This window comes from Urocitellus parryii, chromosome 9, assembly GCF_045843805.1.
Source record: "Urocitellus parryii isolate mUroPar1 chromosome 9, mUroPar1.hap1, whole genome shotgun sequence".
Classification (NCBI taxonomy): domain Eukaryota; kingdom Metazoa; phylum Chordata; class Mammalia; order Rodentia; family Sciuridae; genus Urocitellus; species Urocitellus parryii.
The window spans coordinates 114,072,609-114,214,133 of NC_135539.1; the positions used below are offsets into that span (position 1 = coordinate 114,072,609).

General features: G+C 50.7%; 3 protein-coding genes across 8 annotated transcripts; 2 read left to right on the forward strand and 1 right to left on the reverse strand.

Moving 5' to 3' along the window:
- The first annotated feature begins 886 nt into the window (after positions 1–886).
- On the forward strand, positions 887–10,667 carry Ren (renin). The gene is made up of 9 exons (XM_026397238.2): positions 887–984; positions 3,773–3,923; positions 4,473–4,596; positions 5,297–5,415; positions 6,326–6,522; positions 8,638–8,757; positions 9,126–9,270; positions 9,533–9,631; positions 10,506–10,667. The coding sequence occupies exons 1-9, from the start codon at positions 887–889 to the stop codon at positions 10,665–10,667; spliced, it is 1,215 nt and encodes a 404-aa protein (XP_026253023.2).
- Positions 10,668–13,998: 3,331 nt separating this feature from the next.
- On the forward strand, positions 13,999–30,130 carry Etnk2 (ethanolamine kinase 2). The gene is made up of 8 exons (XM_026397177.2): positions 13,999–14,256; positions 16,243–16,502; positions 19,403–19,525; positions 24,267–24,409; positions 25,765–25,848; positions 27,671–27,816; positions 28,543–28,616; positions 30,047–30,130. Exons 1-8 carry the CDS (start codon positions 13,999–14,001, stop codon positions 30,117–30,119), a joined length of 1,161 nt encoding a protein of 386 aa, XP_026252962.1. The 3' UTR covers positions 30,120–30,130.
- A 4,282-nt stretch (positions 30,131–34,412) lies between these two features.
- On the reverse strand, positions 34,413–79,340 carry Sox13 (SRY-box transcription factor 13). 6 transcript variants are annotated; one of them, XM_026397224.1, is made up of 14 exons: positions 78,786–79,340; positions 45,054–45,252; positions 43,800–43,911; positions 43,635–43,721; positions 42,617–42,789; positions 42,347–42,415; positions 41,885–41,996; positions 39,703–39,788; positions 39,365–39,527; positions 38,895–39,004; positions 38,648–38,744; positions 38,165–38,308; positions 36,796–37,012; positions 34,413–36,127 (listed from the first exon to the last, which is right to left on the reverse strand). In XM_026397224.1, the coding sequence occupies exons 2-14, from the start codon at positions 45,249–45,251 to the stop codon at positions 35,851–35,853; spliced, it is 1,845 nt and encodes a 614-aa protein (XP_026253009.1). In that variant the 5' UTR covers position 45,252; positions 78,786–79,340; the 3' UTR covers positions 34,413–35,850. The 6 variants fall into 6 exon arrangements, with proteins under 6 accessions (XP_026253009.1, XP_026253007.1, XP_026253008.1 ...); XM_026397222.1 differs by having other exon boundaries at positions 41,885–41,999; XM_026397223.1 differs by having other exon boundaries at positions 42,617–42,792.
- Positions 79,341–141,525: the final 62,185 nt, after the last annotated feature.

Below are 141,525 nucleotides of genomic sequence, written 5' to 3' on the forward strand. Positions count from 1 at the left end.
CCAGCAGGAAGCGTTGCTCCAGGTGGAGTCCGGGCCTGCTTCGTGGAAGAGGTGGTGATGTTTGAAATAGGCCTTGAGAAATGATCACGGAGAAGCCAGGAGAGGACGCGTTAGCACTCACCCTGGGACTCCGGCAGGGGTGTGTTGGGGAGCTCCCAGACGACTGGCAAAGCCACAGGGACAAAGCAGGGAGACAGAGTGAGGGCCAAAAGGAAGGCAGAGCCCAGCAGGAGGAGCAGGAGGAGCTGAAAGACCAGCGCGCCCCACAGTCTCCTGCAGAAGCCTCCCCAGGCCTTGAGAGCCGCCCTCCCCTCCCTCCATCACGGGTCCATGGAGAATGCACACCCAGCTCCCTGCCGCCATGTGAGACCGCGCTCTGCTTCTTCCACTCAGGAACAAGTCAGGAAGGTTCCCCGCGTTCCACATGGGAACCTGGGAGGTAGCCTGGGAGGAGCCAGGGGCAAAGCCAAGGCTAATACATAGGACGTAGCTGGGGTCAGGTGGGGGCTGGAAACCCAGGCTCCATGGCGGTCCAGGCCCGGACCTGGTCCTTGAGGACTGCTGCTGCCCCTCATCAGTCTCTGTCCACTCTGGGGTCTCAAGGCCACGCCAGACAGAGGGCTGCTGGCGTCACTGGGACAGAGCTGCTTTCCCACAGCCCCTTCCTCCAGCCCCTCTGCTCTGCCTCTGAGACCTGGTCACCTTTCACCCACCTAGCTTGTCCCACGGGTGGGATTTATGACTGGCTGCCCTGCCTTCTGTCCCTAGGTAATAAATCAGGGCAGAGCAGGAGCAAAACCCTCTCAAGTGCACAATGTATAAAAGAAGGGCTCAGGAGCCACAGGCTTCTGTGGATCCCAGAGAGAGCCCAAGACTGAGCGGAAGCATGGACGGACGGAGCAGAATGCCCCGCTGGGGACTCTTGCTGGTACTCTGGGGCTCCTGCACCTTGGGTATCCCTGCGGACACATCCTCCTTCCGACGGTAACCTGGGAAGAGAGGGGGTGGCAGGGGTGAGCTCTCAGATACATGGGGTCACCCAGTGTTCATCACCAGCCAGTCAGGGAGGTATGGTACTGTTCAGAGAGGTGAAGTGACTTGCCAAAAGTCACATAGCCAATAAGCGACACTGCTCAGGCCTGGAGATCATCTCTCTTAATCTCTTCCTAGAGCTTTTGATTCCTGCCCAGAGCTCCTTGCTTGGCACTGTGGGGAACTCGAGATGATTAAGACATGCCCTTCCCCCCAAGTAGCTCACAGTCTAATGATTAAGAAGTGTGTGGGTAGTTAAGTCTATCGAGTAGAGTTGTTTTGGTTTTAATTCTGCTCCCCTAGAAGAACACCTTAGCTCTGAAACCATGGGCAGGTTAACCTCTCCGAGTCTCAGTATACTGTTTTGAAAAACAAGGATGAAAACAGAACCTGCTCCCTAGGGCTGCTTTGAAGATTTAATGCATGTAAGGCTATGAGCGTCTTGCTGCGCCCACGGTAAGAACCCAGATGCTGTTAATAACACTCGGCGGATTATCACCAACCTTAAGAGGATGGCTTCCTGCAGCCCCGAGCACGCAGAGAAAGCCCTGACATCCATCTGGTGCCAGGCCCCACAGGCGAGCCCCTAAGACTGGAGAAGTGGGAGGCAGAGCCAGAGGCCTCATGGAGAAGCAGGCGGCAGATGAGGCCTACAGGGGGGTCTTGAAGGGCGCAGGCAGGGCTTAAGAGCAGCAGTCGTGGCTCAGCCTCTATAAGGCCTAGTACTTCACAGGAGCTCTTCACGTGTCCCCTCCCAAAGGATGTCCCCACAGGTCACCATTTCCATTTTACAGAGGAAGACTCTGAGGCTCAGGGAGGTCACCTGGAAGAGGCTGAGGCTCAGCACACACTCCATCTTTGCTTCCAAAGCCTCTCTCAAACTTCTCTAAGGCTCTCAGCGGCTGGGTTGGGGTGTGGGGTAAGAGGATGGATGTGTCCCAGCAGCTCCACCCCAGGATACAAGTAGAGGGACGTAAAAGCATGGAACAAGAAGAAGGGAATCAGGCAAGGGGTGAGAGGGAGCCACATCTGGGGACAGCCATAAGATTACTTTGCCACCTGTTCCATGCACAGCACCATGCAAGTCCCTGAGTTAGCTGGAGCCATTAGGCCCATTTATATGGAGGAGCTAATGGGGATTCAGAAGACGCCCAGAGAGGTTAGATAATGCTCAGAATCACCCAGCTAGCCAGGGGATCCAAGAATGTCCCCACAACCACAGTGTCCTCACCACCATGAGCACCACCCCCATGGGCCGTGTGGTGTGCTGGCTGGAAGGACCCAGGGAAATGGAGCAGGAGCCTGTGTGGGTTGGAGTCCTTGGGGCAAGCTGCCAGGTGGGGATGCACACGGGGCCTCGAAGGATTACAGAAGTTGAGTTGGGAGCCTGGAGAAGGAAGGGATTTTCTGAAAGAGAAATGGCAACAAAGTAAAGGTCCAACGCAGAGACTCTCTGCAGCTAACATGGGAAATGCACCTTCTTTGGAGTCAAACTTCTATCTTCCCATCTGTAAAATGGGACCAAGAAAAACACCCATCACCTGAGAGGGATAAGGACCAAGTAAAATCAAATGTGATAGACATGTAGCTCATTTCAGCTACAGCATTACCTAGATAGGCATGAAAGTGTTCATGTTCATGGGCAAAATGAGGGGAGGGTCAACAGTGGGCTTGGAGTGTGGGGAGGGATGGAGAGGGCAAGTACAGGGGGACTCACAGCCCAGAAGAAAAAGGGCCTCTCCATCTGTCTGGGACAGCCACTTAAGTTGGGCTTCAATTCTGGGACCCCTTGGCCACCAGCTAGAGACATCTTCCTCAGGTTCCAGCAGAAAGCCTTCCCGTGGGAGCCCAGGGGACCCTGTATGGGAAAGAGGGCCAGACACAAGCTTGGAATCCCTACTCTGCCATTTGGGAGCTACCACCACCCCCAGAACCTTCCCTGTCTGTCAAACAGTAGGGCCAGTTTGCCAAGTTGTTGGGAGGTTTGCTTGGGCATGTGTGCGATATGGCTGGCACTGCCCCAAGCAATTCAGGGTGCTTCGAGTTCTCAATTCCACCTGCCAAAGGTGATTGGAAGGCATCTGTACAAGAAGTCCAGGGTCTGGAACTTAGGCCCAGGACACATCTTGCCAAGGGCAAGGTACACTGCCATCTGGAGATACTGGCCGGTCCTTGCCCAACCCAGTTCAATGGGTCCACTCCATCACAGCCCAGGCTTCATGCCTGTCCCCAGGGGTCTTGGAGTCCCCTCCCCACTCCCCATCCCCCCCCACCCTGACCCTTCAGTCGGCTATGTACATCTGCTGCCACCTACAGGCCACACATGGCACTGCATCTCCCATCCAGCATAGGGCTGTGGGAGTGTGGCCCCCAGCCTCCATCCACTAGAGGGGACCTCAGTGTGTTTCCTATTTCTCCACCTGCTGGAGTTCCTTAAAGGCAGTGATGGTCTTTACATCCACCCAGTGCAGTGAGGCACAGGATGGATGGATGGATGGATGGAGGAAAAACAGCCTTGTCTAATAAAAATCAAACATCAGGAGGAAGTTAGTTGAAGGTGACTTAATACCAATTCAGGTGACTCAGAGGCCTGTACATCCTCCTTCAGAAGCCCTAGGCCCCAAAATGAGTTTTGGGTGCTTGGGCTATGATCAGCATAGAGGTCCTAAAAGTCGGTGCCCAGGACTCTGCCATCACTGTGGGGGAGTACAGGGCTCTTCTATTTCCTTCTTCCACTCAGGATCTTCCTCAAGAAAATGCCCTCCGTTCGGGACAGCCTGAAGGACCGAGGCGTGGATATGGCCAGGCTCAGTGCTGAGTGGGGCCAGTTCACCAGGAGGCTCTCCTTCAGCAACAGCACCTCACCAGTGGTCCTCACCAACTACCTGGACGTGAGTGCCTGGCCCTGCCGCCTGCCCGTCTCCTTTCTTTCTTGGACTTACTGCATTTTGGTTGTTGCCAGCACCGTTCTCTCCAGGCTCTGCTTGAGAACCACAGAACACTCCAGAAAAAAAACCCATTTTATATCTAGAAAGCCTGAGGTGCAGAGAGCAGGAAAGAACCCAGAGGCAGTGTTAGGTTGGAATCAATCCAGGTCTCAAGCCAGGCACCCCTGTTGGGGGGATGTGGGAGGAGTGTGCAGCTGGGCCTCACGGCCTGTCTCCGTGCAGCCCGATGGCTCCGGCTCTGGTGCCTCCTCAAGGTTGGATTCTTTTTCACTGATCTTATGATGCTTCCTTGTCTTGTTGAAACTTCCATCTCCTGAGATGTCAGGGGACAGTGCCAAGCACCCCCATAGTGCCTGCAGGACAGTGGAAACCCAGAGAGGCTGTAGGATCTGCATCATCTTCCTCTGAGAGCCAAGAATGGAAGCAGGCAAGACCCCAAGCCTCAGGGGTCCCTGGGCCCCTCCAGCACCCTCTTTCCTTTTACCCCCACAGACCCAGTACTACGGTGAGATCGGCATCGGCACACCACCACAGACCTTCAAAGTCATCTTTGACACGGGTTCAGCCAACCTCTGGGTACCCTCCACCAAGTGCAGCCCCCTCTACACTGCCTGTGGTGAGACACGGCCCCACGGCGCTTGCCCCCAACTTCCCTCCCTGTCACCCTCGGGTAGTCCTACCCCACCCAGGCCAAGTGCATCCTGCTACCCATCAGCTCCTTCCTCTCTGCCCCTGAGCCTAGTGACCCTGACAGGAAGGAAGATGACTCCCGCTTCCCTGATATGACCACCGAGTTCAAATAGCCAGCTCCGGGAGCCACCTGACTACCCAGAAGGCCATTCTCCAGTCTCCCTGAGACTGAGACAGGGCCAAGTTCGTTCCCTCCCTCCCTCCCTCCCTTCCTTTCTTCTCGCCTGGATGTGTGTGCACACGAACCTGTGAGTGTAGGAGACTGAACCCAGGGCCTCACACACGCTAGGTGACAGGACCAAATTCTCAAACCTGTCCCAGGCCCTTGGGGTCCTCCACTAAGTTTTACTTACTCCAGGCTCAGAATTTTCTCTGGCATTATCAGAGTGGGCAATTCCTTTACAATGCTTCACTGGAGACAAAAGTCTCAAAGATGTGAGCGTGGAACCAGGCCCAAGGAACAGCCCTTGATGCACGAAGCACACATTCCGAGGCCCAGCCTCAGGGCCACCCCATCCCCACACCTAACTCCTCAGCCACGGGAGCTGTGCCCACAACCCGCCCTGCCTCCAAGCCCTTTGCCTGAGCGGCTCTTGTGCAGGCCTGAGTCTGTGTCCCTCCACCAGAGATTCACAGTCTCTATGACGCCTCAGAATCCTCCAGCTACTTGGAGAATGGGACGGAATTCACCATCCACTATGGATCGGGGAAGGTCAAAGGCTTCCTAAGCCAGGACGTAGTGACTGTAAGTGAGGCTGCCCCTGGCCATCTGACCACCTACCCTCCTGTCCCCAGGCCCCCGCTGCCCCTCTAGGCTACACTGGGGGCAGCTACACTCAGCTCACCTCAGAGCCTGGGGAGCTGATGATCCAGCTTCTAGCTGGAGCTGCAAAGAAGCAAAAGCATGGTGGAGCAACCCAGGCTACCTGCCACCCTTGGGTGATGGATTGGGGCATTAGCATCTAATTTGCATGTAGGGCTTGTCCTAGCTCCAAAGCCTCCAGCCAAGGAACTGCCTGAGGTCACCAGCTCTGACTGGATTAAAAACCAGGATATTGTTGACATTGGGGTCAGGCTTAGATCTAGGGTCCACCACAGCTGAGGTTAGAGTCTGGGGTTTGGTGTCAGGGCAGGATTCCTTTTACATTGGGCTGGTGTCTGACCCCTTCCCATTCTGGAGTTTCTTAGCCCCTACTGTGGGGAGGGGTACCCATGTAACCTCAGAGGAAATCTGTGAGCCCCTTTCTCCTCTCCTTGTCTGTGAAATTGGGGTAAAAGAAATCCTGTGCTGAAGACATCCTTAGCCTGCGATGGCAGTGGGGACTGAGGCCCAGGCCTGCGGGCCTGAAAGCAGAGCATGGGGAGGGGTTGTGACATTCTTGGTCTCTCTTCTATCATTGCCTAGAAGGATCACCTTCACAGCCCATGCCCTAGCAACCACAGGCCACCCCAGCTCTCTCTGAACCTCACAGCACAAGTTTGTTGAAGGAGAGGCTAAGTGTGTGTGTGTATGGGGGTATTGATGAAACAATTTTACCCCAAATGGCTGTACCCCGGAGAAGGTGTGTCCCTGGGGCTCCCAGTGTGGAAGCTCAGATCACACCCCAGTTGGCGTGAGCGGTGGGCTTGGTCTCCTCTGGTTCTTCTTCCCACAGGTGGGCGGAATCACAGTGACACAGACATTTGGAGAGGTCACAGAGCTGCCCTTGATACCCTTCATGCTGGCCAAGTTTGATGGGGTTCTGGGCATGGGCTTCCCTGCACAGGCCGTCGGGGGTATCACCCCTGTCTTTGACCACATCCTCTCCCAGAGGGTTCTGAAAGAAGACGTCTTCTCTGTCTACTACAGCAGGTGGGCTCCTGACCCCAGGACCAAGGGCAGAGGAGGGAGGAGCAGAAGGAGCTGGGGAGTAGGAGAGTCTGGGCCAGGATTTTTGTGCTGGTGGTTAGATGGTCAATCAGTACCCAGCGCTGCACTAGCCAGTATGGAGGCCACTACTGAAATATAAATGAAATTAAAATTAAGTAAACAACAGCATGAAGTTCCTTGGTTGCACTAGCCACCTTTCCAGTGCTCAGCAGCCACAGTGGATGGTGGCTACCATATTGGATAGTGCAGTGTAGAACAGTTCCATCGTGGCAGAATGTTCTAATGGGTAGTGCTGCTCTGGAACAAGAGGATATCTGGTGGGGATTACTGCCAGGCTGGAGATGCTGCCTCTGAGGATGATGGCTCCTCCCACACAGACAGCCAACTTCAGTCCTGTATCAGCTTCTGAATTCATTTGCTCACTCATTGATCCAATCAATGCTATGCACCACACACTGTGGTGGGCTCAGCCAGGACAGTGAACATGGCAGACGAGCTTGCGGTTTAACAGGGAAGAAGAAAGGCCACAGTGTGCCGGGCACCCAGGGCTATGCTGCTGAAAACCACGGTGCTTCTCAATTCTAGGCTGAGCTGACATGCTGTGCTCAGCTCCCGAGTAGGGCTGTGATTTGCTTCAAGCTGCTGGGTTTAGAAAGATGGTCTGAGCTGGAAACAGAAAGGTCGTATGGGTAAGAGCATGAATTGTAGGGGAGGAGCAGAGTCCAGACTGATCTCAGAGGTAAGAGGAATCTCCGGTTGGTGACAGGAAGGGAGGTATTGAGAAAAGGCCACCATGGGTGGCTCTGCAGTCAGGGGCAATCTTGGGAAGAGCCCTTTTAGAGGAAGAGGCGGGCAAGGCCTGAGGGCAAGCAGTTAAGGGGTGGAGGTGGGTGTCAGGAAGTGGAGGTCACAGAACGTAGGTTGCTCTGGGAAATTCAGCAAGGAAGGGGGTGTGGGGTGAGATCCAGAGAGAAGCAGGGACGGGAGGTGGGTGTTTTTAAATGCTAGAGGATCCTCCAGCAATGCTTGTGGGAGGAGGAAGAAGCCAATGGAAAGCAAGAGATTGAAAATGTGAACAGGCGATAAATGTGGGTACACCAGCCAGGGCTGCGGAAAGGATAAGGGTCCCACGGTCGGGAAGAAGGCCGACTTTGCTGAGCAGAGGTCTTTCCCCTACCTGGGGCTGGGAAGAAGGGGACATGCAGAGAGAAGCTGAGGCGCGAGGCGAGGGCAGGAGGGAACTTGCTGCAGGCACACACATCCAGAAGGAGGAAGAACACAGGAATCGACACTCACACCAAAGAAAACGTGCACACATCTACAAATTCCAGAAAAGCACACCACATACACACGCACACTCTGGAAACCAGCTCCTTGAGCCCTTGGAGGCCTTGCACAGCATGGAGGAGAGGAAGGCAAGGGAAGTCAGCTCCCCACCAGGAATCAGGAGCCCCAGCTCCTGCCCTGTCTACTTCAGGCCCAGGTGACTTCAGGCAAGTGACTTTGTCTGTTTGGGGTGACTCCATTGCCTGAAGGGTAAAAAAGAACATGCCTAATCCACCTTGCCAAACTGCAGGACTGGTGAGGCTCCCCTGAAATAATGAAGCTCCCCCTTCCCTCCCCCACCTCCCCTGCAGAAATTCCAAGTAAGGAGATGAAACTCCCACATGGCCCTGTACTCCCTGAGCACCCGCAATCCCACATGCCCCCTGCACCAAAGCTCTCCTCGGCAAGCCTGGGCCCACCAGGTGCCAGTCTCTGCCCCTCCATCCCACTCTCTCCACACCCCTGCCTGCCCGCCCCCGTGGCCTCCCCAGAGCCCACCCACATTTCTGCTTCACCTAAGGGAAGGGGTTGCCTTGTGCCTGTTCCTTTTCTATGACTTCTCTGGGGATTTTTTTTTTTTTGGAGGGGGGTGTACAACTGGACTATCCTTGAAAAACCTCTGGTTGGGTTTGGGAAGGGGCCAGAAAGGGGGAAGCAACCCATTCTTCATGCTTCTTAGAGACAGCTCCAGCCCTGCCATCTGCCCCTCCTTGTTCCCTCGCCCAACTCTCCCTTGTCGCTGAATCTCAGATCTGCTGGTCTCTCCTTTAGGGACTCCCACCTGCTAGGCGGAGAGCTCGTGCTGGGGGGCAGTGACCCCCAGTATTACCAAGGGAACTTCCACTACGTGAGCATCAGCAAGACTGGCTCCTGGCAGATCACGATGAAGGGGTCAGGAGTCCTTCCCTTCTCCACTCTACAAAATGGGGTTGGGCTGGGTGGGAACAGGGCAGGGTTACCATCCTGCCCTCTCTGCAAATAAGGGATGGCCACCCACTGCTCTCTGCCTGCTTTGTGCAGGATGAAGAAGACAGATTTGAGGAGCAGGGTGGGGGAGGGGGCCTAGGCAGGGCTGAGGAGTCACTAGGCCCTGTGCTGGGGCGGGGGTCACCTTCCCTCGTCCACTCAGGCCTCACCCCTCCTCCAGTGCATCACCAGACCAACAGCATGGCCTCCTGTTACCATCCTCACTCAGAAAAGATAAGCGGCCTGGGGGTGCCCTTCAGCCTTCTGCCTGTCTGACTGTGGCCTCCCTGCAGGGTGTCTATAGGGTCTGTCACCTTGCTGTGTGAGGAGGGCTGCATGGCAGTGGTGGACACCGGTGCATCCTACATCTCGGGTCCCACCAGCTCCCTGAGGCTGGTCATGGAGGCCCTGGGGGCCAAGGAGCAGAGCACAGATGAAGTAAGACGCTAAGGGGTGGGGTCCCAGGGTGGGGGGAGCACCCTCTTGGACCAAGTCCCCAAATCACCCCAGGCAACATTAGGTCCCAAATGAGGCCATTTCAGGCCTTCTCCTTGTCACCTCTCACTCTCTCCACACCAGGCTAGTCCCTCCTGGAGGCAGGGCCGGCATAATACTCTCCAGCAGAGGGGTCAGGTCACAAGTGGGGTTTGCTGAGAGTTCCCACGCTCAAAAGGGCTCCCTTGACCCCTTTCCTCCCCAGTATGTCGTGAACTGCAACCAGGTGCCCACCCTCCCCGACATCTCCTTCCACCTGGGAGGCAGGGCCTACACGCTCACCAGTGCCGACTATGTGTTACAGGTGAGGCGCAGGGAGGAGGGGTGGGCAGGACCCCTGCAGGGGGATAAGTCGCAACACATACATTACATGCTAGGCCATGGTTTCCAAATTGGCTGCTCAGGTCACCTGCGGAGCCTTTAAACATCCCAGTACCCAGGCCCCACCCCACACCTGTGAACCCAGAACATCTAGGAGTGGCACCTGGGCAGTGTGGTTTCAAAGCTCTCCAGGGAATTCCAGGGTGGAGCCACATTTGTGAATCACCGTCTTTGGTTTGTCCCTCTAGCACCATCCATTTTCTCATCAAATGTTCCTGATAATCATATATATATATATATATATATGCAGGGATTGAACCTGGGGCACTTAAACACCGAAGAACATCCCCAACTCTATTTAGAGATAGTCTTGATGAGTCTGGGTTTTTTTTTGTTGTTGTTGTTGTTTTGGTACTGGTGATTGAACTCAGAGGTACTTGACCACTAGCCACATCCCCAGCCCTATTTTGTATTTTATTTAGAGACAGGGTCTCACTGAGTTGCTTAGGGCCTCACTTTTGCTGAGGCTGGCTTTGAACTTTCGATACTTCTGCCTCAGCCTCCTAAGCCACTGGGATTATAGACATATGCTTCCTATGCTTAGAGAAATCACACGTCTAGGGTCAGAAGCTAAAGCCAGACCGTGAGTGCTTGAATGCAGCTCAGTGCCTAGTGGGTTGCCTGCCTGGCTCTAGCACAGGGCCCTGGAGCAATCCATGTAGAGTTCAGATGGCCAAGATGTGATGAAGGCCCAAGGTGAATGGGGGAGGGAAGGTAGAATGTTACTGAGACAGATGAAGGGCAAAGGGAGGCTGGTTTTTGCTGAGCAGTACAACAACCCTCCTGCTTCCTGCCAGGACCCCTACAGTAGTGAGGACCTGTGCACATTGGCCCTCCATGGCCTGGACATCCCACCGCCCACTGGGCCCATCTGGGCCTTAGGTGCCAGCTTCATCCGAAAGTTCTACACAGAGTTTGATCGGCATAATAATCGTATTGGCTTTGCATTGGCCCGCTGAGCCCTCCGCTGCCTGCGGAAACCCTGACTTCAGCCTGAGTCCCTCTGCCTTGGCCTCTACGCTCATGTGGGGACACTGGATGTGGAGCTCCTGCTAGATGCTTGCCCTGCCCCCTGCACCAGCCCTTCCCTGCTCTGAGAATAAAGACTTCATGTTCATGATCCATAGCATCTGGATTTACTTGCGTTTGGAACAGAGAGGGGAAGTTGCATGGTCATGTGTGAATAGGAATGTGACAAAGACCAAACAAATTCCAATTCACCCCGTTGCACAGGTCCCTGCATGCAGAGATGATGCCATCTGTTTGTTGTCAACAGGGCTTGGTGGAGTTTGTTTACACAACCTTGGGTGGAAGTATTTCGGAGAGTCAACCCCAGTCCCTTCCAGTCCCTCAGGGATCAAGGCTAATGCTGCAGCAGAAGCTGTGGGCCAGAAAGATGCCCCTAGGGCACGGAGCCCTCTCCAAGCCCAGACTCTGTGCTCCACACGCTGGGAAACTCCCTTCTCCTGCTTCTGCTCCTCTGCAGACCCTGCCCCACCCGGTGTGGCCATTTACACAGGCAGTCTAAGGCACCATCCTCCAACAATGCAGACCAGCAAAGATCCAGCCAGTACCCCCTCTTCATACGTGGGGAAACAGGCGCACTGAATGGAAAGCATTTGCCCAAGATCACTCAGGAAAGAATCAGGTAGTGAAGAATTAAGCCTAGAACCCAGTTTGTCAGGCTCAGGTCCTGAAGGTTTTCCACCTGATCCTGCACAGCTGGAACTGTCGCAGGTAGGAGGAGCTCATGTGTAGGGTCACGTGTAGGCACGTGTAGGCGCATAGATGCTTACACTGCTATCCTCCGTTGCGTCACACAACTAAACGGGTCAAGGTCACTCCAAGTGAACTTGGGGAATAAATAAAGACACAGACACAAGAAAGTACCTTTATTTGGATTCAGTGACCAGTCCTCAGCCGCAGGCAAGAAAGGGGAGAATAGCACAGCACATGCTGAACCCTTTTATTGGGGAGAAGCCATTCAAATGAGGCAAGAGGTCAGGTTTCAGGGGGTAGAGTCTAGCTTCCTGATGTCTTGCTGTCAGCAGGTTGACTGACATCTAGGAAGGCCACGCCCATCTCGTGCTGTGTGGGGATCATAGGCAGAGCCAGCAAAAAGATGCATAAGTTGCCCGCTCAATGCTCATAGTTCACACACACACACACAGCCCATGGCTGGCTTGCCACATCTCCACATTCTCATTGCTCAAGGCTAAGGGATGCTGGGTTCCTATGTGGCAGCTCCCAACAATCCTCCATCTCATGGACTTGAGACTCCTTAGGCAGAGTCTCTTCTCACCCTGTTACCCCAAGGACTGTCCAGACGTGTAGGTTGGGAAATAAGAAAGCAGCAGCCACCTGAAGCCACTAATGCTGTCCCTTAACGTAGCTACTCAAACCTCTTTTGCCTGAAAAATATGAGTCTCTGAATGTTCCAGTCAGGCTCTTGGTACCTCTAGGAATGCAGCCTCCTGGGACTAGATGGGACCCCAGGGATGGCTTTATTTTCTCAGTGCAAAAGGAAAAACTGAGCAGGGCATGGGGATGCATGCCTGTAATCCCAGTGGCTCAGGAGGCTGAGGCGGGAGGATCGCAAGTTCAAAGCCAGCCTCAGCAATGGCAAGGTGCTAAGCAACTCAGTGAGACCCTCTCTCTAAATAATATATAAAATAGGGATGGGGGTGTGGCTCAGTGGTTGAATACCCCTGAGTCCAACCCCTGGTACCAAAAATAGGAAAAGCTGGAGGCAGAGTTCTTTCAGTCCTGAATCCTAAGGATCCATGACCTGAAGCAGGCAGGCCCCCATGATCTGCTATGTTGTCCAATACAGTGGCCACATGAGGTTGTTTACATTTAAGTTAAACACAATGTCACACTAGCTACATTTCAAGTGCCGATAGCCACCTGTGGCCAGTGGTCACTGCATTAGACAGCACAGATACTTCAGTAGGGCAGAGCTGGGTTATGGACAGAAATAATCATAGGGTCTTGTGGTTGAGAGGTTCCTGGGTAGGCCAAAGGGATAACTTGGGGACACAGAAACAGGTCCCTTTTCTGTAGGCACTGAGTGAGACAATGTAAGATGGTGACTAGTGAGGTCCATGAGGCAGGACAGTGAGTGATGGCAGCCAACAGGAGGTGACAGAATGAGTAGTGAAGACTACAACTAACAGTGGCTTCCCCCTAGGCTGGTCAGGCCTCTCCACATCTCCTCTTCCTCATAGCAACTGCCCTGGCACACCTTGTCAGCTAGCCTCTTGTGTCCCACTCCCCAGATATTGCTTATCCTGCTTTGGCCCTATGCCAGGCTTCTACCTCTTCTCCCAAAAGGCCAGTCCAGAGTCTATCCACCTCCACACCCCTTTGCCCAACAAAGCACGGGGATAAGGGACACCTGCTGGGCTACTACCTGCCCCCAATCAAACTTGAGTCAGGAGGGAGGCTATAATAATTTATTACTGACCAAAACTCAGTCCTGCTCAAAGTCTTGGCCTAGAATGTGCCCCAATACTCCAATGCCCTGGAAGGTTCAGTGACCTGTCAGAAGACAAAGTCTGCCGGCTTAGCATGCCCACCTCCAAAACCATCTCCCAACATCCCTCTCCATTAAATATGTGTGTGTGAGGTGGTGGTGGCGGTGGGGAGTACCCGGGACTCCCCGCAGGGAAGGAAGGGCCTTGGAGATGCAGCAAGGGCCACTCCTGCAGATCCTTTTCCGGGGGGGCCCAGGGATTGAGCTCAGGAAGCAGGGACCAGGATGGGTGGGGGGGATTCAAGCTGATGTCTTGGGAGCACCCGGATTTCCATAACCCAGGATGAGGAGGGGGGCCGAGGAGCCCTCCCCGCCCCTGCCCAGCTGCTGGGAAAGCCGCGGAGAGTGCCCGGAGCAGCCCCAGCTGGGACCCGCGGGCGGATCCTGCAGAGGCTCCGCCCCCGGCGTCACAGCCCCCCCCGGGGGGCGTCACCCCCCACCCCGCGCTCCAGGTAGCTGAGACCACAGCTGCCCGCGATGGCTGGCGGCGCTCCACGGCGGCCCGCGGGCCGGGGCGGGGGCGGGCAGGGGGCGTTCCCGTGGCCCGCCGCCCGTGATGTCACAATCTCGGCGGGCCCCGGCGTTCCGGGGTCGGCTTCGGGCGCCGGGCCGAGAGCCGGCGATCGAAGCGGGCAGCTGGCTCCTGAGTCATGGACTTCCCCTGGCCCCTCCTCTACCACTCCCACTCCCTCGCCGGGCCCCCCCGCAGGGGCTAGCGCTCGCGCGGCGGCTCCGAGGGGGTGGGGCTGCTGGGAATGGCTGTGCCCCCTTCGGCTCCTCTGCCGTGCTCGCCCTTTTACCTGCGGAGGCAGGCGCCTTGCCCGCAGTGCTCATGGGGCATGGAGGAGAAGGCAGCGGCCAGCGCGGGTTGCCGGGAGCCGCCGGGCCCCCCGAGGGCCGCCGCTGTCCCGTGCTTCAGCGTCTGGGTGGACCAGGACGACATCCTCCCGGGCGCCCTGCGCCTCATCCAGGAGCTGCGGCCGCATTGGAAGCCGGAGCAAGTTCAGACCAAGGTAGCCGAGCGGGCGCGGGGCCGGGATGGGGCCCTGCCGAGGCTGCAGCTGGGCTGCGTGGACGCCTGTCCATGCATCCTTCCGGGTGCCGGTCCCAGGGGTGCGCGACCGCTTTCGCAGGAGAGCTTTGGGTCGTGGTTTGTATGCCTGTTTATCCCACCGTCTATTTTGGTCCCGAAGCGAAGCCAGGCGCACGCCTCCTTGGACCTTCCACACACGCCTCCTCTCGGGGTTCTTCTGCTCGCGGGAGGTCCACTTGCCCACTGTCAGCATGCTGCGCGTGCGGGCCCCACCCCCCTGTCCCTGCTTGCTGGTGCCCCTAGCTGCCCAGAAGCGTTTACCCAGCCAGCTGTGAAACCTGAGGAGGCAAGAACTTTTAAGGGAACCCCATTATCATCACCATACACGTGTTGCTACCCCTTCTCCACCTCCATGGTGGGAGCAAAACCTCCAGGTTGTGAGCAGCCCCTAGAGTCCCTGGAGCCACCTCGTGGAATCCAGCCAGCATGGAGCCCCTCACCGTGACTGCAGGCTGGGACTCAGCACGCACACACACTAACCTCCAATAGGCGCCTTGCCCACCCTAGCTGGACACACTCTCCCTGATACACCTGTGGGCAGAGCTTCCCACCGAGCAGTGCCAGGCTGACTCCCCAGCTGACCTGCATTCTCGGAAAGGAGGCCTCCACCTGCCCACCACCCCCACGCCCCCTCGGGGCTGCCTATGAAGGCAAGAGCTGAGCCGTTAGGGCTTCATGCTGAAGGGCTTTCTGGGTAGAGAAAGGCAAAGTTCTGGGGAGATTCTGGACTTGAATGTGGAGGCTGACAGAACCCTCCAGGGAGTGGGCAGCATTTTCAGAAGGCCCAGTTTGGTGTGTTAAGACGTCAAGCAGGGGACTGGGGTTAGCTCAGTGGTGGAGCGCTTGCCTGGCATGTGTGAGGCCCTGGGTTCCACCCCCAGCACCACATGAAACTAAATAAATAAAGTATTGTGTCCACCTGCAAATAATTAAAAAAAGACATCAAGCAGCCTGTGGTGTTGGCACACGCCTGTAATCCCAGCCACTCATGAGACTGAGGCAGGAGGTTGGCAAGTTCAAGGCCAGCCTCGGTAACTCAGCAAGGCCCTAAGCAACTTTGTGAGACCCTGTCTGGAAATAAAAAATAAAAAGGGGCTAGAGATGTAGCTCAGTGGTAAAGCACCCCTGGGTTCAATTCCCAATATGGAAAAGGAAAAAAGACATCAAGGGATCTGAGGTCATTTCCAGCACTAACCAGCCTAACATTTCAGCTGCCAGCCTCTCCCTCTCCTGGTCTCAGTTTCCCCACCTAGAATTGGTCCAAGTGTCCTCTAAGATCCCATAAAGCTCTGTCATAATGTGCCCTCCCCTCAAACCCATGGTTTCTTCCTCCTTATAACCCTATCCGTAGAGCCTGTGCCCCAGCCCAGTTGTCTCCTATCTCTGCTGGTATGGAACTCAGAGGCTCCAAGGACCTCTGGCCTCCAAAGTCCTGGGATGGGTGCCAACCTCAGTACCTTCCTTGTACCTCTGCTGCTGGATAGAGCCAGAGGTACAGCAAAGAGCCCTCTGCCTGGCAACAGTGAGAGGCAGCTGGTCAGGACATTCTGTCCCCGTGACTCCCAGTCTTCCTCTGCCACATTCTGGTCCATAGGGTGTCTTTCAGGACAGGGATGGAGGAATAGGGAGGGGAGGGGACTTCTACCCACCACCCAGTGTGGACTTTCCTCTACTGCCAAATCACATCCACTAGGGTCAGACCCAGGGGAAAAAGTATGCCTTCGCTGAGCCCAAGCTGCCATTTTTTCCCCCTTTGGGCTCTCTAGTCTATCCTAAGGTTAGGGACAGGACTGGGTTATATGTTGCTGTGGCCAGCATTCAAATGAGCCTCTCCTGCTGAGGCACTGGGGGAGAGACCAGAGACATCCTGCCCCACCCACCCACAGCTGTCCTCTCCCTGTGCTAGCGCTTCACTGATGGCATCACCAACAAGCTGGTGGCCTGCTACGTGGAGGAGGACATGCAGGACTGCGTGCTGGTCCGGGTGTACGGGGAGCGCACAGAGCTGCTGGTAGACCGGGAGAATGAGGTCAGGAACTTCCAGCTGCTGCGAGCACATGGCTGTGCTCCCAAACTCTACTGTACCTTTCAGAATGGGCTGTGCTACGAGTACATGCAGGGCGTGGCCCTGGGGCCTGAGCACATCCAAGATCCCCGGCTCTTCAGGTAAGGAGGGTGCAGGGTTCTATTCATCTCTGTTCCTCTGGCCTTGAGCTTTGAAATCCTTGGCTCCCTTCATTGCTGTAGAGTGGTCTCCATGGAGGAGAAGGAGATCTGTGAGCTCCCTGAGATCACATGAACGTGTGTGTGTGTGTGTGTGTGTGTGTGTGTGTGTGTGTGTGTGTTGTGCATTGCTTTGCAGAGGCGATGGCTTTCTGTGGGTTTTCATTGGAGTTTGCTAGAAGGATGAGCTCTGGGGGAGGAAAGTGAGAATTTTAATGAACATTGGACCCAAGTTTCTGGTTCCTGAAATGCAGCAGAAATCTGCTTCCTGATCCCATGCCTCAAATCTCTGCCCACCCCTGGTCTGACCTGGAAACATCTCAGAACTTTGGAAATGAAATCCGAGCCAAATCCACAGGAACACACTCAGGTTTTCCTGCCTCTCCTCACCTTCTGCAAGGCCTTAGGTGTGCGAGGAAAATGGGCTGTATGTAGGGTGTGCATGGCTTTATGGAACAGAGAGAACCCTCCCTCCTGCTGGTCTGAGCTCTTTTGGGGCTCCCTGACAGTGTGGGAATCCAGGTTTGGGGAGCTGCTGAGGCCTCCTTGCAAGGGCTTCAAAGAACCCATGACCCTTGGGGGGGCCCCTCCCCATAAATACCTGGATGTGTAGTGCCTAGAAATTGTACTTAACCTTTAAACCCTGTGGATGCTGCTGTGGGGCCCATAAAAGGACTAATCAAAGTGTCCCTAGTGTACTTCTCTGGATATGCCACAACAAGGGTACCAAGCCATGTCCTTCCTCTTCCCCACAATGCTATGAGCCCTGCCGAGGGCATCAGTGAGTGAGTCCTGAGACAGGCTGAGGTTATTGGGGACAGCCGTGCAGGGTCTGCCTTAGATCCTTGGCTTCTCTTCTGTGCAAAGCAAGGGAAAGGAAACCTCTGCATACTGAGGGCAAACAATGAGGTCCACCTGAGGGTAGGCCAAGGACATCTTTGCTTCCTCACCTGCCACCCAGTTAGCCCAAGTAAGTATACCCGGCTCTCCAGGGACTCGGGGGAGTCTGAGAGCCCCTTCACCTCCATGCTCCTGAGCACTGCCTCAGGCTGCTGGGGCCCCGTGAGTTGTGCCTTGTAGCTGTGCTTGGAGTGCGAGGCGTGCACACCTGTGCAAGGGTGGCTTCAGCCTCCAGCGAACAGCTCCAAATGCACCCAGCCTGGAGATGTGAGGTCAGAGGAGGGTGTGGGCACCAGGCCCTGCTTCTCCCACTGAGCTCCTCCCAGCTCCCCCTTGGTCTTGTGCAAAGAGGCTCAAACATTGGCAGGTCCCCACCACTCCCAGTCTCCCTCCGCCTCTGCGAACCTCATGCTGTCACTCATCCTCTCGGTGGAAACAATTGCCACTGTCAGGAAGATTGAAGAGGGATTTAGGTTCCATAATAAGAACTTGGCATTTGGGGGAGAGCCAGACATCCGGAGAGGTGAAGGAGGTAGGCCCTTCCTTGATTTTTTTTTTTTTTCCCCAGGACAGACTATTTTCCTCCGGGTGAGGGTGGATGTCTGAGGGGAAGGCCTCACCCTCCCGAGTTCCCCTGAGCCCACAGCCCAGCCCCTCTGCTGAGGCTCCGTAGGAAAAAAAAAAAAAAAATGCTGAGTGTCGAGGTTACTTTCATTGCTATTCAGACAACAGTCCTATTGATATTCAAGGAAACGCTCTGTTCATGCTCTGTTCGGAATCTTCCTTTGGGAAGGAAGGCCAGGCCTGGGTCTCAGGTCTGTTTCCTTGCCTTGCCCACAGCTCCTGCCCTAGGACCTCCGGCCTCCAAACACCCAGCCTTCCTTTCTCGCCCTTGGAGCTGCGGCCACACCCCCTGCTCCTCTACCCTTTAGGAGGTGGCACCCTTGGGGGCTTCTGGAGGAGGCCTGAAGCTGCCCTGTATCACCATGGGGCATGGCCTGCCCCTTCCCACATGGGGCCAGGAGAGAAGGGGTATCCCTGGGATAGCTCTGTAAACAGCCCCTGCCTTTGTTGTCTTTCCTAGTGATTATCATTTGGGCAACAGGCAGAGGCAAAAAAGCTTGGAAGGTTGACTGTCGGAGGCTTGGCAGACGGGTGGGGGTGGGGGTGCAGAGGGAGGGCTTGGCAGAGGGGTGGGAGTCCCACTGGGACACAGGCCTCAGCGCTGGGACCCTTATCAAGGCCCTCCCTCTCTGACCCGTCAGCCTCCAGCCACCCCCACCCTCTCCCAGCAACCTTCTCCGCCGCCCACTCCTTCTCTCCCGGGACCTTGGATAATGTCCACAGGAGGACTTGAAAATAGAACGCTGGTTTGTTTCGCGTCCTTGGCACCCTGCCGCCAGCATCAACTCCCTGCGGCCAAGGAAGGGCTGCCCCAGCCCCTGGTTTCCCTCCCCACCTTGGCCAGCCTGATAAGAGGCCTGAGTTTCTTCCCCGCCTGCCACCATCACCCCTGATCTTTTGATGGAAAGGGACCTGCTATCACCTCCCCTGAGAGGATGCGGCAGGGCCCAGGGGGGAGAAAGGACACTACCCCTAGTCCCAGGTACCCCTGCTTTCATGGCTACTTCAGAAACACTGGGGTGGGGCGAGATTGACGTGGGGCCAAGAGCCCTTTGCTCTGGCCTGCTCTCTGAAGCAGCCCAGCTCTGGGACCGGAGACCGAGCTGCTGGGCTGAAGGTCTTACTACATTTTCATGCTTTCTGTTGAGACTCTCTTCCTGGGGGACCTTTGCTCCTGAAAGAGTTGTAACCATCCCACACTAGGCCCTCCAGCTAGCGTCCCCATAAATCTCCCTGCCCAGTCTGATCAGGAGAGACCAAGAGGGGAGGGCATGCCCAGCACTGACACTCTCCCCCCCTCCTGTTTTCTGCTACTGTAGGTTAATTGCCTTAGAAATGGCAAAGATTCACGCCATCCACGCCAATGGCAGCCTGCCCAAGCCGACCCTGTGGCACAAGATGCACAATTATTTCACGCTGGTGAAGAATGAGATCCACCCCAGGTACAAAGGTCTGGGAGGGTGCAAGGCTGCCACTGTCTCTGCTGCTGTAATCTGCTCCCTTGTCCCTGTTCTTTTGGCTCTAGCCCCCTGCTCCCACTACAAGAGGTGTAGGGGACAGGGCCTGGGATAGGGTCAAGAGCTTCCCTGGCAGCTCCTTTGGTCCCAGTTGCTGGGCCTAGGTCTCCAGGTTGATTGCATCTTAAAAATATGGATCAGCAGTTGTATACACATGAGCTTATTTCTCCTTGAGTCTTCGATGGTGGCAGGGACTAGGGTCAGGGGAACTTCTCTCCGTGTTACTTAAAGGAAACTGAGGCTCAGAGACAGAGCTTTCCCCAGCGCAGGCTGCCAGGCAGGGCTTCTGTTTTCCAGCCTGGGGTTCTTTCTGCCTGAGCTGCCCTCTGGACAGTGGGAGGGCAGGGTGCTCTGAGAACAGGGAGGGACTGAGCTCAGAGTCACTCAACAGAACAGCTCAACAGCCAGCAAACCCTCGGGTCATGTCTGTTCCTGCTGCCTGCCTGGCCTCCTCTCATGCCCACATGGCTGACACTTGCTATTTCCTGCACCACTCCTTCCAGGGACTGACACTGCCTTTCCCCAGGCAAGGCAGGGTGCCCCGAGTTTTTCCTTCAGCTCTTTGGCCAGACAGACCTGACTCCCAGCACACCCCGGGGTACCCAGGAAGGACAGAGAGGCCTGTTTATCCCTCCCCTCCAAAAGTCAAAGTCATCATTGAATCTCTCCATGCACCTTGCTAGGTTCAAAATCACTTTAAAAAATATATACATTTTAAAAAGTTTTAAGTTAACAGAATTATACATATTAATGGAGTACAGTGTGCTATTTGGATACCTGTATAAAATGCATAATGATCAAATCGGGTGCGTTGGTGTATCCATCACCTCATGGGTTGTTTCTTTGTGTTGGGAATGTTCAAAGTCCTCTCCACTAGCCATTCTGGAAATATGTAATTAACTTGAACATCATTTTCCTTCTAGAGGTCCATGGGAAATCTGGGAGAAGGTGTCTCCTTCCTCCTCTAAGATGACACTCATTAACCCTGTCCCCATTGTGTGTCTCTTGAACACACACGTGACTTTATCTGAACCCTCCTGCTTAACGATTATCAAGCGCTGCTTTGGGACTGTTTGTCCAGGCTGGCCCCAGCCTGCCCTCTATTTGACCATGTTCAGACCTGTGTCACATGTTATCTCTGGAACAAGGACACCCTTCTCCCTGGGGACTGGAAAGACACATGGAGAACAGGACCCTCCATCCACCACTTGGTTCGACAGACAGGAAAAACTGAGGCCCAGAGAGGGGATGGGACTTGCCCAAGGTCATGGCTGGTCAGTGGCAGCTCAGGGACTGGGGTGCCTCCTGGTGCTCAGGCATGATCTTTGATTCTGCAGTGTCCTTTGGCTGTTGTCCCTGTGTAACCTTGGAGAGGTGTCCTTGTTGGGAGGAGAGAGATCCCTGGAGAAGAGCTGGCCAACTCCCTTTGCTCTTGTCATGCCTTTGACATTGGACAAATTAAGGTTTAACTTCTTAGAGCCTTTTTAGGAGATGAGCCCCTGCCCTGTGCTGAGCAATCCTGGACACCAACTAGACAAAGCACCTTGAACTCCTAACCCTGGTTTATCCAGTTCTTCATTTCACAAACATTGAATGACTGGGATTTAAGACAATAAAAATTTTAAAATGACCGTGTCATTGGCCCTGTCCTCAAGGAGCTTAGGAGTCATTTAGGTAAACAGGACCTGCCCAAGCTCGACTACAAAAGAAGGCGAGGTATTTCATGCATGTGGAGGGTTTGAGAGGGGGAATGAAGGGAAGGCTCAGCAGGGGTGCTGGTTGAGGTGAGCAGGGGCCACTCTAGCTGGAGCAGAAGGTGACTGAGCAGGGTTTGCCCAAGGAGGCCAAGGCCATGAGGTCTTCAGGAGGGTCCAGAGCGGGGAGGGAGACAGGGCACTTTGGATCTAGAGGTGGGGACTTCAATGCCCAGCTAAGGAACCAGGACTAAAGTGAGCGGGCTGTGGAAAGTCCTGCAGGTGTCTGAGCAAGGATGTAGCTTAGGAAGGAAGCTATGAAGTACCATAAGGGACAGATTTGGGTGACAATTGAGGCAGGGTGGGGACTAGAGGTAGGGAGACGGGTGGAGGAGTGTTGTCATTAAATGAGCAAGTTCTAGGACTAAGGTTCCCAAGTTTGGAGCAGAAGGTGCCCCAGGAGTGCTTTCTGAACCCAGATTCCCAGCCCAACACTAGAGTCTGATGGGGAGGTCTTGCTGGACCCCAGGAATCTGCCATTCGGTAGGCTCCCCAAGGGATTCTGCTCTGGGAACTACACTTTGAGAGAAAATTGCTCTAGAACAATTGGTGGGGTGAGGCAGGTGGAGAGCAGAGGAGACCTAGAGATGTGCACCCGGAGCTGATAGCCACCGGGTCTGTTTGGCCCTGCAAGTGTCCAGGGTGGTTTGGGGAATGTGGGACTGATAAACACTTCAGGGACATCAAAAGGAAATACTGGCCAGGCGCATGCCTGTGATCCCAGTGACTGAGGAGGCTGAGGCAGGAGGGTCACAAGTTTGAGGGCAGCCTCAGCAACTTGGAGAGACCCTGCCTCGAAACAAACAAACAAATAAAAGCTGGGCTATAGCTCAGTGGTAGAGCACCCCTGGGTTCAATCCCAATACTGAGAGGGGGAAAAAAAATAGAGACTTATAGGTGGGCTGGTGGGAGGGCAAAGGTCAAAATCCAGGAAGCTGGAGTGTTTAGAAAGTCCCCCGAAGGGAGAAAGTACTTTTGTCCTGTGTGATCCGAGACCTGAGTGACCGAGAGCCAGGCAAAGAGTCCCTTCATCAGCAGGAGCTCCTAATGCGTCCCTGGGGCACCCTCGCCCCTCCATCTTCTCTTGTCCCTGAGGTGCCTGGAGTGGGGTTTCTGGAAGGTGACAGTGGTCACTCTACTGCCAACCCCACAGCCTTGGGAGAATCTGGTGGCATCAGGACTGAAGGTGGCAGAGCTGGTGGGAGCTCAAGTGCTCAGGGGAGGGACTCCTGGTCTTGCAGAGGCGCCAGGGAGATAGGAAGGAGGATGGTTCCCACAGTAACCATCTTCGTGGCCTTGGGGAGGGAGGTGGGGAGGGGTCAGGCAGAGGTCAGGGACCAGGCAGCAGGCGTGTGGATGTCAAAGCCATGTTTTTCAGACTGGGACCTGGGCAAGCCAGAGGAAGCCTCCTCCTCCTTATCTTTCGATGGTCTCAGTCCAAGAAAAGAGGAGTCTTCAAAGGAAGTGGCTCCTTAAGGAGCGTCAAGATTGAAATCTGTCGCATGCAGAGCTGTGGACGGAGATAAGTCCAGTGCGGGTGAGGGGAGCCCCCTCCCCTCCGCGGCCTTCCTGGCTCCCAGAGCCTCTTAGCACCCCAGAGCCCGAGGCGCTGGGCCTCCGGGGAGATGCACAGCCTCGCCTGGATTGGGAAGCTCCGAGTCCAGAGCTGCGTGGAGGCCGGAGGCAGCTCTGTCTTTCCTGGAGCCTCAGTTTCCCTGTGGGGTTGGACCACAGGATCTGGGATCCCCTTCAGCTTTGACCTTCTCAAAGCCGGGGAGGAGCCTGCAGACTCTTCCTTTTCCAGAGGGGCCGTGGGAACGCTTTGGCCACTGAATGTCCTGCCCATGCTTACCTCATTCCCCTTCTCGGGGCTCTGCACCCTGGGCACAGAGACATGAGGCCTAGATTCCTGAGTGGAGATGATAAAACCCACGGTCCTGGGTTTTTGAGCACACACAGACCTGTGGGCCTCTGAGAGGCCAAAGTTCAGAGCACCTGAACATGTTGTGTCCTCAACATGTTGTGACTCCACCGATTGACCAATTCATTTATTTCTCAATGCATATTGATTGAATCAGAAATGGCCGCTGAAATGGGGGTGGGTGGGGCATGTTTGTTTTCATCCCCTTAAGTTGCTCAGGTACCATCTGGCAAGGGTCCAGGACAAGGAAACACAATTCAAGGTGGAAGGGACCCATCCTGGGGAGCGTCAGAGCAGTACTGGAAGACCTTTCCGTGCCCTTGGCATGGAAGGAGTGAGCCCAGCAGCACTTTGCCTTCTTGCTGGGCCAGAGAGGTGCTTCTGTACCACATGAGGTTAGGCCAGAGGGTCCCAGTGCCTTCCACCTGTGACTTTGTCAGCTGCTGGAGTGGGAGTGGGACACAACAGGACATGCCTCTGCTGCTTCAAGAGGATGCCTTTGCTCCAACAGTTCCAGGGCATGGTTACTCCTTCACTGGAGAAGCTACAGGTTCTCCCTGGGGATTTTCCCCACGCTCCTGGACCCAGATCTGCTCGGCATCTCCCCCCACTCCTCTGTGGGCCGCCGCCTCCCGTAGTCTGGAATCATTCCATCTAGACCCTGGCTCTCACTGCCCCTCTTCTCTACCTTCTTTTCCTTTTCATGAAGTAGCAGGGATGCCATTTGGTCAGCGACTTTTATCTGGGCCAGTCGCTTTCCTGCCCAGGTTTTGAATCCACTACTTATTGTAAGCACAGAAATTAGGAGGACAGGAAGCCTAGGGAAAAGCTGAGAAAAGGGATGGCAAAAGTGAGGGTCTCAGAGGCTGGCCATTGTCCGAGGCCTCTGCAGTCAGGGGAGAGATGAGCCTGGATCCCGGGGGCCTGGAGGCCGGTGCCTGCCCATCTGGACTGGCCCTCCCTCCACCGTTACCTTTCTGCCACTGTCCAGCCTCTCTGCAGATGTCCCTAAGTTGGAGGTGTTGGAATGGGAGCTGTCCTGGCTGAAGGAGCACTTGTCCCAGCTGGATTCCCCGGTGGTGTTCTGTCACAATGACCTGCTCTGCAAGAACATCATCTATGATAGTGCCAAAGGTACAGCTCCCCTGGCCTGGCCGGGGGTGGGGGAGGTGGGTTGGGCATCTGCTCCTCGGGCTGGCCTTTGGACAAGCCAAAACAGATCTGGGTTTCAATCTGCAGTTAATTTATTTATTTTTTTCATAAATTTATTTTTTTGTAGTTGTAGATACACAGAATGTCTTTATTTTTGTATTTTTTATTTTTTTTTTATTTTTTATGTTGTGCTGAGGATCGAACGCACTGCCTCATGCATGCTAGGCAAGCACTCTGCCACTGAGCTACAGCTCCAACCCCCAATTTTTTTTTCAATGTGGTGCTAAGTTTCGAACCCCAGGCCTCACGCGTGCTAGGTGAGCGCTCTACCACTGAGCCACAACCCCAGCCCCTGCAGTTAATTTATAGAAAAGGAGACAAGAAATTCTCCTGGAGAAAAAGCTATCCCAGGAAGGAATTCCGAATCATGGTCTGGGGAGGTCCTCCACTTTAGCCATTCCTCTTGAACAGGACTTGCCCCAGCCTCCAGAGGGAGTGAGCCTCCTAGTTTCTCTGACGAGGGCATTGCCCCCAGAAAGTACACTTGTCCCTTGGTGTGCATGGGGAATTGACTCCAGGACCCCTCAAGGATGCTTAAATCCCTTATATAAAATGGTGCTGGCCTGGTGGTGGAGCTGTATGGTAGAGCCCTTGCCTAGCATGTAGCTGGCTCCGGGTTCCCTCCCCAACACTGCAAAAATAAAAATAAAATGGTATAGTATTTTTAAATAACCTACTCACATTCTCCTGTATACTTTTTATTTATTGGTACTCAGGATTGAACTCAGGGGCACTTAGCCATGGAGCCATGTCCCCAGCCCTTTTTATATTTTATTTAGAGACAGGGTCTCACTGAGTTGCTCAGTGTCTCGCTGAGTTGCTGAGGCTGGCTTTGGACTCAAAATCCCGCCTCAGCCTCCTGAGCTGCTGGGGTTACAGGTGTGCACCACCGCTCCTGTATACTGTAAACCATCTCTGGGTTACCCATAGTACTTAAGACAGTGTGGATGTTCTGTAAATTGTTCCTATACCATGTTATTTAGGAAATGACAAGGAAATGTCTGCACATGTTTGCTACGGAAGTTGGTTGGTGTACGGAGGTGGCGCCTGTGGATACGGAGGGCTGCCTGTGCACAGCTCTAGCTCAGACCCCTAGTCATGCTGAGAACAAATGTTTTCTGCTGGGGAGAGCTGGAGGTGGGAGCTGGGGTGGCACAGATGGACAGGTGGACAGATAGAAGCTGCAAAAGCCGGCAAGAGCCAGGGGGCGCATTCCGGAGACTGGGCCCTGTTGCCAGGTCTGGGCCAAACTTCATGGCCTCCCCTCTGCCTCCCAGGTCACGTGCGGTTCATCGACTACGAGTACACGGGCTACAACTACCAGGCCTTTGACATTGGCAACCACTTCAACGAGTTTGCAGGTGAGGGGCATTTCTGCTGGGCCTGTACCCAAGTCCCCATCCTTGTGATGGGATTAGGTCCACAGGCGGGACCCAAGGTGGTTCCATGGAGGGTGTCAACTAGATAGTCCCTGTCCTGTGACTGTCACAGCTCTAGGTGGGAGGCACAGCCTGGCTGTAGCGAGCTTCAGGTCTCACAGGGGAGACGGGACCACCCCCCCACACACACAGCCCACCTTTGTTAGCCTTTGTGGCAGTTTGGTATAAATCAGGAAAATAATTCCTCTGTGGGGACCCAGGGGATACTTGTCCTGCATGTGAATTAGAAAAAGTCCCCACCTCTGGGCAGACAAGCCCATGCCAGCACGGCCAGCACCACACAGGATGGCTTGTCTCTACTTGCCCCTGTCCCGGGTCCCTTATTCTGCACGGTTATACATGAGGGCCCTGCATGCAGATAAGGCAGGGCCGAGCTGTTGGCCTGGTGACCTGGAGAGCATAACTAGATGGGGCTACTTAGAAGTTACATACACAGCTTTGCCGCTGTATGACCATCCGGCAGATTACTGACCCTCTCTGTGCACCTGTAGAATGGAGATGGTAATAATATCTGCTTCGTATTAGTGACCTGAGTCACAGACACCCCTCAGCACAGACTAAGCAAATGGTTGGTGTTGGCTGCTGCTATCAGGTAGGGCGGCCTTCCTGCAGCTGCCATGGAAGCGTCTAAATGAGGTGGGACAGATTCCGAGGGTAGGCGACTGTTCCCTAGAGGTATTATTTGTACAGCAGGACCACCGTTCGTGTAGAGGAAGCAGCGTGAGCTTTTCCAGCTCCAGGGCTTGAGATAGACAATCAAGACTGAGGAGGTCCAGAGATGGAGCCGGCCCTGGGGCCGGAGGGGTGTCCCCTGGCTGGCAGTGTGGGGTACTCAGCATGACATGGCCAGGCCCTGGAGCTCAGGATAGGTAAGGGATGCCGGGGCCACCTATAGAGCCACCCCCTGGACAGAGCAGCTGAGCTTCTAGGTGTGACCTGGAGCAGAGGTGGCCCTGGCAGAACGGATGATTCCTAAGCATTGTAAGTCCCCCTTACCCACAGCCCAGAGCAGAGTCCAGAGAAGGAGAGGGAGGAAGAGGCCTCGGGGAAGGTGTCCCAGGCCTGCTCCTGTCCTGAACCACCTCTGTTCATCCTGGCTCTCATGCCCAGGTCTCTGCCACCATGTCTGGCACGACATGGGCTGGCAGCTTGAGGACTTCTAGAGAGGTGGTGCTGGTCCACGGGTGCCCAGCCTGGCCACCTGTCAGAATCATCCAGAGAACTGGACAGCGTGGGGGGTGCTCTCTGAGGGGTGTTTTTAAGGAGCCTCTTGACACCGGTGGGTGCAAATAGGTCTAAGCAGCTTTTGAAATTCACCACCAAGTGCAGCTCCCTCACCTGAGAATGAAAATCAGGGGGCACGGGGGGAGGAAGGGCTTGTCTGGGGTTAGCGGGGCCTGGTGGAGACCTGAGGCTCCTGGGGTTCATTTGCGCTTTGGCCCAGGGCTTCTCGAGCCCTGGTTTTGCACAGTGCTCATGTGGTGCCACCCTGGAGGGCCGCTGTCACTCTGAGGACAGTGCTCCTCTTTACTTAGCCCAGAGAAGCAGTGTCCCCAACTGGGATGGGGAAGACCCCACCCCACCCCAGGCCCCATCAGCGGAGCTTGGAAGTCAGAGAAGGCACCTCCCTGGGGCCTCCTTGGGCCCAGCCTGCAGGTCGGGGGAGATGGCAGTGTTAGAGGAGGAGGGACACCTGTCCAGGTGGCCCTCCCAGCACCTTCTGTCTGGCCTGCTCCCCCATCAGGTGTGAATGAGGTCGACTACAGCAGGTACCCGTCGAGGGAGACCCAGCTGCAGTGGCTGCTCTACTACCTGCAGGCACAGAAGGGGACAGCTGTGACCCCCAGGGAGGTGGAGCGGCTCTATGTGCAAGTCAACAAATTTGCCCTGGTGAGTGCTTGTAGCTGGGAGGGGGCAGGGGAAGGAGAGCCCCAGCCCTCCACTCAGAGTCCAGGACCCACAGGGAGCTCTGACCCCCACCCTAGAGGTGGTCTAGGAGGAGCCATCTTAGGTGTCCCCTTCATACCAAGGTGGCTTCTTCCCTGCTCTGTCAGCTCCATCCCGTCGAGGTTCCCTCCTTTCTAGAGAAATACTTACAAATCTCATCTTCCTATCTTAGTAATTCTGTCGTTTGGATGAGTAGTTCTTTCTGTGGTCTAACCTCTGCCTTTCATGCTACAGTGAAACCCATCCTTTTCACTGTCTTTAGCCTTCGAAGGAGGGTAAAGGTGTGTCCTGCACAGGCAACCACTGAAATTCCTAGAAGCACCGTCCTGCTGTTGTGGCCCTGGGCGGGAACAGGGGACGCCAGGACCTGGGTGCACTAGTTCTGCTTGTTTTGGGTTTTGTTTTTGCAGTGCTGGGACCCAGGACCTTGTGCATGCCAGGGAAGTGCCCTGCTACGGAGCCCCACACCTCTAGCCCCTGTGTGTCTTTCTCTAGTAGGACAGTGAAGTCCCCCCAGGTGCTGCCGAGTGACTTGGCCACAGCAGTCTCCTCAGCCTGTGCTGGGGAGATCCACAAAGTTTCTGCCAGAGTGACCATGTCCTCCCTGCCCTGTGAGGCCCCTAACAAGCCTGGGCATGGCCAGGCTGATGGTCTCTGATCTGTTTCCAGGCATCTCACTTCTTGTGGGCTCTCTGGGCCCTCATCCAGAACCAGTACTCCACCATCAACTTTGATTTCCTCAGGTGAGTGCAGGGGTAAGTGGAGGAAGGTGGGCACAGGGGTGGAGGAGAAGAGCCCTGAGAAATGGCTACCCCGGTCTAAAGGTGTCCAGAGCCATTAGAGATGGGGTAGAAGAGCTGTGAGGGTGGAGGACCCCTGTCTGGACAAGTGATGGTGTCACTGGTAGAGAAATGCAGGTGGAAAGCACAAAGAGTTGTTGCCTCCCACCAGTCAGAGTATCTGCTCCAAACACCAACAAGACCACAGAATTGGTATTGGCAGGAATGTGGAGAAATTGGAAACTCGTGCACTGTTGTTGGGGACATGAAATGGTGCAGCCACTTTGGAAAACAGCACAAAAGTCCCAAAACACTAAAAAATGAAGTGCCAGGACTGAGGCTGTGGCTCAGAGGTAACACGCTTGCCTAGCATGCGTGAGGCCCTGGGTTCGATTCTCAGCACCACATGCAAATAAATAAAATAAGGTCCATCAATGGCTAAAAACAACAAAAGAAAATGAAGTGCCTGTGACCCAGCGATCCCGGGATAGAGCCAGGGGAACCGAAAGCAGGAGCTGGGTGCAGTGACACACATCTGTCATCTCACAGAATCTGGAAGCCGAGGCAGGATGATTGCAAAAGTTCTAGGCCAGTCTTGGCACCTTAGCCAGATGCCATCTCAAAATTTCAAAAAGGGCTGGGGATGTAGCTCAGTGGCAAAGTGCCTCTGGGGTCAATCCCTGCTTCAAAACCAAAACAAAACCCCAGGCTCTCAAAGAAATAATGTTCATAGCAACATTATTCACAGCGGCCAAGAGATGGAAGCAACCCAAGTGTCCATCAACAGATGAATGGAAAACATACAACAGAATATTGTTCAGTCTTAAAAAGGAAGGGAATATTGTCATATGATGCAACACGGAGGAGCCTAGAGGACATTATCCTCAGTGAAATAAGCCAGTCACAAAGGCAATATATGATGATTCCATTTGTAGACACAGGTGATTGGTGGTTATCAGGGGTTGGCGGAGCAGAAAATGGAGAGCCGTGTTTCATGGGTGCAGATTTCAGTTTTGCGAGGCAGAGAAGTTCTGGAGATGCATCGAATGACCACATACATATCAAACAAAAACAAAACTCCAATCTAATGTGTTTGTATAAAAGTGGCTCCAGTCTTATCTAGAAAAAAATAAGTTGAAAATTTTTTTTTAAATCAATCCTGTGGACTGGGGTTGTAGTTCAGTGGTAGAGCGCTTGTCTCGCATGTGTGAGGCACAGGGTTCGATACTCAGCACCACAAAAATAAAAAGAGATTGTGTCCATCTCCAACCAAAATATATATATAAAATCCTGCCCCAGCCTAGACGCCTGGAGCTGGTGAGGAAGAGAGCCCCCCGCAGGGAAGCCCCGGTGGGGGGGGGTCACACCTGACTCCCTTCCCTATCTGTTGACAGGTACGCAGTGATCCGATTCAACCAGTACTTCAAGGTGAAGCCTCAAGTCTCAGCCTTGGAGATGCCAAAGTGACAGTCTCCCTCTTCCTCCCCTGCCCATCCGCCTGGCCAGACCTGTTCTCCAGGGCTTGGTTCTGCTCTGGGGTCTGCACCCTTGGACAAGGTGGGAGAGGGGCCAGGTGGGTGTCCAGGGAGAAGGCCACCAGTGGATGCCACTGAAGACCCCATTCTCCTGTTTGGAGGGGCTGATAGGACCCAACTGTGGGGGTCCCCTTCACCTCGCCAGGCTGGGGAGGAAGTGCCTGCACACAGCCAGGGCCTGGACCGGAACCACCCCTGGGAAGCACACCGTTCCCAGCCCTAGGCCTGCTGGTATTGGGGCTGCCTTAGATGTTCTTTGACCCTTCCTGGCGGGGGAAAGGGAGGGCTCCTTTCTACCTCCAGCGCCCTGGCCGGTCCCCCTGCATGCCCCACATGGGAGGTGCTGAGCCCCAAACCAGCGCATGCCAATCTGGCAGAAGGATGTACCTGTCTTGAGGATGGAGGGGTGGTCCGCCAGCAGCTGCCTCCAGAACCCCCTCCCTTTCTCCACACTGATTCCCTCCGATCACCCTCCTGAGCCTCAGCTGTCTGTCCCTCTGCAGCCTGCTGGGAGAGGAAAGGGAGCTGTCTGTCCCTCTGCAGCCTGCTGGGAGAGGCAAGGGAGCCGGTCATCAGCCCTGGGTCTCAAAGCCTGGCTCTGCTTTGTGCTGTGGCCTGGCCCAAGGGGATCAAGCCAAGGGTGGGGTGACGTGAACCAGAAGCAGCCTCCTGCCTTGCTCCCTCCCGTACCCTCCAGGCCTCCCTTCCAAGGATCTGTCTCTCCATCTCTACCTTCTGTTCTAAAGTCGCCTCCAGGTCTTCCCACCTGGGAGTGACAGGTGGGAATCAAGGAGCGGAGGGCCAGGGACCTCTCGGCTGGGCATTTCGGAGCCTGCCCAGACCAGATCTTGAAAGGTGCTGACTGAGCTGGGTGTTCTTGACACCCAACAGCTCCCACCTCCCTCTGTCCTCACAGCTCTGGGGACCCTCCAGGCTCTGGGCTCATATAGTGATTCATTTGTAAATTATCGTGGTTTTTCTGCATTAAAATGCTCATTTCTGGACTGCTCCGTGTCTGAGGGACAATGGCCAGGGCTTGAGTTGGGGGATGTGGTTAGGACTTCAGAGGTGGGGAATCTGAGGTGTGCTCCTTGGGCTTTGCTCCATGCTCAAGTCAAAGTGGTAGGAGCCCACACACCTCCCACATCCAGTCCCCTGGCTTCCAAGGGTCCCAGGTCCCTGTCGATGGTGCAGGACTGGTGCTTCAGGGCTTGTCTGCCCGTCTTCTTGCTGGAACTCGGCGACCTGGTACAGTGCCGCTTAGAGGGAGCTGGGCTGTGGATCCCGAGAATTTTGGCCAGCCAAGGTGATGAGCCAGGACTCCCTCCTTGGTCCTCACTGGCTTCCAGCTTTCCCAGTGGCAAGGGGGGCTATTCCGGCTGACAGAAGGCAAGAGACATTTGGGGACCCAGTCTGTCTGTTTCTCGGAAGGCCAGGAGGGGAGAGCAGAAACTCAGGGAAGAGTCCTGGAGTCCTTAAGGGCAGCAGTGACCACAGCAACAGCCGCCTGCCAGGTGGACTCTGGTTGTTTGGCTTTTGCCTGCAAATGTAGCAGGGTGCCATGGCAACCAATGGAGCAGGCCGGCCTCGGAGGCCTTCAAGGTCACAGTGATTCCGGGTGGCCAGGCCCTCCACGGAGGGTGCTAATGGAGGACATGGGGAAAATGCGCACCTAGACACAGGGGTGGTCAGAGCTGGCCAGTAGGAGGTCCTGAGTGTCATCTGCAGGGGCAGGTGCTCGTGGACACGACCCGCCAGTGTGTTAGATGGCAGTGCCCCCCCTCCTTGTCCTCTCCAAGGCACCTCTAAAGCTGAGGGCAGAATTGACCACTGAAGTCCATTTTTTTTTCTAGCCTCCTGGGGCCTTGATGTCACAGCATGTTGGCTGGTATTGCAGTGATGAGCAGGGAGTGAGTGGGAGAAAGTCCCCAGGTATACTTTGTCCTGCAGGCTCTGGCCACCGTGTGCATGGATGGAGCACCCATCCGCTGCCTGTGCTGATAAAACATTCCTGTTCCTCCAGGGTTCCAGGAGGGACGCGGGTGGAGTGGGGGGGGGGCGGGCTATGCAGGCACAGCCCTGCTCCTTGACAGAGCCGAGCCCCTCCTCCTCTCCTGTCACTGCCACTCCAGGCTAACTGGCATCTGCCCTCCTGGATCAGCACCAAGTTCTGGGCTCCACCCCGGGCCCCTTCCTAGACCCTCTCCCAGAGCTCCAGGGAAAGGACTTCGGAACCTGGCCTCCAAGAGAGGCAGGGAGGGAACAGAAAGCACGCTCGTGGCCCACACTTCCTGGTAAGGACCAGGACACACTGTTCCCAGCCTCTGCAACCCACCTGACCCCGTCCTCTCATGGGACGGGGGTGGGGCTCCAGTCAGCCTAAGAGTACACACAGGGCCTGGCCTGTGACGGTCTCAGCAGCTGGAGGGAGGACAGAGGTACCCAGAGTACCTTTGGCAGGAATTCTTGTGAACCTCGCGAGGCCACAGAGGACCCAGTAGGGAAGCAAGAGGAACTCGGGACTGTGAGGGACAGTCCCCAGGAGACTTCTGGGGTCGGGTTTGGAAGAGAGGGAGGGTGGAGATGGCCACTGGAAATGGAGTTGAGCTCTCCCTGGTGACCCCTAGGGGGCCCCCTCTTCCCACTTGTCCCCTGCTGTTTCTACCAGGAGCTTGGAGGCTGGGCTTGCCCCAGGGTAAGGCTGGTGGGCAGAGCTCTGAGGGATGGGGCAACGAGAGGCCTGTGGGCTGGCAGTGGGATGCCCCCAGATCCAATGACCAGGACCTTAGTTCCTGGGGAATCTTCATGCCCACACCTTCCCAGGTTTGTGGCCCTTGAACTCACCACACCTCCCCCACCCCACTCCCCAATTTGGAAACCCCTCTTCCAGTATTCAAGCCTCTCTGCTTCAATGCTTCCTGTGTTTGGAAGTCCATTCTACTTTTGAACATCTTTGTTGGAAAGTTATTTTTTAAAACTAAAATAATGATCCTTGAATCGGGGCCCAACTCCAGTCCTGTGAGCTACAGAGAATATTACACTCTTGCACAGCCAGCAGCTTTAAAGAGGCCATCTTGTTCTTTCTGCCTTGTCCTTTTGACCACTCTCGAAGGGCATGTCCACCAAGATCCCTCCAGTCTTCCTCCATGCCAAGTGCCTGCTTCCAGGCCCCTCCAGATGACAGTGGCCTTTTTTAGTGAGAGTCCAGGACCGTGTGGCCTCACCTCTTCCCTTGTTAATCCAGCCCAAGTCTCTCACACAAGAATGGCCATTGAGCTTTGCTGCTTCCATTCCTTATGGATGGGATTGAATTTTTTCAAACTTGGGGCCTCAGACACACTAGGCAAACATCATCTCTAAGTTCCAGCCCTAATTTTTTTTTTTTTTTTTTTTTTTTTGTACTGAGGAATTGAACCCAGGGGCACTCAACCAATGAGCCACATCCCCAGTCCTCTTTTGCATTTTATTTAGAGACAGGGTCTCACTGAATTGCTTAGTGCCTCCCTGTTGCTTAGGCTGGCTTTGAACTTGTGATTGATCTTCCTGCTTCAGGCCTCCCAAGCCACTGGGATTACAGGTCTGCTCTACCGCCAGCCCTAACCTTTTAACTCCAAGAGTTATCTTTTCAATAGATCCTCATCAATAAGCATTTTGAAGAGTTTCAGTCATGGCCCTTTCAGGCCTCCGTATTTCTCCTTTGAAGCATAAAGTCATAGTTAAGAGTCCTGAAGCATGTTATTAGAGACCCTGCTTCTTTCATCAGTATGGAGAGGGCTCATTGATGGGCTTCCAGATGTCTATGAGTGAGCCCTTTCTAGGACAAGAATCCGCAGCTTGCTTTAGATTCTCAAAGAGCCCATTCTCCAAGAGTGGGTAAGAACCAAGAAGTTTAATCCTACTGTTTTCAGATGAGGTCGATGAGGCCTAAGTGACTCCCCCACCACCCCTCCTGTGGCTAGTTCTGGGGAGACCCCCGTCTCATGACTGTGATTACAGAGCTCCTACCAAGTGCCTTCCTCCTGGGGACCTGGGCAAGCACCCTCCTGGAGCAGGGGCCCTGCTTCCTCATGTACAGTATCTCCCAGCCCTGGGCCTGGAGTGCCCTGGTGTGACCACCAGGGGGCAGCAGCGTCCGGGGCTGGCTGCACATTTAGGAATTCTGGACTTAGGCCAGCCTCCCTCTACCCGGATGCAAGGACTAGATTCTGAAATGGTCTGTCTTTATTATGCCATCAGAAAAACAAATGTGCTGGTTAAGTTACTCATCGTTATCTTATTAACAAAATAAAGCACTATCTATGTTTACAGTCATAAAAAAGAAACAGCCTGGAGAGACGTGGGGAGGGCAGAAAACGGGAGGCAGGCACCGGACTCCACCTCTGGCCCTGTGGGATTAGAGTCACCACCCTGATCCTAGGGCTGTTCCAGCTCTTTGGAGGAAATAACTTGTGAAGCTGAACAGGGGCTGAGACCTGTTCCCTAGAACCGAGGATCAGGGAGAGGATCAGACGGGGAGTGGCAGGCCTGGATGCCACCCACCCACCACCCACCCAGTGCTCATGAGGGAGGATGGGGACCATCTGCTCTGGGGCCCCCCTCCAGGGCCTCTGCCACTGACCAATCAGTCCTCCTGGCCCCACTCCTGGAACACAGGCTGGGCCCCGGGGCTGGGGCATCAGGACAAAGCCTTTGGAGGAGGAGGCACATTCTCATGCTGCTGGGAGCTAAAAAAGGCTCCGTGGGAATTGACTGGCAGAGTCAGAGGGAGAGAAGACGCAGGCAGGAAGTCAGGGAGGCCACCGGCCCAGGGCAGTCCAGGGGCCTACAGAGACCCAGATAATCCAGGGGGGCCTGGGGGTGGGGTGGGGTTCAGGGATAGAGAAAGGGAGAGAAAGAGGGCCTTGCAGCAAGACAAGGACAGAGAAATGCACACAGGACACACGGAACCTGAGACACCCAGACAAAGAGGTAGCATTTGGGGACGAAGAGAAGCACAGAGAAGGCCCCCAGAGAAGCAAGAGTGGCATGGAAGAGACATCTGCAAGGACTCAGCAGCAGTGCCTGGCACCTAGTGGGCACTCAATAAATATCTTGTGCAATGACTGAACAGAGAAAATGCACGGGTCTGCGCACGCGCTCACACACAGCAGCCAGAGGCACAATGGGCTTAGCAGAGATAAAGACGCCGAGGGACAGTCAGACCTGTTTGCACAAAGTACAAAGTGATCCTGGTGACAGAGGAGTGATCTAGGGGAGTGTGGGAGGGGGTGTTGGTCCCATGGTGGCTGGTCCAGCCAGGACAAGAATGGGAACAAAGCATGTGACCCAGGGAGACAGGTGTATAGCTGCCAAACCCCCAGGTGGGTAGACCTGCAAGAGAAAAGGGTCATCCAGTGTCCCTGGCCATCAGCCCCAAGAGCCAAGGAGCTCAGCCGGCTAGGCTCATCACCGCCATGCAAGCCCCACCCCTGAGACCGACAGCTCCTCAGGTGTGCCGAAGGTGTGGTGGGAAGAGGAACGTTATCTACAAGTGCACGGCTTTGCCCATCTCCAGACATACCCAAGTCCAAGTACCAACAGAGTTCAGGCCGGCGGGCTGTGCCCATTGGGTTGGAGCCAAGGTCTTCCCCGGTGAGGAAGGGGCCAGGCCCAGCCAGCTGGGATCAGTCCGTGAGCACCACCAACTCCCCATCACTCTTCTCTTCAGCCTCCGAGTCCTCGTCCTCGCTGTACCGGAACATCTCGCCATCGGCCACCGAGTGCCTGTCATCTGTGCTCTCACCCTCCTCCCTGAGGCTGCAGGTATTGACGATGACAGGCATGTTGGGGTCCAGGCTGTGGGGGACACAGTGCTCCACCAGGGGCTGTGCCAGGGGCATGCCTGCTGCCCGAGGGTATAGGACGTCTGAGGAGCTCATCTGCACCTGGCCGGCCTGTGGGCTGAGATGAAGGAGAGGCGTGGTTACAGGTGCACCCTCCTTTCCACTCCAAACCCAGCTCCCCAACACCTGGTATTAAGTCAAGGGTGCAGCTCAGGGGTAGGACTTGCACACTCCCACTCCACCCCCTCTTGGCTCTGTGACTCATGTACCCTGGCCCCTGGTCTGCTTTCCAATGGCCACATTCACTGTCAGCCAAGACCTGCACAGATTCAGAGCCACGGGGTGCTCAATAGGTACATTTCTTGGGGAACTGTCTGTGGATCCAGTTTTGGGAAACTATATTCTAAATGCCCGAGGGGGATTTAAATCCATCTGGGTGGTCTTGGCCCAGTCAGGAATCTTTCTGTGGGATGAATACTTTTGACGCCTCCACAGAACTTCAGGCTCCTCCCTCCAGGGGCGTATGGCCGGTCCTCCACAGTCACGCACAGAAACACACCTGTAGCGTCAGCCATGAAGTGCCTACCACATTGCACATGGTCACTCTCCATTTCCCCTAAAGTCACGCACACAGACCCAACCACACACGGATGACTCCAGGCGCACACGCACACTGGACAGACACGCGGCGCCCCGACCGCTCACAAAAGCCAGCCACACACCCCCGACCTGCCTCTCACAGTCACGCACACACCGTCACTGGCTGCCCGGGGTGGGCCTGCTCACGGGATCACGTAGCTCTGACGGGCATCCTGGCGCCGGGTCCTCATCAGGGCCTTGTACTCGCCCACGCGCAGCCGCTTGCCCTCCACGATGCAGGTGCGCTTGGGCCGAGGCTTGTACTTGTAGTCGGGGTATTTCTCCAGGTGCTGCCGGCTCAGCCGCGCCTGCTCCTCATAATAGGGCTGCTTCTCCTGGTTGGTCATGGACTTCCAGCGGGAGCCTGGCCCAGACCCCGGGGTGGTGGGGGGGAGGCGGTCAGAGCTGGGCCTTGCACTTAGCAAGAACCCAGCCCAACGTGGATGCTCTTTGGACGTTGAACAAATGAATCAATGAAGATGATGTGTAGAGGGGTTCCAACAGCCAGATTAAGACTCAGCACCCACCCACACGCCACATAACCCAGAAACTTCCAGGAGGAAGTCGGTAATGCCTCGTACCCATTAATAAGGGAGCAGCCACCCCGGGCTATCAACAATTCAGATGCGTGCCCAGCTCAGGACAAACACCTGGTATTAAGTCAAGGGTGCAGCTCAGGGTAGCACTTGCCTAGCATGTGCAAGGGCCTGGCTTCAATTCTCAGCAACACACACACACACACACACACACACACCCTGGCAGGATGTGGTGGCACACATCTGTAACTTCAACTTCAACTACTAGGGAGGCTGAGGCAGGAGGATAAAAAGTTTGAGGCCAGCCTGAGCAACTCAGCAATACCTTGTCTCATAAAAATAAAAAGAGCTGGAGATGTAAGTGGGTCTTTGAATACCCCTGGGTTCATCCCCTAGTGTTCTTAAAAAGAAACCCAAAAAACCTGTTGTCTCAGACAAGATACCTACGTTGACATTAGAGGGGACTCAGTCTTAAAAACAACTGTCTTCTTCCAGCCCCATCTGCCCTGCCCTACATCCCTCCTTGGCCTCCAAACAGAATGTGTAATTCAAAAAATCTTTCCATGCATAGCCCAAGAATACGGATCTCTCCTGTCTTCTGCCACCGCCAGTTTCAGGAATGTGGGTAAATAGTAGAATAGGTTAGGGACAGACCTGGGGGGCTAAAGAATACATATACACGTGTGTGTACAATACACACACATACACACTCATTCTCTCACACACACACACACACACTGCTTGAGTTCTTAGCGGGAAGCACTACCAGAAGAGCCCTACAATGGTTCAAGCCCCCAGGACCCAGCTGGCCCCATATCTAGACTCCCACACCTCCAATCATAGCCCACTGGGGTTCATCGTGGGGTGGAATGTCACCGAGCAAGCCTCGAGTAGACCCAGCTGACTCTGGCAACCAGCCCTGCTGCGCTATGTTCCCTGGAGCCCCGCGCTCCCCAAGAGGCCCACTCCCTGGCCCTTACCAAGGATCTTGCTGATGCTGGAGTTGTGCATATCCGGGAAGGCTTGGAGGATCTTTCTCCTCTCATCCTTGGCCCACACCATGAAGGCATTCATGGGTCTCTTGATGTGACTGCTATTCCGAGACTCAGGGAAGTGGCGAGAGCCTGGGGGACAGGGGGACAGTCAGCAGGGCCACTGGTCTGGGGCTGGCAAAGTGACGTGCCCTATGTGACCACCAGAAGGCGCTGAGGAGGCTCCCAGCAATGCAGGAGCAGAGATGCACCTCAGACCTGAGCCCCAGGACAGAGTCAGGAGGAAACCAGAGCTCCTGTGGTCACCAGACGCAGGGAAGCAGACCCAGAGAGAGGGACACCAGGGGACAAAAGAGGCACACTCACCTGGAAGGACCCAAGAAGGCACAGCAAGGGAGAGAAGGGATCAGAGACAGATACAAGCCTGGCCGTGGGCCCTCCTGCCCCCCTGCCCAGTGCCGGAGCCCTTACCGTCCACGTCGCAGCTCAGCATGGCTTCTTCCAGCGGGTGCACACAGCTCTCCTCCAGCCGCTCCTTGGCTGGAGAGGAGTCCAGGCTGAGGAGGTCCTGAGGTGGACAGGAACAACTTGGACCTCAGTCCCCTTGGTGTCCCGCCTCTCCTCCCCCTGCCCGTCCTTTTAGGGGCTCGGATTCTGCATCTTTTACCTGGGACCCTGTCCGCTCCAGCCCTCAGGGACAGGCGAGTGGGGCCCATACCTTGAGAAAGGGGGTGCTGGGGGAGCTTTCCAAGGCCCCACTGTGGCTGTGCAACAGCTGTCGAGCATCCTGGATGGCTTTGGTGACAGCATCCCCTTCACCAAGGAAGCCTATGACCGGGAGGAGGAGAAGGAGGAGAAGCTGGGGAGTCGTCCAGTTTGAGATCGGGCTCCTGGGAGCTACTCGGTGAGTGTTCCCCTGCCCTCTGTGGGGCTGCTCCATGCACCTACACTGGCTGCCGGGCAGTGTCAACAGACCGGACACAAGACTAGGACGCTCGGATTGTGTGGCTCAGCAGCCTGAGTCCAGGGCTGGAGTGCCCGGACAGCCGGGATGGGGAGGTGGACAGGAGGAAAGGGGTTTTCTAGACAACTTGTTTTAAAAAATTGGAATCAGAGCGGAAAGAGACATGGCCAAGGTCACCTCCGGCCCTCTGGGTCTCCCCTGAGAGAGTGGATGGCAGAGCTCACCCAGAGGCAGACTCGGGGGGCTGGACTGCAGGTCCCTTGTGGGGGCCCCGTGGCTGGGGGGGCGGGGCCCGCAGTTGCCCATCTTCAGGCTGGGGGAGCTGGAGGCGCTGGGCAGCTCAGGAGCCTTGGGCTTCGCTGTGAGGTTCAAGGGCTGGGAGGGCTCCTGGGGGAGATCCAGAGGGTCAGGTGAGAGACACCAAAGGAGACCCCTCGGGGACACCAAGGGACAGAGACACAGAGGGAAAGTGAGGCGAGCATACCCAGGCAGACAAGGAGAGGGACCAAGAAGGGAGAGAAGTGCAGGGTGAGCCAGAGCAAAAAGAGGCGGAGGGCGGTACCTGCAGGGGGTGGTGGGCGGCCATGGGCCCCGGCCTCTTCACCACCGGGGCAGGGGGGCTGTGCAGCAGCTGCAGCGGGTACTCCACTGTGGAAAAGGCGGCAGGGAGAAAAGTCCTGGATGAGCACAGAACAGCGGACACCTGCTTGACGAGGCCCCCGCACCACAGGCAGGCAAGGCTCGGAGCTGGCCCAGTCGGTCCCAACCACTGCCCCCAGCTCCAAAGCACTGCTGGGGACCACCTATCCCCTCCTGCCCCACTGCCCTCACACACTATCTGGCATTCATCCTGGGCCTGCCCTTCCCAACCCACTCCAAAGAGTCTCCACTGGCCAGGTGTGATGGCTCATGCCTGTCATCCCAGTAGCTGGGGAGGCTGAAGGAGAAGGAGCACGAGTTCAAAGTCAGCCTCAGCAACTTAGCGAGGTCCTAAGCAACTCAGTGAGGTCCTAAGCAACTCAGTGAGACCCTGTCTCTAAACAAAATACAAAATAGGGCTGGGGATGTGGCTCAGTGGTTAAGCACCCTTGGGTTCAATCCTCAGCACCAAGAGGAAAAAAAAAAAAAGAAAGAAAGAAAGAAAAAGAAACTGAGGTCTTCTAAGACCTTCCATGACTTGCCCACAGAGCTATTGAACAGCAGCACCAGGATTTGAACCCAGGCCCTGTGGACTCTATAGCCCCACCTCTTCCCTCTCCATAGTGCTCTTTTCTACCTACCCACCCTCCCTCACTCTCCATCAATCAGGCCCTGCCAGGCCCCTGTCAAGGAGGTGGAGAGATAAGCCCTGTGTACAAATCACTAACCACATGGCAGGTGGTGAGAGATAAGGCCCCCAGGTGGCATATCAGGGGACTTTGTTCCAGCTAGTGTGACTAGAGCAGGCTTCCCAGGGCAGTTGGATGTGAGCTGGGACCTTCAGGATGGGCAGGGTTCAGGGAGGTAGATATGGGGCGGTGGGGACACGTGGGGAGTGATACCAGACACAAGGTGAGATCAGGTCCGAAGCCTGTGAGTGTCAAGCCTTGGGTATTTGAACTCTGTGCTGCAGACCACAGGGCACCACCCAAGGCTTGTGGAACAGGGAGGGGGCAGCAGCGGGGGCTGGCGGGCAGCTGTTCACACTCCTGAAGCAGCCATGGGCAGCACGTCCGCCCTGCCCCCGTAGCTCACCTGGTCAGTGCCCTCCACGCCCTTACCACCCACAGCCAGTGCCAACACATTTACCACTCAAATGTTCAAGTCTACCCCCGCTCCGGCAAAATAACCCCAGACCCCAAGCCCCCCCTCACTGCCCTCCCTAGGCATGCCCCACCCCCATCAGGCACTCCCTTAGCTCCACCCCTGCACCCTGGGCCTCTGTCTGGCCGCCCTCCTCCTGGACTCTCTCTCCCCACAGCTCCCAACTTGACCCTTGCCCATCCACCCCTTACCCAAATACCACTTCCTCAGCCAACCTCCCCAGGCCCCTGAAGATTGATTGGCATCCTCTGTCTCTCCCCAGACTGAATTCCTTGAGCTCAAAGTTCATATGTCATCACCACCAACAGCACAGTGCTGGATACATGGTCACTGTACTGAATTTCAGTGCAGGAGTGACAGGGTAAAGACAGGGATCAGAGTGTGAAGGCAGAAATGGTGGCCATGGCCACTAGAACCCGGCAGATGCTGAACTAAACCTCAGTTAAAATTCAAGATATTGCTGGCACGGTGGTGCAAGCCTGTAATCCCAGCAGCTTGGGAGGCTGAGGCAGGAGGATCAGGAGTTCAAAGCCACCTCAGCAACAGGGAGGCACTAAGCAACTCAGTGAGACTCTGTCTCTAAATAAAATACAAAATAGGGCTGGGGGTATGGCTCAGTGGTTAAGCACCCCTGAGTTCAATCCTCGCCCCCTAAAAAGATATTAATATTCAGGCATGATATATGTACCAGAGTGGGCAGGCAGACACAGAGAGCTGCCTCACCTAACATCTGGAAAGCCCTCGACCAATTTCAATGCACAATTTCCTTTTCATTCTCCCAACAATGTTCAGAAAGGAGCAATTACTCTTCCACGGCACAGATCCCAAACTGAGGCCCAAAGAGTCCACAGAATAAATTAATAGAAGACAGAGGTTCCAAGGCTCCTTCCCCGACCTTAGGATAAGCCGGTCACAGTGGCAGACCCCCCCTCCACACTCACCTGGTTTGCAGGGGATGGGCTGAATGGGCAAAGCCAGCTGGGAGTCAGGGGTGACAGGTAGAGGCTGGTGGCTTGGGGGGAAAGCTGGGATCATGACGTAAGGCATGTTGACCTGCTGAAGGCAAAGAAACCTTGTGTGAGCCCCTGGGGCCTAAAGAGCTACTCAGCTGTGGTCAGCCTGGGACACAGAGGATGGAGCCATGCATGAGAGAGGCATAAGGCATAGGACAGGGACAGTCTTCACAAGAACCCATCTGACACCATGTTCCTATCTCTCTGCTCTTGAGTCTCGGCTGGGGAGGACACCCCCCTCCTTCAAACAGGGAATGCAACCAGGGAGGAGGCTTGAGGGGAAACAAGGGCCCTGCCCTGGTCAGGGTTCAGGACCAGGCCAGATCCTGCTCCATGCAACTCTTGCCTGGCCTACATCCCCTGTCCCCAGCCCCAGCCCCTCGCCCTTACCTGGATCTGCTGCTGGAGGAGGTTGATCTTATGCTGCTGTTGAATCAGCTGCTGCTGCTGCTTGGCAATCTGCGGGGGGGGGGGGGAGCAGGCAAGAGGGCCATGGACACCAGCCCTGGACATCCAACCCCGAGCCTGCCCTGCACTAGAGGCCAAGATGGAGCAGAGTAGCCTGGCCTTCCCGCAGAGCACAGAGATGGAGCAGGAGCACAGCCCCCGCAGCAGCCCTGCACCCAGTGCCTCTCCATCCGCCCCGGGTCTTGGCCGCACCTGCTCCTGCTGCTGCCGGGCCAGCTCCATCTGCTGCTGCTGCTTCTCAAAGAGCATGGCTGCCATGTTCTTTTGCTCTGAGTGGGCTGTCAGGAGCTGGTCCCGCAAGGTGGACAGCTGGTGGATCATGACCAGAAGCTGCAGCTCCTTCTCTGCCAGGCTCTCTTGGGTCCCTGCTCCTCAGTGAAACAACCACCATGCAGAGTTTTTGTTAGTTCATCTGTCAACCCATCCACCCGTCCACTCAGCCATCTGACATTTACTGAGCAATTACTACATCCCAGGATGTGATCAGTGGAGTTACTAACTTCTAGGCACGTTAGGGCAGTTTTTAAATCTATAAATGGGCACAAGAACTGTAAGATTTGAATGAGCTCATGCATGGAAACCTCTCGGTCTAGGATTTGGTACGTGGTCCTCCCATTTAGCTTGCTTCCAGCCCTCCCATTTAGCTAACGTTGGGTATGGCAGTTTGTTCCAAAGTGCCAAGCTACAGACCGCTTGCACCAGAATCACTCGGGGTACCACGGCAAAATTCAGATGCCCCCGCCTGTTAGGGTTCTCTTTCAGTAGCCTGGGATCTGCAATGGTTTTAGGCTCCTTCTGTAGGTGTGATCGACCACACTGGAAAAATGGACACTCAAAGAAACCCCAACAGCTGCCCTTTAATATCACTCATTTCCTCAGGGAGGTTGGCAGTGAAAGGGACCTTTCTGCTCCTTGTGGAGGTAGACCTGGGGAGATGGAGTGACAGGGCCTGAAGTCACCAGCATCTCTGACAAGAGCCTGAACCACACCTGCTCCAGCCAGGCCTTTGCTACATGGGGATCAGCCAGACCCGTTGCTTGGGGGCCCCCAGGGAGGGATGGTGATGGCCTGAAGAACGGGCAGGAGCCATGTGGCATGGGCCAGGTATGAGGGGACCAAGAACCACAAGAACTGCCCTCCACACCACGGCCAGGCCACAGGAGCAAAAAGGGCTCAGCCCGCCTGCCCTGCCGCCCCCACAGGCCCTCACCTTTGACATCTTTGGTTTCCACCGAGCTCCTTCCCAGAAACCTCTCCTTCCAGTCACTGGACAGCAGTTTCTCGATGGCGGGCACCACTGGAAGACACCTGGGATGAGCAGCGTCTTCCCAGCGCCCTGACCCGGAGCCCCGTCCACCTGGGGCAGGCGTCTTACCCTCCTGTAAATTGCGGTTGAAGTCCAGCTTCTCCTGGCTTCCGGAAGCAGCCTCAGAGGCTCCGGGTCTCTTGGGCTCTGGGGACCCGTCACGCTCTGGAGAACTACAGTCCTGTAAGACACCCTGAATTGTCACTGCTGCCCCCAAGAGAAGAGGGGACAAAGTCTGGGGAGGGCTGAGCGTCCCACAGTGTCTACTAGGAGGGAACCTGAGCCCAGCAGCCCCACGGGACGGGACCTCGCACCGCTGCTCACACTTCACCTGAGAGGGACAAAGGAAGGACCTGGGTTTCGGTCCAGGCTTGGTGACTCACAAGTGATCCCACAAAGTCCTGAACTTCCCTCTTCTGAAAGCGGAAATACTAACACCTCCCCTGGCAGGGGACTGTCTGGGGATCGAGGGTGTCAAAGCATGTGAATGAGGGTCGCCACCACAGCCAAGGACCCATGGCCCCTCTTTAATTACTGCCCCCTGTGCACACCAGCTGCTCCCGCCTGGCGGGCTCCTTCCAGCCAGGGCCCCAGCCCTCCTTTAGGACACGCCCCTCCTCTGCGTGTCCCCTCAAACTGAGGTCCTCCCCATATTTGAAGGCCCAGGAGGTCTTCTCGGGTCACCACCCCCAAATCAAATACCTCCTCATTTTCACTCATTCGTTCAGCTTTTATTTATTCCCTTTTTATGTCTCCTGTGTGGACTCACAGATGTCTTTTTTTGGGGGGGGGATGCCAGGGATTGAACCCAGGGGCTCTTAACCACTGTCACCGAAGTCTTAAGAAGTGTAAGAATCCATACTGAACGTGTCGTTCCGTTCCCTCATTTTAAGGATGAGGAATTTTATGGCATTTTAACCGTGATTTGAGCTCTGTACTTGGGTAATCAGGCCAATTATCTGAAATCCTATGAAAAAGATACTGGACACTCCTGAGCCCGGTGTTCAGTGTGCCTATCCCACCTCTGCAGCTGGTTCTCAGGAGCAAGGACTGGGCCACCCGTGAGTGAGCAGTCACCGTAGGATAGGGAGGAGAGTCGACGCCCTGCTCTGGCTTCCGGTCTCACACTGAACTTGGCAGCCCCTCCCTGCCCACCGGAGCAACAGCTTGCCCTAGGATGCCCACTTTTGCCTGCTGTGCTGCCCAGCCAGGGGACGTGTCCATGCTTGCCCAGCCTCACAGACAGGCTGGGGATAGCAGGTGAAGCTACAGGGGTGGGGCGGGAACGCGGACCCAGGAGCCCCTGGGGAAAGTGCTGGGCACCTGAGCTGAAGTGTGGGGGTCAGCAGCATCCTGGGGGGCCCGGGATGGGTCGGTGGGCTGGGGTTCAGCTGTAGCGGCCGAACTCTGGGGGGCCTCGTGGCAGGACTCCTTCTTCTCCTCTGACTTGATGGTGCAGTTCACCATGGTGCCAGCGCCATCCAGGGCCAGCTGGGCAGAGATGGGGCTCCTCATGGACATCCTGTGGGAGGAGAGAGAGGGAGCCAAGGTCAGTCCCAAGTGCTCAGGCAAGTGCTCTACCACTGAGGTATGCCCTCTTCCCTTTTAATTTTTAATATTGAGACAGGGTCTCAATAAGATGGAGGCTAACCTCAAACTTGGTGTCCTCCTGCCTCAGCCTCCTGAGTAGCTGGCATTATGGGTGTGTGCTACCATGCCCAGCTCCCATGGTCCAGTGAACTTGTCCTTGGAGTCCCAGAGGTAGTGACTCCACTCTTTGCTCACCCAGCCCCGGTACCCCCCTGGAACCTCTCAAACAGGGAGACACACAAAATGGAAGCCTATTTTTGGAACCCAGAGAAAAATTAGTTTAGCCTCTTCTGTCCCTCTTATTTTTTTATTTTTTATTTTTTGCTTTATATAGAAAATTCTAGAGAAGACCTTATCACTCCCCACCTGTAGGAACTGGTGGACCAATGTGCTTATTTAAGGAGGACAGAAATTGTTAACTGGCTGCTTCCCAGCCAACAGAACTGAAAATGTGTGTGTGTGTGTGTGTGTGTGTGTGTGTGTGTGTGTGTGTATACATATTTGTAATTGGTTACCAACACTTAAAAATCAAGAAATAGCACATAAAAATCTGGATTTGAACTTTCAGCTGAATGATGAAAGCTGGCTAGAAATGAGCAGTAAGTAAGTACTCCTCCTGTAAAGGCCGGGTTGCCTTAGATGCCCTGCTCCCTACCTTACACCCTAAAAGGAAACCAAGTATCAACTACCCTGAGTAAGACGATTCTGGGCAGGGAACCTAACTCGGGATCTCCTACAAGCTAGGCTAGCACTGAGCCACACCCCCAGTCTTTTGTAGAAACAAAGTAAAAATTAAATATTTCTTCAATTTATGTATCTATCAAAAGTGGGAAAATAAAATACAGGCCATGACATGAATGGTTTTAAGAAAAATATTTGCTGATATGTGGCTAGTCTCTGGTTTAGGAGATGGCCCTGCAGACAGACATTTGAATTTGCACTCCCTGGCAACAGGGAAGCAGCCAACACACCTGATAGCCCTGCCTCGCTGCTCTGCAGTGCCCCTGTGTGCCTCCCCGCCTGCCACGCCACTGCTGGGCACATCTAGAGGAGCCAGGCAATTGCAGGATCTTGTGAAGTTGTTTGCATGGTCATTCCAGGCTTGGGGCCAGAGAAGCAGGTACCCAGCCTCCCAAGTCACGTATCCAAGGACGCACTCTGAAGTCCAGTGGGCATGTAAAGCAGGTTCCTACTAGTTATAAGTCCTGCCTCTGCTACTTGCCCAGCTATGTGACCCTGGGCAAGTTGCCTAGTCTCTGCAGTTTCCTGTCATTCACAAATCAGTATCTTTGGGGACTGGCCAGGGCTTTCAAAGTAATTATTTTATTGAACACAGGGGTGCTCTACCACTGGACTACATCCCCGGCCCTTTTAATGTTTTATTGTAAGACAGGGTCTTCTAAGTTTCAGAGGCTGGTCTTGAACTTGGGATCCTTCTTGCCTCAGCCTCCCAAGTAACCAGGATTAAAGGTGTGGGCCAGGGCCAGGTGATTCTGATAAGCATTTTAAATAAGGTCCCGAGGGTCCTGTCTTCATGGATGGGTTAATATCATCCATGTCATAATCAAGGAGTGGGAGTTATGGGGAGAGCAGTTTTGTTGTAAACTGAGTTTGGCCCCTTTTTGGTCCTTTGAACCCTTCTGGCCCTCACCAGTCAGACATGGTGGCGCACACCTGTCATCTCAGCTGCTTGGGAAGATGAGGCAGGAGGATCGCAAGTTCAAAGCCAGGCCCAGCAACTTAGCAAGGCCCTAAACAATTTAGGAAGATCCTGTTTCAAAATAAAATATAAAAGGGCTGGGGATGTAGCTCAGGGGTTCAGTGTCTCTGGGATCAATCCCAGGTACCAAAAAAAGAAAAGAAGGCCCTCACCAGATTCCAGCCTCTTGAACTTCCCAGTCCCCAGAACCGTGAAAAATAAATATCTGTTCATCATAAATTACAGTCTGTAGTACTGTTATAGCAGCACAAATATACTAATACACATGTGGATTAAATTCTTAGGGGAGGTATAAGGATAAATCAGAACAGTAAAATATCCCTGCAACCGCAGGTGCAGTATGGTAGTGGAGTAGCCCTCTATCCTCAGAGGCTATGTTCCCAGACACCCCTGTGGATGCCTGAGGCTGTGGGTAGTGCCAACCCTATTTATACTGAAGTTCCTATACACACATAAACAAATCCAATGCCTTTTCCCACCTAATTAAGCATTTATCATCACACATTAGGACTGTAACTTGTATAGTCTGAGTTACCATAGCAAAATTAGCACAAACTTCTTTTTCTGTCTTCATAATTTCATAGATTGAAGACTTGTTCCTACTAGATATTTCTAGCAACTTAACCAAAACATTTTTCTTTCTTTCTCTAGTGGGAATTTTCAGCGTTTCAATGAAAGGAAGTACTTCATGGCTGCTCTCTGGCATATCCCAATTCCAGAATCACTGCCCTTGCATTTGGGGCCATTTCATTCAAGTAAATAATAATAAGTGCTGCTGCCATACCTCAACAGTCAATCTGACAACTGAGGGACTAATGGGCAGGTAGAATATACAGTGTGGACACTCTGGACAAAGGGATGACTCACATCCTGGACAGTTTGAAATTTCATCCTGCTCCTCAGAACGGTGCACAACTTAAAACCTACGAATAGTTTACTTCTGCCATGTACAACGGTATACAGGTACCATATTTTAAATAAAATGATTAAAGGGCATTATAATCAACTCAGATATATATCTGATTTGATTCCACCCTACTGATCAGACCCCAGCCGACTCTCTGCTCACCCACTTTCCAAGTGCACGGTGGTCTGAGGGCTGGTGCCAGACCCAGAGCAGGGAACTGCAGGGTGAGAAGAGAGGGGCCTCCCTGTGAGTGTTGGCCCCCATCTCACCTAGACCAGGAGAAAACAAGAGACCCCAGCCCTGAGGTCCCCTCCTACCTCGGGGGACCTGGAGAGACTCCAGGAAGCAGGCACCGGGAGGGGCTGGGAGCCGGGCCCTGCGCAGGGGGCAGGCGTGGGGGTGGGGCGGGAGGGGTATTATCCTGAAGCTGAGGGCAGCAATTACATAACAAACAAACCCCGGGCTCAAGCTGTGAATTAATCAAACCGCTGAAAATAAAACCTTCCTCTCAGGAACTTCAGACAAAAGAAATGAAAACAACCAGGCTGGCTGGAAAATAAAAGGCAGCGGCGCTGAAAGGGGGACAAAAGGAAACCAGACAATAGGGTGTTGGACAAAAGCAATAAAGCCAAAGGAAGTGTGACAGGCGCACAATGCGGCCCTGTGGGCTTCTGATCCCCGCCGGCTCTGCGCCACCTCATCCCACACCCACTGCCACCGAGCGGGCCACCGGGTCGCCTCCTCCTTCCAGACTTGGGTGCTCAGGGTTTTTCTCCTTCTTCCTGGCCTTCCAGCTCCTACCTCTAAGCCTTTCTTCCCACTGCAGCCCAGAGACCCTAGAAGCAGCCGCAACAGTGGCCGCTGCCGGTGCACAGTCAGATGAGCACAGGGCGCAGAGGCCTAAGGAGGCCTCGCCCGAGCCCGTGACAGCCTGTTCATCCCGTGAGCTGAGCGAGGAAGAGGAGGAGATCCTCTGTCCTGATAACTCTAGGACCGCCCTGCCCAAGGCAGGTGCCACAGGCCACATGTGGCCACCGAGCACTTGTAATGGGCCAGTCCCAGGGGAAAAGGGAAACGTGCTGCTGAGTGGCCAACACACCCAAGTCCTGCAGGTTGAACACAAGAGACAGAGTGCAAACTAGCCCGCTGTAACTGGTTATCAATTACGAAGTGAAATTATATTTTGGATGGATTAGGCTAGATACACTACAACTCTTGAAATCCATTTCACCTCTTTCTTTTGTTCGTTCGTTCGTTCATTCATTATGGTGCTGGAGGGGAATCCAGGGCCTCTCACAGGCTAGGCAAGGGCTCTGTCACTGAGCTACACCCCTCGCCCTCTTTCTGTGTTATTTGGAGGGGGGTACTGGGCCACTGAGCCACATCCCCAGCTCTTTTTATTTTTTGAGGATCTCGCTAAATTGCTGAGGCTGGCTTTGAACTTGCAATCCTCCTGCCTCAGGCTCTGGAGCTTGGGGGGGGGGGCTGTAGCCCCTCTTTTAAAATGCAAATACTAGAAATTCTTAACTTATTCATATGGGTCCCATTACATCTGTTGGGCAAAGGAGGGCTCTAAGACACATCCTGGCTTTGAGCTTCAATGGCCTTTTCTACCCACACTCTACTACCCCCCATCTACACATAGCCCAGGGTGCCCAGCTACCTGCAACCAGCACTGTGGGAGCTGCCTCCTGGGCTCCCAGTACCTCGGCCTGGCCATTACTCGCTGGTCTGTCTTGGGCATGTAACTTAACCTCTCAGCCTGTTTCCTCCTTAGTAAAATGGGAATATGAAAACCCTATACGAAGAGGTGAGCCTTCTGTTAACAATCCAGATCCTATCAAATACGCCTGTGTTTCATTCTCCTGGCACTTTGCACTTGGCCTTCAAAGGTCCGATCACAGATGGTAATGGTACCTTCACATACCTGATTTATTTATTTTGGATTTTCCCAGTAGCCAGAGAACCAACCCCACACAGAACATTGTGGAAATAAACCTGTTTCTGCCCATCAATGCAGCCCCAGAGCCTAGTAGAGTGCCTGGAGTATAGTAGCGTGTTCAATAAATACGCAGCAGTGATAAAGTGAGCAGCATCCAATACAGCAGCACAGCACAGAGAAGACCTGGCTGTCTAACAGGTGACAGACACTATTATGACCATCATTAGGTAGATGATGCTCTGTCCGCCTACGCCCGGTTATCCTCTGCCACCTCTTCCTTGGATCCAAGCCCTTCCTCTGAGTTTGACCTAAATCCCTGTCAGCAGCAAAGCAAGTCCATTTCCTTTTGTTTTCACCTTGGGTCACATAAGAAACATTTTCCATACTTTTTAGATTTAAAGACCCTGTTGGAGTCCTCCCTTAAATCTTTCCCAGGGATTTAACTAAAAAAAAAAAAAAAAAAAAACCCTCAATTTCCTTTACCCCTCCCTTACAAAGCATGTTGCGTGCCTCAGTTCTCCACGTGGTGGTTTCTAAGGAGGTTTTAAGGTCACTGACCACAACCTCCCCTACTCCCCAAATGCTCATAAAGGCCTCTCAACCCACAGGAGACAGGAGTTACTGAACTCCCCAGGTCCCACCCTAATCTGATGCCCCAAGTCCTGGTCAGAGGCATAAACCCACAGGACACCCCGTCAGCTCCCTGCGGGATGGAAGTGCTCCTTCCTCTTGCCCAACATTATGCATATTTCATAAACAGAGAAACTGAGGTCTAGAGGTGTCAAGTTCATGTGTCTTGATGGGGCAGCGCTGCTTTAGGACTCTATCATCAGAGGACCTTCCACCAGCTGGGACGTGGAACGGGCCTGGCTCTGCCCTCCCTTCCCTTCCCTTCTTGGGAACACACCTCAGGCCTTCTGTCCTCCTTTCACCTTGGCCTTATCTTACCTGAGCATCCCTAAGAGGAAAGGGCTCTCTCTGACCATCTTCATCCTTGATGCTCAAGGAGCCTTGAGTCTCTCTGAGCTGGTGTCTGCCCGACACTGGGGCCCCCAAATCCAGTGCCTGGGTCAAGTATAGAGAGGTACTTCCAAGGAGGGCCCCTGGCTCAGAGTGCAGCCTCTATGTGACAGAGCAGATGCCAGGTGCCAAACCCCACCCCCAACCAACTCTCTGGGCCCCTCCGACACCCCGCCCCCCACACAGGTGCACACACTGAGCCCCTTTTCCACCCCAAACAAGTCCTCAGCCACTTCCTCCTCTAATCAGTCAGCGACAGACCCTGCTGGATTGGAATCAAAGGAGTCCTCACTCTCAGCCCTTCCTCCCTCCATCACCGCACCCCTCCCCCAAAAAACATCTAGATGCAGAAAGAGATAGATTCCAGTTATCACAGCGTGACCGTGACTCAGACCCGGCGTACAGGAAGACAGACGGCACGGACAGGCAGACCCTTCAAGGAAACTCACAGCAAACTCCCAGCCAGCCCAGGCCGCGGTGCCAAGGGGCACGGCAGGGAAGGCAGGGAAGGAGATCTGCAGATCCACACAGCAGGGGTGGGGCAGAGCCCAGGTCCCAGGGGAATGTCACTTCCTCTCAAAGCCCCAGAGAGTTGAGAGCCGCAGGCTGCCCTGAACAATAGTCCGAGGCGTGGGTGCCCAGAGCAGTGCCCTAGTGCCACATCCTGCCATTCTTCTCACAGGCCGCACCCTGCCACCCTTCCTGGCTACGCCCGATCCTATCTCTGTGTTTACTCAGAACTAGGAGCTGGGCTGGCTGCAGGCTTGGGACAAAGCTTTTCTGAGAGTCCCTTCTCCCTCTCCAGCCTCTGCGGACCTGTGGGGTACCAAACCCACGTCTGGCCTGGTCCACCCAGCTCAGGGGCCACTGGCAACACTCCCAGGCTCCAGGATGTTTCCAGGCTGGCCCAGGTGCCATTCACCTAGACAGACAAGGTGTCCTCCCCACCAGCAGCACCAATGCCAAAGAAGGGCAGCTTCTGACCGACCGAACTTCCACAGCTGCAGCTCGGCTGACCTGGGAGAGAGTGCAAAAGAAAGAAGCAGCCAGGGAGAAGGTGCCCGTGGGTTTCCACCTGCCTCCCACCTGGTCTTCAGGCACCTGCGGACCTTAGGACATCTGCAGTATTTGGGTCCTTCCCGAACCCAGGGGGAAGTCAAGGACAGCGAGAGGATAGTTTAAACTGTTGTTGAGGCTCCAGGAATAACGCACTCGATGGAGGGCCTGAGGGCAGAGGCTCTGGAGTCCCCCCTGGAGCCCTACCTCCCTGCCTTCAGGACCTGAGCTGTCTCCAGGCTCTCCTGAACCCCAATACTCTAAGGAGGCAGCTGCGGGCCCATCCTTGCTGTCTCCAGGGGCCAGGGCCACACCTGTGTCCTGAACAGGGGCATGTGTCTGGCTTCCTACAGGGGCAGTGCCCACCCAGGGCCAGCACCAAATTGTGCAGCAAAAGGTCCTTGTCAAAGACCCTGTGGGGACAGCTGTGAACATTCACCAAAGGAAGAGTAGGCACAAAGACAGCAGGGGCATCTGAACTCAGGGCTCACTGATGCCCAAACCCACACCTTTTCATCTACCAGCTAAGGTGCGGCCACTCCCCCACCCCACCCCCCCACAGCACCTCCAGATAATAGGCTCTGGCCCAACAAGACAGACTGGCCAGTTCTCACTACCTGCAGGACACCAGGTGTTTCTGACTTGAATCATGGCCGAGGAAAATTAGTCAAAAGAAGCCAAGGCAGCGTTGGGAACTTGGAGGAAAGATTCTACCCCTCAAAAACCTTAGTTTCTTTTAGGTGTAAAATGGGGTTCCAACCACTGCTTTGCAATTAGAAGATAATGCACACAATTAAACAATCTGGGGCCAGGCGCAGGCACGGTGGTGCATGCCTGTGATCCCAACTGCAGTGGCAGGAGGATCACAAGTTCAAGGCCAGCTTCAGTAACTTGGTGAAACCCTATCTCAAAATAAAAAATAAAAAGGGCTGGGAATGTGGCTCAGTGGTTCAACCCCCAGTACCAAAAAAAAAAAAAAAAAAAAAAGAATCTGGTATAGAATACATATGTTCAGGGAGGTGGGGATGGCAAGACAGACCTAAAGCAGGAAGGGATTTCTTGTCCTCCATAGGTTTTGTGAGATATATATTTTGTTTGATCTTCATCCGGGTCTACTAGCTTATAGCTCCTAAAATCCTTGGAATCTCCAAAGTGATAAATGTCTTTTTGTATGCTAATGAGCTGGCTGAAGCTGGCAGCCCCCACAGAGCGGGGAGATGGGGGGCTGGTCACCACAAAGACCAAAACAGGATTAGAGCTTGGGACTTCCAGCCCCACCCCCTTGGACTGGGGAGGAGAGGGGACTGAAGGTTAAACTAATCCTCTCCCAGACATGATGCCTATGTCTTGGAAGCCTCCATAAAACCCCTAAAGGGCAGGTTTGGGGAATTTCTGGAGAGCTGAACTCACGGAGGGTCTCGGAGGGTCTTGGAGGTCAGCACACCTGGGGAATGGTGGAAGCTCCACACACCTCACGACCATCTCTCCACGCATCTCTCCATCTGTGTCCTCTGTTAGGTCCTTTATAATAAATCAGTAAATGGAAGTAAAGTCTCTCTGGGAGCCTCTCTAGGTTACTTATCAAACCCGAGGAGGGGGTCGTGGAAGCATCGGAAAAACAATCAGCTTGCAATTGGCCACAGAGCCAATTGTAGAGCATGGAGCCCGGCCCTCAACCTGAGCCATCCTCAACCTGGGCCATTGGAGGCTACCTCTAGGGAGTGACAGAGGAAATTGATTAGAGGACGCTCAGTGGCCAGGGTCCACTGCAGGCCTTGCTGCTTGCTTGGTGATCTGGTGAGAGAAACCTGCTGAGAGGTGACAGCAACAGAAACTGAGTCCTGTCCTGCCCCTCCCCCACCAGAGCCCCAGCAGCAGGACAGCTGCCCCACCCTCCTCCCAACTTGCCCAGGCTCCTCTGGAGGTGGGTGGGTGGGTGTGATCATCACAAGGCTGGCCCAGCTACCAGAAAGTGGGCCCTGTGTCCCGTGGCCTGGTGCTACCAGCCTGGCTCCACCACCACCATCTCTAAAGTGGAACGGACAGGCCCTGGGGGAGAAGCTCCACGAAGAGCCTAGTATACACCAAGCCCTGGGATCCACCCCCAGGACGGCAAAAACATAAAATAAAAATAAAATCATTAAATAAGATGGAATCAACATACCTACATCATAGATTTATCAAGAAGACCGAATGTGATTGTGTCTATAAACAGCAAAAAATGCCTGCTCCCTGAGCCTGCCCCCCACCTCGCACACAGGCACAGAAGAGGGAGACCCACACCTGAAGGACCACTTGGCATGTCTTTGTCTATTACACCCCCTACTTAAGATACCTGTTGTCCAAATGTCCTTTTGGTGTCCCCCACAACCTGGACTCTCTCCTGGCGAGGACGGACACTGGGTCCCAGGCCTCCGCAGTGCAGAGAGGATACAAGTGTGCGGAGGCCACCCGGTGTGCTCAGCATGGCGGGCTTCCGGAGCCCCCCTTCCCCTCCCTTCCAGGCCTGATGACCCAAAAGCTCTACAGCACTCATCAGCCCCCTCCAAGCTCCTCCGGATTAAGAGAGGTTCCATCCTAACCCCTGTGGGGACAGAGGGGTGACCAGAGACTGGGAAAAGGACCAGGGAAGCGGAAAAACGGTCTGCAAACATCCACGTTCGGCCACCAAATCTCATCTTTCCTAGATGGTACCAGGGTAAGTCGGGCAGCATCTGGCTTCTGCTCGGTGATGAGGCTAGGCCATGGAGACCGAGCTCTAGCGGTACAGGGTGAAATGGAGGCTCTGGGGATCTGCAGAGCTGGCTGGCACCCAGCACCCTTCTTACCAGGTGACACGTTTAACCCTCTAAGCCGGATACTTCCTTTTTCTATAAAGGGGACAAGTCACTCATACCCCTAATGTGGTTTCCAGAAGTAAATGAGATAATACAGGCAAAGCCTGCCGCCTGGCACACAGCTCAACAGCTGTGATGGCCATTATCGCCGTAATCTAGACTGAGAGGGTCGGGGTGGTAAGTGGGGAGTCTGGTTCAACACTGCTCTAAGCAGGCGGATGGATACTTTTCCTTGTATCTCTTCACACCTAAGTCTCCATCTGTGGCGGGGCCAACACTACCCACCTCTCCGGGTTGCTGGAGAATTGATGTTAATGTATCCAAAATGCTTAAGGCAGTGTCGGGTACAATATGGATTGGCACTTAGTATTGTGGTGCTTGAAAAAACCCACTTCCAAGGACCCTCTGCCAAACCAAGCAGTGAATGTTCCCAAGGCCTTTTTTTTTTTTTTTTTTTTTTTTTTTTTGGTATGGGGATTGAACCTAGGGACACTTAACCACTGAGCCACATCCCCAGGCCTTTTTATATTTAATTTAGGGACAGGGTCTCACTAAATTGCTCAGGGCCTTGCTAAATTGCTGAGGCTGGCTTTGAACTCTCGAGCCTTAGCTACCTCAGGCTCTCCCGAGTGACTGGGATTACAGACAGGCACCACCACACCAGGCTCCCAAGGCCATGCTTAGAGTTATTTAAAATAACCACTTCTGTACCCCAGGAGCCTACAGTTCACTCCCATGCAGCATCCTGGGGTCCCCAAGGGCTTAGAAAGGGGATCTCACTTTTTTTTCCAGTTCCTGCCTCAGACGCCCTCCACAGATAGGCAGGGGTGAGGAAATGGGCCAGCCTTCGAGAGGAGCAAATGAAGCCAAAAAGAATGAGAAGTCAGTAGATGCTGGTCACCAAGAAAGCCACCAGGCAGCACTGGCGAGAGCCCAAAGGTGAGCACACAGATCATCACTTCAGCCTCATCCTCTCCTCCCTGGGATGACTCCCCAAGGCTCCGTGACCCACCTGGGAGATGGCAGTGTGGTGGTGTATGCCTGTAATCCCAGCAGCTCAGCAGGCTGAGACAAGAGGATCTCTAAGTTCAAAGCCAGCCTCAGCAAGAGCAAGGGGCTAAGCCACTCGGCGAGACCCCATCTCTAAATAAAATACAAAATAGGGCTGGGATGTGGCTCAGTGGTCCAGTGCCCAGTAACTCACCCCCTTCCCCAAAAAAGACCCACCTGGAAAGTACACCCCAGAGAGATTCGAGCATCTGGCTCCCCGGCTTGAGCACCTCACTCAGGTGGCCAAGCCCTGGGGCTGGACCCGGATGCGTGGGCCACTCCAAGTCTGCTTCCCGCTGGCCTCCCCTCCTCCAGCCCCAAAGTCCTTGTGGAGGCCTAATCACCACCATCTCCCCCAAACCAAGCTCGCTCACCAGGAACCCCACTTGGGCAGCCCTTGCTGGCGCAGCATTCGCTCCTCCAGTGAACAAAGTGTTCCGTTCTTCTGCTCCGCCAGGGCCACGTTTCCTCTCCCATTATCTACCCCATCGGCAGCCGCAAAGGCAAGATTTCTTCTTTCTTTTTGTTATTTTCATGGCCCCCTTTATTTATGGGTGTTTTTTTTTTTCCCCCTTGCATTTGGCTCCTTTTCAAAAAGGCAGAGAAGCAAGGGGAGGCGAGCAGTATCATCCTCTCGAATCCTCAGATTTCATCTACAATTCTCAACAAACCATCCAGGGCAGCCAGCCGCCCCCAGGTCTGCCTGGGACCCCACCTTCTATCACTAGCACCCTTTGGAAACTGAGGCAAGACCACCGATGCCAACCCATGCTGAGCAAAGGCGGGGATCCAGGGAGGAATCATGAAGTGGGAAGCCCATGACACTGATAAGAAGGGAAGTGATAACGATGACTTGCAAAGTATTTAATGACTAAGGGGCACCAGCCAATCAGAGGGACCCTTGGGACAATCTGACGAATTGGCAGATGCCAGCCACATGCAACTGGTATGTAGGACCCAGGATCCCATGCGCTGAGCCCTGTCACCATATTTATCACGCGCTGGGCACTGTTTGAATCCCTTTTACTTATGTTAATTTATTTAATCTTCAAAATAATCATCTGAGGTAGGTAATATTATGATGTCCAGTTTAGAAATGGAAAAAACGGAGACTCTGAGGGCATTTGAGCTTGGACAGTCTTGCAGCAGAATCGAGCTCTCAATCAGACAACAGGGATCGACTACACAACGTGCCAAGTGTCATTTCTAGTGCTTTAGCTCTATTACTTCATCAGCCCTGTGAAATAGTGACTATTAATTATCTGTTTTACTGATGAGGACAGAGGCTTAAGGAGGTTAGGCCCCAAGATCATAGCCAGGAAGTGGTAACCAAGAAGCAGAACCCAGAAACTGGCTAATGAGTCTCTTAATTTTTCTTTTATTTTTGTGGTGCCTGATAGAACACCAGGGCCTCGTATATGCTAGGCAAGTTGTTCTACCACTGAGCTACATCCCCAGGCTCAGTCTCTTTTTTTAAGCAGTGGAATAGAGTGGGTAGCTTCTCTCACACCTGTCAGAGGTCCTAAAGGCCAAGGAAAATCATCTCCCTGAGGCTCCATTACCTGTTCCTAACCCCCATCTGTTGGCCACTGGTGCTCTCCTGATGGTTCAAGAGAACTAGGCCCTCGGTCCTGGACCAGGTAAGTGCAGGTAGGGGGCTCAGCGAGACCTGCCCACACCCCTTGCAAAAACAAAGAGATTCAAAGCCAGGGTCCTACCAGCACCTTCCCCAGCAAACACAAATGAAATGCAGCAAGCATTCTAGAGGGCACAGGGCTGACCGGCCCAACCTCCCTCACACTTATCACTTCTCCAAGCCGCTCCTCTCCCACCGCATCCCACCTAATGCCGGACTGTCAGTACATCCATCAGAGCTGTGTGCTTACAACACATGTGCCTAATGAACGGGTGCAGTCACTCTAATTTTCTTTTCAATTTTTTTCTGACTATAAAAGGAGTATGTGTTCACCACACTATAGAAAATCTACAAAATTTAAAGTAACAAAAGAAAAATTTAAAGTCACCCATTTCTCATCAATCTGGAGGTGGCACTGATCACTGACATATTTCCATCAAACTTTTCTCTAAACGTAGTTTTCTTTTTCACCATTGAGCTCACACGCAAGGGTTTTTTTTTATCTTGTTTCTTCACCCTCACTTAATTGTATATCCGGGGGCTTTTCATGCTACTACAAATTAGATATTATTAAAAATTCGTTGGAAAGCGAGTTTCCCTCACTCTGGAAAGCCATTCTTAATGGCTGTCTGTCTTCCACCACAATTTACTTTACTCCAGGCCCCAGGGTGGGATAATCCCGCTCTTCAGATCTCACAGGACTTGAACCATCCTCCTCACCCCCAAGGTCATCTACCCTCCCATCACCTCTACAGGGTCTCAGTCATTCTGCCACTTGGACAGGTAGGAAAGCAGGGTCCCCGACAGCTAGGGGACCTCACCTGCCATCTCTGTTGAGCCAGGGACAAAAAATAACAAAGAGGTTTCCCATGGAGGATGGAAGCCATGACCCAGGATTAAAGCCATGAGCAGGGCCGGAAAGCTTGGGCCCAAAGCCTGACTGCTTCTGGGACAGGAGAGCCAAAACACTGTGTTCCTGGGACCTTAATTTTCCCTTGAAAAAACAAAGAACAACCACCCATGGTGGCACACACCTGTAATCCTAACTACTCCCAGTTATTAGGGAGGCTGAGGTCAGAGGATAACAAGTTCCCGGGGCCACTTAGTGAGACCCTGTCTCAAAATAAAAACTAAAAAGGCTGAGGATATAGCTCAGAGGTAGAGCACCTTGGGTTCAATCCCCAGTACTGCGAACAAAACAAAGCAAAAAAAAAAAAAAAAAAACCTACAATGAGACGAGACTCCACACCCCCCAGAATGACCATTACCCCCAACACACACCCACAAAGAAAGAAGGCAGAGGAGGAGGAAGAGGAGGAGGAGGAGGAGGAGAAAGGATAAGTATTGACTAAGCTGTGAGAACCGCTAGTAGGAATAAAAGGTTGCTACTATTGTGGAAAAGAGTATGATAGGTCCTCAAACATGTAACATAAAATTGCCCCATGAATCTGGCACATGCCTGTAATCCCAGAGGCTCTGGAGGCTGAGGCAGGAGGATCAAGCCAGCTTCAGCAATTTAGCCAGGCCCTAAGCAATTCAGAGATATCCTATCTCTAAATAAAATATTTAAAAGGGCTAGGGATATGGCTCAGGAGTTAAGCGTGAGGCAAGCACTCTATCAACTGGGCTATATCCTAGTCACCCCCACCCCCGACCCCCGCTACAGCAGTATTCTTGAAAGCCAAAGAAAGGAAGAAGCCTAGTGTCCATCAACAGATGAAGAGGCAGGAGGATGAAGAGATCAACAAAATGGGATACACCCATACACTGGATCATCAGCCTTAAAAAGGAAGGAAATCTTGACACATGGTACAATAGGGGTGGAACTTGAAAAGTGATTTCCCTTAGGAGGTACTTAAAAACAGTTAAATTCTTAGGAACAGAAAAGAGAACAGAGGTTACCAGGCGCTGGGCAGAGGGAGGAACAGAGTTGTTGAATGGGTATGAGTTTCGGTTTGGGAGAATAAGTTCTGTGGCTGGATGGCGGTCGCACAGCTATGCCAATGTACCTAATGCCCTTGAGCTTTATTGTATTTATTTATTTATTTGGAGGTACTAGGGATTGAAGCTGCAGGGTGGGGGGGGCTCTACCACTGAGCCACATCCCCATCCTTTTTTATTTTTTATGTTGAGTCTTGCTGAGTTGCCTCAGATTGGCATGACAATTGCAATCCTTCTGCCTCAGCCTCCTAAATCGCTGGGATGAAGGTGTACACCACTGTGCCCAGCAGACCTACACACTTTAAAAATGACTGAAATGGGAAAATAATGCTACATATATTTTAACACTTTTTTTTTGGGGGGGGGGTACTGGGAATTGAACTCAAGGGCTCTCGGCCACTTAGCCAGCCACATCCCTAGCCTTATTTTGTGTTTTATTGGCTGGCTTTGAACTTGTGATCCGCCTGCCTCAGCCACCCAAGCTGCTGGCATTACAGTGTGCGCCACCGTGCCCGGCCTTATCACAACTTTTTTTTTTTTAAATGAAGAACAAGAAACTACTAGTAATTTTCTTTCATGGCACTTTTAATCACAGACTGGTGACTACCCTAGATGGGCATCGGAGAGGGCAGCAGTGCCGGAGGCCAGCTGCCTGGGGAGAGCCCCTACTTGCAAGGCCATAATTAAAGTCACTAATTGAAGTGTCTAGAGTTGGCCAGAGCCAGACAATGCCAGACCTGCCGGGCCAGCCAGGTCTTTCCTCACTACCTCGAGGAACAATTAAAGGCAAGGTGTGTTTAGGATTCCTTGGCAGAGCCAAGGGACCTGCGGGGGGCAGGAAGCTGGGGACAGAGGAAGAAGTTTGGTCTTCCCTTGAGGTCAGTCCCTCGGCTTTCCGGAATGTTCCTATTCTAGAGGTGATTTCAAAGCAAGCACTGGGCAGACGCCTGGCTTCCAGAACAGATCTGCCCTGATGTGCTGAATAAGGCAGAATAAGGTTTGCTCCAGGTGCCTGGGCTGCCTGCAGAGGACACAGGACAATGGTCCAGACCGAAGCTCCCCTGGAGCCCATCTGTGCTACCAGGCAGCGAGAGGAAGGGGAGCAGGGCAGCCCTCCCAGAGCGCAGGGCGGAACTGCACTTGAGGTCACATACACTGGCTTCTGCGGCCCAACCAAAACATCCTTGTCCTTCTCAATGAAGGACAGGCTCCCCAAAGGCCCGCTAGCCCTAAGGTTTATTTGATGTTCCCATTTTCTGATTTTCCACTGGGTGCTTTACTGGTGAACTCTCCCGGACCCACTCCAAGCAGAGATCACAGGGCTTCCTGTGCCTCTGCTCTGCGGCCTGTGCTCTGCGGCTTCATTAAGAGGACAGGCCACAGCGATGGCAGCCCACCCCACAGGACCCGGGGGATTTCCTAGGGAGACTTTGTTCATCTTTGTCCAAGGAGGGAGAGGGATGAGTGGCCCTCAGGGCTGTCCCTCCCCACGCCCTCCCTCTGCCGCCACTGGAGCTCACTGTGCTGCCTCCCTTCCCCCACAGCCTGCAGACCTGACCCAGGGGAAGGGGGTCAGAGATGGGGTCACTGGAGGCGCCCAGCTCAAAATCAGCTCAGCACTGAGGAAGAATTTAACCCTCTCCCTCCCGGCTCATGACCACCCACTCTAACAGACCTGCCTGTATGGAGGAAAAATAGCTGCAAAAAATCCAGAAGGATCCGGTCATAGTTCTGAGTGTGGTGGAGAGAGCGGAAGGCCAGAGTACGGGCCTGATCTCTGCCACAAACTTAGGGTGTGATCCCGGGCAAGTCTCCAAAAGTCTTGGAGCCTTAGCTTTACCATCTGCAAAACGGAAGTCAACGGGCACACCAGCAGCTCACTAGGGGCCTTGGTTGTTTTCTAGCACTTGACGCACTAGATGGTTTGCAAAGCCCCATACACGTGTAAGGGATTTGGACACCTTGAACACACTGGGAAGCCTGGGACAAATCACTCGGCCTCCCAGGGCTGTTTTTGCATTTGTACAGGACATGAATTATAACTTCTTCCACAGACAAAATTATAGGTGGCAGAGACTCCCAGGCCTTTGATGCTGTGGAGATTAAAGTGTTCCTAAGCCCCCGACTTCCACCTTCAGGGTGTAGCCCAGGGCAAGCCTTGGATAAAGCCCCTTAGCAGCAAGATAATGACAGCTCCCGAGATGTGCTTCACAGGTATCTTCTGCAGTGGCAAAAGCCACTTCACAGATGAGGAAACCGGAAGCCAACGGGTGGGGGTGGACTCCCACTGAAGGTCCACCTGACTCCAAGCCCAACACCACAGCTCAAGGATCTCGGAAAGAGGCTACTTCCCCCGGCTGCGTGCCACAGGGATGGCCAGTAGGCCAGGCCTCTCCCTGCCTCCAGCTGCCCTGTTACCATGGTCACCAGGGAGGGCAGTCCCACACACCCTCGCTGCCTTCACTTCCTGCCAGGCTCTTGCCGGCGGCCACCCCAGCTCTGAGTCCAAAGGTTAGTTAAGGGCTGTTTATTATTACGAATTATTGAAATTCATAACCCAGCAGTGGGTTTTGCGAATGCGGTGGTTTCCCGCCTTAAGGCAACCCCAACTCAAGTAAATACCATTGGTGTTATAAAAATGGGCTCTCCTCAGCCAGGACGGTCCCCTGAGCTCAGGGTGGACAGAACACACAGTGTGCTCTGAGCCAGAATATCGTTTCCCTCACACCTGGCAACGCCCTGCCTGTAGTTGCCGTATGACAGTCACTTCTCTTTTCTGCGCTGCATCCGGGACCATCTTGCAGGGTCCCCACCCCAGCCCATCTCCACTCAGCACCTCTGCCCTGCTCCAACACCCTGAACCACTTGGGACAGAAGCTCTTACCCTGGTTAAGCGATCACTCCAATAGCAGCGTAGAGCCAGTTACAAACCCCAGCAGCAAACCCCAGGTGAAGCCCCCTATGTGTTCTGCACGGTTCTAGGCACATTTTTTTGGGGGGGGGTATAGGGGGATTGAACCCAGGGGTGTTTTACCACCAAACTACGTCCCCAGTCCTTTTTATTTTATTTATTTACTTTTTTGGCTACAGAAATTGAACCCAGGGGCGTGCTTAACCACTGAACCACATCCCTAGCCCTTTTTATTTTGAGACATAAGTTGCTTAGAGTCTCACTAAATTGCTGAGGCTGGCCTTGAACTTGCAATGCTCCTGCCTTAGCCTCTCAAGTCGCTGGGATTACAGGTGTGCACCACTGCGCCCGGCTCTAGGCAGTCTTCACATAAGCCTTTTCATGCACTTACACAAGGGCACTGCTATCGATGGCATATGACACTGAGGAAGCTGAAGTACCAAGAAGCTTAGTAACTTAGCCAGGGTGACACAGGGCATCTGCTTGTTGCAACGGAATGGACATGGGGAGGATGAGGGAAGGGTCCTCGATGACGATGCCCGTCCCCAGCATGGTCTTGAGAAGCCCTTCTTCTCAGAATCCTACAAAGGCCATGCTCCTGACACCAGGAAGTCACTACCCCCTACAAAGCATACCCACCACAGGACAAGCCTCAGCGTGGAATGGCTGTGGACTAAGTGCTGTAATATGTACATCACTTCATGAAATCTCTTCATCCTCGTATGGCACCACTTGTAGGTGAAAAAACGAGGCCATAAGAAAGTTCTGGAGCCAAGTATGAAAGCGCATACCTGTAATCCTAGCGGCTCAGGAGGCTGAGGCAGGAGGATTGTGAGTTCAAAGCCAGCCTCAGCAACTTAGCGAGACCCTAAGCAACTCAGCAAGACGCTGTCTCAAAAAAAAGTGCTGGGTATGTGGCTCAGTGGGTAAGCGCATCTAGGTTCAATTCCTGATACCAAAAAAAAAAAAAAAAAGAAAGAAAGAAAGTTCTGGGCCAGGCATGTTAGCACACACCTGTAATCCCAGTCATTTGGGAGGCCAAGAGTGAAGGATCACAACCAGCTTCAGCAACTTGGCAACACTCCGTCTCAAAATAAAAAAAAAATTAAAAGGGTTGGGGTTATGGCTTAGTGGTACAGTGTCTCTGGGTTCAATCCCCCTACACACACACACACACACACACACACACACACACACACAGAGTCTGGTATTTGCCAGAAATCACAACAGCTCAGAAGCAGCAGAGTCAGGACCTAAACCCCAGTCTGACTGTGCCTCACCCCTGTCTCCCCACGGGAGGAGACCTAAACCTAGGAGGGAAAGGGGCTTTGTTCTCCCCTAGACAGAGTAGGGACTCCCTGAGGGCAGGACCTTAACTCCTCACCCAGGGCCTTTCATACACTGAGGGCTTGGTAAATCTCGCCAGGTTCTCATTTGTTTAAAAATACACTCAACTGCTGCCTTTTAAAATGACATCCTGAGATCAATCCTGAACAATGCAAGTTTGCCCATTCATCAGGAAACTGACAAGCTGGATTTCCCAGGAAAAGTGGCCACATTCACTGAGCCCCAGTGGGACCAAAGTGGTGGGCAGCGTAGGTCAGGGCAGACAGGAAAAAGCAGCCACCAACCTCAGCCCCACACCCTGGAGCCCCCAGGCCTGGCAGGGAAGGGGAGTCAGTCACCAGGCAGTTCAGCAAGACTTGCAGGCAGTTCAAAGACTTGCCTTTGAATGGAAAAGAACTGGGTACTGCGGGAAATTTCAAGGACAATGAGAGATGCTTCAGCCTGAATGAATGAGCCACCCATTCTGAAAGTTCTCAGAAACCTCTGGTTCCCCATTGTCAACAAAGTCCCAGCTCGGTGGCCTGTGTCCAAGGTTCCTGCTAGGCTGGGTGGTCTGCGCCTAACTGCGGTCTAAATTAACAGGATGCCTTCCCCTCCTGGCAGGGCTCCCTCCTCAGCCTCTGGGCTGGGAGCTCAGCCACTGTTGCTCCTTAGTACACCTGGTCCAAGGTGTCCCTCAAACACGGTCATCTTAGCAGACATAGGGGCTGCTGGTGGAGTTCTGAGTCCCGTTCAATACACACGCACTGGGGCTGGGGATAGAGCTCAGCTGGGAGAGTGCTTGCCTCGAATGCACCAGGCCCTGGGTTCAATCCTCGGCACCCCCCCCCCAAAAAAAAAAAACAATACACACGCACTGAATTGAATCTCACATCCATCCCTTCACAAAGCCCTGGCTAGCCTTGAGAACCCAGAGAATAGAAGCAAGTAGCCAACCACCAACCCACCTCAGGGAGATGTGCCCAAGTGGGGGACCTGCCTCCCAGCTGGAAATCAGGCCCAGGCTCTCTCGGCCTAATACCCTTCTTCTGGACCACCCAACACATCCTCCAAGGCGACCTTCCCAGAGTCCCACCAGAGCTTCTTATCTTACAGTGAACCTGCCCATCAACCACCATCCAAAGGAACCAAGCTTGGAGAAGTGGCGGGAATGCAAGAAACCACCATTTGGGGAGACTCACTCAAAAAGCAGTCTCTGGCTGGTCATGGTGGCTCATGTTTATAATTCCAGAGATTCGGGAGGCTGAGACAGGAGAATCCCAAATTCAAGGCCAGCCTCAACAACTTAGCAAGGACCTAAGCAACTTAGTGAGACCGTGTCTCAAAGTAAAAGAATTTTTTTAAAAAGGGTTGGGGAAGTGGCACAGCGGTAGAGCACCACTGGGCTCAAGCCCCAGTATCAAAAAATTAAAAATAAATACATAAATATTCGCAGCCTCTGCTCCCTCCAGAGGCCTGGGGGACCAGGCACCACCACCCATGACCCTGAGAAGGTTCTGTCCACGAGCTTTCCCTACCATGCATCCTGGGGAAGGCTCTTGAAGAGGGGAGTAGCCACTTGTAGTCAAAGACAAACACCTAGGAGGAGAATGAGGGGGAACAAGGGAAGAAGGAGGCCAACTTACTTGAGGGATGGATGGAGGTAGGGGACTTGCCTCCAGGAACGGGGACCAGTGATGAGCCCTGGGTAGCATGGAGGCCAGCTCAAAGGAAGGGGCACTGGCCTGGCCCTCTCCATTCTCTTCCGGGACCCCCACATAACAACCTGGGCGCACAGCCCGAAGAGCTCTATCTACCGCCCCAATCTCGCAGCCACCAAGTGAAATTCCGCCAGCTCAGCGCATTTGCAAAAAGGGGGTTGTTTGTGCACCATTCTTTCCACAGGGGTGACAATCTTGCCTGCTCCCTCTCTTCCTGGGTTCGAACACGCCAGCTCCCCTGTTCCTTAAAGACTCTGCTCTGAGAGTCACTGCTCCGGACCTGTTTCACAGAGAAATGAGAAACCCAAGGCCCGGGGTGGGGGGCGTGAGTGTGGGAGCAGAGCCTGCTCCCCGCCCCCCACCGCCTCTCAGGCCATCCAGAGGCGCCTCCTCACACAGGGCTGGGCTTGCACTGGCCCCATATTAAAACTGTCCCCTAGCACAGGCCAAGACACCACATCGTCAATCATAAAACTGTTGATCCGTTCCTCCTTCCTGTCCAGCCTCTTGCCATGTCCCCCAAGCATTTTCCCCCGACACTGGAGAACAGAATGTGCTTGGCTGGAGACCCGGATGTAATAAATTGCTAATAACAGACTCTCAATCTGGAAAACAAAATAATCGGCCTCTTCCTTTCTGTTCCTCTCATCCTCAACCCTCCATCCTACAAGGTTGTGAAGACAAAGAAATGCCTTCTCTGGCCACCACCGTCAACTCCTCCCACCCTCAGGACCCCCCAGGCCCACTCCCCGGCCTGAGCCCCCTTTCACAGGCACAAACCTGGCCCAACCTGTCTGGTGTGCCTTCCCATCCTGCCACCTCTGCCTTCAATCTCTAATTTTGCTTTATCCTCACATTTATGGAGCACCTGCTGAGTGCCAAGCAGGTGGACACCTGTTCCCTAATGCAGGTAAAGGAACAGCTGCTGGGATGATGTCTTCCTGCTAAGGAACAGCAGTGGAGGGCCAGCCCTCTGTGCTAACCCCAGGGAGGTGGCATCAGACAGATGACAAGGACAACCCCGAGCTGACTCTGTTCCCAGTGCCCTGCCCTCCCTGTAAGAGAGGTCACAATGGGAAAACAGGACAGAGCAAAAAGATGGAAGCAGCCATCTCTGGAAAGAACAACAGGACAGGGCCAATCTGAATGTGTGCAGAGACAGATTACAAAACCCTGTTCAGTGTGTAGGTTAGATGCAAATCGCATGTAAATAGGGACGAGACCCCTGGAAAAATCTAAGTGTCCCTGCTGCTCTTTCCTCCTCTCTCTCTGAATGGTGAAGTTTCCAGGATACCTGCGAAGCCATCTGACTATCTGGCCAGGTGACCCTAGAGTAGTGTCCCCAGCCCTGCCTCTCAGTGTTCCTCTTCAACCATCTCCTCTCCTTGGCCTCAGTTCACCTCATGACCACCTGAGAAACATGGCCACAGGGAGGAAGGGGGAGCGGGGCTCTGTCCACACCAGGTAATAGAGGCAAGGAGGAGAATGGCGGCCTCTGCCAGGTGCCACATCCTTCTGGATCTTGCCTCGGGCTGGGCTCCCTGTGGATGTCAGGGGATCCACTGGGCTCCAGACATTCCCCGACGCCGCTCAGGGCCCTTCCCATCATCAGTTTTTCAAAACCAGTGGCAAGAGGCCAGGGCAGGAGGCCAGGAGACAGCAAGATGTCAGAGCGGGTTTTCAGTTGTTCTGCACAGGGGTCAGACACACCATATGGACCAGCCTCCTCCCTGCAGATGCACAGCCAGGAGGGACTTAGGGAAGCCCTGCCACCTAAGCAAAGCCACCTCTCCAAACAGCGACTTTCTCATCTGCAGAATGTGGGGAACCGAGGCTCACCACCCGGCCTAACTTGGACAGTTTGCTGGGTTCCCCTGAGTAAGCCTCACAGGAGCTCACGGTGAGGGCACGCGACAGGAAGGGGAGTGTCCAACTCCACATCTGGACTTTAAAACTGCAGCCGAGACTGCGAGGGTGGCTGTCCATGCCAACCCAGCAGTCTCCTGGTCTCTCAGAAGGGGTCAAAATGGTCCTTCTCAAGTTGCAAAGGGGTGAAAGGGACGTTCCAGGAGGCAAAGTGCCTGAGGGGACAGAGAGGGGGTGTGTCAGCAGCAGAAGCTCTGGAGGGGCCTCAGTCTCCCCGGTTCTCCAACAGCAGCCAGCCCTGGGGAGAGGCCAGAGGGCTGTGGGGGCTTCTCCCCACAGGGGAAGGAAGGACAGGGGCCCTGCTGCCTGAGCAGCACCCAGGCAGCCACAAAGAGGGTCCTGCACCCAATGCTGCTCCACCTCAGCGTCAGACTCCCTCGGCTTCATCCAGCAGGGCCTGGCTGGGGACCCTAAGTGCAGCACGGGCCCCTTGGTCCAAGTCAGGGGTCCTAGGTCTCCAGCCTGACTCATCTACCCAGGCGATGGGCTGGAAAACCATGGGAACAAGGACGCAGACCACGTCCCCTTGTTATAGAGATGGAGACTGCGGCCCAGACAGGTTTGCCACGCGGGCCACCAGCTCACGCATATCAGGTGCTGTGCACCTTTTCCTCCCATCCTCACTGAACCCTGCCACGGAGGAGAGTCCATCGCCCTCTTTATTTTTGGGTGAGGAAAGTAAAGCTCAAACAAGAGAGAAAAACAGCCCAGCACCAAGACTCAAAATCCAGAAGCTTCATATCTAGAGCTTTCTGACCCTAACACCCCAGGGAGTTTTCATTCCCCTCTCTCTGAACTGAAGAACATTCCAGAGGGAGTGAGGATGACAGACGTGTGCATAATGTAGTAGGGGGAGGAGAAAGTTGCTGAGTGGTGGCAGCCATACTGGCACCTCCCATGCTGTACAGGTCCCCTCACACAGTCCAGGCCACCCCAACTGTCACCTGCACAAAATTGCACTGCACATACATGCACTTCCACACCTCGGGGTCCTTGCCTAGAAGACCTTCCCACATTCCTGATGAGCAGCTCCTGCGCCTGCTCAAAACCCAGCTCCAAGGTCCTCCTTCCCTAACAATCCCAGAAGGGTTGATGATTCCTCAGGGAATCCTAGGGACCTTGGGCACACTGGCTCCTAGCACTTCACTAGACTTCAATTATTTGTTCCCTGGCCTACCTCTTGGGCTTTGGCTAGATTTAAATCCCTAATACTCTCTCAGGGACAGGGACAGTACAGGCACTCACATACACCCCTGTGTATGTGTGCGGGCCACGCATTGCTTTACAGCTTCACAGATCCCAGCATGACCGTTGCTCCATGAGCATGAGGCAGGTACCACCGTTTCCACCTCCCTTTTATAGGCTCACAGAAGTCAAGTCACCATTCCCAAGACCACACAGGCAGCCTGGCTCCAGAAACCGCCTGTCTGCTGATTCTGTGTCTTTCTCCACTGCCTCCCAGTCCCTAGGGCAGGTAAAGGTTTGTTTTATAAAGAGATCAAGAGGGAGGAAGATGTTGCCACGTCCCAGGCCCAAATCCCACGCGGAACCCCCACTTCCATCACTCCTGACAGCACTTCTCCCTTCTCCAAAGCTCCAGGTGCTCCTCCCATTTCTTGGGTGCCCCCTGCAAGGCAGGGTGATCTTGCCATCTTCGCAGTGGGGAAACTGAGACCCAAGGATGCCTCAGGGCTGGGGGACTTGTCTCCTCAGTTAGTGCACATGGACTGGCCTTACCTCGGCCTCAAGCAAGAACAAACCAACGCCAAGAGGCCGGGGGATCTGCAAGACAGCACCCTGGCTGACCTGGTCACTGGGCTCTGGGCGGAGCCTGGAGGGAGGGAGGAGAGGGGGCTGCTCCCTGGGCCAGGCAGGGGAGGAGGAGACAAGAGGCCCTTTGTGTCTGCGAGCTCCTGGGACACCTGTTCTCCCCTCCTGCCTGCCGTGGCCTCGCTTCCCAGCGAGCCTGTGTGCGGCCTTGTTTATCCTGCAGCCCTGGCAGCCAGGCCGCCTGCACCCAGCGTGGGGCTCCGCAGCCCCTGCCAGCACCTGCCCAGCCCTGGCAGCCCCCGAGGCTGCTGGCCAAGCACAATCACCCTGCTGTTGACACAGTTGTTGATTTTTCAGGAGGGTAGGGAGGGACGGGAGGAGAGGAGAGAAGCAGCAAAGGCATTTCACGCCAGTCTGGCTAATTTGCAGTTGGCCAGAGCGTTCCTGTGAGTGTGCGCATGCGTGTGGGCACACACACCTCGAAGACACTTGCCTGGGTTCCAATGCCCTGGTAGCCCAAGCCCCACAGAACCACACCACACCACAGGGAGCCCCACCTCAGCGCCCCACACATGAGCACACACCAAAACTCAGGTTCTGGTGCCAACCACCCAGCTCCTAGCCAAACAAGGCCTCTGCATGCCAGAGGCTCTGGCCACCTGTCTTCAAATGCCCACCACTCACTCTGCCCTGCAGTTATGATGTGCCCAGGTCCTTGGTAAGGGACAGGACCATGTGATATGCCCTGGGAGACCCTGATGGGACCCTTGAGAGATGCAGGGGATCTGCCCTTATACCCTTCTCTTGCCAAGCTATCTCCTGGTCTAACAGGGAGCCTTCCCTAACAGACCAAATCTGGATTGGGTGGCCCTCCTGGATGCTCCTGAAGCACCCTGCACCTTCCTTCCTCACATATGTCAGCCATTATTGTACCTGTCACTCACTTCTCTACCTTTCTCAAAGTTGGGAAAGGGCTGTGCAGGTCTCTTGATCTTCTGGCCCCAGCGTGGTGGGCAAAGGCCCAAAGCCAACACTCCTGCATATCTGGTGAGTGGGCAGAAGGAGGAAGGGAACAGCCCCTGCAGGGCCCCTCCCTCCCTTCCCCATCCCAAGTTCCAATTTTAAAATCAGCTTTTCAATTAACAAGGTCCTGTAGGTAGCTGGTAGGTAGCTAGCTGGTTAGCGTAGCTGGTTAAACGGCTCTGGAATTACCTGTTACTTTGCTACCAGCCCATGCACCTAGATTGGTCAAATCTGACTAGCTGGTTATCTCCTTAGAGATCAAACAGCAGGGACCCCCTGCAGGTCAAGGGATAGGGGAGTTTTGATCATGGGAGAGGGAGAGAGGAAGGCAGGGATACAAAGACTCCATGAGTTGAGGGACAGCAAAAGGATCTGGGGAGGGCTTTCTCTCAGGTACTATAGGAACCTCTCTCTTGTCCACTCTGTCCAAGTAAGCAATCCACCCAATCTGCCATGGCTCTGGTGGTCGCTCACACTTCTACTTGTGCATCGACAACCCTGACTCAACAAAGGGAGTGTCCATCCAGCTCCACAGACCATCTCTCACCTGCCAAACACCCACACTCAAACACAAGCACCCCCTAATTCTGGTCCCCCAAGCCCCAATCAATCAGTGCCCAGAAAAAGATAGTACAGCCCCCCAATGGGGGCACCATAAGGAGAAATTTGCATCTAAGGCTCCGCTAACCTAGTAGAAGAGAAGGGGAACTTACATTATGAAAACCATAGGTCCCTGGTGCTTGCTCTGAGCCACTTCCAACACGGCCATGATGTCCAGTTGTCCAGGCAGCACGTACACTGCACTAACCGAAGAGCCCCATCATGAGTGGGCTCTAGCAGATGGCAGTCAAGTTCATCCCTTGTCTCCCTCAGATACCGAAGAGAAAGCCCTCCTGCCACCTACGGCCATCCAAGGCAAGGGCTGACAGGGCTCTTTCCAGTTCTCTGATGCTGTTTCCTGACCTACTACTGGGAGTTCACTGGCCAGGGCACCTGTGAGTGAAGGCTGAAACCTTCACCCCAACTAAGGGGAGAGGCCTCCCCTCCTCTAGGGAATCCCACTTGACCCCACCCTTGGCTCTGTCTCGACCCCTCCTCTCTTCCTCCAGCCCCAGGCTCTCCTGGGTGAGGCTTGCACAGGTACCCTGATCCTACAGAAGGTAAGGGGAGGATGGCAGGGTGAGTAGGGGATTGAAATCCCTATCCACTTGGGCACCTGGAGCGCCCGAGGATGGAAGCTCAAGGAGAAGTGAGAAGAACAGGACCCCCATCCCCCACCTCTCCTCCACATGCACACGCACAATGCACATGCACACCCTCCCCACCCAAGAAAAGGTGAGTCCTACAAGCCAGAGAAATGGCTGAGGGGCCCCTCTGTTCTGCTTTCAACACTTGCTATTCACACACACCCCTACTGCACCTGTGCAGACAGCCCTGGCCCACCTGCTCCCAGGCTTCCCCCAACCCTCCCCACCACCCTCTCATTCCCCTTCCCTCCAGCCCTGCCCCACCCCTCAAGGAGCAGGCCCAGAACCAAAGCCTCAGGGGATGGCCCAAGGACTTCAGATTCCTGCAACAGGGCTGAGGCGGCGGGCCCTGGCTGCCCAAGGGGTGCAGAGGGCTTCACATCCCAGAGACAACCTGCCACTGCTCTGCAGAGGGCCCAGTCCTGCCTGGGAGGCCAGGAGGGTTCATTCTTTTGAGTCCTTATGAGGCAGCTCCAACCCAGACCTCCCTCCTGGCTCAGCCTCTCCCATGTACCAGGGCCAAGGCTGGAGGCCTCAGGGCTCCCACAGCCCCGCAGCCAGGGCCAACCTGGGGTTCCAGGGAACCCCTGACTGTCTTCTTGTTACCCCTCCTACCTCAGACCCTTTTCTGATGTCCTAGTATTGACCGAACCCTGATTCCTCTTGGTCTTTCACGAAAACACAGATTTCTGTTTCACTGGCTAGTCTAGATATATTTTAAAACCTTTCACTCTGATAACAAAAGTCACACACAATGAGGCATTGTTTCTAGAAACCATAGAAATAAGAAAATAAATGAGCCACAGTTTTTAAAAACTAAATCGACGAAGCTGGTCCTGGATGGGCCACCGTGGCTACTGGACGGGGGTCTGCTCTGCCCGCAGGGGCTCTGCCCTCAACTCCCCACCTGCCCCACCAGGGTTCAAGGAAATCCCCTGCACTGGCTCTCCTTCAAAGGGCCAGACCTGGACCCCGGTGGCATCCACCTCTGCCCCAACTTGGTGTGGGACTTGGGTGGCAGCGGGGACACTCCTCACCCCTTTTGGAGGGGGATGTGAAGAGGAGGGAGTGAGCCCACTGGACCGAGTTCCCACCCCATCCTGTTCCACAGGCTGCACATTCCATTCTGAGTCAAGAAGGAGGCGGGGACTGGGGGAGGTAAGGCGGAGGGGAGGAGACAGTCTGGCCTCCTCTGGGGTGGATCCCCCAGGGAGCTCCAGGCCTGGCAGGGATTACAGACCAAACCCACAGGGGAAGGGCGCCAGGAGTACCGCGGCCCAGAGGTGGTCCCTTCCCCTTTCTCCTCCGGAGCCAAAGCACTGAAATCCTGCCTTGGACATGTCCCCAGAAGACACAGGGGCACAATGTGGGGGGTAACGCTAATATACCCTTCCCCCCAGCCTTGCCCCAACCCCATGGACAGCTTATGGGGCTTCGTGCCAAGGCCATTTAAATGCTAAGGCCATTGCTGCGGGGAGCATGGGGTGGGGGAGGAGTCTGAATGCTGTTCCTATCAAGGGAACTGAATTCCAGATTTGATGGCTTCCCGGTGTCAGGCTTTCTAGAGAGACCAAAAGGGCCTGAGTAGTGAATGCTATTTAGGAAAACAAGGTAGCAGCTGAGGATGCGGCCCCTGCTTCTTCCTTCCTCTCCCTACTACCCCATGCATGCGCATCCCCAAGGCCGGAATCCTCATGTTTGGGCACAAGTCTCCGCTCCTTTGCTAACTTGTCCCATGTGCACACTTGGAGCTCAGAGATGCCAGGCCCACATGGCACATTCAGGGCTCTGCCAACTCGTGGACCAGACCCAAGAATACACCTGAAGTCCCAGGAGGTGTCTGGGAGGTCCTGTGCCATGACCACGGGGAATGGACCCCTTTCTCTAGGGGTCTGGGAAGGCTTTGGGGCCCACGTGGCCTCTTTGGGTCAGGTCCCTGGGTAGGGAACAGGCACTCTCAGGAGAAACCACCACATCCAAGCTGCTCAGGAAAGTATATGCATCTTTAAATTTTATTTATTTATCTATTTTTAAATGAGGATTGAACCCAGGGTTGCTCTACCACCGAGTTACATCCGGAGCCCTTTTAGTTCTTTATTTTGAGACAGGGTTACTTAGGGCCTCACTAAATTGCAGAGGCTGGACTCAAACTTGTGATCCTCCTGCCTTAAGCCTTCCAGTTGCTGGAATTACAGGATTATAGGTGTGTACCACCATGCCAGGCCAACTATTATGCATTTTAAAGGAAATAAATAAAGAGTGACCCCATCAGAGAAGCTGGCAGAGGTTAGAGGCAGCCTTGCTGAGCTGGCCTGTAGCAAATCTCCTAACCAGGTCTTCCCAAGGCTAAAGAAGAGCTGGTCAAGACACCAGGCCAGGACCAGCATACGGAGCATGCCCTCCAACTTGGGGGAGGGAGATAATGGAAGATGCAGAAGCTCTCCTCCATGAATTCTGGTTCCCCATCTGGTGACCAGCATTGTGACAGCCACCCTGGCTAACATATCCGGGTTCTGGGAAGGGACTAGCAAAGGGTGAGGGCTGCTGCGAGTTCAGACAGGAGCAGTCCTCTTAAGCAAACAGTGCGCACAAAAATAACTCCCATTCAAAGCACGATTTACTGTGCAGGCCAGCCTTCCCAGCACAGAGCTCTTTTCAAATACAGCTTCACCCCTGAATGTGCTGGGGGAGGGGGCACCCTAGTCCAGCTGCTTCTGAATCCACTTTTTCCGGTAGTGTCCTGGAGACTTACCCAGAGAACTACCCAACTAAAGGCCATCTTGAAGCACCCCCAGAGAGGAGAAAACCTTAGTAGACTGGCATGTCCTCCCCTAGGTCTCTTGGAGGAATAGACCGGCTCAGCAGCAGCCTTTACCATCCACAAAGCAACCGCTGCCATGTGCTTCTCAACAGCTCCCAGGGAGATATTCTCATTGCTGTTGTCCCATCTCACAGATGAGAAAAGAGAGGTTTAGAAATGATAAATGACCAATGTATCTCCTGGCTCTAAATCCTTCTCACTACATACACTCGTTTCTCTGATTCTGCTAATTATCAAAGTAGCAAAATGTCCAGATTGAGGCTCTTCCCATCAAGAGGAACAATGGAGATAGAATGGCAGGCGGAATCCAAGGATGGAAATCACTCTTCACGCTCGCCTGGCATGCGTGCGGCCTGGGGTCGATCCTCAGCACCACATACAAACAAAGATGTTGTTTCCGCCGAAAACTAAAAAATAAATATTAAAAAATTCTCTCTCTCTTTAAAAAAAAAGGGGGGCTGGGGATGTGGCTCAAGCGGTAGCGCGCTCGCCTGGAAATCACTCTTCACCCTTATTGATCCTCACACTCCTCATCACAAAGTCAGAGTTGGGGTGGTAAGCCCTCTTTAGGTAAGAGCGTAAGATATTAAGCAAAATTTTGTGAGACCTGTTGGCTCTACTTAGGTGGGAACTAACTTTCCCACTGTCCACCCTAATCCAAAGCACCCTCCTTCTCAGTTCTCAAGCAGCCTGCCTGCCCCCCTAAATTCCATTCTTGGTCCTTTTCAGGCTAAAGTCATCTCTATTTTTCACAATTTTTCTCCACTTATAAAAGTAATTTATGACCACTGTAGAAGATTGGAAAAACCAACAGAAGATTAAAACAGGAAATAAAAAATTATCCATGTATCCAGTGTCCCAAATTAACCTCTGTAAACATTTGATGCATGTGTCCCGTGTTCTCCGTATGTGCGCGTGATGGACATGTGTATACAGACAATCAGATCTTTACAAAATTGGTACTTATACAGTTTTAGATCCTGTTTTTTTTTTCTTCTTTTTGTATGCGTTTTCCAGGTGATACACTGTTCTTTGTTAACTATGCTTTTTGGTGTTTTGATAAAGGGGCCTACAGGAAAAACAAAATTTTTCCTCCCTCAGCCATCATTTCCCTCCCCTGAGGCAATTAGGATTACTGCTTCTTTTGCACCAAATAATCTTTAAAAATCATGAATCAAGACTATTTTGCTCTCTAGCTTCCAATGGTTTCCCATGGCTCTGGCAATAAAAGACAGGATTCTTACCAGGTGAGGAGGGGCCAGGTCCAGCCCTCTGTCCTCAGGGACTCTCCCCAGAGCCACATAGCTGTTGGCTCCCCTTGTCCTGGTGGGGGGGGGGTTCCTTTGCTATTCCCTCACCCTGGAATCCTCTGCTTCTCCCCAGTCTTCAGACCTGTGTGGGGCAGCCTTCACTGCCCTCCCAATCCAGGGCCACCTGCCACCGGCCTCTATACCCTCTTTCCCTCACCCTGTGGTACTTCTTTCATATCACACAGGATGAGCCACTACTATCTTGGTCCCCTACAGCCCCTTTAGAAAGAAGCCTCTGGCAGGGCTAGGGAGCACTTGCCTAAAATCCCAGTGACTCTGGAGGCTGAGGCAGGAGGATATCAAGTTCAAGGTCAGCCTCAGCAACTTAGCAAGACCCTGTCACAAAATAGAAAATAAAAAGAGCTGGGGATGTAGCATAGTAAAGTACCCCTGGGTTCAATCCCCAGTACTCCCCACCCCCAAAAAGAAAGAAGCCTCTCTGAAGGCTGGCATGCTACCTGTCTTGTTCACCTGTAGCCCACTGCCTAGGACAGGGCCTGGTACTTGACTGCCACATTTCTTTAGCATGTTTCTGTTAGAGGAATGAAACAAGGTGTCTTCAATGCGGGGTCTCATCACTGAAAGCTCTCCACCTGCAGAATCTCCAAGCACCAAGAATTGAATCTCTGGCCATCCTCTCCCATCCCTGGGGCAGGTTAAGAAGGCAAGAGAAAGCAAGACAGGAGCCTGTCCCAGGCACCCTGTCGCCCTCTCTCTCTGGCTGCCTCACCTTTTATTTGTACTCTGCAGTGGTCACAATCAAACAAGGAACTTACGTGGATGCCAAATTCCAACTACTAGTGGAAAGGTAGAGGTGGCACATTTGTCCCTCATTTACCTGAAACCCATACTCAGTGTACTCTGGCAGCTGGGCCTTCCCAGGCTCTCAAGTGAGTCCCAGCAGCAGGAAATGCAGACGCGGCCCAGGGAGCAGAGCTCCTCCAGGGACAGCCAGGCCCATCCCACCTGACTCTTCCCCTGGGCTCCAGACACCTGGGCTCCTCTCTCTGGAAATTCGCACAGCCCCAGAGACAAAAATGCACATCCAATCCTGAGCCAGCAGCCCTGGCCAAGAATGCCCAGGGGACACCCTTTTGGAGATACTTCCTTCCTGGGGCCCAATTTCCCTGGAAAGAATACTACAGTGGTACCCTGTCTGATTTTTTAAAAGAAGGAAAGATGAAATGCTGTTCACAAATATTGTGAAGCAAGAGAGGAAAAAACAAAAGAAAAAAAGACTCAAGAAAATGAAATTAAATGAGGAATAGGAAGGACAAATTTGAGCTTAAGAGCCCGAATCAGAACCGGGGAACAGGAGTTCAGTGAACAAATTATAAAAAATTGATTAAGTGGGCACAATCCCAAAGTGCTCTTCTGGGCTCTACACAAGTTCACTTAAGAATGGCACAGGTTGGGGGGTATAGCTCAGTGGTAGAGCAAGCTCCAAGCATTGGGTCCCATTCCCAGCACCACCAAAGAAATTCATCAGTAAAATAATGCATTAAAAGCTAATTTTTGCCGTGCTGGGAATGGAACCCAGGACCTCTGGCATGCTAGGCAAGTGCCCTACCACTGAACTGCAGATTAGTTTTTTTTTCCTTTTCAGGATCAGGAAGTGGGTACTCTTCATATTAGCCCCATTTTAAAGATGAGGAAACTGTAGGATAGGGGTTGATTAAACTGCTCCAAGTCATACCAGCACTGGGGATCTAATTCCAGCTGCCTGGAGCTTAATCACTAGGCTACACTTGGTTGTCAGTGATCCAAGAGGTGGACCCCTACCCTCCTGGAGTTCATGCCTTCCAAACCTGTATCCTTCAAAGGATCACTGTATACCAGTTTCAAAGGTGAGAGCGCAATTCTGTCTGTTTTCATAAGAAGAAGTCCAGAAAAGTTGAGGAACTCGCTCGAACTCACGCTGCGCCTCTGTGGGGAACTAGGACTCAACTGTGCTGAAACCCAGCATCTAGCGAGGCCCTTCCTAAAGGGAGCACAGTGGAAACTGGGTCTCTGCAAACCCCGCCCAGAGCAGCAACAGCATCTTCTCCGGCTGCCTTTGGCCAGACCCCTTCACCAGCGCCAGCGCCAAGGCGCTCGGCCCGGAAATTCCCACAGAGTTAAAGCAAACTTCCCAGGAAAACTCGCCGGCTTCCTCCAAGCCCCTGTCACGGAGGCGACTGCCAAGAGCGCCAGCGGAGTCTTTGCAGCTGCCGTGGGCCCTTCAGGGAGGGAGCCGCCGCTCCAGCGTTCGGGGTCCTCCCGGAAAGGTCCAGGGCTGAAGTTCAAAATTCACTTCCCGCCCAGGCCGGACTCGCGGCCCCGCCCGGGACTCTCCGGCAACCCCAGCTCACCGAACCTCCCCAGCTCCAGTTAAATAATGGGGCACCTCCAGCCGGAACACCCCGGCGGACAGCGGAGCGATCCCACGGGCTATCCCAGCGCGTCTGGGAACTCCAAGCAACCCGAGCAAGCGCGCTCACACACACGCGCGTGCACACACCACCACACACTCACACACACGTGTGAGTGTGTGTTTACGTACAGAACGCGCGGGGTGGGAAAACAATGGCGAGCCGCTGGGACTGAGCGACCATCGCCTCCGCGTCTCCCAATCCCCAGGCACAATTTGCTTCTGCAGTGAAATACGGGGGAAAGGACCCCCTCTGGCATCCTTGGGTGGGAGATAGGGGTGCTAGGGAGAGGCTGGGATGGGGTGGGGGTGGAACGCGAGCAACGCGAGCAGAAAACAAACAGGAGGCGGCGCCCGGCTGGTTCTCTCGGGAACGAACCTGGAACGGTGGGAAGGGGTGCGCGGCCGCCCTCACCCCGGCACCCCACACACTCAGGGCGGGGGAGCTCTGCGTCTGGTCTCTGGCCCCCGAGCCTCACGCGGGGCACGCACACGTCGCCCGGCTTCCCGCTGGGAAATCCTTAAACTGGGCGCACAGTCCGGTTGGTGAAAAAGACCTGGCGCCCGGCGGCTGGGCGAGGAGCCGGCGTGGGGCTGGGGGGTGGGGGGGGGGCCCGGAGCTCGCTCGCGTGGTGCGCACACATACACAGAGCCACCCACGGCCATTTCAGGCTGCCACTCCTCTCCACAAGGACCGGGCTCTGCCGGCGAGGAGCCGCCACTGGCCGGCGTTGTTCAGGGTCGGCGAGGGTCCGGTCCTCCTCGAAAAACTTTGCAAAGGATGGAAACTCAAAGGGAAGAGGATCGCCGTGTGCCCAGAAACGTGGGGGCGCGAGTGTCAAACTTCTCAGGCCGGGGAGAGGGGCACGAAGGCGCGCGGGGCGCACTTACTACTCAGCCAGGCGCTGGGCTCGGGGCTCGGGGCTCCGCGCTCCTGCTCCTCCTCCGTGCGATCCTCGCGACTGGTAGCCTGGGCTTCCCGCTCACATGCCCCGGCGACACGGCGGGCTGGCTGAGCTGGGGCGGCGGGGCTGGGAGGCGGCACGCCCCCCGCCGGCCGAGGAGGAGTCGCTCTGGACCCGCGGTCACCCGGGGTCCGCGCCCCACGAGGGGCCACCGTCCCGGGAGGCGAGCTCGGTTCCGGCCGGGCGGCGCCCTTCGCCAAGCCAGGCCGCTTTCTGCACTCTGCCCTCTGCCCTTGGCTTGCGGCCGTCTCGCTGCCTTCCCGGTCTTGCTCCCAGACTCGCCCGGACGCGCGCTGGCCGGCCCTCCCGCCCTGCGGGCTCTGCGGCTCCGCGCCTCGGTTAGCCTCCCAGGCTGGGCGCTACGCCCTGGCCTCAGACCCCGGGTGATCGCTCTTGGGCCTGGGTTCCAGGACCCGCGTTCACAGTTCAGTTCCGAGCCGGGACTGGAGCAGGGTGCTCGCTGCTCGCAGCTGCGAGGCGACTGGACAGCCTCGGAGGAGAAAGAGGGAGGGAGACCGTGAGCCGGCAGGGGGAGGAGGGGGAGGGAGAAGGGTGGGGAGATGTAGAAGGAGGGAGGGACAGAGAATTTCCTCCTCCTCCTCCCTGCAGCGGAGTCCATCCAGGCATCAACAGCTGGAAACCTCTGTTGGGAAGAGAAGGACTAAGGTTCTGGACCGCGGGGTGGGTGGAGATGAAGTGAAAGGGTGGAGAGAGTAGGAAAAAGAAAGTGGATTCTGCTCACTCCGTCTGCCCAGGAATGAGGGTTCCTACAGAAAAATCTTCACTTGGAGCAAGATCTGAGAAGTTATCTATCCACTCAACCTCCGAATTCCTTCAACAGGCCGGATTTGGAATTTTTAAAACCTCATTTGAAAACCCCCCTTAAAAATCTGATCTCACCTGCAGCTGTACAGCTTCCTAATGTCTGTGGACTCTCCTTAGTACTGTCCCCCCCCCCACTGGATTTTCTTCTTTCAAAGTTTTTACTAAATGTCTACCATATGCCTGGCCCATTGGGTGCTGGGAACAGCAGGATGAATGAGACATTGTCCGCCCTTCCTAGATTTCCATTTTTAAAATTTTATTTATTTATTTAGTACAGGGTTCACTCTACCATTGAGCTACATTCCCAGCCCTATTTATTTATTTATTTATTTATTTATTTATTTGAGACAGGGTCTGGCTAAGTTGCTCAGAATGGCTTCAAACTTGGAGTCCTCCTACCTCCACCTGGCCAATAAGTTTGATTACAGGTGAGCATCACCCAACCAGATACTGGATTCCTGAAGGAAAGAGTGCACACAACTCCAGTGAGTGGAAAGTGTTCGGACAGGGCAAACTCCTGGTTGGGCGGGGACCTACTGAGGGCCTTAGGATGTAAGGACTGGGATCAGTCTTTTGGGGGAGGCCTCATCTGAACTTGGAGGGACCATTGGAAGAGGACAAGCTAAAGGATTAGCAATTTATAAAACTGCAAATTACCCTGTGTGTGCCCAGTGTGGGTGGCTGGTCTTGGTCAGGTGATAGCCAGTGAGGCTTCCAAGGCCTTCTAAGGGCTTTGGATTTCATCCACTGAAGCAAATGGAAGAGAAAGAAAAAGAATCAGAGACAGATCTCAACAGATCAGGGATGGTTTTTCCAGCAGCAGAGGGGCACATTTTCAAGAGGAAAGTGGCAAGTGGTTACTCTAGGGGTCTGAGTTTTATAGGGTTTCAGTGAGGCTGAGTCATCGCAGGGATGTGTCTGTTGGGCAGTCAGGGGAATAGCTGTAGATATGAGAAATTGTGAAAGTCCGGAGTGCATTGTTCTGCATTTCTCCCTGGGGCTTATTGTGCTTCCTTTTCTCTCTGGGGGTTGTGATTTTCCACATCCTTCACCCACTGGCTTCCCTGGCTCATTCCCTTTATTCACCTTTTGAGTCTCAGCCTGGATATCAACTCTTCTAGGAGCCTTTCTTGATGGCCCAAAACTGGGGGAGGCACCTCATTCGTGGGCTCTGGAAACCCCTCGATGGCAGATAGCATGGTGATCACCTATGTCTGTCTTCCCTATTAGACTGTAAGCTCCACAGGACTGAGATAGATCTCTGGTTCACTGTTAGGGAAATCTGTGTGCCTAACCAGGACTCTGCCAAGAGTGGGCCCTTAATAAATAGCTTATTGATCGGTTGGCTGATGGAAAGGAACGGGGTTAGGGGTGGGGGTGAGCTAAGGGATTCAAAGTAAGGTCTCTGACAAGATCTGTCTAGCTGGAAACAGAGAGAGAGGCAATGACCAGGGTAAAAAATGGTGCAGGCCTGGGCTAACCCAGGAATAAAGGGATGCAAAGGAGTGAACAGGTAGGGGAGCAGGGTGGGAGAAGTCAGCTCTGACTCTTGAGGGTCTGTTTTGAGGATGACTGGTTGAAGTCAACTCAGAAACCCATGAAAGAGTTTCCCCAGGTTCCACGTATCCTTTGCTCTTCCCAGACGAGGCTCCTGTGATTTCCATCTGCTGGTGTTTTTCTCTAGCCTCTGTTAAGCTCTAGTAGGGGAACTTCACCGTGCTTCCTTCTTCGTAACTTCCCTTGGCCACAGCAGATTGAGATGGGAAGAACAGGGAGGCGAGAGGTGCACTCTCGTCTCCGATATTCCACCATCTACTTTATCTCATTGGTATCAGGCCTCTTCAGTCACTACCACCAAATTCAGACATTGAGGGTCTGCCTACTATGCCTTAGGCACAGTACTACTTTCCTATGAAACATCTATTTGCACCTTGCCCCAAATCTTTGAGGGTGTGTCATTATACCTTTTTAGAGGGGAGAAAAAGGAAGCTCAAGGTCACAGATTGCAAATGGAAAAAAGAAATTACCTGATTGAGAATTCTAGATCTTGTTCTATATTATCATACCACTTCCCAGGAATACCTACCAAATTTACACCATTTAACCCAATCAGCCACTCCCTCCTTGAAACACTGCCTACATGATTCCGCACTCTCCTGAGTTCGCCTTGCCCTCAGACTGCCTTGATCAGCTTCCCTTGTTTATGCTCCTTCTCCTTCCTGGTCTCTAGGTGGGTGCTCCTGTGGACCAAGATCTCCTACACCCCATTTTCCTCCCTATCTGCCTTCTCTCCTAAGAGACTTCCACAGTCCACTTTTTTACTTCAATATCTTAAGACTTGAGACTCGCATGCCCAAATATGCACATGACTTTTCTACTGAGGGGTCTCACAGACATCCTAGACTTATGTTTAAAACTGAACCTTTAACCACCACCATCCTGGAGCCTGTTTATACCCTCTGCCATTCCCCCATCTCAATAACTAGGACTACACTTCTTCGGTGGCAAAAAACGGACAGTCACCCTTGATTCCTCTTTCCCATCTAGTCTGTTTAGTGAATGCCATTGGTCTTTCTCCAAAAACACGTCCCAGTCCCTCCATTTCTCTGTCTTCACTGTTCCCACCTTAGCAAGGTCACTTCATCATCATTCAGCTAGACTACCACAGCCTCCCTGTCTTTGAGAACTGAGACCACCTAAAATCACCCTCCACCCCATCCCACTTCTATTCTCTTTCCCAGCCCCCTGTCTGCTTCCTTTATTGCACTTAGCCACACCATAACACTAAGGCCGTTTGCATTCCAGAAAGTTCTTGCCCAGGAAGATAATACTGCAAACCAGTACATAACTTTCATTATTTGCTTCAGGAACTTACTGGAAATCAATTTATCTGAACAAACCACCACCCGCTTCTCTGGACAATAGTTTGCTTAACTGGGAAAACCTCTAATTTTTCTTTGTTTCTTTTGAGAATTTTTTTTTAATATTTATTTTTTAGTTTTCGGCGGACACAACATCTTTGTTGGTATGTGGTGCTGAGGATCGAACCCGGGCCGCACGCATGCCAGGCGAGCACGCTACCGCTTGAGCCACATCCCCAGCCCTCTTTGTCTCTTTTGGTTTTGGTTTTGGTAGTGTTGGAAATTGAACCCAGGGCCCCCATGCATGCTAGGCAAGTGCTCTATCACTCAGGTACATCCCCAGCCCAAACTGCCAGTTTATCGACAATGGTTTATTTTTCAGGACCCTCCCTTCAATGCATTCTCCAGTCCTTCACAGTTATATCTCACACTTTTCCCAGTCCCAATCAGATCCCCCTATGGAAAGATCTGCCTTAAGGCTTCAATCCTTGCTGGGCGTGGTGGCTCACACCTGTAATCCCAGGTGCTTGCGAGGCTAAGGCAGGAGGATCACAAGTTCAAAACCAGCCTTAGCAACTTCATGAGGCCCTAAGTAACTTAGTGAGACCCTGTCTCAAATAAAAAGAGCCGGGGATGTGGCTCAGTGGTTAAGAATCCCTGATTCAATCTCTGGTACAAAGAAAAAAAAAACACTTCAATTCCTATCATATCTCCCTATAAACATCTCTTCACCTGGAAAGTACTTGCCAAACCCTGCTCTTCCCAGACAGGCTCCTTTCCATCCCCTGCTTTCATGTTCCCTCTTCCCTCCATCTGAAATCACCCTCCACCCCACCCCACTTCTATTCTCTTTCCCAGCTCTGGTCTGCTTCCTTTATAGCACTTGCCACAATTGGTACTTATTTAATCTCTTTCCTGTTTTCCTGTACTTTCTCTGCTCCCCTTTGGACTATATAGGCTTTGTGAGACAGGGGCCTTGTCTGCCTTGGTCTCCATTACATTTCCAGAGTGGTAGGTGCTCAAGAAATAGTTGCTGAAGGAATGACTCAGATTGGCTTCCGGGGGTGCAGCCATCAAGTGGGCTTGTGGGCCATGAGTGGGGCTGAGGTGCCTGTGTCCCCTTAACTTCCAAGGTTAGAGACTAGGTGCCACATGCAAATGCCTCAGGAGAAGCCATAAAAGGCTTAAGTTTGCAGAATGGTGTGAATTACATTCCCAGGAGCTCTGCAAGGTGAGGAGAGAAAGCTCAAGGGGAGAAAGATAGCTGGGGAATGGGGAAAAGGGAGGATGCACTGGGATTCTAGTCTCTGCCTGAGCTCTATCTTGTTTGCCCCTCCGACCGCCAGCGCCTGCCCCTCCATGTCTGGTACCAGCCCTTCACCCTATTGACTAAGCAAGTGCTTTTCCAAATACTGACCACCAGAGATGTGAGATGATACTCTCAAGCCTTGGAGTCGCTCACCATGGCTCATCCCACAGGGGTGACTTTTCTCAGTTACTATCTTTGGGTGGAACTCCAATGGCTTCTACTCAGTTCTACTTGGGTTTTCCAGAGAGTCATACTCAGGGACAGAGCTAAAGAGCTAATCAAGAAGGTAATAGGTAGACAGTCAGGGTGGCACACATCTGTAATCCCAGCTACTTGGGGGTCTAAGGCAGGAGGATCGCAAATTTGAGACCTCCCTGGACAACTTAGCAAGACCCTATCTCACAATGAAAAATCAAAAGGGCTGGAATATAGCTCAGTGGTAGAGTACTTGCGTAGCCTGCTCAAGGCCCTGGGTTGAATCCTCATCCCGGGTAGAAAGGGAAGGGAAAAGGGAGGGGGAGGAAGAAGAGAGTGACCTTTTGAGTCACTGAATGTTGCATTTGCCTTTCAGAATCTGAAAATACAAGATCTAGAAGGAATCAGCCTTTCAGAAACATCTCTTTCAGCTCCTTCTTTGAGCAATAGAAGAGAATGAGACACAGAGAAGAGGGGTGTTTTGCCCAAGGCCTGGTATTCTACTCACAGGATCTTCAACAGCACTGTGAAGATGGGGACAGTTCCATTTTACAAGTGAGGAAAATGACACGCAGGTGAAGGAAGTGTTCAGAGACCACATAGTGAAGGGGCAAGAGCCGACGTTTGAACCCAGATTTTCTGGCTCTCAAATCCCTGCTTTGTCCAGTATCCCAGGCTGCTTCTCTTCCGGGAAGTTTTATGATCCTTATGAAACTGAATAAATCCTCTGGCTTCACTTGCCCTTAGTTACTTGCTTTTATTACCAATTTCAGAAGTCACCTAGCTGAGCAGCGCATTCCCATCAGTCTTCCCCTACGTAGCCCCTCTGCTGTACTGTCATGATGGTAACCGTTGTCTGAGTTGTTTTTCAGGAATCTGAAGCTTGCTTTGCCGAAATCAAACCTGGTAAAACCATCAGCCCTTCACTTGGGTCTGCACAGGTGTTCTTTGGGTAACCTTTTGATGTCAGAGGTCAAAAATTCTACCCTCAGAATAAGCTAACAGTGCCATTTTCTGAATGTGCTTCCCAGGAAAAGCCAGGAATTTTGATTATGATGCATATACCACTGGTCCCATGTCACTTTTTCTTACCTTCAATCACCACCTCCATGCTTTAGACCACCCTGTTTCTTTATCTCATATCTCCTATCCTTTGTGGGGATGGACTTGAGACTTGAGCACTCACATTGCCTGCCTTGTGAATGAACTATCTTGCAAAATCCAATGCTTCGGTGTTTGACATAACGCATGGTAGGCAAAATGGGCTTTATCCACTAACATTTAGAATCTGAACCATATAAACCAGTACTTGAATGTTAGTCCGTGTACTAGATTCTAACCTTGGAAGTAGGTCCAGTGATAAAAAGCTCTCTGCTTTCTCTGTAAAAGTTAGCCAACTGTCCCCCAACTGGAGGACTTTCTCCTAGAGAACCCAAACCATACCCTCCTGCAACACACTTGCATATGCATGTATAGAGACCCCACTGAGTACATGGGCTCAGCTAATGTTGGAGACTTGTGTCCTTTACACACACACACACACACACACACACACACACACACACACTTCTAAAATTCTCCACTCCATCCTCAGAAGTTTAGCTACTTGGGGAATTGAGTGTGGGAAGTGGACTGGAGTGGTCCTGCTCACCTTCAGGGCTAATGTTCTCTCTCTGCATATTTATCCGGACTCCTAAATTCTGGGGGTGGGGGGTAGCAATCAGGCTGCAAGGCTTACTGGCCCCCTGGAATGGGTACAGTACAAAGACAGGGCCACCTCCCTTTCTCAGCAGGACACCCACCCCCACATACACACATGAACACACAGGACACTGGTTTTTTTCCTTTTCTTTTCTCATCATCTTTCATCTCTTCCCATAGAGGGGGGCCTTTGGGCCCCACATGGAAAGGCAGCTGAAGGAACGTGGAGAGGGCTGTGAAGAGGTGGTCCCCTCCGGAAGCCTGGGCCCAGTGGAGTACCCCTTGCTGCCTCCCCCTCCTTTCCCCCACCTCCACCCTCACCACCTGGTTTAGAGTGCCCCACCCCCACCACTTACTTTTTTTCTTTTAAACCCTTCTTCCTGTCTGGAGGAAACCTAGATCCCCATCCTGGGAGGGACTGGCAACAATTAACAAAGGCACCATGGAGCAAAGACAATTAACAATCCAGAAAAGAGTGGAAAGAGAGGCTTTGTTCTGGTCGTCATGGCAACGGGGGGGGGGCGAGGAGGAGGAGGAGGAGGAGGAGGAGGAGGAGGAGGAGGAGGAGGAGGAGGAGGAGGGCCACCATCCAAAGAGACAGATCCTTTCTCTTTCCTTTCATCTCTCCCCTCTCCCACCCCTTTGGGTTTCTGCCAGGGTGGCCCAGGGAGACCCTGAAGGGAACAGGGCTAGGACAGGCCAAGTCTGAAGACTGAAGACTTGAGGGGGTGACCCTAAGGCTTGTGCTCTACCTAAGAGCCCACTGGGGAATTAAGCCTAGACAGGAAGCCTTGGGGCCAGAATCAAAGGCATTCGATCCCTTCCTCCACCTTCTCTGACGGGCTTACCTTGTACTAGGAACTGCACCCAGGTCTCAAGTGGCCCTGGATAGACAGCTCACAGTCCAAAAGAGCACCATGGATTGCTTATGCTTCCCTTCATGTGGGAAGTGGAGGCGGCCGGCAGGGTTGTCTACGTAACTTTCAAGGCCCAGTGCAAGAGCCCCTTGTTCCAGAATTACTGGTGACAACAGAGCTTGGAATCAAGTGCAGGGACCCGGGGTGAGAGGAGGGTTTTCAGACCTGTGCACTCCATACGCTTCTGATCTCATGTGCTGCAGTCTGAATGTTTGTTGGTCTCCCAAATCCATGTTGAAATCCAAAATGTGATGGGATTAGGAGGCAGGACCTGTGGGAGGTGAGTAGGTTCCTGGATGGAACATAGTTAAAATGCAGTCATTTGGATAAGCCCTACTCCAATATGACTGGTATCCTTTAAGTCCAGGAAACTTGGACACAGACACAAACAGAAGGATGACAATGTGAAGAGTCATCGGCCAACTGCAAGTGAAGGAGAGAAGCCTGGAACAGATTCCCCTTCATATCCTTCAGAAAGAACCAACCCTGCCGTCACCTGGGTCATGAACTTCCAGCCTCCAGGACTGTGAGAAGATTTGTTTCTGAGTTTTTTTGTTGTTGTTGTTTTGTTTTGTTGCAGTGCTGGGGATTGAACCCACAGCCTGGTACACTGAGCTGTGTATCTCAGCCCCAATATCTGTTTTTGAAGCCGCCACTTACTCTGCAGTACTTTGTTACCAGAGCCATAGCAGATTGATACAGATGCCTAGAGCCTGGGTGGTCTGCAGGACCTTGAGGCTGGCTGACTCAAAGAGTAAGTCCTCCTGAGGGGGTAGGCCTTTGTACTTGCATTGATGCGTTATTTTAACTTGAAACAAAATTGATCTATTATTCTCTTTCCCCAGAGCTGAGTCTTTTGGATTTTTTATTTCTTTGGTATCGGTTTAACACATTTTATTGTTTTAATCCCTTTAGTCGTTTATTTTTCTGGTTTTAATGATTTTACTTATCTCGGTATTTTTAATCTGTTTGGTCTTTCTTCTAGCTATTTCATATTATTTCCTTTTATCTCATCTTATCTTCTAGATTTATTGTTATTGTATTATCTCTTTATTCTCCATCTTTTATTCCTAACCTTTGCCTTATCGTGTCTTTGTTCTATCTTTTAATTTCTTTTCAGCTGATTTGGTTTATTTTTAGCTCATATTATTACTTTATTGCCTGCTCCCCCCCACACACTTTTTTCCACTGTTTTTTTTTAACCATCTTTTTTATTTCTTCTTAGTTTACTTTATCTTTTTATTGAATGCTGTATTATCTTCAATTTTTTACTGTTTTCAATTCTCTCAGCTGATTAAATGTGGAGGATGGAAACACACCCTCAGGGGAGTCCTTCCGAGGCCAGCCCAGGCCCAGCCCGAGGAGGCTGGATGCTCTGCCTTCTCCAGTTGGCGCTCCCAGAAACCCCTCATGGATGCCCCGTTTGCTCCAAAGCTGGCCCCTCCTCTCTGTAAGAATCAGTCAATGTCATAGGAAAGACTGGGGCAAAAGTCTCCCTGGGAAGACCCTAGATTTGCTTATAGTCTTATAGTGATGACACGTTAGAATGGCTGGACTAGACAAGCTTTCTCATGTTATATGCTGTCAGATTTCTCCTTGTAAGGGGCTCGGGCTGTAGCTCATCATAGAGAGCACTTATCTAATGTGTGCTAAGGCCCCGGGTTCAATCCCCAGCACCAGCACTCATTGTTTGTTTGTTTGTTTTTACTGGCTCTGTGAACACCACATCATCTCAAGACATTAGACCAAGTCTCTAAAGGGACCACGCTACTTGTCAGAGTGGTCAGAAATTTCACTTCAGGAAGCATCGGTGTGTACTGCTCAGGTTTAATCTGAGCAGGAAAACAAGATGATCCGGATCCTTACCACCAAAGTCCTTAGGAGGCACAGTGGAGTGAGTGCCTGTCTTCCGGAATCCCTCTCACATCCAGCTGCTCTCATTCATTTGTTTGACAAATATATGTTGAGAATCTAGTATGTGCTGTAAACTGTGCTAGGCAATGAAGAGAAAATGATGAGCAAAAAGAGCCAGGTTCCTGGCATGAAATTTGTAGTCTGTAGACTGGAGTGTGGCTAAGGGGTCTGGGGCTTGTCTAGCAAGTGTGAGGCCCTGCCACCCCAGCACCACAATGAAAACATAAAATAAATAAATTTAAAAAAAAATAAAGTTTACTGGAATCCCAGTGGCTAGGGAGGCTGAGTCAAGAGGATTACAAGGTCAAAGACAACCTCAGCAGTTTAGTGAGCCCTAGGCAACTTAGTGATACCCTGTCTCAAAATAAGAAATAAAATAAAAAGAGCTGGGGGTAACTCAGCCATAAGGTACCCTGGTATAATCCCCATAACTGAGAAAGGAAGGAAGGAAGGAAGGAAGGAAGGAAGGAAGGAAGGGAGGGAGGGAGGGAGGGAGAGAGAGGGAGAGAGGGAGAGGGAGGGGAGGGAAGGGAAGGGAAGGAAAGTTTTTAGTCTAACAAAACTTTATTTACCTATTACCAATGATTTATCCTCCTTCCATGCAAAATTATAGGAGGTTCTTATTTTTTAAAAATTTATTAATTTTTTTATTACTTTTGTCATTATTAGGGATTAAACCCAAAACCTAGCATGTGCTAGTAGGTGCTCTACTACTGAGCTACATCCCCTGCCCTTTTTGTTTTATTTTGAGATAGGGTCTCACCAAGTTGCCCAGGCTGGCCTTGAACTTGTGATCCTCCTCAGCCTCAGCAGCAGCTGGGGTTACAGGCATCCAACAGTATGCCTGGCTACAGGAGGTTCTTATGCCGGTTGTCCTGCAGTATCTGTTTTTCCCTTCTAGTGTAACACAAGTTTTAGTCAAGAAAATGACTACCCACTGAAGACTGTATTTCCTAGCCCACTTGCCACGAAGCATGGCCATGGGCCCAGTTTCTACCCTAAATGGAAGAACTATATCATTTCCTGTTATGTGCTGTAAAGCAGAGTGATGCACACTTCCTGGTTCTGCCCCGTAGGACCAACGCAAAGTGATATATGCCACTTCCTGGTCTTGTCCTTCAAAGAAAGGGTGTATTCTCCCCTTGTCTCTTTCTCTTGTTGCCTGCCAGAATTTGGGTACCATGGCAAGAGCTATAACCATTTTCCCAGGCCATGAGATAAAAGCAGGGCATTGAAAATAAGTGAGGAGTCTGGGTCCCTGACACCATGAGCCCTCCCAAAGTCTGGTCGTGTTTATTCCTAGACAACTAATGAGAGGCTAATAAACTGCTCTTGTATAAGCCGCTGGGACATAGGCCTCTGTTAGAGTAGCTATGTCTGTTCTTGCTAGCATGTAATTCTCCCCGCAAACCTTCCTTTATTTTAAGAGATTGGAATACATGGCCAGGCTGGAATCATGCTCCTGGGAGCTTTGAGAAAATAATCAGATATGTTCCTTCTGGGTTACTCCTATAGGCAAGAAAGAGAGCCCTTCCCTGTCACCAGGGTACATGATGGTGGTGATCTGCTGTACTTCATGGTTGGGCCTCTGAGTCCAGAAAAGCCTGCTCACTGCCTCCTGTTCTCTTGAGTCCTGGAAAAGTCTTAGCCATTGTCCCCACTTTGCACATATTTTTCATAATAAGTAATCTACACAAGCTGAACAATGTATTCTGTTAAAAACAAGCTTTCATCAGTAGACGTCACATCAATGCCATACTGACCCCATCCCCACCACCAATAATGATTTTTCTCCAAATCTTCAACTCTTGGCTCAGTACTCCCACGTCGCTTCCCCAGTCACAGTTCCAGGGATTTCTTCAGCTTTGCAGACAGAAGCAGTCCTGAAATCCTGCAGATTTCTCCACCACAGAAAACACTATGGAAACCTACCACTGGGAATTTGGTCTCCCCACTCAGTAAGGAGACAGTAGCTCCTCTCCACTCATCTCTCTTGTTCACTTCTGCATCCCCAGTGCTTAGAGGAAGTCAGCTAACAGTCATAATCCTGCATGATTCCACGGCCAAAGGAGGCATCCTTGTAGAAGGTTCCTTGAAGTTGTCTCCCAATATCTAAGGTATTTTTCCCTGTATAGAGCTGAATAGAGTTCTCAATAAAGATTTCTTGGGGCTGGGGATGTGGCTCAAGCGGTAGCACGCTCGCCTGGCATGCGTTCAGCCCGGGTTCGATCCTCAGCACCACATACCAACAAAGATGTTGTGTCTGCTGAAAACTAAAAAATAAATATTAAAAAAATTCTCTCTCTCTCTCTCTCTCTCTCTCTCTCTCTCCCTCTCACTCTCTCTTTAAAAAAAAAATAAATAAAGATTTCTATTATTTTTATTTTAGGATATAATAGTATGATATCTGTAAAGAGGACAAGCTTCACCACTGTGGAAATCAGTATGGAGGTCCCTGCAAAGAATAGGAATGGAACCACCATATGACCCATCTATATGACCTCTCAATATGAATCCCAAAGAGTTAGCGTACTATAGCAACACATGCATACCCATGTTTATAGCAGCACAATTTATAATCACCAAATTACGGAACTTGCCTACGTGAATGTCAATGAATGAATGGATAAAGAAAATGTGGTGTGTGTACATAATGGCATTTTATTCAGCCATAAAGAAGAACAAAATTGTGTCATTTGCAGGAAAAATGGATGGAGCTCAAGAGTATTATGTTAAGCAAAATAAACCAAATTCAGAAAGTCAAGGATCATGTGTTTTCTCTCATTTGTGGAAGCTGGAGAGAACAAAAGGGAAAAGCCAGGGGAGTCTGGTGTAATTAGAAGGGAGGCGCACTGGGACAGTACAATAAGGGGACCAGGGTAGACGGGAGGGAAGGTACTAGGAGAAGAAATTGACCAAATTTTGTTTTGTGCATATACACATATGTCACAATGTATCCCACTATTATGTGTAATTATAATACATCAATTAAAAACTAATTTTAGGGCTGGGTGTGGTGACATATGTCTGTAATCCCAGAGATGCAGGAGGCTGAGGCAGGAGCTTACTGTCTCAAAAATAAAAATAGAAAGGGCTGTGGATGTAGCTCAGGGGTAGAGCACTTGCATAGCACATGCTACTTTTGGAGGTTGATCCTTAATAATGCAAAAAGCAATACAATTTTTTTTTAGTTTAATAAATACAATTTTTTAAAAAAACCTCCTATAGTCTTGCATAGTATGCAAGAGGCCCTAGTTTTGATCTGTCATTACACACACACACACACACACACACACACACACACCCATTAATGGGAATCTGGGAGAATATCTACTCTCTAGAAAGCATGATTAAATCATCTGTGTAATCTATGTTCTCCTACACCTCATAAAACAAGACTGGACAAAATTAACTAATTGATTAATGGTTGGCTGCTTATTGAGATTTACATCGCTTTCTATTTGCTGTATTTAAACAAATTTTTATTAAATTCACAAAGCTCTTTCTGGAGCGAAAAAGCATTATTTTGCATGGTGGATCTATTTTAAGCAGATCTTCTCTGCAGTCTTCCTTGGCCACACCCTGCCCTGTCCTCATCACGCAGATGGGCCCTCAGAGTTCTGCTCTCTCCCTGGAGCTCCCATGTGCTCTGAGACATCTCTGCTTTGGCACTTGTCACTGCACTGGCTGAGAACTTGCTGTCTCCCTCCATAGGCTAGAAGATTTTTGAAAGCGAAGACTGAGATTTATTCATCTTTGTTCTTAGAACACAGCCTCTGGCTCATAGAATCAGCTCACCAAATATATCTCACATGGGCGAATAGAATATATTAATGAAGAAAGGAAGGAATAAATGAATAAATGTGTTGGCCTTGGAAGAAAACCAAGCGGCCTGAGGAAAATTGCTTCCCCCTTGGATTTCTGTTCACCTATAAAATGAGGAAATGGAAGAAGATAACGTCTAAGATCCTTTTTTACTCTGACCTTCAGTAGTTTATGATGGGAGATGGGAGTGGAAACCTATACCCTTCCATGACCTTCAGAAAGCAATGCTGGGAAGAAACTAATAAAGACAATAATGGAAATTGGTGAAATAAGAAACAGACCAAAAATAAAGGAAATCAATGAGAGTAAAGGCTAGTTCCTTCAAAAGATCAATAAAATTGATAACCCTCTCACCAGATTGATCAACAACAAAAGAGGAAAGACACGAGTCACCACTATCAGGAAGGAAAACAGCCCCCACTTCAGATCCTCCAGCCACCAAAACGATGACAAGGAAGAATTATTAACACTTTATAGAATAAATCTGGCAACTTAGATGAAATGGACAAATTACTTGAAACACACATATCCCCAAAACTGGCCCAAGAAGAAACAGAAAGTCTGAATAGCCTTCTCTATATACAAACTTGTATTTATAATTATATAAAAACTCGTAAAATTCTATCAGACAGTTAAGGATGACACATTACCAATCATACATGAATTGTTCTAGAAAACAGGAGGAAGGTACTACAATGAAAGTTGGACAGCAATACCCATGACCAAAGATATTGTAAGGAACATAAACCATAACTAGTATATCTTGTAAATGCAGACATAAAAGCCTTCATATTTTGCAAAGAGAAAGAAAGAAAGGAAGGAAGGAAGGAAGGAAGGAAGAAAGAAAGAAAGAAAGAAAGAAAGAAAGAAAGAAAGAAAGAAAGAAAGAAAGAAAGAAAGAAAGAAAGAAAATCAGGATCAATTATGGTATTCCAAGAATGTGGGATATTCAATGGTTGCTGTTTTTGTTTTGGTATTGGGAGTTGAACTCAGAGCCTCTGACATGCCAGGCAAGTGCTCTGCCATTAAACTGTACCTGCAATCCTGAAATAGTAAAGGAAGAAATAAAACCATCTTTATTCACAGCCAATATGATATGCATGTAACCCCACTACCACCACCAAATTTTTTTTGGTGGTGCTAGGGATTGAACCCAGGGCTTTGTGCATTTGAGGAAAGCACTCTACCACCTGAGCTGTATCCCCAGCCTAAACCCAAAGAATTTACCAACTACCAGAACTAATACGTGAATTGAGCAAGGTTGCAGAATGCCAGGTCAATGTACAAAGTCAATTGTAAGGGGCTGAGGATATAGCTCAGCAGTAAGATGTTTGCCCAGCATTGTAAAGCTGTGGGTTCAATCCCCAGCGCTGGGGGTAAAAATTTGTATTTGTATTTCTATGTAGTAGTAACAGACAATTGGAACATGAAATATAAGGGCACCATTTACATTAGCATCAACAATTTGAAATATTTAGAGATAAATTTAATGAAATATTGTAAGACATTTATACTATAAATTATGAAATATTCCTGAGAAAAATCAAAGATCTAAATGAATGAAGAGCTATGTCAGGTTCATGAATGAAAAGATTCAATATTGCTAAAATGTTAATTCTTCAAAATTTATAGATTCAAAGCAATCCCAATCATAATCACTCAGTAATTTTTGCAGAATGACAAGCTAATTCGAAAATTTATGTAAAAACTCAAAAGACCTAGAATATCCGAAATTATCTTAAAAAACAGCCTGTAGGAGGGAGAAGTGGGGAAGAAATGGGAGGCACTGAGGAAAGAAAGGGAACAAACTGTGGTATGTGCATGTATGAATGTCACAATGAGTCCACTATTATGTATAATTGTGATGCAACAATAAAAACATTTAAAAAAATTATTGTAATTATTGGGATTATTGTATATTTGCTTGGTAGATATTTGACCTCTTCACAATCCAAATGTGGTTAGGATTAAAATAAATACATGGCCTGGGGCTGTGGCTCAGTGGTAGAGCGCTTGCCTAGCATGTGTGAGGCCCTGGGTTCCATCCTCAGCACCACATAAAAATAAATAAAATAAAGATATTGTGTCCAACTAAAAAATAAATATTAAATGAATGAATACATTAGCTGGATGCAGTGGAGAATGCCTGTAATCCCAGCGGCTCAGGAGGCTGAGACACAATGGAGTTCAAAGCCAGCCTCAGCAAAAATGAGGTGCTAAGCAACTCAGTGGGACCCTGTCTCTAAATAAAATACAAAATAGGGCTGGGGATGTGGCTCAGTGGCCAAATCCCACTGAGTTCAATAACTGGTACCTAAATAAATAAATAAATAAATACATTAAAATATGAAAAGAAAGAAAAAAAGAAAGGAAAGAAGGAAGGAAGGAAGGAAGGAAGGAAGGAAGGAAGGAAGAAAGAAAGAAAGAAAGAAAGAAAGAAAGAAAGAAAGAAAGAAAGAAAAAAAAGAAAGAAAGAAAGAAAGAAAGAAAGAAAGAAAGAAAGAAAGAAAGAAAGAAAAAAAGAAAGAAAAGAATACAAAAGTAGGAACCATATCCCCTAGTTTCAATATCTACAATGAGGTTGGACACAGTGGCTGCCCGAGGCAGGAGGATCGCAAGTTCCACACCAGCCTGGACAACTTAGCCAGACCCTGTCTCAAAATGAAACATAGAAAGTGTTGGGGGGTGAGGGTTGGGGTTGTGGCTCAGTGGTAGAGTGCTCGCCTAGCACATGTGAGGCACTAGGTTCAATCCTTAGCAACACATTAAAAAAAATGAAATAAAGATATTTAAAAAAAAGAAAGTGTTGGGGGGGGGTGTAGCTCAGTAATAGAGTATCCCTGGTTTCAATCCCTAGTACCACTAAATCAATCAATCAATCAATCAATCAAAAGAAAGACCCACTGGAAAGCTATGGTGATCGAGTCAGTATGATATTAATTAACATAAGGACGGATCTGGGGCTGGGGATGTGGCTCAAGCGGTAGCGCGCTCGCCTGGCATGTGCGCGGCCCAGGTTCGATCCTCAGCACTGCATACCAACAAAGATGTTGTGTCCGCCGAAAACTAAAAAATAAATATTAAAAAAAAATTTTTTAATAAAAAAAAAAAGGATGGATCTGCAGATCAATGAAAATAGAAATAGACCCAGACATTTTGTCAATTGATTTTTGGCAGCTTTATGGTTGTAAGGGAAAAGAATATGTACCTTGTCCCTGACCTCATAAAAAACACAAAAATAAAGTAGAAATGGATCATAGACCTAAACATAAGAGATAAAATGAAAAAATTCTAAACAAATCAATCAAAACAAAAAAATAGGAGAAAATCTTTCTGACCTTAGGGTAGGCAGAGGTTTCTCAGGACATCTTCAGCCATCAAAAAAAAAAAAAAAACAGTTTTAAGAGGAAAATTCATCGCCTGGTGGTCATTCCTCAAAAAAAGAAAAAACCAACAAATAAATGAGCTTACACTTCATCTCAAAGCCCTAGAAAAGGAAGAGCAAAACAACAGCAAATGTAGCAGAAGGCAAGAAATAATTAAAATCAGAGCGGAAATCAATGAAATTGAAACAAAAGAAACTATTGAAAAAATTAACAAAACTAAAAGTTGGTTCTTCGAAAAAATAAATAAGATCGACAGACCTTTAGCCATGCTAATGAAGAGAAGAAGAGAGAAAACTCAAATTACTAACATACGGGATGAAAAAGGCAATATCACAACAGATGCTACAGAAATACAGAAGACAATTAGAAATTATTTTGAAAACCTATATTCCAATAAAATAGAAGATAGTGAAGACATTGATAAATTTCTTAAGTCATATGATTTGCCCAGACTGAGTCAGGAGGATACACACAATTTGAACAGACCAATATCAATGGATGAAATTGAAGAAGCCATCAAAAGACTACCAACCAAGAAAAGCCCAGGACCAGATGGGTATACAGCGGAGTTTTACAAAACCTTTAAAGAAGAATTAATACCAATACTTTTCAAGTTATTTCAGGAAATAGAAAAAGAGGGAGCTCTTCCAAATTCATTCTATGAGGCCAACATCACCCTGATTCCGAAACCAAAGACACCTCAAAGAAAGAAAACTACAGACCAATATCTCTAATGAACCTAGATGCAAAAATCCTCAATAAAATTCTGGCAAATCGAACACAAAAACACATCAAAAAAATTGTGCACCATGATCAAGTAGGATTCATCCCTGGGATGCAAGGATGGTTCAATATACGTAAATCAATAAATATTATTCACCACATCAATAGACTTAAAGATAAGAACCATATGATCGTCTCGATAGATGCAGAGAAAGCATTCGACAAAGTACAGCACCCCTTTATGTTCAAAACATTAGAAAAACTAGGGATAACAGGAACTTACCTTGACATTGTAAAAGCTATCTATGCTAAGCCTCAGGCTAGCATCATTCTGAATGGACAAAAGTTAAAGGCATTCCCTCTAAAATCTGGAACAAGACAGGGATGCCCTCTCTCACCACTTCTATTCAATATAGTTCTCGAAACACTGGCCAGAGCAATTAGACAGACAAAGGAAATTAAAGGCATAAAAATAGGAAAAGAAGAAGTTAAATTATCACTATTTGCAGATGACATGATTCTATACCTAGAAGACCCAAAAGGATCTACAAAGAAACTACTAGAACTAATAAATGAATTCAGCAAAGTGGCAGGATATAAAATCAACACGCACAAATGAAAGGCATTTCTGTATATCAGCGACAAAACTTCTGAAACGGAAATGAGGAAAAACACTCCATTCACAATATCCTCAAAAAAAATAAAATACTTGGGAATCAACCTAACAAAAGAGGTGAAAGATTTATACAATGAAAACTACAGAACCCTAAAGAGAGAAGTAGAAGAAGACCTTAGAAGATGGAAAAATATACCCTGTTCATGGATAGGCCGAACTAACATTATCAAAATGGCGATATTACCAAAAGTTCTCTATAGGTTTAATGCAATGCCAATCAAAATCCCAAAGGCATTTCTTGAAGAAATAGATAAAGCAATCATGAAATTCATATGGAAAAATAAAAGACCCAGAATAGCAAAAGCAACTCTAAGCAGGAAGTGTGAATCAGGCGGTATAGCGATACCAGATTTCAAACTATATTACAGAGCAATAGTGACCAAAACAGCATGGTACTGGTACCAAAACAGGCGGGTGGACCAATGGTATAGAATAGAGGACACAGAGACTAATCCACAAAGTTACAACTATCTTATATTTGATAAAGGGGCTAAAAGCATGCAATGGAGGAAGGATAGCATCTTCAACAAATGGTGTTGGGAAAACTGGAAATCCATATGCAACAAAATGAAACTGAATCCCTTTCTCTCGCCATGCACAAAAGTTAACTCAAAATGGATCAAGGAGCTTGATATCAAATCAGAGACTCTTTGCCTGATAGAAGAAAAAGTTGGCTATGATTTACATATTGTGGGGTCGGGCTCCAAATTCCTTAATAGGACACCCATAGCACAAGAGTTAATAACAAGAATCAACAAATGGGACTTACTTAAACTAAAAAGTTTTTTCTCAGCAAGAGAAACAATAAGAGAGGTAAATAGGGAGCCTACATCCTGGGAACAAATTTTTACTCCTCACACTTCAGATAGAGCCCTAATATCCAGAGTATACAAAGAACTCAAAAAATTAGACAATAAGATAGCAAATAACCCAATCAACAAATGGGCCAAGGACCTGAACAGACACTTCTCAGAGGAGGATATACAATCAATCAACAAGTACATGAAAAAATGCTCACCATCTCTAGCAGTCAGAGAAATGCAAATCAAAACCACCCTAAGATACCATCTCACTCCAGTAAGATTGGCAGCCACTATGAAGTCAAACAACAACAAGTGCTGGCGAGGATGTGGAGAAAAGGGTACTCTTGTACATTGCTGGTGGGACTGCAAATTGGTGCGGCCAATTTGGAAAGCAGTTTGGAGATTCCTGGGAAAGCTGGGAATGGAACCACCATTTGACCCTGCTATTGCCCTTCTCGGACTATTCCCTGAAGACCTTAAAAGAGCATGCTACAGGGATGCTGCCACATCGATGTTCATAGCAGCACAATTCACAATAGCTAGACTGTGGAACCAACCCAGGTGCCCTTCAATAGATGAATGGATAAAAAAAATGTGGCATCTGTACACAATGGAGTACTATGCAACAATAAAAAATGACAAAATCATAGAATTTGCAGGGAAATGGATGGCACTAGAGCAGATTATGCTTAGTGAAGCTAGTCAATCCCTAAAAAACAAATACCAAATGTCTTCTTTGATATAATGAGAGCAACTATGAACAGAGCAGGGAGGAAGAGCAGGAAGAAAAGATTAACATTAAACAGAGACACGAGATGGGAGGGAAAGGGAGAGAAAAGGGAAATTGCATGGAAATGAAGGGAGACCCTCATTGCTATACAATATTACATATAAGAGGTTGTGGGGGGAATGGGAAAATTAACAAGGAGAGAAATGAATTACAATAGATAGGGTAGAGAGAGAAGATGGGAGGGGAGGGGAGGGGGGATAGTAGGGGATAGGAAACGTAGCAGAATACAACAATTACTAATTGGGCATTATGTAAAATTGTGGATGTGTAACCCACGTGATTCTGCAATCTGCATTTGGGGTAAAATTAGGAGTTCATAACCCACTTCAATCTAATGTATGAAATATGATATGTCATGAGCTTTGTAATGTTGTGAACAACCAATAAAAAAAATAATAAAATCAAAAAAAAAAAAAAACAACTAAACTTGACTACGCTGAAATTGGAAACTTCTCTTCAAAGAACATTTTTAGGAAATGAAAAGCGAAGTCACGGATCACAGCCTGGAAAGAAATATTTGCAATTCATATATCTGACAAAAGACTTATATTCAGAATATATAAAGAACACTTAACATTCAATAATGAGAAGATTCATTTTTTAAATTTTTTTTTAGTTGTCAATGAACTTATTTTTTTTTATTTATATGTGGTGCTGAGGATCAAACCCAGTGCTTCACACATGCTAGGCAAGTGCTCTACCACTGAGCCCTGATGCCAGCTCTCTCGGTCTTTTTTTAAAGGACAAAATATTTGATTTTTTTTTTAAAGGACAAAAGATTTTTTTTTAAGGACAAAAGTCTTTTCACCTGCCCCTCAAAAAAATCTGAATAGCCAGAGGCAACTTCAACCTTCCTAGCTAGCAAGGAAAATGCAAATTCCAACCACAATGAGCTCTCATTACACTTGCATCAGAGTGGCTAAAAGAAGAAGACAACAATAACAAGTGTGGCCAAGAATAAAGAACAACCAGGACAGCATGGATTCCTTGTGGTGGGTGTGCACAATATCACAACTACTTTGGAAATCTCTTATAAAAACTTAACATCTACTTATCATAAGACCCAAAGATTCTTCTACTAGATATATACCCAAGAAAAAATTAAAATATATATCCACAAAAACTTGGAAAAATGAATGTTGAAGGAAACTTTATTCCTCCTAATAGCTCCCAACTGGAAACAATCCAAATGCCCATCAACAGGTGAATGGATGAACAAATCTTCGTACAGCCATACCGTGGGATCTGCTCAGCAATAGAAAGGAAACTAGTTTCTGATACATGTAACAATTGGGTGGAGCCAGACACAAAAGTGTCCATACTCTATGGTTCTGTTCATATGCCAATCTGGCACCTTCATCTGCCTCCAGTAGCCCCTACCGGCTGGCTTTAAGGATGAGCTGTCTGTGCTTCCTCGGGCCAGGGCGCGGGGCCAAGGCTAAGCAGACAGCAAATAATGTTTAGCTGGTGCGGAGTTGGCCCTCCACGAACTGCATGGGCCTCCCCGGGCTTGCAGGACTTGGCAAGGGCAGGCGACTGCACACCTTCTCTGGTCCTTTTGCCTTCAGACCTCAGCCCTCCTTGTGGGCCACAGGGCCAGCTTTCCCTGGCCTCCATGTGGCACAGGTTCTTGACCTTTCCCTTAGCTCCCTTTGTCCCCAATCTCCTCCTCCCCTAAAGCACCATTCCATCTGAGAAATCCGGACAGTTGTTGCAAAGAAAAAAACCTGGGTTGGTGGGGACCCCCGAGTAGGTCCCTGATGACCAACTTTGACAGGGAGCCAATGGAATGCCCCCGAGGCTCCCATGAGAAGCAAAACCCTGAGCTTGTCACTGTTTCTCTACCAGACATGGCCGGATGTCCTGGTCATCTACTCTTGGCTATCCCTCAGCCCTTCCCTGTGGATAAATGCACAAACTTTCTGGAGACACAGGGAACGATTCTGGTGAACACAGAGAAAAAAGTGTGCCAGGAAGATGGGAGGCTTGGCCAGGGCTCCTTCCCTGCATTTACCTCTAGATTCTTCTTCGCTCCCCTGTTCCGGGGAGAAGCGGAGGCATGGGCTTCATATGCAGTCAGAGCCACAGGACTTCTGGTCATGGGCTGCGGGGATTTGGACAATGACCTCCTTAGGAGAGCTGTAGCTCTCTGCCCCTGGTCCCTTGACCTCTTACTTTTGGACGGCAAAGAGGATGCAACTACCCTGGTCATGGGAATGGCTGCACCCGTAGGACTTAGAGACAATGGCTTGGCCAGAGCACATGGGCGAGCCCAGGAGGCTGGCTCGGGTCTGCCGCTTCCTGGGAGGAAGTGAGGCATTGTTTCAGGGGCTGTGTGGGCCACTGGAAGTCAGCACAATGCAGGGAGCAGTGGGTGCCAGGTCTAGCCCACCGACAATTGGGAACTTGTTTATTGCTTTAATGACCCCGTGGTAGATCCACCTGGAAACAGACCTGCTAATGAGCAGAGGCAGAGCTGGCTCAGCCCCAAGGGAAGCCTGTCGGGCCAGCTCCCCTGGAGGTGCTAAGGGTGTGTGTGGTCTGAGACTGGGAGAGCTGGGAAGTAGAGACTGGGTTCTGTCTGGGAAAACCACAGGGAGATCTCAGGCTTCTCCATCCCTGCTGCGAGGTCAAAAGAAGGTGGAGTGGGGGAAGGGACAGGAGATTGAGACTGGGAGACACAGCCAGGCTCCCAACTGCTGGTGGCCTTGAATGAGCTGTCTGAGCTTTCTGGGCCTCAGTGTCCCCATCTTTCAGGAAGGGAGACCAAAATCATCCCTGCCATCTCCCCACTTCCCCCCCGGGTGCTGGGAGGATAAGGTAAGATCAGACGCAGCAATTGCTTTGAACTCCTCGGAAGAGAAAAGCCTTTCAAACATCAAGGCTTTGCACTGTTTGCTTCTTTCCCCTGTGGCTGGAACCTGGGAGCGAGGAGAGATGTACTGTCTGGGACTTGGTTTTCCTAGACTGTTCATCAGACACATGCCAACGGCTGAGATAAAATTAAAAACTGCCCCTGCATCGAGGACCTCTGGGAGCCATGGGTGGGCACATAGGGGCATGGGTGTGCTGGACCCAGCCAGGTGAGCACCCAAGAGCCAAGTGTGAATGCTCAGGACTGTCATTCAGTCCACTGGTAGCCTGCAGTTGGCTGTTATAGAAAATTTCCTTCCAGAGATATCAACAAAATATGAATTGGGGTTTTTGTTTGTTTGGCAATGCTGGAGATTGAACCCAGGGTCTTGTGCACACTAGGTTTTTGTTGTTGGTTTTGTTCTGTTTGAGAGCTGGTTTTCCAGCAAAGCACTGGAAACAAGAGAGCTGGTAGTATAGCTCCGACCCCTGCTTGGCCCACCCCATCCGGGACGCACCCAGCAAGTTCAACCCAGCTGTGGCTTACTAGCCCTCCCAACACAGAGCCCAGGAGACTGGAGGGCTGACCAGGTAAATGACTCCAGTCCAGGCAGTAATGAGACAGGATTTAATCTAGAGAGGGGAGGGTGCTGGAATCCGGTCCTACGAGGAGGAAAATTTGTTTCCTCTGTGTCACACTGTTCTGGAGGTCAGGTAGGCAAAGCCAAGCCTCAGTTGGGACTGAGACTGTTCTGGGGGTTTCTTTGCCTTGGTTTGATTGCAATAGCGAGTGGAGGGATTGGCTGGAGGATAGAGGGAAGGGGGACACTGGGTTGAGCCCATTAGACATCTCTGAATACACTTAGAGGAGCATAACTCAGGGATCTCACTAAGTATTGAAGGAATTGTTTGGTTGCTTGTGTTTTAGGGGTTTATTTTTAGTCCAAGAAGTTTCTTTTTGGCAGTGGGTACCAGGGATTGAACTCAGGGGCAATTAATCACTGAGCCCCATCCCCAGCCCTATTTTGTATTTTATTCAGAGACAGAGTCTCACTGAGTCGAGTAGCACCTCGCTTTTGCTGAGGCTGGCTTTGAACTTGCAATCCTCCTGCCTCAGCCTCTGGAGCCACTGGGATTACAGATGTGCACCACCGCACCAGACCCCAAAAGTTTCTTTACTGGCTGCAAAAGGGTGCTTGTCACAGAGTCTACGGAAGGTCTTTGACGTGACGGGAAGTGGGAGATGAAATGGTGAGGTGAAGGAGAAAGCTGTCAGTGACCTGGGATGGGCCAAGGGGAGAGCTCTGGGTCTGCAAGCCAGGACCCCCAGGTTCTACCTCTGGCTCTGCCATGGGTCCAGGGCACACTGGTCCCTCGCAGAACCTCCTTTCTCAGCTGTACTCTGCAGTCTCCTTAGGTGATCTCTAAAGGCCCCGATAGCCTTCATGGTCAATGACGCCTAGTCTGTTCTTTGGCTTCTTTCATCAATATCCCTATTCTTACAACAGCTCAGAAGAACTTGAGGTGATGAACTGAATGTCTGTGTCCCCTCAAAATTCACAGGTTTAAATCCTAACCCCCAATGTGAGGGAGGAGGTGGCACATTTGAGAAATAATTAATTAGGTTTGAGGTGGTCATGAGGGGGAGCTCTTATGGTGGGATTAGTGTTCCTAAAAGAAGAGGAAGTGACCAGAGGCCTCCCGCCTCCAGGACCCAGAGACGGCAGGGAGGCAGCCTGCAGCAAGCCAGCAGCCGCACGTGTTCATCTTTTGCAGTGAAAGGCCTTTGCTCCAGAGTTCAGGCAGTCTTGCTCTCAAATGTTGGCCCTTGCCTCTTGCTGGCTATGTGATGGAGGAGGGCATGTTACCTTCTCTGATCCTCTTGCCTCATTTGAAAAATAAGAGAAACAGCTAGGTGTGGTGGAGCACACCTGTAATCCCAGCTACTTGGGAGGCTGAGGCAGGAGGATCCCAAGTTTGAGTCCAGCCTGGGCAACTTAGAATAAAAAGTAAAAATGGGGGTTGGGGTTGTGGCTCCACAGTAGCACATTTGCCTGGCATGTGTGAGGCACTGGGTTAGATCCTCAGCATCACATAGAAATCAATAAAATAAAGGTCTATCAAAAACGAAGGAAAAACAGCCGAGGCTGTAGCTCCGTGGCAGTACTGTAAAATAAATAAATAAATGAGGGATCAGGGTTCTTGGCAGCTGATTCATGTGCACTCCTGACACAGACCCTGGCACCAAGTGGGGTGTGCAGTGATGGTAGCTATGGTCACTCCACTCCGAGGGGGGGCACTGCTGTGCTCCTAGAACAAAATGACATGGCAGAACCAAGAAGGACCTGCTGCTAAAGAGAATGGCCTCGTCAGGGGAGGCTCTGTACCTCCAGGTGGTCTTACCAGGGGATTTCAACCCAGCAAGTGAAAGTCACCACGCCCCAGAGGAGACCCCGATATCCTCACGATGAAACTGCGTGACTGCTCTGAGGCTGAGAGTCAGGAGACTGGGCTTCTAGTTCTGACTCAGGCAAGTCACTTGGCCACTCTCTCCTGCTCCTCTTGTTTGTGAAGTGGAATTCATCTCTGCCCTGCCCCGGAGCCCAGCACCAATGAGGTCATGCTTACGAGCAAAACGAAATCAGTGAAAATGTTTTAAAGGGCTCTGTAAACATAAAATGAATTATTATCACAAATAATAATGTAATTAATCTCCGTGGCCCGGGGCAGCCCTCGGAGATTTATTTGTGAGCCGGAGAATTCTTTCTCTTTCCCGTTCTTTTCCAGGGAGCTCCCCACATCCGCAGGCTTCTGTCAAGCCGAGCTCAGGCCTGACTTCCACCACCCACTCGTCCATCCACTGGGGAATCTAAAGGTATTTTTAGGGAACCCCATTCCTCCCACCCGTTTCCTTTCCAGGGCCTGCCTGGGAAAGCGCTCGGGAACTCGGGAATGGAGACTCCTGCAGGGGACAGCTCTTCTGCCCCAAGCTTGGGTCCTCAGGCCAGCTTCCCAGGAGGGCTGAGCAGGACCCAGAGGCCCAGGGGCTGAGGTGCCCAGTGGCAGGGACAAGAAGAGTGAGAAAACCCATGTGGATTGTCAGTGAGGAGAAGCTTCCAGAAGTTTCCAAAGAGAGAAGATGAATAAACAGACTGGTCACCGTCCCTGGTTCCCTCTCAGGGCAGGCTAAGGCTCGGGGCTCCAGGCCTCAGGCAGCTCAGTCAGAAAGCTGGGGGTGGGGCAGGCGGCTGCTCCTGAGGGATAAATAATCTTCAGCTGCAACAATAGAGATCAATTATGACCTAATCGCCCAGCCCGATTCCAAAGGCCCAGGGCTGGGCCTCCTCTTCCAGCTCCCTCCAGGTTTAATTATTGAAGAGCCTTTGGACTTTGGGAGACCCAAAAGAGAAAGAAGATCTGCAAATAATTAAGCCAGGGAATGGCCTTCAGGACACAAGTGTCTGTGGGCGTGGGGCAGAGGGTACAGGATACGCAGGTCCCCTCTTGGTGCATCTGGGTGGGTTGGGCATGGGGTGGGAACCCAGAACCAGAACAGAGGCTGCTGAGGCAGACAGATGCTTCAGCACCAGGAAGAAAACCAAGTGAGGCCTGAGAGAACTCGTTTCCTGAGCCCTGACTCCACCATCTGGGGGATCCTCCACGGGAGAACCCAGAATTCTCTATGGCGCCCCAGGCACATTTGCAAATATCACAGTCATTGGCCGTCTCCTTCAAGGGACTGAAAGAACTCAAGGCAACACTGGGAGGTCACAGGACTGTTGTCCCCACCACTAGCGAGGACACAGTCTGCATCACCAGAGTCCACACCAGCACTGGCCATGGTCCCTCCTGCAGCAGATGGGTCCCCACTGGCGACAGGCTGTTTCTCTCTGACCTCCTCCTTGGTAAAGGCCCGCCTGCTGCACTTGCCTCTGGCCTCTGTGGGCAGCAGATTGTCTCCTGTCCTACGGTACCAGCTCATTCGACTTGCCCAGGTTCACCTTCGGCGTGACAGACATCACTGAAATACGTGACTCTCCATGGTAGCATCAAAGGTGGCTTTCACACAGTGATCTGGTGCTTAAGTTAAGCACTCCTGCCAGGTTAGGCTGAGTCCCCAGGACTTCCATAGGTGTCTTCCCTGGTCCTCCTTTTCTGATAGAAATACCATGGGGTCCCTCGTGGGATTTCCACATCTCCTCCACCATCCTTGATGCTGGATTCCTAAGCCACCTCTATGGAATCACAACTTACTAGAGCCTAAAGGTAGAGCAGAGGTCCATGGATCCATTTTACAGATAAGGAAACTGAGGCACCAGCAAGGAAAATGGACTTATTCAGTGTTTCTTTCTTTACTCAGAGATGGCTCTCTGGACTTCCATTTGCTTTCTCTCTCTCTCTCTCTCTCGCTCTCGCTCTCGCTCTCGCTCTCACACTCGCTCTCACACTCGCTCTCTCTTTTTCTTGGATTGATCACTGAGTCACATCCCCAGCCCATTTTTGTATTTTATTTAGAGACAGGGTCTTGCTGAATTGCTTAGTGCCTCACTCTTGCTGAGGCTGGCTTTGAACTTGCGATCCTCCTGTCTCAACCTCCTGAGCTGCTGGGATTACAGGCCTGCACCACCTTGCCCAGCCTTCCGTTTGCTTTCTAAATTATTTTTTTTTCACATTATAGTTTGCTAGTCAGCTAGGTCTTTATTGATGGCATTTTACATTTGTCCCCGTATTGCATTTTTTAAACGTGACGATGGACCCTCGCCCTGAATTAAACTGCATCCCTAAGGATCCCACGGGGAAGTCAAGCACACGAGTTGCCTGTGAGCAGGAGACCATCCTCCACCCGAGCACCGCAGCTCCGCTGTGTTTTAAAATTACCTTGGTGTATTTATATATTAGTGTTCTTTTCTATTTTAAAAAATGCTTTTCCATTGTGCCGTGTTTCACTGGGCAATGCTGTTCTCCCGGTTGTACCGATGGGCTTTTCAATCAAAAAACAAGAAAAAAAAATCCACGTGTTTCTATTTCTTTATGTCTATCTCTGCTTTTTCAGGAAAATAAATATTTTTTGAATTGAATTGGAAAATTTTTTTTGAGAAAAAAATGTTTTTGTACCCTGTGTGTTTTGCTGTTATTGTTGTTAAATAAGTGCTTCAGTGACAGGGCTTTTGTTCTGAGAAAGGGCTTTTCATGTTGGGGAGGGGAGACGCTCTGTATCCAGGGGACCGTGTGAGGAGTTTCAGAGCCAGAGAGTCTTGAGTCATGGAAGCCAGCCATGGTCCTCTCCCTTCTCATCTTCTTCTCCTCCCTCCTTCTTCTCCCCCACTGTGTTTCTGCCCCCTAATTCATACACTGGCTCCTGTCACCAATGCCACCAACCATCACTTGACCTTCCCCCATTCCAGGGTGGGCGAGCCTCCCAGAGCCCCGTAATGCAGGTTTGTCTGTTCACCAAGGGAGCGCAGAGGTCCGTGGAACCCACGGATCCATCCCGAGAAGGTAAATAGAAAGCTGGGTGCAGGGGCACAGGCCCACAATCCCAGCTACTCAGGAGGCTGAGGCAGGAGGATCGAAAGGTGGAGGCCAGCCTGGGCAATTTGACAAGAAAAAAAGAAAGGAAGGAAGGAAGGAAGGAAGGAGGAAAATATGACTACATTATCAAATAATAGCTTTTGTTTTTTTCCCCATATGTATTTTAGCAGTATGTAAAAAAAAAAAAAAAGTAAAATAAAATTATTTTCCTGGAAAAAAAGAAGAAAGAAAGAAAAAAGATGAATAGAAAGCTTTCTAGGGTCCCAGCACCTGGCGGTTGAGGTCAGTCTCTGGCCCCTCTATCTACCAGGTTACTTTCAGCATGCCACACTTGCAAGTAATAACCCATGGAGTCGACAAACCAAGGATTAAAAATATTTTTTGAGAATTTTTTTCATCTGTACTGAACATGTACAGACTCTTTTCTTTGTTATTATTCCTTAAACAATACAGTGTAATAGCTATTACCGTAGCATTTTTACCATATTAGGTATGAGCAGCAAGCTAGAAATGGGTTCAAAATATATGGGTATATACATGGTGGCACGTACCTGTAATCTCAGGGGCCAAGGAGGCTGAGGCTGGAGGATCGTGAGTTCAAAGCCAGCCTCAGCAACTTAGTGAGGCCCTGAGCAACTCAGTGAGACCCTGTCTCTAAATAAAATATAAAAATAAAAAGAGCTGGGGATGTGGCTCCGTGGTTAAGCGCTCCTGGGGTTCATCCCTGGTACCAATAAATAAATAAATAGAAATAACATATGTGAGAGATGTGCCTCAGTTATGTTCAAATACTACACCTTTTATATAAGGGACTTCAACCTTAGTGAATTTGGCATCCATCAGGGCTCTGGAACCAATCCCCTGAGGATGCGGAGGATGGTTGTATTTCTGGTGCCTCTAAGTTCAACTCAAGGATCATTTTCCAGCAGGAGTAAGTTTTACTTAGACTGAGTCACTGGTGTAGACAAAGGTGTAGAGTGGATCCCTTTCCCAGCCAGCCAGGATCAAGGCCCAGAGAGGCAAGGACATAGGGTGAGGGTGCGGCTGTTGCTGAGTCTTTGAATTCATGATCCTCCTGCCTCAGCCTCCTGAGCTGCTGGGATTACAGGCGTGTGCCACTGCACCCAGAGGAAGGGTATGTCTTCATCAGGTGAGGAAGAGGCAGGAAACTATCCCGGGTGGAGTAACAGCCTGCGGTAGGCAGGAGGCACAGGCTCGTTGACTTAGGCCAAGCCCTGTTGCGGGTGCTGAGAATATCATGGGGAGCAAGTGACAAGCTCCTTGCTCTCCTGGAGCCTTCATTCCAGTGGCAGAAGATGGTGAAGGCCAAACTCACCAACCCGTTGGAGTAAGAGGTGCTGTGCAGAGAATCACAGCAGAAAGGGCTGCCAGCCAGGGGCAGGGGCACTCCTTCGGGTCTGGCAGCTAGGAGAATCTTTCTGAATGATGAGGAAGGGTTGGTCATTAGCTGGATGCCATGTTGCTTACCTGTAATCCCGGCAATTTAGGAGGCTGGGGCAAGAGGATTGCAAGTTTGAAGACAGCCTCTGCAATTTAGTGAGACCCTGTCTCAAAAGAAAAAGTACAAAGGGTTGGGGATGTGGCTCAGTGGTAAAGAGCCCCTGGGTTCCATCCCCAGTATGAAGAAGGAGGAGGAGGAGGAGGAGGAGGAGGAGGAGGAGGAAGGAAGGAAGGAAGGAAGAAGGAGGAGGAGGAGAGGAAGGAGAATGAATGAGTTGGTCATGAGCAAATCAGGCAACCCAAACAGAAGAAAACAGCTATCAAAGAAGCTCCAGTCATTTTGTTTAAGGAAGTTTTTGTAAGGAATTACTTTTTTTTTTTTTTTTTTGGTACCCAGGATTGAACCTAAGGGCACTTGAGCTCTGAGTACGTCATCAATCCTTTTTATTTTTCAATTTTGAGTCAGGGTCTCACTAAGTTGCTGAAGGTCTCAGCTAAGTTGCTGCGGCTGGCCTTGAACTCAAGATCCTGCTATCTCAGCCTCCCAAGGATGGGGAGCAGCTCGGTGGCATGGCTCTGGCCCCATGTCTCTTCCTCAGCCTCTGGGCCTCTGCACAGGGATGTGCTTAACATGGCAGCCTGCATTCCCCAGAATGGTGATCCAGGGGAAAAGAAGTGGTGGGAGGGGGATGATAGGCCCAAACATCCGCCAGAGTCTCCGACAACCTGAGCCTGAAGACGCACGCCAACTCTCGCTAAGGGCTGTTGGTAAAATCTGGTGCACACAAGGGCGTGCCCATGGGGAAACAGGGACCTTCAGAAGCTGAGGACTTCCACCTGCTGGACCCTAGTGTTCACATCCCTGCTGCACCCAATATCCACTCCCCCCCTCTTCAGGGCCTTGAAGTCTCACCCCATTATAGCATCAACTGTACGGTTCATCTAAATCACGTCCAAGTTCAGACAAGGCCCTTGGGCTCCTCTCAAGAACGATTCTTGCCAGGCCCAGTGGCACAACTGTAACCCCAGCGACTCAGGAAGAGGAGGCAAAGGGATTGCAAGTTCAAGGCCAGCCTCAGCAATTTAGTGAGGCTCTGTCTCCATACCCTGGGGATGTAGCTCAGTGCTAGAGCACACCTGGGTTCAAGCCCCAGTAACAAAACAAAATAAAACTGCTCCTGGTGGCCTGGGGCTGGGGCTCAGAGGTGAGCGATTGCCTGGCATGTGTGAGGCTCTGGTTTAGATTCCCCGCACTGCATAGAAATAACTCAATAAAATAAAGATACACTGACAACTAAAAAAAAAAAAAAAAAAGAATTGTTCTTCTTGACCAGTTAAATAAAGAGGCAAGTTCTGTGACCCCGCTGCACCCACTGTATCGGATACCTGCTTCAGACATTCTTGCTCCAAAAGCTGGGAAGTGGTTCATTGCGATTCTGAAACCCAGCCAGGCAGAGGGAATCATGCTCCGGGGCCCTTGGCTTTTCGTTTGGCCACTGAGGTGAAAGTATTGTCAGCCAAAGGTTTCTTCATTTGGTACTGTCTTCGTAGTATATGAAAAAACGGAGGGGCTGGGGGTGTAGCTCAGTGGTAGAGTGCTTGCCTCGCCAAGGCCCTGGGTTAGGGTCCCAGCACCACCAAAATATAAAAATCTCTCCCTCTCCCTCCCTCCCTTCCTTTCTTTCTCTCCTTCTCCCCCCCCCACTCTATCTTTCTTTCTTTCTTATTGGTACCGAGAATTGAACCTGCTTAACCACCCCAGCCCTTATAAAAAATATTTTATTTAGAGACAGAGTCTCGCTAAGTTGCTAGGGCCTTGCGCTAAGTTGCTGAGGCTGGCTTTGAACTCAAGATCCTCCTGCTTCAGCCTCCCCAACTGCTAAGATTACAGGCCTGCACTGTCAGACCCGGCTAAAAAAATAAAAAATAATTTTAAAATAAAAAAAAAAATAGCTTTTAGAAAACCAGCCTCAGTAGCCTAAACCACAGAAAGTATTCAGTCATGGTAGCAATTAATACCATGGGGAAAAGCCTGGGGCGGGTGGATATGGTAGGCAGAATAATGGTCCCTTCCAAAGGTGCTCACCTGCGAATCTTGGAATTTATGAATGTTTCCTACATGGCAAAAGGGACTTTGCTGAGGTGCCTAAATATAGGAGGCTGAGGCAGAAAGATCACAAGTTCAAGGCCAGCCTGGGTGACATAGCTAGCCCCTGTCTCAGAATAAGAAAATGGAAAAAGGCTGAGGATGCAGCTGAGTGGTAGAGCACCGTCGGCTCCGTCTTCAGTACCACACACACAGTGCAAGAGAAGGCACAGGGGTCAGAGGACATGTGACCGCAGAGGCAGAGCCTAGGGCTTTGAAGATGGAAGATCTGGAAACCGAATGGGCTAGGAAATGGATTTTCCCCTGGAGTTTCCAGGAGCACCACCCTGCCCTCCCCTGGCCTGCTGCCCAGTGAGACCCATGTCAGATTCCAGACCCACCGGACTGCGAGACAATATACGGGTGCTGTTATAAACCACTAAGTTCGTGGTGGTTTGTTCTAGGAAATGAGCACAGGGGCTAACACTGGGCTCCTGCCCTGAAGCCATGGAGGTCTGCCAGCCATCGAGGTCTGCAGGGCAGGCTTATGCTTGGACTGGTTGGGTTGTCGGTGCCCAGGGTCAGGGCCGGGGTTTGGGGAGAAGTGGAAACCATACAGATGAGTGCAGCAGGAGGGCGAGGGGAGATGGAGAGGGAGAGAGGCCCTTGAAGGGGAAAGAACAGGGACTCAGCTACCTCCTCCCCGGGGCAGGCAGGCGCAGGAGTGATGGTTTAGTGAGGACCCTGGGGAGGCCTGGGTCTGCTCTTTATCCTCCAGTCTGCCCGGATCCCTGGAGTCTGTCTGGAAAGCCTCCCGAGGCGGGGTACGTGTTCCCAGGATCCCAGGGGAGGGATGGGGAGGCAGAAAAACATACCTGTGCAGCTGCCTGGGAGCAGGCCCAGCTGGGCTCCCTGCCCGCGGCCCCAGGACACCCTCCCGCCCTCAGGGGACCCAGGGGCAGAGGGACCTGTAGGGCCAAGCTGTCTTTTTCACTTCCTTGGCACTCAGCCCAGGGGCCTCGACTTATCCTGCACTGAGAGACGGTTCAGGGCCCAGGAGGGGCGCCTGAGCGGAGCTGGGAGGTCCCCGCCCTGATGGGGAAGGAAGGATTTCCTCACCAAAGGCTTCCTGGCCTGGGTGGAGGGGCTTAGGGACTCACCTCCCTGTTCCATGTAAATAAAGCCTCCTTCCCGGTGGGAATATTCATAGCAAGTTTATCACTTAGAAGTGTCTTTGAGTGCTAGGGACGGAACCCAGGGCCTTGTGCGTGCCAGGCCAGGGCTCTGCCACTGAGTCACACCCCCAGTCCACGAGTGCTTTCCAGTGACAGAGAAACAGGAGAGTCCACTAACAGGAACTTAAGTAAATTGGAATTTATTTTTCTTACATAACGAGAAGGAGAGTTTGCCAACCGCTGGCATTAGGTATAGGGAATAATAGTATTAAGAATAACACACTGTGGTGGTTTTGTTGTTGTTGTTGTTGTTACCAGGGATTGGACTCAGGGGCACTTGACTACTGAGCCACATCCCAGCCCTGTTTTGTATTTTATTTAGAGACAGGGTCTCACTGAGTTGCTTAGCACCTCGCTTTTGCTGAGGCTGGCTTTGCATTCATGATCCTCCTGCCTCAGCCTCCTGAGCTGCTGGGATTACAGGTGTTTGCCACCACACCCAGCTACATACTATATTTTTCTTGTTCTTTTTCTCCAAGTCACAATATGGATGCTATAGCTCCAGGTATCACATCTCCACTCAAAGGGGTGTTGAAAGTGGGGGAAATAGTCCCAGATATATCTGTCCCAGGATATATTTATTTATTTAAATATATTTTAAAATATATTTTTATTTAAATATATTTTAAAATATATTTTTTATGTAAATATATTTTAAAATATATTTTTTATTTAAATATTTTTTTTAGATGTTGATGAACCTTTATTTTATTCATTTATTTATATGCGGTGCTGAGAATGGAACCCAGTGCCTCACACATGCTAGGCAAGCACTCTACCACTGAGCCACAACCCCAGCCCCTGCCCTATTTATTAATAATAATAATAATAATCTGGGAGCAGTGGCACACACTTGAATTCCAGTGGCTCAGGAGGCTGAGGCAGGAGGATTGTGAGTTTAAAGCCAGCCTCAGCAAAAGCAAACTGCTAAGCAACTCAGTGAGACCCTGTCTTTAAATAAAATACAAAACAGGGCTGGGATGTGGCTCAGTGGCTCAGTGTCCCTGAGTTCATTCCCTGCTTAACCTCCATCCCCCGCAAAAAAAAAAAAAAAAAAAAAAAAAAGCATTTTCCCCCAAACTAAACAAGTCCCTGGCTATGTCTCTTTGACCAGGACATTGTCAAGAGTTCCTGCAAGGTTCAGAATGGGTGTTGGGGATACCAGTCTGTAGTTAAAAAGATACTTGTTGACTCAAATCACACTTGCCTAGCATGTATGAGGCACTGGGTTCCATTCTCAGCACCGCATATAAATAAATGAATAAAATACAGGTTCATCAACATCTAAAAAATATATTTAAATAAAAAATATATTTAAAAAATATATTTCTCTTGGGCTGGGGATGTGGCTCAAGCGGTAGCGCACTCACCTGGCATGTGTGTGGCCCGGGTTCGATCCTCAGCACCACATACAAACAAAGATGTTGTGTCCGCCAATAACTAATAAATTAAAATATATATATATATTTATTTCTCTTCCTTTTCCTTTTGCTGCACTGGGGATGGAACCCAGGGCCTTGCTCTTGTAAGCAAGCGCTTCACCACTGAGCTGAACCCCCCGCCCTGAGTGGTGCGTGTTTTGATGATGAGTGTGTATTATCCTGATGATAAAATAGTAAAAAGGTAACAATCATTTGGGGAATTCAGGTGGGTTCTCAGTTTAGGTGAATGTATTATCACATCCTGGGAGAGAACTCTGACCTGGAGGTTCCTGAATTCCAAAGGTAGAAGATCTTAAGACTCTGGAGGGGTCCCTGGAGCATGAGGTGCCTGGTAAAGGGGCCTGGGGACAGGTGGGAGAAGACAGAACTGCAGGCTTCCACTGTGTGGGGCAAGGGCTGTCTCTTGGTCTCCCCTGCAGCCTGGACTCCTAGATTCCAGTTTCTTAAGGTGAAAAAATAGAAAACAGGCAGAGAAAAAAAAGATAATAGAGCAGTCAATTTAAAAAATGATGTAACTTAGAAGAAGTAAAAAAGATTAGTAAGACAATATAAAAGGGAATGTGCCATGGAATGGTTAGATTAACTAAAAAATAACCTGCCTTAGGGGCCAATCAGCTCCCAGGGTGACCAGGTACCACACCTGGGCCCTGTGACAGGGCCCTCACCTGGGAGGCCCCCCACCTACCCAGTCCTCAGAGGCTCAGCTGCCCCTCCCCGCTCACTGCTAAAAGCTGGAATCTGGGGGACTGTCCAAACCAAAGAACGAATGAAGCCTGGGGACCCTCTGGGGGCATTGGAACAGGGAGACACTGTGCATGAGCTAGGACCGAGTCCCTTCTGCGGCCACAGGCAGCCCCGTCCCTGCGTGCTGTGTGCTTCCTGGGCCTGCCTCCTCCCTGGGAGAGAGAGCCTTGGCTTTCCCACGGGGGCCTCTGAGCCCCAGGCACTCTGGGGCCACTTCTTCCACTTACTGAGTCCCTCCTGGTGTCGGGGTCCAGTCCCCTGGGGCAGAGAAATATTTGCCTAGAATTAAATCCCCACAGTTCCTGCTCTGAGACCAAGGGTCTTCCAGGTCTTCAAAAGTTCAAAAACCTACTATCGGTCCAGGCTTGAGTCTCACGTGTCCTCGGCTCCCCATCCCGCAGAGCCCCCCAGGGAAGGCGCTCTCCCAGCACAGAGCAGTCTGGCTCTGAGGGGGCACCGGGCACACTGCCCACTGCCTGCCTCTCCAAACCCCGGGGGGCTCTTCACGGCCTCAAAAATAAAACAATCACCATAAAACCGAGAAGATGAGATGAGATAAAGGAATGTAGTATAAAATTATAAAGGACAAAATAGAGATAAGGAATGACCAAGATAAATTAAAAAAAAAAAAAAACCAAAAACCTAGAGGACGAAAAACCTGCAAGGATAAAAGAAAGAAATGAGCTTTTGAAATTATACAAAAAATATCATCAACCATGGATAAGATTAGGAACAGAGATTATAAAAACAAAGATTTACAAATGTTCCGATAGACCCGGGCACCGGGTGACCTAGCAGCCGGCAGCCTGTCCCCGTCTGCCACAGAGTCGGGCCCCCACCCCTATTTTGCCACTCCAGGGCCCTTCCAGATGATATCTTGGTGCTTAAAACCTTTGCATTTTACTTCTGACTCCAGTTTTGTTTTGTTTTGTTTTGTTTTCCTGGCTGATATCCCAAAAGGCGCTGTCCGATTCATCTCTCTGCCAGGGTTTTCCAAAGCAGTTGTTACCGGGAAATTGTTAAGTCTAGGTCCACAATTCCTAATCCTCAATTCTGAAATGCAAAAAGCCCTGAGAATCAGAAACTCTGTCAACCTCTTATTTGTACGCAAACCCCGACCTGAACTAAGATGAAGCTATTTATAGAGTCAGCATCCCTTTACTTCCGGGTAGAAGCACGAAGGTGCATGATTACCAGGCACTGTGGCAGACCCCGAGTGGAGAGTTGTGTAGTATGAATCATGTGGGTCTGGTCTTTCTAAAAAATCTCCAAAACACACATGGACTCAAGGATTCAGAGAAGAGCCAGGTCAGGTGGTGTATGTATACCTGTAATCCCAGCAACTCAGGAGGCTACAGCAGGAGGATGGCAAGTTCAAGACCAGCCTCTGCAACTTAGTCTAAGCAACTTAGTGAGACCTTGTCTCAAAATAAAAAATAAAAAGGGACTGGGGATATGGCTCAGCAATTAACTACCCCAGTACCCCCCCACCAAAGAAAGCTTCAGATAACAGATAGTGGATCTTCACCAGATAGAAGAATGGATAAACAAACTGTGGCCTGGTTACACAATGGAATACTATACAGCAATGCCAAAGACTCTGCTACACTATAAGCAACATCGAGAGAAAGAAGCCAGACACAAAAGCCCACATTCATGTCGGAAGGCTTGAGACCTTGTTTTTGTGTGTTTATTTTTCAAATTTCATTGAAATAAAGTTAAAAAAAAAAAAAAAACAAGAGACCTCATCAAGCAGGATTCTTTCACCAAATATAGGCCACCGCCCGCCCTGATCCCCTCTTCCTGCCCTTGGATGGGGCTGCCAAGCCCCCTCACTGACAGCCCTGTGGCCAAGGCCGGTTTGCTCCCTTCCCGCCTTCCTCTCTCTGCCTTTGTCTCATCTCCTCTTTGTTTGCCCTGGTGGAGTGGCTCAGGGGATGGAGGCAATCTTGTCCTTTCATGCTTTTGTCCCAACTCCATTTGGGGTCCCGCTCCACCCTCTTCCCTGGCCATTCACGTGGGCTTTTATTCTTCCTTCCTTCCCGCTCCTCCTTGGCTGATGGCTGCCCTGTCCCCACGGTCCCCACGCGGCCTGGGCTCTTCCTGTGCTGTGTCTCCACCTTCTGATCCCGGCTTCGCTGGTTTTAGGCCTTTGTTTGGGCCGCGGGGCTTTCTCTCCGCTCGGCCTCCCTCTCCCACCACCCTCCCTCCCTTCTCCCTCATCTCTGCGTCCTTTGTGGGACATTCACTTTTATCTCCCTTTGATTCGCTCTCTCCTCTTTGTAGAGGGAGAATGAAAGGCTCAGCTAATTGTAGCAGTGGGGCAGTGGTGCCCGCACCCCTTCCCAGGTCATCCCCACCAGGGCCCGGCAGGAAGGGAAACCAGGGCAGGCCAGCTCCCACCGCCCTCCACTCGCTGCTCCAGATCCTTCTCCCCGTGGGTCTTTCTTCCCCAGGGGAGATAAGACAGTATTGAAGCCTCGTCCCCATCCCTTCGTGGGACCTGTCACCCGTCCACGTAATGTACTCTTTGCACACTGGTGTGTGCCAGCCAGAAGGCCAGGCGCGGGGCGGGCACAGTGGTCAACCACTCAGATATGCAGTCTCCGACAGAGAAGTGGGGTGAGGGGTGTGAAAGGGGACTTATAGTGTCCTCTTCAACGGAGGAACTGATGTCTGAATGGGGCCAGGGAACAGCTCCCTGTGAAAGTGATGTCTAAGCTGAGAACTGAAGGGGACATAGAGGAGGCAGGCAGGAGAGGGAGGTGGGACATCTTAATCAGAGAGCATGGTGTGAAGGTCACTGTGAAGGGCACAGAGGATGCGCTCTTAGAAGGAGCTGGGGATTTAGCCCAGGATGGAGGAGGTCACTGACATGCTCTGGATGGAGAGTGACAGATCCTATCGGTATTTGGGGTGGCGTGGGCATAGGCTGGAGTGGAGCACAAATGTACTATCTTAGAGTTCTGGAGATGGGAAGTCCAAAGTCACCCCCACCACCACCAGGGCTAAATATTAGGGAGTAGGCAGGGCTGGTTCACCTGGAAAGTTCAAGTAGGAAATCCATTTCCTACTTTTCCAGCTTCCTGGGGTCACGACCTCTTCCTACATCTTCAAAAGACACCAGGCCATCCCTGCTTCCAAGGTCACATCCTGTCCTGATAGTGGGTCCTTCTGCCCCTCTCTTCCTAGGGCCTTTCTGATTAGATTGGGCTCACCTCCATCATCCAGGACAACCTTCCCATCTCCAGACCCTTCACTTGGTCACATCTACAAAGTCCCTTTGTCATGTCAGGCAACAAGTTCACAGGTTTTGGTGATTAGGACATCTTTGGCAGGCCACCCCAGGAGAGCATTGTGCTATTCCAGTATCAATAGAGGCGATCTCAGTTGCTTAAACTGGTGTCAGCAGCAGAGATGGAGGCCAGGGAGAGACCTGAGATAACTTTTGGAATTAGATTAATTGTTGACTGATTGGATGTGGGAGGTGGGGGAAGAGGGAGGAGCAGGGATCACAACTGATTAGATGTCATTAAAGACAGAGGTTTTTCCTCTTGTAAGGAAAAATGAAGAGCTGAGGCTGGGGCTCAGCGGCAGAGTGCTCGCTTAGGACGTGCAAGGCACTAGGTTCGATCCTCAGCACCACTTAAAAATAAGTACAATAAAGGTATAAAAATTTTAAAAAATGAAGTGGAGGGGTAGAACATCAGAGGAGATGAGATTGAAGTATCTCTGAAGCATCCAAGGAGAAATGCCCAAGGGGCCAGCAGGTGTGTGTCTAGAGTCCAGAAGGATCTAAGAGGCTGGGATAAGCTACTTTTGGGGTCAGCAAACTATGGCTAGCAGGCTGGTAGCCTATATATCGAATAAGGCATCCTAGGAGCACAGCCCAACCGCTGACTTCTGTGTCTCTTGGGCCACTTTTGCAGTATGGAGGTAGCTCAGTGGAGGACATGCTTAGCCTGCTCAAGGTCTCGTGTTCCATCTCCAGCAACACACGCATGCACAAAACAGAAAAAGTTTGCACCAAAGGTCCAAAGGTGTCCCATCAGCTTGTAGGGTAGCCCACAGCAAATAGGTGGAGTGAGAAGAAGAGAAGCCCCAGAAACCCAATATCCAAAGAAAAGGACCAATACAAGGAGCCACAGTGGGTGCTGAAGTCAGGCAGGGTGGCACACACCTGTAATCCCAGCAGCTGGGGAGGCTGAGGCAGGAGGATTCAAATTTGAAGCCAGCCTCAGCAACATAGCAAGGCCTTAAGCAACTCAGCACGATCCTGTCTCTAAGTAAAATACAAAAAGGCTTCGGATGTCGCCCAGTGGTTACCTGGTTCCATCCCTGGTACCAAAAAAAATAATAAAATAATAATTATTATAAGTGGATCTGGGGAGAGCAGCCAGAGATGGGAAGAGGCAGTAGAGCTGCTCTGCTGCAGGAGATGAGTGAGGCAGCGTTTATTAAAATATGTCCAGAGATTCTTTGATAAATTGCCCTCTGAAAGGTGCTATTAGTGGCTGGGGTTGTGGCTCAGTGGTAGAGCGCTTGCCTAGAATGTATGAGGCACTGGGTTTGATTCTCAGCACCACATAAAAATAAATGAATAAAGTAAAGGTCCACCAACAACTAAAATAATAATAATAATAATAAAATTTTAAAAAAGAAAGGTGCTATTGGGCTGGGGCAATAGCTGAGTGGTAGAGCTCTTGGTAGTTGTGTGAGCCCCTGGATTCGATCCCCAGGCCTGAAAAAATAAACATAAGGTGTTGTCTAATGCTCTTTCCCCGAAGTGGGGCTGGACTCGGTGACTCATTTCTAAGGAACGGAATAAAGTGGAAGTGACAGTGTGTGAATTTGGAGACTAGGTCATCAAATGCATGACAGATTCCTCCTCTGTCTTTCTGGGGAAGTTGCCGTCCTATCATGAGGACACACAAATAGCCTATGGACAGAGATGACCACAGGATGAGGAACCGAGGCCTCCAGCCAGCAATCAAACAGGAATGGGAGGCCACGTGAACGAGCCAGCTTGGTAGGTCCCCAGCCCCAGTCAAGCGCTCAGCCGTCGGACCACAGCTGTTGCCAGGATCCTGGCTGCAACCACATGAGAGATTCTGAAACCAGAACCACCCTGCTAAGTTGATCGGGAATTCGTGACCCACAGAAACTGTGAGATCATAAATATTTGTTGTCTTAAGCTCCTAAAGTTGTGGAGCAATTTTTTACATGGTGATCGATAACAAATACGAGGAAGTAAGTTTTTCAAGGGGAGAGGGATCTACTATGTCTTAGAACTTAGCTTGATTTTTTTTTTAACCCTTAGTTAGCTTCTGGTGGGTCCTGTGTCCTGTAGGATTGTTCCAGAGTTGAGGAACATTAATGCAGCTTTTGCAGGAGGCCTTGGGCAGGATAAGCAGGAGTGTGTGCAACGAACAGTCATTTGTGCTTTTCTGGAGAGAAGAAATAAGGAGCATCTGGGGACTGTTGTAGAATGTCAGTCCTCACTTACGAGCTAACTCTGCCAACTGCAAAGGGAATTTGGAAGATCCTGGTTTGGAAAAATACACATAAAGGCACTGACCTGCAAGTCGTCCCAGTGCCTTGGCCCGAGGCTTACAGGAGCATGACCAAATACAAGCACATCCTCTGCGCTCTCTCTCATTCCTCTGGTGAAGTCAAGACCTGTGTCCATGGCTTTATGATTTCCCATAAATGACCTAGAGGGATTTGTGCTGTAGTGGTCAAGCAGCTTTTGAGAGTGAGAATGTGCCAGAAATCTGACTTCTGTTTCCACCCCTCACCCAAAATTTGTCTCTCAAAAGCGTCCTAGAACGCTCTACGCCCAACAGAAGGATCTTTCCTTAGTTTTTTTTTTTTTTTTTGGTACTGGAGATTAAACCCAGAGGAGCTTAACGACTGAGCCACATCCCATCCCTTTTAAAAAATGCATATAATTAATTTAGAGACAGGGTCTCGCTGAGTTGCTTAGGGCCTTGCTAATTTGGTTTTGGTTTTTATTTATTTATTTATGTTTGAATACCGGGGATTGAACCCAGGGGCACTTGACCACTGAGCCACATTCCCAGCCCTATTTTGTATTTTATTTAGAGTCAGGGTCTCACTGAGTTTCTTAGCACCTCATTGTTGCTGAGGCTGGCTTTGAACTTGCAATCCTCCTGCATCAGCCTCCCAAATTGCTAGGATCCACAGGCCTGTGCCATCATGCCTGACTCCTCGGTTGCATGTTTTTTTTTTTACATTTTGGTGAGGGAAGCAAATAGCCCTAATATTTAGGCATCTGCTGTGCAATGAATTAACTCATCTCTTTTGTAATTAAATGATACTGGTTATGTACCATCCTTGGGAAAATTAAAAAAATAATCACTCAAATATTTTTCTGTGTTCTGTGGTTCAGACGGGAAACCCTGGTTGAGGAAGACCTCAGGTAGGTGTGTCAGATTTTACGGTTGCTTCTTCTTGAGTATCTCTAGTTGCCTTAGCAAGACATGGCTCAGCCTTTGAATTTGTTCTTGCTCCAGGTTTGAACCCATTTACCATGAGTCCTTCTCAGTTTCTTACATTTTATTTACTTTTATTTTGTTCTATTTATTTTTTAGTTGTAGTTGGTTACAATATCTTTAATTAACTTCTTTATTTTTATGTGGTGCTGAGGATTGAACCCAGGGCTTTGCCCGTGCTAGGCGAGCGCTCTACCGCTGAGCCACAACCCCAGCCCTTTTATTTACTTTTATTATTTTGGCTTTTAAAAGTTTTTTTTTTTCCTTTAACTATTCCATCTAACTTGAACTGACCTGGCAGTGCTTAATTGTTCTTGTCGTGCTTTGTCTTTTCTTACTATTTGATACCTCCTTTTATTCCACTTAAACTTTTTGTTCTCAACCACATTTTTAAAAATTTTTCCTTATCATTTTCAATTTTATGCATGTCTCTGTCTCTGTCTCTCTCTCTCTCCCTTGGCAGTGCTGGGGCCTGAACCCAGTGTCCTGCAGGTACTAGGCAAACAAGGACCCTACCACCGAGCTGCCTCCCCAGCCCTGCCTTCTTTTTGTCTTTTACTGAAGTTTTTATTTTCCACTTATTTAAATTTTTTCTTTGCTTTAACTTTATTAAATGCTGTGTGTGTGTGTGTGTGTGTGTGTGTGTGTGTGTGTGTGTGTGTGCATGCATATGTGGCAGTCCTGGGCATTGAACCCAAGGCCTCACGCATGCTAGGCATGTGCTCTGATCACTGAAAGGCTCACTCTATCTAAATGCTTTCTTTAAAATGACTTGTTTTCTCTTCGTTGATCAAATGGCAGTGTAAGCACGGTTCCTACAGGCAACTGTACCTTGTAGAAGGCTGAAGGTATCTTCCCCTCTACTTTACCCTTCCAGCTTCCTTTAATGGGTAGCACATTCCCTCTCTGAATTCACAAAATTTAAATGAGATTGTTATAGGAGACCCGCTGGCTAGAGGTTCCCCTGGGATCGAGTTTGATAGGCAGCATTCTAATGGCCCCTGATCTTTCCATGCCCTGGTAAGCAAGCCCTGTATAGTCCTCACCCCTGCGTGAGGGTGTGACCTGAGGATGATGGCGTGCAGCAGGGGTTCAGGTGGGGCATGCCTGTAATCCCAGTGACTGTGGAGGCTGAGGCAGGAGCATCGCAAGTTCAAAGCCAGCCTCAGCAACTTAGCGAGGCCCTAAGCAACTTAGTGAGAACCTGTCTTTAAATAAAAAGATAAAATCAGGCTGGGGATGTGGTTCTGTGGTTAAGCGCTCCTGGGTTCAATCCCCAGTACAAAAAAGAAAAAAACGAAGAGAGTCTTTTTAGTGTCTGTCCTGGGGATTGAACCTGGGGCTTTGTGTGTTTTATGCTCTGTCATTGTACTGCACCCCCGGCCCAGTGGTGAGAGGATTCTGCAGATGGATTTGAGGTCCCAAATTAGTTCACTTTGAGCTAATCAAAAGGGAGACCTGATCTAATTAGGTGATCCCTCTAGGGACAAGGCCCATCTTAAAGTCAGGTTTGAAGCGTGAAAGGGATTCTGCGCTGGCCTTGAAGAGGTGGCCGCCATGTTTCAAAGGTCTGAGGAGAAGGCTGCAGGGCAAGGACCTGAGACCATCCTCTAGTTGTCCAGAGCAGTCCCTGGCTGACAGCGGGCAGGAGACAGGGACCTGCACCGTGCAACTACAAGGAAGCCAACTCTGCCAAACCCCGGGGGAGCTCGGAGGGAACCTTTCCATAGTTCAGCCTCCAGAGAGGGACAAACCCCACGACACTTTGACTCCACCCTGGTGGAGCCCTGAGTGGAGGACCCAGCTGAAACAGACCACAGACACGGAGAGAGCAGCTTCATGTTGTCGTAAGCCACTATGTGGCGTTTTGTTACACAGCAATAAAAAATGAATCTATGATGGGCCATCATGCTGATAACTTTTTCTAAAGTGCTAAAATGGAGCTGTTTTGCTGGGCACCGTGGTGCACACCTGTGATCCCAGCGTCTTGGGAGGCTGAGGCAGGAGGATCACAAGTTCTAGGCCAGCCCCAGCAACTTAGCAAGACCCTGTCTCAAAATAAAAAAAATTAAAAAGGCTTGGAATGTAGCTGTCTAGTGAAGTATCCCGGGTTCAATTCCCAGTCCCAAAAAATAAAAAATAAATCAATAAATAAAACATGGAGCTATTTGCTCCATGATACTGTAGAGTTTCTCTCTGAGGGAGCCCAGACTACGGTCTCTATCCTCCTGAACACAGATTGAGCCCGTTATCCACATTCCCACACATCAGGAAGAGAAGCTATGTTAAAAAGTTGCATGTGAGGAAGGATCTCGACATGAACGTGGTTAGAGTTGATAAATACACCACATGTGCTCTTGACCAGAAGACTCGAGAAGGAAGTAAAGTACAAGAACCCAAACTTGGTGTCACAATCACATTTTCCAAAAATCAGCAGAACAAACCTGCCTGTCGCATGTAAGCTTCTTATTCAGTGGCTTGGACCCTCCCCCAACTGAGTTCCTTGTCCTCTTCCCTTGAAGCCAGGCAGCTTGTGGACAGCAGTTTGATGACCCTGAGGCCATTATGCTCTGAGCAACCCCAAATTAGCCCAAGCAGAGGTCCCCGTGGCGTGAAGAGAGGGCACCTCCGCCATTGTTGGGTGCCGGCCAGCTGCTGGGAACCAGGGAACTGTCGGAGAATCCCAGCAGAACCGCCCAGCCAAACCCTCTCACATCCCTGACCCACAGGAGCAGAGAAAGAGTAAAACAACAGCCGTTGTTTTAAGTCATGAAATGTTTAGAGTGGTTGGTCATGAACCAACGGATGACCAGGACATTTGATCTTGGTCTTAGGTCAGCTGCCATCCCCTGGCTCCACTGTTTTTATTTATCTTATTTTTAGTTCTGGAGATCAAACCCAGGGCCTTCCTGGGCTTGGAGGCATAGGCCTATAATGCCAGCTACTCAGGAGGCTGAGGAAGGAGGATCTCAAGTTTGAGGTCTACCTAGTGAGACCCTGCGTCAAAATAAAAAAAAACGGAAAGGGCTGGGTGTGGGTAAGTGACAGAGCACTCATCTAGCATATGCAAGACTCTGGGTTCAATCCCCAGTACTGGGGGGAGGGGGGGAAGGGAAACAAAACAAGAAACCCCAGAACCTTGCTCTTGGTAGCCCCCTTTCTACTCTTACTTTCTCATATTTCAACCCTGTAATCCTCCTGAGTGTAAAGGCCCTCTTAGGGGACTTGGAGTATAGTTCAGTGTAGAGTGCATGGATAGCACGCACACAGCCGGCTTCAACCCCAGTACTGCATGCACAAAGGCCCCCCTTAGTGTATAACTGCCTCAGTCCCCTTTGGTTGGGATAATCCTCAATGGCTCTTCTGTCCTGGGTCACCTGTACTTTGACTGGGTTAACTGAGGGATAAGACTATATGTAAAATACTGGGGTCAGAGTGGTATAAAACGTGACCACCGCCTCACGGAACTACAATCTATTTAGAGTTAATGAAAAAAAAAAAAAAAGCCAGGTGTGAGCTGGCACGGTGGCGCACACCTGTCATCCCAGCAGCTCAGGAGGCTGAGGCAGGAGGATTGCAAGTTCAAAGCCAGCCTCAGCAACAGCGAAGTCCTTAGCAACTCATTGAGACCCTGTCTCTAAATCAAATACAAAATAGGGCTGGGGATATGGCTCAGTGGTCGAGTGCCCCTGAGTTCAATCTCTGGTACAAAAAAAACAAACAAACAACAAAAAAAAATAAAACAAAAACAGCCAGGTGTGGTGGTGCACCCCTGTCTATCATCCCAGCTACTCAGAAGGCTGAGACAGGAGGATCACAAGTTCAAGGTCAGCCTAGGCAACCTAGTGAGGGCTCGTCTCAAAATACAAAATAAAGATTTTGGATATAGCTCAGTGGTAGAACACTCCTGGGCTCAATCCCCAGTACCATTAAAGAAAAAGAAAAAGAAAAAAAAGAAATAGAAAAAAAAAAAAAGAAAAAGTCAAACACTGATAAATTCTCTTCCCAGAAAATTTCAATAGCACCCCGTTGGCTCCAGGTAGGATGAATAAATGGTCATTTCATTCATCATCCAAATGAAGACAGGTCTGAGAGTCCAAGGGGGCATGGTTAATCACTGTGAGAAAACAAACATAGACTGGACTCCCTGGGCCCACCAGCGCCAGTGGACCCCCAGCTACAGAAACATGTGCAAAGAGACCTCAGACCTCTTACCTGCACCTCTCCCACCATCCCACCTCCTCCTGCAGCTGCTCCCTGGGAAACACACCCAGGCCCGCTGCTGGTCTGCTTTACACCCCTGGCTGGGTCTCTCCACCCTCCTCCTTCCTCCTCATCCGGAGGGGAAGATCTGACCCGCCTCCCCTGGCTGCCCCAGGGCGCAGGCGCTCTCTCCTACCCTGCAGTTGTGTTCTTGAAGAGGGCACTGTCCACAGAGGCCAGCTCCTGTCTGCTCTCACCCACGGAGGTCTCCTCCCAGCAATTCTCTCATGTATCTCTTGCCACACTGATTTTTTTCCCTCTCATCATTTCCTCAATACACAAATGTGATTGGTTTATAGCTCCCATCAATAAAAGACACTCCCTCCACCCAACTCTCTCTCTTTGTGATACCAGGGATTGAACTCAGGGGCACTCCACCACTGACCCACATCCCCAGCCCTATTTTGTATTTGATTTAGAGACAGGGTCTCACTGAGTTTGCAAAGGACCTTGCTGTTGCTGAGGTTGGCTTTGAACTTGCCATCCTCCTGCCTCAGTCTCCCAAGCCGCTGGGATTACAGGCACGCGCCACCACGCCCAGCGAAAAAACCTTCTCTTCATTCCATTTTCTCTTCAGTTATGAACCCAATTCCCTTTGCACTAAATTATTTAAAAGAATTTGTAGGGCTGGAGGTACGGCTTAGTGGCACAGCACTTGCCCCATAGATAGGTATGAGGTCCAGGGTTTCATCACCAGCCCAAAGACACAATCAGGCCTAAAAGAATATTCATTTTCCAGTTTCTCTCTTTTTATTGTATCTTCAGCCCATTTCAGCAAGGTTTCTGTCTCCACGTCCCCACCACCATGATTCCTGCCGTGGTCGGTAGTGAACTCCACCGACCAGCCCCAGTGGCTCTCTTTCTCCCAGTAGGGTGATCTCTAAGTCTTACTTGAAAGACATTTTCCCTTGGATTACAGCACACTATCCTTACCTGTTTTGATGCCTACCTCTTAGCAACTAATACTCTTCTTTGTTGATTCTTTTTTTTTTTTTTTTTGGTACTAGGGATTGAACCCAGAGGGGTTTTACCACAAAATTACATCCCCGGTCCTTTTTAATTTTTGTTTAGAAATAGCATCTCCCTAAATTACTCAGGGGCTTGCTAAATTGCTGAGGCTAGCCTTGATTTTGTGATCCTCCTGCCTCAGCCTCCCAAGTCTCTGGCATTATAGCCGTGCACCAACGCCATGCCCAGCTTTGTTGATTCCTTTTTTGTCTCCCACTTCTAAATGTTGGAGCACCCAGGGCTCAGTCCTTAAATCTCACCTCTTTTACACCCACTCCTTAAGTGATTTTATTTTTTGAGGCACTGGGAAGTTAACCTAGCCTAGGGGCGCTCTACCACTGAGCTACATACATCTCTAGCTCCACTACCACCCGGCCTCCTTTTCTTTTTGACACAGGGTCTCACTAAGTTGCAGAGACTAGCCTCAAACTTGAGATCCTCCTGTCTCAGCTTCCTGAGTCATGGAGATTACAGGTGGGCACCACCATGCCCAACCAATCTCATAGTTTTAACTACCACCTACATCTTAGGATTCCCAAATTTGTATCTCTAACCTAAATCTCTGTTCCAGTACCCCAGGCTTAATTATCCAATTGTTTTCTCAGGGCTGGGAGCAGAGCTCCGTGGCACATGCTTGCCTAGAGTGTCCAAGGCTGCTTGCTATTACCTTAACACCATTCTTTCTTCAGTCTCCCCAACATAGAGAATGGTAACCCGATTCTTCTAGTTACATGGGCAGAAAGTCCTGATGTTAACTTTGACTCCTCTTTCTCTCACACTCCACATTCAACCCTTCAACAAATCCTGTCTGTTTTACCTTCAAAATGTTTCTAGAATCAGCTGGGTATGGTGGTGCCAGCCTGTAATCCCAGCGATTTAGGAGACTGAGGTAGGAAAGTCTCAAGTTCAAGGTCAGCATGGGCACCTTAGGGAGGCTCTAAGCAACTTAGGAAGACCCTGTCTCAACATTAAAAAAAAAAAAAAAAAAAAAAGCTGGGGATGTGGCTCAGTGGTTAACACCCCTAGGTTCAATCCTTGGCACCAAAAAACCCCCCCAAAAAACAAAACAGTTAATGGAGTTAGTGGTCTGTAATCCCAGAAGTTTGGCAGGCTCGGGCAGGAATTTAAGACCAGTCTCACCAACTTAGTAAGACCCTCAGCAACTTAAAAAAAAATAATATAAAATAAAAAGGTCTGGGAATATAGCTCAGTGACAAAGTGCCAGTGAGTTCAATCCCCAGTATTGGGGGAAAAAAAATCACTGTTATGCAAATCACACAATAAAAACTACAGGACTTAGAGGGAAAATGGAGTTATAGGTACAGCACTCAAAACTTGTTATTAATAATAACAACAAAAGGAAGATAAGAATCTTATAAAATGGTAGCCCCGTGTACACATGTCAAATGGTTAAGAAATTTGTGTGTGGCTGTGGGTGTTGGAAAGGGTGCACCTAGGAGTGACTGGGTGGGTCACCCCATAGACACAGGTGGTGGCCATTCGAGGGGTCTGCTTGTGCACACTGTGAGTGTCCCCACCCTGCTTTGTGTAGCTGGTCCAGAGTTCTCCGTTCACCTGTGTTTCCCAGGGCAAAATCAAGCCAACGCAAAATCTGTATTACGCTCAAATTGTTCCCTAATGTATGAGTTGAGTTGGAACAAATTCATGTTTTCAAAACAAGAGGAACAGCAGGACTGGCTGTCTTTGTTTATATCACTGCCCAAGGCTATAATAGTCTGTTTTTTTTTCTTCTGGTCTGGCAAAGTCCACCTTTTACTTCAAGGTCCATTTTCCATTGTCTCCATCAGTACCTTCTGTAGACTTTATCTTCTTTGAACATTCTACGCTTTCTTCTCGTCTTTGAAAAACAGATTTTATTTTTCACAGCAGAATTGAGTAGAAAGTACGAAGTGTTCCCATAAGGTCCCTGCCCCCCTGGGCACAGCCTCCACCATAATCCACAGCCCCCACCAGAGCAGTCCGTTTGTTGCAATTATGAACCTGCATTATCAGCCAAGGACCATAGTCCATATCAGGGTTCACTTTGGTTGCTGCACATTTTGTGGTTTTGAACAATGTCTAATGACACGTGTCCACCATTATAGTATCAGACAGAGTAATTTCACTACCCTAAAAATATTTTGTCCCCATCTATTCATTCTCTCTCTCTCTCCCTGATAGTCATTAATCTTTTTATTGTCTCCATGGTTCTGCCTTTTCTAGAAGGTCATACAGTTGAAATCAAACAACACGGAACCTTTTTCAGCTGACCTCTTTCAGTTAGCATTCAAATTTCCTCACATCTTTTCATGGCTTGACAACTCATTTCTTTTTAGGGCTGACTAATATTCCGTTGTCTGGATATACCACACAGTCTATCCATGCATCCAATGGAGAATATCTTGGCTGCTTCCAATTTTTTTTTTTTTTAGTTGAAGATGGAGACAATAAAACCTTTGTTTTATTTATTTATTTTTATATGGTGCTGAGGATCGAATCCAGTGCCTCACATGTGCTCCTTAAGCATTCTACCACTGAGCCCCAGCCCCAGCCCTGCTTCCAAGTTTTGACAATTATAAGTAAAGCTGCTATCAATGACCATGTGCAGGTTTTTGGGTGAACATAAGTCTTAGGATCAACTCTTTTGAGAAAATATCAGAAAAGTGTGTTTGCTGGATCCTATGGAAAGAGTACATTTAGTTTTATAAGAAACCTCCAAACCATCTCCCAAGGTCGCTGTACCATTTGGTATTCCCACCAGTAATGAACACAAGCTCTTCACCAGCATCGATGATGCCAGTGTTCTGGATTTTAACTGTTCTAACAGGACAATAGTCATATTCTCACTTATATTTCACTTATTCTCACTTATATTGTTAACCTTTTATTAAGTGGAGGTCTCGTGGTGCATACCTGTAATCTCAGCAGCTCAGGAGACTGAAGCAGGAGGATCTCAAGTTCAAAGCCAGCCTCAGCAACTTAACGAGGCCCTGAGCAACTTAGTGAGACCCTATCTCTAAATAAAATATTTTTTAAAAAGGGCTGAGGATGTGGCTCAGTGGTTAAGCAGCCCTGGGTTCAATGTTCGTTCACTGTACACACGACCATGTCCATCTCTTCATCTAGCTCTAAACACTTGAGAGCGGGAGAAGACGCCAGTTCCTCGTCCCTCCCCGATCATCTCACATACTCATCCTAGGACTGTCGTGTGCACCATTGTTGAAGATCACCTGTTGATGTGATGCAGCTCCCTCAGCAGAGCAGGAGGATCTGGAATGGACAAAATCAGACCCGGAATGAGCGCAAGAAACAAAAACCTGCTGTGACTTCATTTCCACTTGGTTGAACTTCCGGGGACCTCGGAGCGCAGCACTAGTGCCTTGATCCCAGGGCTGTTCTCAGACTCTGGAAGATGCTGCCAGCCTCTGAGCCCACACCCTGCGCGTGCTGGCCAAGGGACTGCCCCCTGCATCCCAGGCAGCGGGTCTGGGGTGTTCTGGGGGTGTTGGAAAATGGGACCATGCTGAAGGCCTGGTGGAGCCCCTCAGCCTTTTGTGATCTGGTTCTGCCCGGTGCCTGGGCAGGATGGCCCAGGAGTGCTGAGAACACAGTCGCTTCTGCGGTTGAAAAATAGGAGGGAGGAAGCCTCCGCCCCTGTCCCCTGTGGTTCCCTCTTTGGGAGGGATGAATTATAAATATGATTTGTGGACGTCCATTCTTTTTTTTTTTTAACCAGAGATTGAACTCAGGGGCGCTTAACCACTGAACCACACCCCAGCCCTATTTTTTTTTTTTTTTTGTAATTTTAATCTAGAGACAGGGTCTCACTAAGTTGCTGAGGTTGGCCTTGTTTAGTTGCTGAGGTTGGCTTTGAACTCACGATCCCCCTGCCTCAGTCTCCTGAGCCACTGGGATTATAGACTTGCGCCACCGCACCTGGCTGGGGAGGTTCATTCTAAACTTTAATTTTTCCTTTCTGTGCCCTCCCTTGATATGGGGAGTGAGGTGGAAGGAGACAGGAGGAAACTTGTGAAAAGCTGCTTTTCCAGTTTGGCTGGCCAGTGGGTTGCCAGCCAGCACTCCGCCTTCTCCCCAACAGCCTGTCCACAGATCCGAAGTGACCGCTGCTTTCATTGGAGGGAAATGACTTGTTTGATAGAAGAAGACAGCCAAGTAAACCCCGAGCTGCGGATAACAAATCTGTTTAGACTGGCTGAGTACATGGGAATCATGATGATCTTTACAGAACATGATAAGATTTAACACATGAGGGTTGAAAAAACACAAGAATAGTGTTGTAAGTCGGCACCAACAAGGGTGTTTTGTTCATTTCTAACAATGATAGAAAAAATTATTTTGAATTGTAGAACACCACAAGTTGGGAAAGTAGCATCACTGTCTAAACAATAGCAGCAAAATCCTTAAATCTAAGACTAAAGTTTTGGCAGCACATGCTGTAATCCCAGCAGTTTGGGAGGCTGAGGCAGCGGGATCATGAGTTCAAAGCCAGCCTCCGCAATTTAGGGAGGCCCTGAGCAACTCAGCAAGACTCTGTCTCAAAATAAAAAAGTAAGGGACTGGGGATTTAGCTCAGTTGGTAAAGTGCTTGCCTTGCATGCACAAGGCCCTGGGTTCAGTCCGCAGCACCACAATAAATGAATAAATAAATAAATAAAGGGCTGGGGACAGGGCTCAATGGTTAAGTGCCCCTGGGTTCAATCTCTGGTACCAAAAAAAAAAAAAAAAAGGTCCAGACCAATGTCCACAGTTTCTGGCAAAGACTTCTAGACAGCCACCTTTTGGCTTATAGACAGCCACCTTCTTCTCACTGTGTCTCTCACAGGCAGGGAGAGAAAATAAACTCTTATCTCTTCTAATCAGGACACTAATCCTATGAGGGCCCCACCCATTTAATCTTAAGTGCTTCCTTATTCCAAGGATAGTCACTCCGGGGTTGGGCCTTCATCATATGAATTTGGAGCAGTGGGGGACACAAATCAGTCCACAGCATTGTGCCCTGTCCTTCCCCGAAATTCATGTCCTTACTACATGCAAAATACACTATTCCATGCAAGAGACCCCAGACTCTTAACCCAGCACAACATCAAATCTAAAGACCAAGATCTTGTCTAAGATCAGACACAAGTCGGCCCGCTAGTCAGCTCTGCATCGCTGAAACCAATCAACTCTTAAGGGGGATGGTCTATTTTGGCTCACGGCCTTGGAGGGTTCAGTCCACGTCCGGCTGGCCTGCAGATTTGGGGCCTGTGGTGAGGCCACTCAGCAGGGCCAAGCACACGTGAGAGGAACCGCTCACCCCCGAGGGCCAGGAAGGAGAGAGAGAAAGAGAGAGAGAAGAAGAAGAAGAAGAAGAAGAAAGAAGAAGAAGAAGAAGAAGAAGAAGAAGAAGAAGAAGAAGAAGAAGAAGAAGAAGAAGAAAAAAAAAGGAGGAGGAGGAGGAATAATAATAATAATAATTATTATTATTAGAATTATTTTAGAATTCTCTTTGGCTTAATGCTGTCTTTCAGACTCAGTGCGGAGGACTGTCCCACTTTCAGAAGCCCCTGGGACAGAGTCTGTCCACCACAGTGATGCCAGGAAGGGCTCACCGCCTTCCAGAGATCCTGCTGGGTGTGTAGGGGGGTCCCATTCACTAGGCTCCACAGAATGATGCCACCCCCAAAGCTTCAGTCGGAGGCCATCAGACCTCTTGAGCCTCATGCCTTGAAACCTGGAAAGTAGCCCTCTGATCTCGAGTGGCCTTCAGAGCTCCATGGTGCGGTAAAACCTTAGAGGTCCTAGAAGCCTTCTTCACTTTGTCCTGTTTCTCTGTCCCTTCCGTTCAAGCCAAACTGGCAATGTCGGTGCTGGTATTATCTCATCTCCATTCCTGGCTTCTGCTGGTCACTCACTCCCTGACTCACTCCTGGTCTCTTTTTCCAATACTCGTTCCGTCACAGTCTTAGTGTTCTCTTCAGGGCAAACGGACAGGCTGAGCGTTTTCCAAACCTTCAAGTTCTGTTTCCTTCTTGCTGAATAATTTATCTTCCTCCTCCTCCTCCTTTTTCTTCTTCTTTTTGATTGTGAGATGATCCTTTGTTGAAATGTTTTTCTTTGAATTTCTTAACTAGCTGGGTGTTCCACTGCACGGCTGTCATGTCATCTATGATGATGTGTCATCTATGATGTCGTGAGGCCATGGACACTGTAGCCCATTGAGACTGGCAGTGCTCAGGATCTCTCTCTCTTTTTTCCCCACAATTTCCAACACCAGCAGTGCTAGTGATTGAACCCTGGGCCTTTTTGCATGAGAGGCATGTGCTTTACCATTGAGCTACATCCTTAGCCCTTTCATCTTTTATTTGGAGTCAGTGAGGGTCTTGCTAAATGGCTGAGGCTGGCCTCCAACTTTTGACCTTCCTGCCTCAGCCTCTCAAGTAGGTGGAGTTACAAGCATGCACCACCACGCCTGGCCCCAGGATCTCTTTAATGGTTCCTCTGGCAAAAGTTGGTGCGACACCTGTCAGGCAATGTGGACAATCTTGTCAAAAGTGTTATCCACTGTGTCTATCATTTTTCAGTTTCTTTATCTCTTGGCTATTCCTTAGGGGCTTTGATGATCAGGGAAGAGGCAGAAGTCACCACCTCAGTCTGCGCCTGCTGTTCTGAAAGGTCACTTTCTGTCATCCTCGGACTCTTCAAGTCACTGGTTGCCAAACTTTCTGCAGACAGACCCAGGGGGCCAATCTTGGGGGCCAGGGAAGAGATGGCAACCTTACCACTAGTGCACCTCAGCCACAGGACTTTGATCTCACAAGGGTCAAACTTGGGTGGCATGGTGTCGGATGAATTCAGATTTGGGACAACTGAAGAAAATAGCAACTTGGCCTCCTCCGAGTCAAAAGCCCAAAGAACAATTTCTTCTTGAATTCATGTCTCTCCTTTTTCATTTGACCATAAGCAGTCAGGAGAAACCAAGCTGCTCCTTCAATACTTTGCTTAGGAATCTCCTTAGCTAAATTCTGATTTTATCGCTCCGCTCACACGTTCTACTTCCCACAAAATTCAACCAACATCTTTGTCGCTTTATAACAAGGATAGCTCTGCTCAGTTTCTCAGTAACGTATTTCTCATTTCCACCGAGATCTCAGTGGATTCACCGAATCACCTTGAACATTCATATTTCTAACATGCATCTCGAAATTTTTCCAGCCTCTGACCTGTTACCCACTTCAAAAGCTGCTTCTACATGTTTAGGTCTTTGTTACTACAGAACCCCACTTGTAGGTGACCAAGAATAGTATTAGCCAGGGTTCTCCAGAGAAATAGGGCCAACAGGGGCGTGTGTATGTGTGTGTGTGTAGACAGAGACACATGCAGTGAGACACAGAAAGAGTGGGATTTATGATGAAGCTCATGTGATTTTAGAGACAGAGAATTTTCAAATTCTGTAGTCAGCAAGCTGTAGACCCAGGAAAGCAACGAACGAGCTCTAGTCTGAGTCCAAGGGCCTGAGAACCAGGGCGGGGGTCAGTCCAAAAGTAGAAGGCTTGAGGTTCCAGAAGAGCCAAAAGTCTCAGTTGGAGTCCAAAAGCAGAAGGCAGAAGTCCTAGCTGAAGTATTTGGGCAGGAAAATTCCCTCTTACTCAGCCTTTTCATTTTATTCAGGTCTTCAAATGGCTGGACGAGGTCCACTCAACATTAGGAAGAACAACCTGCTTCATTCAGTCTCCTGTTCCTCTCCCCTCCCCCTCCCCCTCCTCTTCTCCTTCTCCTGGGATGGAACCCAGGGACTCACCCTCCTACAGTGAGCTACCTCTGAGCCCAGTCACTCTGGTCAGCCTTCTGATACAAATGTCAACCTCATCTAGAAATGCCCGCCCAGACCCACCCAGGACAACTGTTGACCACATGTTTGAGCACTTTGCCTCCTGGTCCGGTAGACACATAAAATTAATCATCATGGGGTTCACGCAGAGAAACCACAGTAGGCGTTTAAACCTGTCCCTCAATAAGCTTTGATGGAAGTCCCACTTGAAAGATTATCTGAACGTGATGTCATGATTCACTCGGTCTGATGGCTGAAGAGTTGCCGTGGTGGAACGGGCTGTAGCCACAGAGGATGGAGGTCTTCCTGTAGATGCGGCTGGATGACGTGGGTGGACCCATGTCTTCTGTGATTCTAGGTGATGGCAATGCCACATGATGCAGGCAGGAGCCAGGTGGGAGACGTTGTTCTGGATCACTGCTCCTCAAAGAGTATACGAATTACTAGGGGAGCTAGCGAAGATGCGGATTCTGTCTGAGAAGGAGCCTGAGATTCTGCGTTTCTAACAAGTTCCCAGGTGATGCTACTAATGCTGCTGATGCAGAGACCACATCTTGTGTGTGTGTGTGTGTGTGTGTGTGTGTGTGTGTGTGTGTGTTTGTGGTGCTGGGATTGAACCCAGGGCCTTATGCATGTAAGGCAAGCACTCTACTGAGCTGTATCCTCAGCCCAGAGACCACATTTTAAGTAGCAAGGAACTTGGTGAGCCTCAAGGTCCCTTCTGACTCTATAAATCCAGTGTAGTTCAGCAAGTGTTCATTGAGAACTTATCATGTACCCTGATGCTGTAGGTGATCAACAGAGGTCTAAAATGTGTTTCCTGCCTTCAAGGAGCTAACTTACATTTAGAAAGCTGGACAAGAGCTGGGCAGAGTGGTGCACACCTGTAACCCCAGCTCCTTGGGAAGCTGAGGCAGGAGGATCGCCAAGTTCAAAGCCAGCCTCAGCAAGTTAGCGAGGTCATAAGCAACTTAGCAAGATGCTATCTCAAAATAAAAATAAAAAAGGGCTGGGGACATGGCTCAGTGATAGTGCCTCTGGGTTAGATCCCCAGTAAGGCCAAAAAATAAACAACAACAAAAAGACCCCAATAATAATAATAAAGCCAGACAAGGGATGGGGAATGTGGCTCAGTGGTAGACCAAGAGGCCCTGGGTTTTATCTTGACACTGCAAAAAAAAAAAAAAAAAAAAAAAGAAAGAAAGAAAGAAAAAGAAGAAGAAAAAGAAAGCAAGCAAGCTGGATAAATAGACACAATGTGTCCCATAAATCACATTATTGTCAACTTTCCAGGTCAACCTTTGAGTGTCTAGACTCTTAGGAAGACATTCTCCTTGAAATTCTTATATGAATTCCTCCCCAAGAAGTCTGGTCTCAATTTTTTTTTTTTTAAGAAGCCAAAGACCCAAAAATAGTTTAACCACTTAAAAAAAATAACCTAAACAAAATAATAAGAAGTTTGCTTAGGTGAAAAAGAAACAGAGGTGTTATCTAAACCCGTGGCATCAGCCAGAAGGGCTATAATCCTGAGAAGCTATGAGCCCACAGCCTGAGGCCAAGGAAGCCCTGGGAAAGGACGTCTCTGACCCATGACTCCAGGGTCCAGGCTCCTCTAGGGAGGAAGGCAGAGGAGACACAGAGTGGGGAGATGCTAACACTGTGGCTGAGGGGCATGTGCACCCTGGGGGTGGCCGTCGAGCTATGGAAGGGCCAGCCTGTACCAAGTGGTCTTCTCCAAGGGTAGGACTAGTTTTCTGATCCCTCAGGTTCAGCTCCAAGTGGCAGAGGTGGCAGGGGAAGCCTGGAGTTAGTCAAGAATGGTGAAACCATAAACAAGGATGGGTGGAAGCAGTGGCCATGGGTGTGTATGTGGAGGGGACACTTGGTGGCACAAAGGAGGAAGGGGGCAGTACTCCAGAGTGGGACCAAACAGGCATGGCCATCCGTCACTGCTCAGGCTGGGTCTGGGACTCCCTGAACCAATGGCACGCCCCAGTTTTCCTGCCCCTGCTTGCCCGGCCCTGACCTCCACGCCTTCCCTCCTTGGAGGCCCTGATAAGGTTGAGGGCAACTGGAAACCCTGAAAGAGACCCTCCTACTCTGGTCCCTGGGTCCCCTGCTGTCACCCCCCCATACCACCACCACCACGGCCACCGCCGCCGCCAGACTGGTGACTGGAGCTCCACATGGCTGGAGCGGGTGGGGGCTGGAAACCCGGGAGGGGGAGGGAAGGGAAGCGGGGAATCAAACAGAAACCTCATCTTTCTATCAGCAGCCATGCAAGCAATATTGTTCAGCGTGGCACAAAAGCGGCACTGAAAATAGCTTCAGCCAGAGCGGGGCTGCCAACCACTGCCTGAGATAACGTCTACTTGGAGACACTGGTGTCTTTGTGGGGCTGTCAGTGTCCCCATTGTTCCCGAGCCTATTGCCTGGGGAATATTGTTCCCGGCTTTTGTCTCCCCCCGTTCACTTTTGTTTGCCTTTACTTACCATTTCATTCCTGCTCCCTTTGTGCTCCCCAGTCCCTCCTTTGTCTCTCCCTCTCCAGCCTGCCTGGGGCTGCGGATTGGTGCCGGGGACACAATAGGCCCGGCCCCCTCCCAACCTGCGGCCCCACCCCAGCCGCGCACCGCGCTCCCCCGCCCTCCTCTCCCGGTGGCACCCAGGCTGGCCTGAGGCCGGAGACCTCGGGGGAGGGCGGGGAGGGAGGCCCAGGATCTGACTTCCAGAAGGGTCTCCAATGCCTGCGTGGGTCCCCTCGGACGTGGATCCCCACCCCCCCACACTTTTTTTTTTTTAACAAGATGCATTTGGGGTCCCGTCCAAGGAAGAAGGACGGGCTCCTGCTCCACAGCCCCCAGACCCTTTTTCAAGTGCCCAGCGTGCACTTCTCTGACCAGGGCGCTCGGCTGTCGTCCTCCTCCCTCTCGGCCACACGGATCAAAGCTACTTCTGTTTATTTGCACATTCAAATCCAGACTGCCTCCAGTAACCCGATCCAGCCCGGCGCCAGGATGGGGCGAGGAGAGCCCCGCCCGCCCCCTCCCCCAGCGCACAGCCCTTTTGGCTGAACCCGCCGAAGGGAGGGGACAGGGGTCTCCTAGGGTCAGAGCTGGGAGTGGAAGAGGAGTGGGCAGTGAGAAAAACAAGACTGCCCGGGCCGTTAGCCTGGCCCTGGGAAGCCTGGCCTCGGTGATGGGGAAACTGAGGCCTGAAAGGGATTCAGAAAATACAGCGATCGGACCCTGAGCTGCCTTGTCCATCCAGGGCCCGGGCAGGTGGCCTCTCCCCGTCCTGCGGAGACAGTCCCTGTTGGACCTAGTTAGGAGAAGGGGGCCCTAGAGGGGCCTGGGGCTTTTCCTTCTGCCTCCCCAGCTTCCTACCTGGTAAGATGGGAACCCACCACTACTCTGGAAGCTTCTCCTCTGGGGGGCAGCCAGGGCCAGGGGTACAGCCTGAGGCCAGAGAGAAGGCTCCACTCTCTCATTGTTCTGGTCCCAAGGACAATGGGAATAGTCTCCAGAGAGTCATTGTTTCAAAAGCTGGAAATTGGGTAGGGGATTTCCGGAAGGACTGAATGGAGGCCAAGCTTGGCTGTGAGGAGACAGGAGGAAGGGGAAGGGGAAGGGGAAGGGGCGGGGCAGTCTGGGCTGGGGAAGGGACTCCCAGGCCCAAGACAGACTTGCCCAGGCGGCTTCCCTGCCCTCAGTCCCAGGCTGCCCATTTGTGCTCTGATTCTTGCTTTCCCTTCTCCAGCCAAGATCAGCTCTAGATTCTTCTTTCTTTTTCTATTTTGGTACCCGGGGGATTGAACACAGAGGTGCTTTACCACTGAGCCACATCCTCAGCCCTTTTTAGTTTTTTATATCAAAGACGGGCTTTCCCTAAGTTGCTTAGGGCCTGGCTAAGTTGCGGAGGCTGGCCTCGACTTAGCAATCCTTCTGCCTCAGGCTCCCCAGCCGTTTGGACTATAGGTGTGAGCCACCATGTTCAGCCAGACTCATCATACCCTAAGCAGAAAGAAAAACAAAATAAGTTGTCCCCATCTTCATGGCAAGAACTGAGTCTCATCCACCTTTGTAACCCCAGCCCACAGCCCAGAGTGAGCACTCAGTAGGTTTATGAATGACAGCAGAAGCATTATGAAGCTTGGAAGGCCACCCTGACTACCCCTGAGTTTCTGGGAGGGTGGGCATAGAGCCAAAGGTTTGAGGTGAAAAAAATCTGAAGTTGGGGCTAGTGAGGATGCTGGGGCAGATGGGAATGTGGGTGACAGCCATGTCACAGCAATACAGAATGACATGGCCGCTGGCCTCTTTTCTCTTCCCATTCACCTTGCGTGGACTGAGCTGTCTTTCGGAGATACAGATGTGATCACATCAATTGGTCCCAGGACTCATTGCAGATAAACAGTGCCAGGGAAGTGGGCAGGCTCTTGGTGAATGTGGAACTCCTTAGCTGACATGGAGCCATTTATATAGTGCTTCCCCAATGACATTAAAGTTTTGGTATAGTCAATGATTTGGACGGTTAATGTTTTATCCAATTTATTTGAGCTCTGAAAATAGGCGAGGGCCATAAAAATCAAAACATTTACGTTATGCCTGTAATCCCAGCAGCTCAGGAGGCTGAGGCAGGAGGATGGCAAGTCTGAGGCCAACCTCAGCAACTTATCGAGGCCCTGAGCAACTTAGCAAGACCCTATTTCAAACTAAAAAACTAGGGCTGGGGTTGTTGCTCAGTGGTAGAACTGCTCAGTGGTAGAACGCTCGCCTGGCATGTTCAATTCTCAACGCCACATAAAAATAAACAAAATAAAGATATTGTGTTCATCTGCAACTAAAAATTTTTTTAAATAAATAAATAAATGAAAATGAAGACTAAAAAGGGCTGGAAAGTGCCCCTGGGTTTAATCCCTAGTAATAAGTAAATAAATATGGAGTCATATCCCATCTAACTAGAATGAAGTTGAGAACTGGGAAGTAAGCTAATGTAGACTGCAGAGCAATCAAAAGTGGTGCTATAATGACAATTTATTCAATGTACTTGAGAGAACAAACATTTTCCTCATAGCTAAGGGTGGTCAATGCCATATAATTAGAAGAGGTGGAGTGTCTGGGAGTTTCTCCCAAAGGGGACTGCATGCAGGAAGTAGAACTTTTGTTCTTCTCATCTTCCTCTTTATCCTCTGTAGAATGTGCCTCTGATGGTTGGAGCTCCAGCAGCCATCTTCTGACCACAAAACAACGTGAAAGTTGTGTTAAATAGGCCCACCCCCCCAAAAAAAAAATAGAAAGTGCATGCGGCCCTGATGATTGACAAGCTACGATGTGAGATATCCCATTACTTACTCGAGCATTGGAATTATCCTGTGTGTTTTCAAAGAAAAGTTGCAATTTGATTTTGGAGGAGCAGCTGGAAAGGATACAATCATTTGTTATAATAAAGCAATAGGAGCCAGGCTGAGTGGCCGGAGAGCAGTGAAGAGGCCACAACAGGTAGATTACCATAGGTGAAGTGGTAGTGACAGCCTGAAAGAAGCGGAGGGGACTTTAAAAAAATAGAATTTTATCCATATTAATGACACTTCACCCAAAGTCCCATAAACCTCATCAGGGCCGGAGGGGCATCAGGCTTTGGCAATAATACCCAAAAATGATTCAAAATGACGAGTATGTGTCATAAAATGAGGCTCCCCCATTCGGCACTGCGGAAACCAGCTTCTTGTTAGTTATACATGACAGTAGAATCAATTTTGATAAAATTAAAGAAGCATGGAACATAAACATATTCTAATTAGGACCCTATTCTTGTGGGTGGGCACGATGGTGGGATTCACTTAGGTATTTTCATATGTGTACATAGGAAAATTATGTTAGATTTATTCTACTGTCTTTCCTATTCCTGTTCCCCCCTTCCCTTTGTTCCCCTTTATATAATCTATTGAACTTCTCTTCTCTACCCCACCCCTTATTATAATTTAGCTTCCACATATCAGCAAAAACATCTGCTTTTGGTTTTTAGGGATTGGCTTGTTTCATTTAGCACGATAATCTCCAGATCCATCTGTTTACTGGCAAAGATCATAAAGTCTTTCTTCTTTATAGCTGAGTAATATTCATTGTGTATAGATGACATATTTTCTTTATCCATTTGTCTGTTGAACATTACCTAGATTGATTCCATAAATTAGCTATCACTGGCTATTGTGAATTGAGCTATTGTGAACCGATGTGGCTGTGTCACTATAGAATGCTGATGCCGCAGTCTGGCTGGGCACAAATCAGGAGCCACTGAAGCAGGAACAAACTTTATTTCTGAACTCCACCAGCACACTCCACACACGCTCCCCGGGAATTCTCCCGAACGCCTCGCGGCTCCTCCAGGAACCAACAACCGAAAATATCCCTCCTCCGGCACTTCCCCAACCAATGGGAACTCTCCGAGAATCCCCGCGAGAGCTCAATCGGAACTCAATGGGAACTCCGCCAGAACTCAAAAGTCATCATCTTAATGGCTCGCTAACGTCACCTCTCAACCCCTACTTCTGGCAAAAATTCCAGCGTGTGGCCCTCAACATGCTGATTTTAAGACCTTTTTGTATATGATGAGGAGTGGGATAACTGGGTCAAATGGTGGTTCCCTTCCTAGTTTTTTGAGAACTCTCCATATTGCTTTTCAGAATGGTTGCATCAATTTGTATTCCCACCGACAACAATGTAAGAGCTTTCCCTTTTCCCCACATCCTTGCCAACATTTATTGTTACTCGTATTCTTGATAGTTGCCATTCTGATGGGATAAAATCTCAATGTAGTTCTAGCTTCCATTTCTCTAATTGCTAGAGATGTTGAACACTTTTTTGTATATTTGTTGCCCATTAGTATTTCTTCTCTTGAGGAAGGTCTGTTCAGTGCCTTTGCTTTTTTTTTTTTTTTTTTGGTGTTAATCTTTTTGAATTCTTTGGATATCCTGGAAATTAATGCCCTATCTGAGGTGTGGGTGGCCAAGAGTTTCCCCCATTCTGTAGGCTCTCTCTTCATGTTCTTGATTGTTTCCTTTGTTATCAGGAAGCTTTTTAGTTTGATGTCATCCCATTTATTGATTTTTAAATTTTATTTCTTGTGCCGTGGGAATCTTGTTGAGGAAGTCAGTTCCTGAGCCAATATGTTATGAGCCACATCCCCAGCACTTTTTATATTTTATTTAGAGACAGGGTCTTACTAAGCTGCTTAGGGTCTTGTGAAGTTGCAGAAGCTGGCTTTGAACTTGGGATCCTCCTGCCTTAGCCTCCCAAGCAGATGGGATTACAGGCATATGCCACCACACCTGGTTTATGGTTTTATATATGTGTTACCTTTCAAACTTTTAAAAATAAAAATAAATTGTCCTTTTAAACTGAATATCTCTGAGACTTCATTTGAACATTTATAAGTGGGTGACCTCTTAAGCTACATCTTTGCAACTATATGTGACAATGTTTTGAATTATTAAAAGGTGCCTTTTCTCTGTGACTTTCCTTGGCTGGTCTCATTTGTTTCATTGGTCTCTCTTTGTAATTTGCTTCGACAGTTTGAATTGCCCTAACAGAATGCCATAGATGGGTGGCCATTATGGTTTGGATATGAGGTATCCCCCAAAAGCCTATATCTGAGACTATACAAGAAGGTTCAGAGGAGACGTGTTTGGATGTGAGATTCTTTCCCCAATAAGAGAATTAATCCCCTGGTAGGGATTAACCCTACCTTCCTTCCGAAGGCCCCATCTCCA

Coding starts and splice junctions, on each gene's coding strand:
- Ren (XM_026397238.2), top strand. CDS start 887: ATGGACGGACGGAGCAGAATGCCCCGCTGGGGACTCTTGCTGGTACTC. Junction 5,416..6,325: donor TAAGCCAGGACGTAGTGACT/GTAAGTGAGGCT, acceptor TTCTTCCCACAG/GTGGGCGGAATCACAGTGAC. Junction 9,632..10,505: donor GTGCCGACTATGTGTTACAG/GTGAGGCGCAGG, acceptor GCTTCCTGCCAG/GACCCCTACAGTAGTGAGGA.
- Etnk2 (XM_026397177.2), top strand. CDS start 13,999: ATGGCTGTGCCCCCTTCGGCTCCTCTGCCGTGCTCGCCCTTTTACCTG. Junction 24,410..25,764: donor CATCTATGATAGTGCCAAAG/GTACAGCTCCCC, acceptor TCTGCCTCCCAG/GTCACGTGCGGTTCATCGAC. Junction 25,849..27,670: donor CCACTTCAACGAGTTTGCAG/GTGAGGGGCATT, acceptor CTCCCCCATCAG/GTGTGAATGAGGTCGACTAC.
- Sox13 (XM_026397220.1), bottom strand. CDS start 45,251: ATGTCCATGAGGAGCCCCATCTCTGCCCAGCTGGCCCTGGATGGCGCT. Junction 38,745..38,894: donor CCAGCACCCCCTTTCTCAAG/GTATGGGCCCCA, acceptor TGTCCACCTCAG/GACCTCCTCAGCCTGGACTC. Junction 37,013..38,164: donor CAGCATCAGCAAGATCCTTG/GTAAGGGCCAGG, acceptor GGTCTGGGCCAG/GCTCCCGCTGGAAGTCCATG.